This window comes from Catharus ustulatus, chromosome W (genome assembly GCF_009819885.2).
Source record: "Catharus ustulatus isolate bCatUst1 chromosome W, bCatUst1.pri.v2, whole genome shotgun sequence".
Lineage (NCBI taxonomy): Eukaryota > Metazoa > Chordata > Aves > Passeriformes > Turdidae > Catharus > Catharus ustulatus.
Window position 1 is genome coordinate 4943406 of NC_046261.2, and position 144179 is coordinate 5087584.

The 144179-nt window shown below is 45.6% G+C and overlaps 1 protein-coding gene across 5 annotated transcripts; it reads right to left on the reverse strand.

Moving 5' to 3' along the window:
- Window positions 1–3985: 3985 nt before the first annotated feature.
- On the reverse strand, window positions 3986–99297 carry LOC117005083 (ubiquilin-1-like). Of its 5 annotated transcripts, none has more exons than XM_033076336.2 (11): window positions 98937–99297; window positions 82900–83051; window positions 77045–77160; window positions 73657–73919; window positions 71090–71248; window positions 70156–70396; window positions 69511–69653; window positions 68350–68433; window positions 50675–50790; window positions 50177–50345; window positions 3986–4412 (listed from the first exon to the last, which is right to left on the reverse strand). In XM_033076336.2, exons 1-11 carry the CDS (start codon window positions 99093–99095, stop codon window positions 4377–4379), a joined length of 1638 nt encoding a protein of 545 aa, XP_032932227.1. In that variant the 5' UTR covers window positions 99096–99297; the 3' UTR covers window positions 3986–4376. The 5 variants fall into 5 exon arrangements, with proteins under 5 accessions (XP_032932227.1, XP_032932224.1, XP_032932223.1 ...); XM_033076333.2 differs by lacking the exon at window positions 3986–4412 and adding an exon at window positions 48129–48475 and having other exon boundaries at window positions 98937–99295; XM_033076332.2 differs by lacking the exon at window positions 3986–4412 and adding an exon at window positions 48129–48478 and having other exon boundaries at window positions 98937–99294.
- Window positions 99298–144179: the final 44882 nt, after the last annotated feature.

The window sequence follows — 144179 nt, forward strand, 5'->3', positions numbered from 1 at the left end:
CAGCCCCAGGCGCCCTCCCCGTGCAGCAGGCCCCGGCACTCCCGCCCACCCCCGGCGCCGGCTGGAACGGCTCACAGCTCCCGGCTCCCACCACGCGGCCGCGCTGCATCCTGGCTTCCACCCAGCCGGCGGCGGCAGTGCTTCTCCCCACTTTCCCGCAGCGGCGGCACTTTTCCTCGCTTCCCCAGGGCTGCATCGCTTGTCGCCGCTTTTCCATGGCGGCGGTGGCAGCCGTGGCACCTCTTGTCGCTTTTTCGCGGTGGCGCCGGCAGCGGCAGCTGTGCCGCCTCTTGCCGCCTCTCGCCGCTTTGCCGCGGCCGCAGGGGCTGTGCCGCCACTGCCGCCGCTTTGCCGCAGCCGCAGGGGCTGTGCCACCGCCACTTTCCCCCGGCCACCTGGGCAGCACTGATGCTGCTCCGATGCCGCCGCCAAGCGGGCTCTGCTCAGGGCTATTGTGGGCTCACACTTCTTGTTCCCCCAGCGCCCGGGCCGGGGCCAGCACCACCCGGCTTCTCGTTCGCCCCGCCCCCGCGCCCGGAGTGGCGCTGCCCGGCTTCTTGTTCCGCCCGTGCCTGGGCCGGGGCCGGCGGCAGCTCCCTCCATCCCCTCGTGGTTCCTGCCGGCTGCGGCCGCCTGCTCGCGCCCCACCCTTGCGACTCGGCGCTCCCGTGGCACCACCCCCCCATTGCAACTCGCACTTCTGGTTTGGCAAATTTCACAACTTTGTCCATCATATAAGGCACACCGGACTATAAGGCGCACTTCCGGGTTCGGGGGAAAAATTTAGTCAAAAGGGTGCACCGTATAGTCATGAAATTACTGTTACTGCTATTTTTAAACTTGTATCTACTTGTATTTAATTTCTCTTCATTGATGGAAAGGGATTGGTTAAAATTATAAGGGGAGGCAACTCATTCCAATGTGTCTACCTCTTACATTGTCTTAAACCAAGACACAAACTAAAAAAACTTTGTCAAAGTTTGTATGTTGACTGAGTGTACAAACCAAACCAGTATTTAACCATCTGTTCATACCATGATATATGTTGTTATAATTTGTGTTTATATGATATAAGAAGGTTGTATAAAATAAAGAAATAAAGTAAGAGAACCTTTCAGCCACTGTCACCAGCACCCGGAGCCATAGACAAAGGCCTTAATTAGCATATCAACAATCCTAGCTCAAGGATCCTGAAACCACTCAACAACCGGTCAGGAAAAGATCGTGTATAAAGAACATGTCAAGTACCACATATCAGACAGCCAGGAGGTTCCTGGGAGTTCCCCCATACCAATGCCACTTCCTGTAAATCCAATCACCTCCACTGGGAAAAATTACATTCCAAAGCTTCGGTTCCTGTAAGGGAGAAACAGCACTCCCAAGGAAAATTACACATCAATAGGGAGCAGACATAGCCCTCATCAGGATTCATCGACGCGCAGGAAGGACCTTTGTCCAGAGCAGCACCAAGAAAAGGATTTAATCTGAATATGAGAATCCGCAGCAGAAACAAAGGAAACTCTCACCTCAGGCCAGAAAAACTGTATAAAAACTGGGCTCCCCAGGATGGCAGTTGTGAACACAGGGAGATCTGATGCGATAGAGGTCAGATCAGCGTGCGTATTCACCCAGCACCGATCCCGGGCTCGGTGCTGTCCTGTTTCGTTTGTGGTTTCCCAAGACCGTGTTTACGGTTGCAAAAATAAAAATTGCTGTTTTAATATTTAATTTGGCTTAATTCAGTTATTATCTATAACAATACGGAGGTTTTTTTAATGTGCCTTATGCTATACAGGGTGCATCAAAATGAAACAAGGACTTATGCTTCTCTTTGCAGAATTCCATAACTCCAAAATACATATTACAGGGAACTTCATTATTACAATAGGTAAAATCTTCTGATGCGGGATAACCACAGGTTCTCCTATGACTGACTCATCCCCTGTTAACCAGGAATGTGCTCTGCTACTGCTCAGTGCACATACTTGTGGATAAGTTTCACATTATTCCTGGACTCTGAAGCACAAAAGGCACACTTTGTCAGTGGAAGAAATGAAATTAAGGTCCTCTGTATCATAGCCTATATCAGGATTTAACTTCAAGAACACTTGATGGCTGAAGAGCAAAGAATAATGTTTTCAAGACTGTATACCTCTCTTTAAATCTCAGTCTAATAAACCCTGTGAAAACTTTCATGTTAATGAGATGTGGGTTTAGATGCCCTCCATACATATCCCTGTGGTGATCCTGTCTGTAGAATAATCACAGTTTTCATACTTTAACTGTTCTTAGGGATTTACATAGTGAACACTGTGTCAGCACTATGACTATATTAGATGCAAGAATAAACTGTTGCAGCAGAGGTACTCTATATTAGTCTTTAAAATGTTCATGATCTATGCAGAGGACCAGGCCTCATCCACTTCAAAACCATGCATATTTAATACTTGATGTGAACTGAACCAGTGAGTGTTTCACATTTGAACAGAATAAGTTTCAATTTTCTATTGTGAAACCTAGTATCAAGGCTTTTATGATTAGAGCAATACTCTATGGGTTCATGTCCTGGTTTAAAAGACAGATGTCTGCCAAGGAAGGTGCAAACTCTCCTGGAATTGAAAGATGGCCTTCTCCCTCCAAATCATTATAACTTCAAAATTATGGGTCTTCCAGGCAAAACTATGGGAAAAGTAATAAGTTCTTAACTAGTAAATATATATAAAACAGAACAAACAACAAACCCCCAACCTCGCAGTGACAGAAGTTTTCCCGCAGCAACAAGACTTCCTTCATGCAGAAGAGAAGCAAAAACCAAAAATCCCTTTATTAAAGAGATCACCACACTTTTTATATTCTACATCGTGCAAGTGAGAAAAGACTTACAGTAATTTCACGAATACAAGTCGCACGGACTATAAGCCGCATCTCTGGGTGTTGGTAAACATTTCGTTCTTTGTCCATAAATAAGCCACACCTGAGTATAAGCCGCTCTGTCGTTCGCAGCAAGGACCCGCGTGCAACAAAGTTGCCAATTAGTAACAGAACTGCGGCATGGCGGGGTTTACTGGCTCAGCTCGGGCTGTGCAGGCTCAGCCCGCTCAGGGCTGCAAACGGGGTCAGGTGGTCCAGCTCAGTGGGGCCGCTCAGGGCCGGCCGCCGCCTCTGGGCTCGCTCGCCCTGGCCCGGCACTGCCCCGTGGTGGCAGGCAGGGACGGATCCCCCCCCGCTCCCGCGGTGGCGCGGGAGGCGGGGACGGAGTCTGCCTGCTCCTGCCGCGGCAGGCGGGGACAGGAGCCCCCCGCTTACCCCACGGGCCACGGGAATGGCGGCACGGGGCCCCCACCTTCCCCCCAGGTCGCGGCGATGGCGGCACGGGGCCCCCGCCTCCTCCCCGAGCTGCGGCGATGGCGGCCCGGGGCCCCCGCCTTCCCCCCGGGTCGCGGCGATGGCGGCACGGGGCCCCCCCGTCTCTCCCCTGGGCTGCAGCAGAGGAGGGAAGGAGAGAGCTCTCCCGCCTCTCTCCCCGCCCCCCGTTCTGCCTGCAGGGAGCCAGGCTCCACCCGCGGCGCAACAGAGTAACAATTTGTAACAATCGCGAAATGCCGGCTTTTACTGGCAGGTGCTCAGCTCGGCACCCTGGCTGGCACTTCTGGGGTTGTAAATGTCAGAAAATTATTCACATATTAGCCGTTCCTGAGTATAAGCCGCATTTCCGGTGTGGGAGAAAAATTTTAGTCAAAATGGTGTGGCTTGTATTCATGAAATTACTGTAATTTCATTGGTGCAAGAAAAGTTAACACCCCTTGTCACATCTCTCACACATCCAGCAAGTGTTTATCTTTTGTTATAATTCTTTCTCTTTGTATGTTTACCTTTGAGAATGCTTCAAGGCTGGGAAAAAACCCAAGCTGGGACTGAGAAAGCTCTCAGCCTGGGAAAATCCTAATGATGGAATTTTCCCTGAGCATCCACAAGTCCACTTTTTCAAATATATTAAAAAAAAGAAGTATTTGTGCTGCCCAGCCCCTTTCCAGGAAGAACAAATACAACTCACGAGACCTGAGGATACCTGGAGTGCCAAGGACCTGGTGTCTTTCCTTGCAAAAAATCCACCAAGTAACTATTTCTAATACAACAGTGAAAAATCCAACACTAAGTGATTATTTTAATACAATAGTGAAAACTGCCACCATTCACCAGAACACATATCAACAGTTCAAACATGAACAGATGAATGTCCATTCCCTGCTTGTAGAGGGATCATCTGGTCGGTGTTTTCATCTGGTCGGTGTTTGGTGAGCTGGTCAGCATGTGAAAGCTGAACAGTGATCACACTCTGCCCCTGGTGTCACAGGTCAGGGCGGACACCTTGGAGGTCAGCAGCAAGGACCCAGGCATGTCTCACCTGAAGCCTGTAACGAGGCAAAGGTGATTCACAATAACAGGATCATTTAAATCTTTTTTTCTCTTTTTCCAATCTTGCTGTCCTACCTCGGGGACAGCATTAAACACAGGAAAAGCCTGACCCTCTATCATTTGAATGTCATCATTGCAAGTTTTCAGCAATTCCCTTTCAGAAATCGGATCAAGCTCAGAAGCATCTGCCACAGCACTCCCCCCATGCCCACTGCAGGAATGAAACCAGACCCAACTGCTTCCCCCTCCGAAGCGAGGGCAAGCCCTTGGAAGGGGGGGAAAGCCATCGCCACTGTCAGCACAGAGTGGGAGCAACGAAGCATCCGGAGGCATCGATGGCAGGGGTCCGTTTGTGACTGGACAGGCAGGGAGATCTCCTCTGGCCGACAAGATGAGCACTGGGATCTGGACCACTGGAGGACTCATATTTTCAAATGAACAATTTAGAAAATTAATCATAAACATGGCTTTGCAGAGCTTTTGTTGTGGTCACATCCACACTGTTGAACAGCTCTGTCTAGCCAGGACTTGCTTGAGCGTTTGATGGGCATGGTCAATCACAGCTTGGCCTGTGGGGGAGTGGGGAATGCCGGTTTTATGTTCCACTCCCCACTGCTGGACAAACCAGGAATTCCTTGGATGCATACATTGGGCCATTATCGGTCTTGATTTCCCTAGGGATCCCCAGCACTGAAAAGTCTTGCACTAGGTGTTGTTTGGCATGCACAGCCTTTTCTCCTGTGAGGGCAGAGGCGTAATCTGCACCTGAATATGTGTCAATGCTTACATGAACATATTTGAGGCCACCAAAACTGGGAATGTGTGTTATGTGTCTGCCACACTTCACAGCTGCCAAGGCCTCGGGCGTTAACCCCAATACCCAGCGATGGCATTGCCTGGAGCTGGCAGCTGGGACAGGTGGCCACAATGGCCCAAGCCTGACTCCGTGTTAGCTGGATCAGACCAGGCACATTCTGATGGTCTCTCACTACTGCGGTCAGTTTGGCCTCCCTCGCGAGAATGGGGAGGAGGGACACCCCCATCACCATCCTCGCAGCATCCCGGAGAAGAGCCGACTCTCCCCTCCCATCCCTGCGGCAGCCCGGAGGGGGGACACCTTCCTCCCTGCCCCCGCCCCTGCGGCAACCCAGAGGCAGGGCATGGTAAACCAGAACAGGAGAGGGGTGGAGCCCCCGGGAGAGAGAGGCAGCTGTGGGAACCAGGGTTGCAACACATGGGGGCGGGGTTGTAAGATGATGTCATGCAGGGTGGGAGCATGGAAGGGGGGGAGGGGTGTCCAATGGGAGGAAGGGGTTGTGGGATGGGAAATGGTTGGAGGAGGGATGAGTGCGTAAATGGAGGACCCACCACGTAGTTGGTGGCCCTATGGGGCACAGCTACGCAGCTGCCGCCATGTGGAGGCTGGGTGCGGTCATCTCTAAAGCTAACAGAACGCCGAATTCAGGGCGTAACAACTGAGTTAGAAGGGTGCGGGGAAGGTTCTCTGTCAGCCTGCGCACAACTGCCAGAGCCAGGATACTGAAGAGGCACACAGTGCCAGGGATGCTGCGGCTGTGTCGGGTACCCTGCGTCTCTCAGGATGCCCTGAGTGTTCCCTCCAGTTTAGGGGCAAAGGGGGTAGGTGATGGGATAGGGGAGGTTGGGGGAGTTTGTTTCGGCTGTTCCTTCTTTTCCGTCTTAGGTAATTCTTTGCGAATTGGCAGGAACAGCGGGAGGTACTTAGCTACGGTATCATCTCCCTGTTCCATTTTTAATGTTAATAGGTCTCCGATTTTGTCCCAAGAACAGATAGAAACTACATTCTGCAGGGTAAACTGAAGAGATAGCGAGCAAACTAACTGTTTTAACTGTTTTGTACAAATCCTAACATTCCCAGCACCTAGGGTTTCCGAAACTCGGGAATATATGCTCCTTTGTTGCATAGAAAGCTGAAAGCCCATCTTGATGTGAAAAGCCACTACGCAAACTGATCTACCTTCTTTGCAGTAAAACGCAACTACAGGCATCTGCTTTCTCCCTCCCCCAAACCTCGGGTTGGCAGGAGGGACCAGGAGTTGGTGAAACGCGCTCCTTTTAAATCTGCAGCCGGCCGTTGCCGGCCGCTCCTGCTACCGCACCGCTTTTAAAATGCAGCCCCGGGAACTGCGGCTTTGGTCCTGCTGCCTTGGGCTGCCCACACCGCGGCCCGGCCGCTTGGCGCTACTGAGACCGTGAGCAATTTCCCCCGCTGCTGCCGCCGTGCGCCACCGTGCGCTGCTGCTTCAGCCAGCTCAGAGCGCCGCTGCTCACTGCTGGTCTGCTGCTGCCACAGCTGCCTGCAACCTGTCCCCTGCACACAGGAGCTCGCCCCCCCCTCCACTAACCGAGGGCAACTACGGGGTCGGTGCTAACGCTGAGGGGCACTCACCCGTGCGGGCTGTCTCCTGGGGATCCCAGCTGTCCGAAAGTTGCGGCAAAGAAAGTCCTTGTCAGGAACCGATCTGTCCTGGGCTTCAGACAGGCTGCCGGTACCGTACCTGTCAGCGGTTGCTGAGCAAAAAGCAGCTCCCGCTGCCAGAGCAGCTGAACTGTCCAAAAGGCTTATAATCCATGCGTGGAATTCCAGCCGCTCCGTGGGGTCTCTGAGGTCGTGGAAGCCTTTCACGTTGGGTGCCAGCTGTGGGTTTTTCTCTTCCCTCTGGTCGGGATGGGCTACATCTTTGGTCAAGGGAATTTTGTGGATTTTGATCGTAGTTGTTATTGTGTTAGTTATGTTTGCATGCTTTGCTCAGTGCTTCAAGAAAGTTGCAGAAAGCATCTTTTTAGCAAATACAGAGAGAGGAATTGTGGATGATACAGTTCCTCCAAAGCCATCTTCTCCTGGCCCCTGGAACTTACTATAATAAATAAGGTTTCCTAGATACCAAGGCTAAGCCAAATTCCTTAAGAATTTAGTCACTGTCTAACACTTGAAAGATAATTGGTTAGAAATTAGTTTGTGTAATTGGTCAGTTCACCTTTAGAACTTTTGACTTAGATTGGATGCTGTTCTTTGTATAAACTTTTTATTGGCTGTAGTTTGAATCCCCCTTGAACCTATAAATATGACTGTCTCCCCTTTGTCTCTGAGAGACACTGCTTGACCACCCTTTGCATGAAATAAAGATTCTTGTGGAACGCATCAAGTAGGGCCGCCGGTCTTTCTCTGCTGGCTAAATGTAAGCTCCTGAGAGATGGCTGATCGATATTAGCACTCTTAGGTCCTGGTAAAACAACTACCAGGGACAAAAACAAAGCTTACACCAGGGGAAGGGGCGGGGGGTGGAGGATCCACCTGGAAGCTGCCTGCAACCTTGGGAGACCAGTTTGCCCAGTTGACCTGACTATCTTTCATCACAGTTGCACATACTTTAAAAAACCCTCTACTTATCTGATGCAACACTGGCCAGTTTCAATGCTAGGTGAGCTTTGACCTTTTATGTCTTCTTCCTGCATATACAAACCACAGCTCTCTGATCTTCCTGAAAAGCCTGACTTTGCTTCCAAAGATCATACAATTTCTTTTTCCTTCCAATTTCCATGAGGGCGATATCCCTGATTTGGGCCCCAGGGAGTGGGAGACAGCAAATTTCTCTGAAAAGAGTGTCTGATCTGCAAATGGGTGCCTCCATTCGTCTCAGGGGGGAGTTACCTATGACCAAAACTCACTGCTCTTTCTTCTCAGCACTGATCTTAATACGGGTCTTGATGCAAACGGTTGATCTGACCTTGATGAGAATGCTTGTGTAAGTTCCTCCTATTCTATTTTATTATATGCTTTTTCTACCATACCCGGAGCCTCATACCCATTCTGTAAAGGTAGCTGAGAGGGTAAGGAGGGGTTCCTCTTACAGCTCCATGCAGTAACCTGCTTTCACTCCTCCCCATCCCTTGTACCACTACCTTCCTCCTGGTACAGAACAGATACTGAACCTACCTCTAGTGGCCAATGCTGACTTGACTTATGTCTACCAGACACAGCAGACCACAGCTATGATCAATCTCCTCAGACTCAGATGCTCCTCATTCTGCCCACCTCCTCCTGAAGCTCAGCCACCAGGCAGAGGAGTTAATTTACCTGGGCACACCTCTCACAGGTGTGCTTGCTGTCATTATTCACCTCTGGAAGTATCCCCACACACACCATGGAGCCTGAAGCCTATATGGTTGCTTGCTCTGGCAGGAGCTCTGTGTGACTGCATTGCTTCTACCAGATGCTAGAAGTTCAGCATAAGCAGAAGACAGCTTTTTGCTGAGTAATCACCATGTTGCTGCATAGCAAAACCAGCTTTTGTTTGATGAGCTCCCCAGCAGCAGAAGCCTGCAAGTGATGATTACCTATGCCTCACTGTGAGAAAAGTGTGGGTGATGCCTGTAGTTCATTTGGGGCACACTGAGGCATTACTTAGAGAGAGTGCTGAATTCCTGGTGGACCGCCTGTCACGGAAGTGTTCAGCATACCAGTTCAGCTGACAGTAGTCAGCAACCAGGAAAATTTTTCTGGGAGAGCTACTCAAGTTTGTTACTGGGTTTGTAGATAACAATGCTTTTAGTGGCAATTATACTAAGAACCATTTCAACTTTAAACATTATGATATAAATATTGTTGCCCTCCATGTGGATAGTGAAGAAATGCCAGCAAAACTGCTGCAGCCTGTTTTGAGAGTGATTGCTGTGTGAGACAATGCATGCAGCTCATTCAACCAGCAGACCATTCACTGCTGGATGACAGAGAAGAATTTTTCCCGTGGCTATACTCTGTATGCCTTTGACCTGAACGTGCTGATCATTATTCCCTGATTAACACTGGAAGTCTGAGAGCAGAAGTACACTTTGCAGGGGCCTTGACTCCCACCGGTAATATGATTATGTACAAGGTATTTGACAAGGTGAACGAAATAAAATGGGGGATACATGCTTTTGGCCTACATGTGAGTATGGACACTGAACAGGTGTCTTGACTTTTTTTCAGCAGACCCCTATGCCAGGGAAAAATTTCTAGACAGATACCCTAGGGACTTGCTCCCTGGGGCCCATGTTTTTCCAAGACTTGCAAGTATGTTTATGAATATACATTATCCTATTTAAAAGACTGGTGTTCGCCAAGGAAGGGGGAACCTTCCTGGAATGGAAAATATGATCTCCTCCCTCCAAATAATTATAACTTTGAAATTATGGGGCTTTAAGGAAAAGATATGGGAAAAGAAATAGCAGTTCTTTACTGTGGGTTTTCCTCTTCCCTCTGGTCCCTCTGGCTAGCTCTGGACCAGGGGAGAGTGTGGAACCCACATGAACAAAGGCAAAAGGTAAAGGAGGCACCACTTCCTGGGATAGAGTGAAGGTGGAGGCCTGATCTTTACTCTTAGAAACACCCGCACATATGGTGGGGGTCTCTCCCAGCAAGGATGGGTGCTGCAGAGAGAGTCCCAGTCCACCAACAGTTCACTGTAAGCAGCAACCTCACCAATAGGCAGTCAGGAAAAATTTCACAGCAGCACTGAATCCCCTGGGCAGGAGAAGTCCAGCACCCACCACCACAACCATCTCCCCTCCAAGCTGGGCAAAGACCGAACCACCCCAGCTAAGAAACTGCCATAACCACACCATCCCGTCCCCCCCCCCATTCAAATGGTATGCCAAGACACTGTCTCTTAATTGATGTCCATTTGTTATTTCCATGTCAACGAAACAAATGGGAAGAAAACTCTTTAAAGAAACTTAACCCCCAACATTATCCACCCAAATTTGCCTCCCATACCAACATGTTATATCAAGCTTAGACTTTTAAACTATATACATACATACATTATCCTAGTTATAGACATATATACATGCAGATATGGATACAGGCACAGTGTCACAGACAATTCACCTCAAAATAAGGTCCCCTTGAGGTATACATTGTGTTTCTCCATCTTTCTGCATCACTCACCAAGTGCAACCAGAAGAAGAGAGCTTCCTGAGGTTTGTTCATGTTAAAATGTGTGTTCACAAAGGCGCATCTAACTTTTTCATTGGTGTAACAATGTGTCAGTATTAAAAATCAGCCCCTGATTGTTTTTGTCAGGTCTAAAGGAAGCTGAGAAGGTCCTTAAAGGGAATTATTTCTATAACTGGCACCTTTCCTTCCTTACCAAAGAAATAAATTAATACAAACCACCACAGCATCATGTCTCCATCTTTATGCAACACCCGCCAGGTGAAACCAGGTCCCTGAGCAAAGACAACCCCATGGATGAGTTTGTCTTTGCTCAAGGCAGAATTAATCCAAACAGTCTTTCCTAACATACCTCTCATATGCACCACAGGAACCAAATCTCCATCTGTTGTCCGCAGGGGTTCAGATTGGGCAGGACCTGCTCAGTTAGTGGAACCTCTGGTATTAATTAACTATGTAGCCTTTGATAAATTCAGATCCCACTGCTGGGAGGTCCTTCCCCCCATTGCCTTCAATATTGTTTTTAATGGTCCATTGCACTGCTCAACTTTCCCAACAGCTGGTGCATGATAAGGAACATGGTACATCCACTCAATGCCATGTTCCATAGCCCGGGCGTTTATAAGGCTATTCTTGAAATGAGTACCATTGTCAGACTCAGTCCTCTCAGGGGTACCATGCCTCCACAAGACTTGCTTTTCAAGGCCCGGGATGGTATTCCGGGCAGTATCTGTCACGGTCCGCACAACCTGAGCGGGGGTCGTGATGGTTCGTTTGACTGCAGGGTGCAAAGGACAACAGCAAGAGACTAAGGTTTTGTTCAGCAGCAAGCAGCAAAGCAATTTATTGAGGGCCAACAATTCAGTTTTGGGGTAATGGTTCGTAGGAGAGAGATAAAAAGTTGACGAAGTAGGGAGAGAGAAAGAGAGAGAAAGAGAGAGGGAGAGAGAGAGACAGACAAAGACAGAGGCAGAGAAAGAGACAGAGGAACAGAGTGTAACAGAGAGACAGAGGGACAGAGACAGAGGGACAGAGAGACAGAGAGAATAGGGGGGAACAGCTACCAACAGATGAGAAGTACTCAGGTCATCTGGCGATGTCTTCCATCCATGGGGAGAAAGAAGTCTCAAAGTTCTCTTCTGAGAGTGATAATTTTATAGTCAATTTCAAGGCGAGGGGCCACTGGCCAAAAGGTGGGGAGATTTATGGACTATTGTGTTAAGAAGACCATGGCTTCAAGAATCAGGTGCAGAAAGTACGGGTGTTCTAGCCCCGTACCTACCTGAGTCCATTGTACCGTGACAGTACAGCACAGCACACACACCTCTACACAGTCCCTTGGCAAGCATCCACCCTAGCCAGGTCCAGCAGCTCCTGCCAGGAGTAAGTGGTGGAGGTCTCAGGGTCTCAGTCTCTGACGATGATTGTGAGGCAGATCAGGCAATCTTCAGACCGACCCTTACAGAAGTGTGAGCCATGGGGTAGGTCTCCAGTCATTCAGTGATTTGCTTCTACCATTGTGAGCACATAGCGCTTGCCTTGGCAGGTTTGAAGCAGTGTGATTTAATCAATCTGCCAGGTCTCCCCATACTTATATTTGGGCCACCGCCCAGCATACCACAGGGGCTTTACCTACTTGGCCTTCTTGATTGCAATGCATATCTCACAGTCATGGATAACCTGGGAGATACTGTCCATGATTAATTCCATCCCTTGGTCTCAGGCCTGCTTATAGGTGGCATCTCTGCCCTGATGGCCTGAGGCATCATGAGGCCATTGAGATAGGAAAAACTCTCCCTTGTGTTGTCAGTTCAAATCTATTTGTGACACCTCTATTTTTGCAGACTAATGTACCTGTTTGTTGTTTTGCAGTTCCTCATTAGACTGACCATTGGACACATGGACATCCACATGATGGACTTTCACAGTTAGCTTCTCTATCCGGGGAGCAATGTCCTGCCATTTTTCAGCAGCCCAGATTGGTTTACCTCTATGCTGCCAGGTGGCCTTTTTCCGCCTTTCCAGCCACACCCACAGAGTATTGGATACCATCCATGAGTCAGTCTAGAGGTACACCTTCGGCCACTTCTTTCAATCAGCAGTGTCGGGGGCCAACTAGACAGTTTTGTGTTCAACAAGTTGGCGCAATCCACCTTCTCCTTCGGTAGCTTCTGCAACTTCTCATGTGGCACTCCATATGTCTGCTTTCCATTTTTGGTTTCTCCCTACAATGTGACAGGAACCATCACTGAAAAGAGCATAGCGTTTCTTCTTTTGGCAGTTGGTTGTACAGTGGAGCTTCCTCAGCACGCGTCACCTGTTTCTGCTCCTGTTCATCTGTCAGACCAAAGTTCTCACCTTCAGGTTAATTCGTAATTATCTCCAAGATCCCAGGGCAATTCGGGTTTCCAATATGGGTGGGCTGCATGATGAGGGCAATCCACTTACTCCATGTGGCATAAGTGGCCTGGTGGGTAGAGGGAACTTTTCCTCTGAACATCCACCCCAGAACTGGTAGTCAGGATGCCAGAAGAAGTTGTGCCTCTGTGTCAATCACCTCTGAGGCGACTTGGACTCCTTCATCGGCTCTGTCGGGGTGTAGTTGACCTCAGACCCTCTGTAACTTTGGCTCCAGAATCCCAGTGGTTGGTCTCGAGTGTCTCCAAGCACCTTCTGACAAAGGCTCCAGGACAGACCGTTGTTCCCAGCTGCAGAGTTGAGCATGTTCTTCACCTCTGGTCCTGTCCTGACTGGGCCAAGGTCTCCTGCATGAGCGATCTCCTGCTCTATCTGGGCGAAAGCTTATTGCTGTTTGGGGCCCCAGTGGAAATAGTTCTTCTTGTGTGTGACCAGGTAGAGGGCTCGCAGTCCGGCTGTGCTCAGGGTTGTTCACCCTCCAGAAACCTATGGCTCTTAGGAAAGTTTGTGTTTCCTTCTTGCTGATCGGTGGAGACATTGCTGTGATCTTGTTGCTGACCTTGGTGGGTATCTGATGCTGTCCATGTTGCCTCTTCACTCCCAGGAAATGGGTCTCTCAGGCAGGACCCTTGACTTTACCCTTTTTGATGGTAAAGCTGGCTTCCAGGCAAATCTGGGTGTTTTTCTCTCCCTTCTCAAATAGTTCTAGTGCTGTGTTCCCACACTCAATGATATCATTGATGTACTTCAAATGTTCTGGAGCCTCACCCTCTTCCAGTGCAACATAGATCATTCCACAGCAGATGGTGAGGCTGTGCTTCCATCTTTGGGGCAGTTGGTTCCAGGTGTACTGCACACCCCTTCAGGTGAATGCAAACTGGGACCTGCACTCTGCTGCCAGAGCAATAGCGAAGAATGCATTAGGAATATCAGTAGTGGCATGATGCCTCGAGAGGTTGACCTGGAGCCGAGGCTAGACTGTATTAACGGAATAAAGTAGCTATTTATTAAAAGACCTTTAACAAATACTCCCTGGGTAGTATAATGCCTGGCCTGGACTCTCCCCAAAATGGACCCAGGATGGACACAAGATGTCCCCCGGTCACGAGTTTTCACACTTTTGTACATTTTGGTCTATTTACATATTGGGTTTAATTGTCCAATTACTGTTTCAGGTTATGAAGTCTCATCCTCCTCATTTGCTCTCTTCAATTTGCCGTTGTTTATGCTTTTTTGGCATGAGGCTGTAATGTTTGTCCTTGGTTCTCACGCTGGGAATGGATTGTTTTGTCTAACTACCCTGTGAAGAGAACTTATTAACACTTAATATGAAGTTCAGAGTCCCACACCAAGGCAGCACAGAATCTGAGAAATATGAAAGCTAAAACTTTAGGGATCAGGCATACCACTGGAGATCATGGCATCTCTATTTGTCTGGTACTGCCAGGAGTGCACTGTTGAAGTGGCCATCAGTACTTGTTCTTCCACCCTCAGGAGTCCTACTGCAGAAGGATTTTCAGACAGTCCAGGCAAGGTGTTTAATCGCTTAATGCCCTCTGCCTCCACAGCAGCTATCTCAAAAGCCCACCTGAGTCCTTTGCATCTTAGAAATAACCACTGCAGAGGAAATCTATGACAAGAATACATGGGACCTCTGGACCAGTCACAGTAGAGTATTTCTGCCACTCCTTCCCAGTCAAGGTCACCTCAGCTTCCAGCAAAATCAACTGCTGAGAATCTCCTGTCACTTCAACAATAGAAACTGGTTCTGTTCCCACATGTCCTGATGGGATTAACATGCACTGTACACTAGTGTCGACCAAAGCCTCTTTATTCTGTGGTTCTGATGTGCCAGGCCATCAGATGCACACAGTCCAAAAGACCCGATTTTCCCTGGCCTCTACCTGGATAGATGCAGGACCCCTCTAGTTCTGGCTACTGTTCCCTCCCTGGATGTACATTTTGGCGGCTACTTCATGGGGATAAGGCATATCATCCTCTCTTCTGTTATTCCTAGCAACTTGGTCACAGGAAGCTGGGGTTACATTGGTTTTGTTTTATGTTGGTTTTGCTCGGGCTGGTTTTTGGTAGCGAGGGGGCCACAGTGGTGGCTTCTGTGAGAAGCTTCTAGAAGCTTCCACCATGTCCAGCAGAGCCAATCCCTGATGGTTCTGAAGATGGACATGCCACTGGCCAAGGTTGGGCCAATTAGAGAGGTTGGTAACACCTCTCTGAGAACATATTTAAGAAGAAAATCAAAACAAAGTGGGGCACGCACAGTTTTCTCCAGGCAGAGAAGAGGAGGAGGTGAGAACACATGAGGAAAACAACATGGAGACACCAAGGTCAGTGGAGATGGAGGGGGAGGAAGTGTTCCAGGTGCCGGAGCTGAGATTCCTCTGCAGGCCGTGGTGAAGACCATGGTGAAGCACATTGTCCCTCTGCAGCCCATGGAGGTCCACAGGGGATGCAGAGATCCACCCACAGCCCATGGGTGACGTGCTCACGCCAGAGCAGGTGGATGCCCGGAGGAGGCTGTGATCCAGTGGAAGACCCGGTGGAGATGTGTTGCGGAATAAGGACTTGACAATTTAAAATTGCAAAGTGGTATGTTTTATTTCCAGCTGGGATGCATGGCGGATATTTCCACCATACATGAGTACCTGGTCAAGACAGGTTGCAGGTTTAAACACACATAGATCCCACAAACCCACACCTCCTTGCCTGCCCATCCCTGCCCCTTCTCTACCTCCTTGTGATTCATATTATAATTAGTCTTCTGCAGTGTCTCACCTCCTGGTTGTTGCAGGCAGGGGTCTTCTGATGAAGTAAAGATGTCTTCCTCAGGTGTCTACTGTTTGATCCTGTCTCTGGGCAGGCGCAGTGGGGGTTTGGCAAGTTCCCAGGTCAGCTTGTCCTGGCCAAAACCAGGAGCCTGGTCCTTGCTGATTTCACAATCTACAAGTTCTACTTTATCAATTCTTTACAATACCTAAGTTCTGCTTTACTGAGTTTTCATAATATACTACTTATCTCTATGGCCTTTACCAAGCAACCAAATTCTTTATGTGTTTCATTACAAGTTATTTCTACCTAACAAGTGGTATTCTTATATGTTCTATTATAAGTTGTTTCTCTACTTTTACAAAATTGTTAAATAAGCTATGCATTTCTGTCTTCCCCTCCACCTACCTAAGCACCTTATATGTTTCTAAAATTCTGAATTATCATATGCATTTCCCATATCAGAGAGAGGAGGCCCTTGCTTCCAGGTTGGAGCAACCTGTCCTTGGAGGACTGAACCCCATGGAAAGAGAGACCCATACTGCAGCAGTTTTGGGAGGACTGATGCTTGTGAGATTTGGAGTCACACTGGAGAAATTCAGGGAGAACTGTCTCCCATGGGAGGGACCCCACGGTGCAGCAGGGGAAGGACTCCTCTCCCTGAGGAGCAGAAGAAAATCTCACTTGACGAACTGACCAAAACCCCTACGCCCTTTCTGTTGTGCTCTTGGTGGGAAGGAGAGAGAGGCTGGGGGAAGAAAAGATGTTTTTAAGGTTTTATTTTAGTTCTCATTACCCTCCTTTGAGGTTGTTACTAATAAATTCACTTTGTAGCTTTTAAGTTGAGCCTGTTTTGCCCTTGGAGTGTTTTTTCTCTCAGTCCCTAACTCATGAACCCTTTGTTAATTACAGTAATTTCACGAATACAAGCCGCACCGTTTTGACCAAAATTTTGCTCCCATACCGGAAATGCGGCTTATACTCAGGAGCGACCAATATGTGAATTTTCTGACATTTTCAACCCTGGGAGTGCAAACCAAGTCAGTGCAAACTGCAAAGTCGAGCTCCTGCCAGTAAAACCCTGCATTTACGCGGTTGTTACAAATTGGTTACTCTGTTGCGCGGCAGGTGGAGCTGCTCCGTGCAGGTAGCACAAGGGGTGGGGAAGGCGGGGCAGCTCTCTCCTGCTGACCCCGCAGCTTGGGGGAGGCAGGGGCTCTCTCCTGCTTGGCCCTGCGGCTCGGGGGAAGGTGGGGCAGCTCTCTCCTGCTTGGCCCCGCGGCTCGGGGGAAGGCGGGGCAGCTCTCTCCTGCTTGGCCCCGCGGCTCGGGGGAAGGTGGGGCATCTCTCTCCTGCTTGGCCCCGCGGCTCGGGGGAGCGGGGCAGCTCTCTCCTGCTGACCCCGCAGCTTGGGGGAGGCAGGGGCTCTCTCCTGCTTGGCCCCGCGGCTCGGGGGAAGGTGGGGCAGCTCTCTCCTGCTTGGCCCCGCGGCTCGGGGGAAGGTGGGGTAGCTCTCTCCTGCTTAGCCCTGCAGCTCGGGGGAGCAGAGGCTCTCTCCTGCTTGGCCCCGTGGCTCGGGGGAAGGCGGGGCAGCTCTCTCCTGCTTGGCCCCGCGGCTCGGGGGAAGGTGGGGCATCTCTCTCCTGCTTGGCCCCGCGGCTCGGGGGAGCGGGGCAGCTCTCTCCTGCTTGGCCCCGCGGCTCGGGGGAAGGTGGGGCAGCTCTCTCCTGCTTGGCCCCGCGGCTCGGGGGAAGGTGGGGCAGCTCTCTCCTGCTTGGCCCCGCGGCTCGGGGGAAGGTGGGGTAGCTCTCTCCTGCTTAGCCCTGCAGCTCGGGGGAGCAGAGGCTCTCTCCTGCTTGGCCCCGTGGCTCGGGGGAAGGCGGGGCAGCTCTCTCCTGCTTGGCCCCGCGGCTCGGGGGAAGGTGGGGCAGCTCTCTCCTGCTGGCCCCGCGGCTCGGGGGAAGGCGGGGCAGCTCTCTCCTGCTTGGCCCCGCGGCTCGGGGGAAGGCGGGGCAGCTCTCTCCTGCTTGGCCCCGCGGCTCGGGGGAAGGTGGGGCATCTCTCTCCTGCTTGGCCCCGCGGCTCGGGGGAGCGGGGCAGCTCTCTCCTGCTTGGCCCCGCGGCTCGGGGGAAGGCGGGGCAGCTCTCTCCTGCTTGGCCCCGCGGCTCGGGGCCTCCCGTCCCCGCGTGCCACTGCCGCAGGAGCAGGCAGGCTACATCCCTGCCTCCCATCGCCACCGCAGGTGCCGGCGGACTCTGTGCCCCCCATGCCACCGCGAGGCAGCGCCGGGCCGGGGTGACCGAGCCCAGCGGTGGCAGCGGCCGGCCCCGAGCGGCCCCGCCGAGTGGCAGCGCCGAGCTGGGCCACCCAGCCCTGTCGGCAACCCTGAGCCCTCATGACCCGAGCCGAGCCAGTAAACCCCGCCCTGCCGCGGTTCTGTTACTATTTGGCAACTTTGTTGCACGCGGGTCCTCGCTGCGAACGACAGAGCGTCTTATACTCAGGTACTGCTTATTTATGGACAAAGAACAAAATGTTTGCCAACACCCGGTGATGCGGCTTATACTCAGTGCGGCTTGTATTTGTGAATTTACTGTATTTTTTCTCCCCTCTACTCAGCTGTGGCAAGGGACAGTGAGCAAGCAGCTTTTGTGGGTGCCTGGCATTGGACCACTGTCAAACCATGACAGAGGCCTCACCGTATTGAAAACCCAGACACTACCCTCTATTCCAGGAAGATTTTACCTGAGTGGCTCTATTACAGCATGCATTACATTCATGAATGACCTGTTTGATGGCCACCATGGTCAGGTCCACCAATCAATCACAAGCCCATCTGTATGTTGCATCTCTCCCTAGATGTCTTGATGTTTCATGAGCCCATCGGGCCATAAATAGCTCACCCTTCCATTCCCAGTCTAAGTTTACCTGAACTATTCCAATTTTGGCAGCCTTATCTATCTGTTCACTGTTTCAATGTTTTTCAGTGGTGCAGCTTTTGGGCATGTGAGCATCTATATACCTTTAGAGCCATATGTTCTACCTGTGCAGTGATGTCCTAACACAATACAGGAGCTCATATGGATTTACCCCTGCATTGCCAATTGGTCTTTTTTCCATTAATGCGGTCACCCCTATAGGGCATGAGCCCCCATCCAGGAGTCAGTGCAGAGATAGAATACAGGCCACTTTTCTCATTCTGCAATATCTAGGGCTGGTTGGATGGCTTTTACTTCTGCAAACTGACTTGACTTGTCTCCTTCTTCAGTGGTCTCAACAACTTGTCATGTGGGACTCCACACAGCAGCTTTCCACCTCTGATGGTTTCCTATCACATGACAGGATCCATCAGTAAATAGACCATAGTCTCTTTTGTTTTCTGGTAACTCATTATGATGCCTTAAGTTTTAGCTTTCTTAGTTTCCAGATTCTGTACTTAGTGTGTGACTCTGAACTTCATAAAAAGTGTTAGCAAGTTGTCTTCGCAGGGTAGTTAGACAAAACAATCCCTTTCCAGTCTGAGAACCAAGGACACTGTTGCAGCTTCAGACCCAAGAAGTATAAACAACAGCGATTTGAGGAGAGAAATCTAGGAGGATGGGGCTTCATAACCTGAAGCTCTAATTGGACAATTAACCCCAATATGTAAATGGATCAAAACTTACAAAAGTGTGAAAACTTGTGACCAGTCATCCATCTTGCATCCATCTTGGGTCCATCTTGGGTAAAGCCACAGCCAGGGTCTTGTACTGCCCAAGGTGTATCCTTTGAAGGCCTTTTAATAAATACCTACTTTATTTCTTTAATACTGTCTAGCCTCTGTTGCAGGTCAGCTTCTCACAGGCATCAGTTATATGGTGGTGCCTCTTGGGCACAACTCACCTTCTTAGTCAATGTTCCAAAATCTCTGCCAATCTTCTGACCAGTCTGATGTGCCAGGCCATCATATCTAAACAGTCCAATAGATCCAATTGTCCTTTGCCTTTCCCTGGTCAGAGGCAGGGCCCCTCTAGTTCTGATCATCGCACTCCTTGCTCATTCCTTGTAGATATGACCGGGTGATCCCTTCCAGAGGATCAGGCATAACATCATCCCTTCTATTGTGCCTAGGGGCTTGCCCATGAGAGTGTCATTTATCCTTGATGAGTTTCCTGTGATAGTTGTTCTACCTTTCAACTCATGTACCCATGCTGCCTGGGCATGTCTTATCCACGTTCATGCAGGTCAAACCATAGGTTGCCTCATGGAGTGTACCCTCTCTCCCTTGCCAGCGGATGCCTGCTCCTAATAGCAGAGACTCTGATCTGTAACTGGCAAGACATGGAACATTACCTCCCTATGCTCCTCTCTGAGTTTCTGATGACCCTCTTCAATTTTCTCTTTCAATTTCCAGATATGTTCAGTCACTTCTGTTTCCATGACTGAGATGTGGGTCTTTAAGAAGGAGACAGTGTCTTCATATATCCAGAGTTTTCAAGCCAAAGCATCCACTTTGCCTTCTCCCTCCTTCCATTGCAGTGATGCTAAGTAATGGTAATATAACTGGCATCAGCCGTATGAATTCCAGCCACATCTGTGATGTACACTGGATACAGTTTGGACTTTTAGGGAATCTCTTGCCATCTGAAAAAAATCATCTCCATCACAGATGTTTCTCTTAGGCACTGGATAGCTTATTCCATGGTGCTCCACTGGCCTTGCTGCACATAGAGGTCTTCCTTGGAAAGGTATCTTCCCCTCACACTAGACAAGAGTTGCCTCCATAGGCTGAGATTTTCTTGCTTTTTTTCTGAACCCCTGGTCAATAACCACATCCTGGGACAGGGATCCCAGTCGTCTGGCTTCTCTACTGTCTTGGGGTAATTTTATGATGATTAGTCTATTCCCTTATTGTCTGCTCTATGCCCAAAACCGGTTACTGGTTGCTGTAGCTTTAAGGTGGGTCCAGGGGGAGGGGGGACCCTTGGGGCTCTCCCATGGGCTTCTTTCAAAGCCGCACCCCTAGGCATCCATTGTGCCCTGCAGACTTTATTTTTTTTGCTTACCTAGTTTCCCTTGCCTTGGAGAGGCCTGTGGCAGCAATCCTTTGGTGGTTTTTTCAAAGTGAATTGGATGGTTTGGTTTTGGTCCAGATCAGAGAGAACAATTGATGGGAGAAGAAGCGGTCGAGACTGGCAGGAAGGCAAGGGGCTGCTCCATTTCGGCCCCAGACCTCAACAAGAGAAAGGACACCAAATCCACCATCTTCATCTGCTGTGAAAAGGGGACCAACATCAGAGATTCACCAGGTTCCCATCTGTTTGCCTGAGCGTCTCTGTGAACCTTTTTGTTTTGTTTTTCTTCTTGCAATGGGAGGTAGCACCCTTTTTTCCACCCCACCATGTTACCAGCCATTGTGGGTTTTTTCTTCCCTTTCCATAGCATTTTGGGTTTTTTGTTCCAGTGGGGGGATGGGGGGGGGGTAAGGTCTGATAGTTTGATATCTAGCATTTATTTACCCTTTTTTTCCCCTGTGCTGTGTGGGCACTCAGTTTGCCAATAAACAGTTGGGGTTCTTTTTCACTTTCATGCACTAGTATTCATTTCTTATTGGTGGACAGAGATTGTTAGGACCCTTTTTTTTTCGAGGAAACACTAATTCCAGAGTGTTTTTCTGCTAAACTTGTCTCTAAACCGAGACAAAATTTGGTGCCCAACTTAAGGGGCAAGAGAAAGTTAAAAAAACCAAACAAACGTTCTTGTTTGAATCACTTTGTACTGGGGTACAGCAATCAGCAGTCATCATGTTACTTGCTTCAATAATGGTTTTCTGGCACCTAGGCATGTTTACCTGTCCATATATAGGGACAATTTTGTCCGTGGCATATGTCTTTTACATATCAGCTACACAAATCAGGATCAGCCATATTGATGTGCCTGGTGATAATGATTTATGTAAGTTAAACAGAGGTACTGGGAGTTATTGAGGATGTATACGCTCTGTTGTTTTCCTGTCCTGGTCTCGGTAGTCTTTTTTGGGGGTTTATTAATAATTGCACCCAGTCTGTTTGGGTAAAAGTAAGGGATGATTTTTCTCAGCCTTTTATCTCCTTCTTCCCCTTCAGATCTGGCACATCACCTTCTGAGAATGTTGTTTCCCCTGGATGTCAAAGATACCACCTTCCTGTTGTGTTTTTTAGTAGGCTTCCTTTATATGGTCTGCGGCTTGTCTAGAATCAGGACTGAGATTTCCAGAGAGGTTGTCCAGACACCTGCCCCAGGTGTGGAAAATTCTGAGTGGTGTGGAGTGTGGGAGGACATAGGTCAAACCCTGAAGGAATTCTCTGACCTGATAGCTTGGAAATTCCCCCCTGAACAAATTCAGAAACCAGGTGAAGTGAGGAAATATCTGAAAGAAAAATGCAATGATAGCTCTAATGAGAAGAAGCTCATTGCAATGTTCTGGGCCTTGGCTAATGCTTACCACACACTGCTAGATACTGTAGGGCAGTAGATAAAGGCAGAGGGGCAGGAGGATGAATCAGCAGACATTCCAGGCACTCAGGCTTCCGTTAAACCAGATGGGGAGCCTAAGCCTAAGCAATTGCTCCGTCCAGAGAAGGAAACAAATCCAAATCTATTTGCCCAGTGGATGATGATGATGGGGACCCAGGATCCTCACAGCCAGCAGAAGAATCTGAACCAGATATTATTTTTGAGTCTCTGTCCATAGAAAGCCTTTGTGGTCTAAGAAAAGATTACAGTAATTTCACGACCATAAGGCGCACCGGACTATAAGGTGCACCCCCCAGGAGTCGGCAAAATTCGCAACTTTGTAGATCATATAAGGCGCACCGGACTATAGGGCGCACTTTTTTTTTGCAGCGAGGCTCCGCCCCCAGCTCCCCCCGCGCCGTTGCTGGTCGAGGCCCCGCCTCAACCCGGTAGCCATGGGCCCCCGGGCCCGCCTCCACCCGACAGGGGTGGCGCCACGGGCCCCAGGGCCCGCCTCCACCCAGCAGCCATAGGCCCCCGGGCCCATCTCCACCCAGCAGCCATGGGCCCCCAGGCCCGCCTCCACCCGGCAGCCATGGGTCCCTGGGTCCGCCTCCACCCGGAAGGGGCGGTGCCATGGACCCCCGGGCCCGCCTCCACCCGGCTGCCGTGGCACTGCCGGCTCCCTCCACGGCTCATGGCTCACACTTCCGGGGTGGCAAATGTTGCAACTTTGTACATCATATAAGGCGCACCAGACTCTAAGGAGCACTTCCGGGTACGGGGGGAAATTTTAGTCAAAAGGGTGCGCCTTATAGTCGTGAAATTACTGTACACCCGACAGCCTGATGAATCTATATTAAGTTGGTTGTTCCGAATCTGGGACACCACAGGTGATGGTACAATTTTGGACAGTACTGAAAAGAGGCATTTGGGATCTCTGTCACATGATGTGGATATTGACCAAGGGATGACAAGGAGGCCCAGAGCTCTGAGTCTCTGAACACAGCTCTTAAGAAGTGTGAAGGAAATATACCTCTTCCAAGAAGATCTCCAACTGCAGGAAAGCCTTTGGAAGACCATGGAACAAGGAATTCAATGTTTTAGAGAACTGGCAGTGATAGAGATCGTTTTCTCAGATGACCAAATGATTAAGAGTCCAGACAAGGTAAAATGTGCACCAGTGATGTGGTTAAAACTTGCATGACTCGGGCCACAAGAATATGCCCCTGCTTTAGCAATGATGAAGTGGAATGAGGGGGATGAGACAGTGGATACTATGGTAAAGAGGCTCCAGGCATATGCAGACACAAGCAATATCTCAGCTGTGGAAACAAGTCTGTCAGAGCGTATGTAGAAAATGGAAGACAGGATTAAAGAAACTCATCATAAACTCAGGAAGGAGCTCAAGAAGGACCTTTACCAAATCTCATCAGTAGAGACCAGAGGCCCTGTTATCAGAGGTAGACGTCCCCCAGCTAGGGAGAGATGTCACTATGACCTCATGTTAGAGATAGACGAGACACACACTTCTTCAAGCAGTGAGAAAAGGTGTCTTTATTATTCACAGCCTAAATTTATAGGGTTTTCTAAAAGTATTGTACCTAACTCTAATTGGTTGGTAACTAGTTGCTACCCTGTTTGATTGGTTAGTTTGTTAGTAGGGGGATGTGTTTGCTAATGTGTCTTTCTTTAGATATGTTTGCATTCTTCTCTCAATGATCCAGGATAGTTTTCACAGGTGCGGCTAACTGCCACGGTTTTAGAATTCCTTCCCAGGAGAATAAGCAGATTTCCACCATTGCGGGATTCTATTCTCATGAAAGTTGTCAAGTTCTCACTGGTACAGCTAGCTATTAGCTATAGCCAAAGTAACAAGACCTGATTTTACAAGGGCTTTATTTTATAAGGTTTTACCTATATGTAACAGAGAGATGATACACCCCACAAACTGACCTGTGGTTCTTCCTGTGTGACCCTAGGGAAAATATGAAAAGGTGGGATGGAAAACTTACTTCTGCTCTGACAGCAGAGGTGTGTGAACTGAAGGAGGGCAATACCTAGAGAGGGAGTTCCACCAGAAGGAATGTAACTCCAGTTTCCCACAGCCAGGCTGCCAGGCATAATGAAAGGGTGAATAACATGTCTAATCCCCTTGAAGGAACATGTAAAATGTATGGCCAGGGAGGGACTGATAGCCAGGACTATAAGAGCCCTGCCTCTAGCCAGGTAGAGGCACAGAAGAATAGTGTCTTTTGGACTGTGTGGATTGGATGACCTGGCACATCAGAACAACAAAAATACAAGACCTTGGTTAACTAGTGCACAGTACATGTTAATGCCATCGGGACATGTGGGGGCAAAACCCGTTTCTATTGCTGGGGTGATAAGGGGATTGCAACAGTTGACTCTTGGAAGCTGAGGTGAGCTTGACTAGGAAGGAGTGGCAGAAATATCCTATTGTGAATGGTCCAGAGGCCCTGTGTGATCTGAGAATAGGTTTTCCCCAGAGTGGGTGCTTCAAATACCCAAACAGACTCAAGTGGGCTTTTGGAATAGCTGTTGTGGAGGCAGAGGGCTTTAGGCAATTGAACACATTTGTTGGGCTCTCTGAAAATCCTTGTGCAGTAGGACTCCTGAGGGTGGAAGAAGTACTGATGGCAACCTTGACATAGCACACCTGGAAGCATCAGATGAATCAACATGCAGTGATCCCCATCCACAAGATGATCGAAGAGCTGAAGAGCCAAGGTGTGGTCAGCAAGGCCCAATCACCCTGAAACAGCACCGTTTGGCCTGTGCGCAAACCTGAAACGGAATGGAGGTGGAGACTGGACTATGGTGGTTTGAATGAAGTGACTCCGCTGCTGAGAACTACTGTGCAAGACATGCTGGAGCTCAAGCATGAGCTGGAGTCCAAGGGAGCAAAGATGTATGACACTACTGATATTCCTAATGCATTCTTCTCTATTCCTCTGGCACCAGAGTGCTTGCCCCAGTTTGCATTCACCTGGAGGGGCATGCACTACACCTAGAACCAACTGCCCCAAAGATGGAAGCACAGCCTCACCATCTGCTGTGGAATGATCTACGCTGCACTGGAAGAGGGTGAGGCTCCAGAACATTTGCAGTACATCAATGATATCATTGAGTGTGGGAACACAGCACTAGAACTATTTGAGAAGGGAGAGAAAAGCATCCAGATTTGCCTGGAAGCCAGCTTTGCCATCAAAAAGGGTAAAGTCAAGGGTCCTGCCTGAGAGACCCATTTCCTGAGAGTGAAGTGGCAACATGGACAGCGTCAGATACCCACCAAGGTCAGCAACAAGATCACAGCAATGTCTCCACCGATCAGCAAGAAGGAAACACAAACTTTCCTAAGAGCCATAGGTTTCTGGAGGGTGAACATCCCCGAGCACAGCCGGACTGCGAGCCCTCTACCTGGTCACACACAAGAAGAACTATTTCCACTGGGGCCCCAAACAGTAACAAGCTTTTGCCCAGATAGAGCAGGAGATTGCTCATGCAGGAAACCTTGGCCCAGTCAGGACAGGACCAGAGGTGAAGAACATGCTCAACTCTGCAGCTGGGAACAACGGTCTGTCCTGGAGCCTTTGTCAGAAGGTGCTTGGAGACACTCGAGACCAACCACTGGGATTCTGGAGCCAAAGTTACAGAGGGTCTGAGGTCAACTACACCCCGACAGAGCCGATGAAGGAGTCCAAGTCGCCTCAGAGGTGATTGACACAGAGGCACAACTTCTTCTGGCATCCTGACTACCAGTTCTGGGGTGGATGTTCAGAGGAAAAGTTCCCTCTACCCACCAGGCCACTTATGCCACATGGAGTAAGTGGATTGCCCTCATCATGCAGACCACCCATATTGGAAACCCGAATTGCCCTGGGATCTTGGAGATAATTACGAATTAACCTGAAGGTGAGAACTTTGGTCTGACAGATGAACAGGAGCAGAAACAGGTGACGCGTGCTGAGGAAGCTCCACTGTACAACCAACTGCCAAAAGAAGAAACGCTATGCTCTTTTCAGTGATGGTTCCTGTCACATTGTAGGGAGAAACCAAAAATGGAAAGCAGACATATGGAGTGCCACATGAGAAGTTGCAGAAGCTACCGAAGGAGAAGGTGGATTGCGCCAACTTGTTGAACACAAAACTGTCTAGTTGGCCCCCGACACTGCTGATTGAAAGAAGTGGCCGAAGGTGTACCTCTAGACTGACTCATGGATGGTATCCAATACTCTGTGGGTGTGGCTGGAAAGGCGGAAAAAGGCCACCTGGCAGCATAGAGGTAAACCAATCTGGGCTGCTGAAAAATGGCAGGACATTGCTCCCCGGATAGAGAAGCTAACTGTGAAAGTCCATCATGTGGATGTCCATGTGTCCAATGGTCAGTCTAATGAGGAACTGCAAAACAACAAACAGGTACATTAGTCTGCAAAAATAGAGGTGTCACAAATAGATTTGAACTGACAACACAAGGGAGAGTTTTTCCTATCTCAATGGCCTCATGATGCCTCAGGCCATCAGGGCAGAGATGTCACCTATAAGCAGGCCTGAGACCAAGGGATGGAATTAATCATGGACAGTATCTCCCAGGTTATCCATGACTGTGAGATATGCATTGCAATCAAGAAGGCCAAGTAGGTAAAGCCCCTGTGGTATGCTGGGCGGTGGCCCAAATATAAGTATGGGGAGACCTGGCAGATTGATTAAATCACACTGCTTCAAACCTGCCAAGGCAAGCGCTATGTGCTCACAATGGTAGAAGCAAATCACTGAATGACTGGAGACCTACCCCATGGCTCACACTTCTGTAAGGGTCGGTCTGAAGATTGCCTGATCTGCCTCACAATCATCGTCAGAGACTGAGACCCTGAGACCTCCACCACTTACTCCTGGCAGGAGCTGCTGGACCTGGCTAGGGTGGATGCTTGCCAAGGGACTGTGTAGAGGTGTGTGTACTGTGCTGTACTGTCACGGTACAATGGACTCGGGTAGGTACGGGGCTAGAACACCCGTACTTTCTGCACCTGATTCTTGAAGCCATGGTCTTCTTAACACAATAGTCCATAAATCTCCCCACCTTTTGGCCAGTGACCCCTCGCCTTGAAATTGACTATAAAATTATCACTCTCAGAAGAGAACTTTGAGACTTCTTTCTCCCCATGGATGGAAGACATCGCCAGATGACCTGAGTACTTCTCATCTGTTGGTAGCTGTTCCCCCCTATTCTCTCTGTCTCTCTGTCTCTGTCCCTCTGTCTCTGTCCCTCTGTCTCTCTGTTACACTCTGTTCCTCTGTCTCTTTCTCTGCCTCTGTCTTTGTCTCTCTCTGTCTCTCTCTCTCTCTTTCTCTCTCTTTCTCTCTCCCTACTTCGTCAACTTTTTATCTCTCTCCTACGAACCATTACCCCAAAACTGAATTGTTGGCCCTCAATAAATTGCTTTGCTGCTTGCTGCTGAACAAAACCTTAGTCTCTTGCTGTTGTCCTTTGCACCCTGCAGTCAAACGAACCATCATGACCCCCGCTCAGGTTGTGCGGACCGTGACAGATACTGCCCGGAATACCATCCCGGGCCTTGAAAAGCAAGTCTTGTGGAGGCATGGTACCCCTGAGAGGACTGAGTCTGACAATGGTACTCATTTCAAGAATAGCCTTATAAACGCCCGGGCTATGGAACATGGCATTGAGTGGATGTACCATGTTCCTTATCATGCACCAGCTGTTGGGAAAGTTGAGCAGTGCAATGGACCATTAAAAACAATATTGAAGGCAATGGGGGGAAGGACCTCCCAGCAGTGGGATCTGAATTTATCAAAGGCTACATAGTTAATTAATACCAGAGGTTCCACTAACTGAGCAGGTCCTGCCCAATCTGAACCCCTGCGGACAACAGATGGAGATTTGGTTCCTGTGGTGCATATGAGAGGTATGTTAGGAAAGACTGTTTGGATTAATTCTGCCTTGAGCAAAGACAAACTCATCCATGGGGTTGTCTTTGCTCAGGGACCTGGTTTCACCTGGCGGGTGTTGCATAAAGATGGAGACATGATGCTGTGGTGGTTTGTATTAATTTATTTCTTTGGTAAGGAAGGAAAGGCGCCAGTTATAGAAATAATTCCCTTTAAGGACCTTCTCAGCTTCCTTTAGACCTGACAAAAACAATCAGGGGCTGATTTTTAATACTGACACATTGTTACACCAATGAAAAAGTTAGATGCGCCTTTGTGAACACACATTTTAACATGAACAAACCTCAGGAAGCTCTCTTCTTCTGGTTGCACTTGGTGAGTGATGCAGAAAGATGGAGAAACACAATGTATACCTCAAGGGGACCTTATTTTGAGGTGAATTGTCTGTGACACTGTGCCTGTATCCATATCTGCATGTATATATGTCTATAACTAGGATAATGTATGTATGTATATAGTTTAAAAGTCTAAGCTTGATATAACATGTTGGTATGGGAGGCAAATTTGGGTGGATAATGTTGGGGGTTAAGTTTCTTTAAAGAGTTTTCTTCCCATTTGTTTCGTTGACATGGAAATAACAAATGGACATCAATTAAGAGACAGTGTCTTGGCATACCATTTGAATGGGGGGGGGGACGGGATGGTGTGGTTATGGCAGTTTCTTAGCTGGGGTGGTTCGGTCTTTGCCCAGCTTGGAGGGGAGATGGTTGTGGTGGTGGGTGCTGGACTTCTCCTGCCCAGGGGATTCAGTGCTGCTGTGAAATTTTTCCTGACTGCCTATTGGTGAGGTTGCTGCTTACAGTGAACTGTTGGTGGACTGGGACTCTCTCTGCAGCACCCATCCTTGCTGGGAGAGACCCCCACCATATGTGCGGGTGTTTCTAAGAGTAAAGATCAGGCCTCCACCTTCACTCTATCCCAGGAAGTGGTGCCTCCTTTACCTTTTGCCTTTGTTCATGTGGGTTCCACACTCTCCCCTGGTCCAGAGCTAGCCAGAGGGACCAGAGGGAAGAGGAAAACCCACAGTAAAGAACTGCTATTTCTTTTCCCATATCTTTTCCTTAAAGCCCCATAATTTCAAAGTTATAATTATTTGGAGGGAGGAGATCATATTTTCCATTCCAGGAAGGTTCCCCCTTCCTTGGCGAACACCAGTCTTTTAAATAGGATAATGTATATTCATAAACATACTTGCAAGTCTTGGAAAAACATGGGCCCCAGGGAGCAAGTCCCTAGGGTATCTGTCTAGAAATTTTTCCCTGGCATAGGGGTCTGCTGAAAAAAAGTCAAGACACCTGTTCAGTGTCCATACTCACATGTAGGCCAAAAGCATGTATCCCCCATTTTATTTCGTTCACCTTGTCAAATACCTTGTACATAATCATATTACCGGTGGGAGTCAAGGCCCCTGCAAAGTGTACTTCTGCTCTCAGACTTCCAGTGTTAATCAGGGAATAATGATCAGCACGTTCAGGTCAAAGGCATACAGAGTATAGCCACGGGAAAAATTCTTCTCTGTCATCCAGCAGTGAATGGTCTGCTGGTTGAATGAGCTGCATGCATTGTCTCACACAGCAATCACTCTCAAAACAGGCTGCAGCAGTTTTGCTGGCATTTCTTCACTATCCACATGGAGGGCAACAATATTTATATCATAATGTTTAAAGTTGAAATGGTTCTTAGTATAATTGCCACTAAAAGCATTGTTATCTACAAACCCAGTAACAAACTTGAGTAGCTCTCCCAGAAAAATTTTCCTGGTTACTGACTACTGTCAGCTGAACTGGTATGCTGAACACTTCCGTGACAGGCGGTCCACCAGGAATTCAGCACTCTCTCTAAGTAATGCCTCAGCGTGCCCCAAATGCACTACAGGCATCACCCACACTTTTCTCACAGTGAGGCATAGGTAATCATCACTTGCAGGCTTCTGCTGCTGGGGAGCTCATCAAACAAAAGCTGGTTTTGCTATGCAGCAACATGGTGATTACTCAGCAAAAAGCTGTCTTCTGCTTATGCTGAACTTCTAGCATCTGGTAGAAGCAATGCAGTCACACAGAGCTCCTGCCAGAGCAAGCAACCATATAGGCTTCAGGCTCCATGGTGTGTGTGGGGATACTTCCAGAGGTGAATAATGACAGCAAGCACACCTGTGAGAGGTGTGCCCAGGTAAATTAACTCCTCTGCCTGGTGGCTGAGCTTCAGGAGGAGGTGGGCAGAATGAGGAGCATCTGAGTCTGAGGAGATTGATCATAGCTGTGGTCTGCTGTGTCTGGTAGACATAAGTCAAGTCAGCATTGGCCACTAGAGGTAGGTTCAGTATCTGTTCTGTACCAGGAGGAAGGTAGTGGTACAAGGGATGGGGAGGAGTGAAAGCAGGTTACTGCATGGAGCTGTAAGAGGAACCCCTCCTTACCCTCTCAGCTACCTTTACAGAATGGGTATGAGGCTCTGGGTATGGTAGAAAAAGCATATAATAAAATAGAATAGGAGGAACTTACACAAACATTCTCATCAAGGTCAGATCAACCGTTTGCATCAAGACCCGTATTAAGATCAGTGCTGAGAAGAAAGAGCAGTGAGTTTTGGTCATAGGTAACTCCCCCCTGAGACGAATGGAGGTACCCATTTGCAGATCAGACACTCTTTTCAGAGAAATTTGCTGTCTCCTCCTCCCTGGGGCCCAAATCAGGGATATCACCCTCATGGAAATTGGAAGGAAAAAGAAATTGTATGATCTTTGGAAGCAAAGTCAGGCTTTTCAGGAAGATCAGAGAGCTGTGGTTTGTATATGCAGGAAGAAGACATAAAAGGTCAAAGCTCACCTAGCATTGAAACTGGCCAGTGTTGCATCAGATAAGTAGAGGGTTTTTTAAAGTATGTGCAACTGTGATGAAAGATAGTCAGGTCAACTGGGCAAACTGGTCTCCCAAGGTTGCAGGCAGCTTCCAGGTGGATCCTCCACCCCCCGCCCCTTCCCCTGGTGTAAGCTTTGTTTTTGTCCCTGGTAGTTGTTTTACCAGGACCTAAGAGTGCTAATATCGATCAACCATCTCTCAGGAGCTTACATTTAGCCAGCAGAGAAAGACCGGAGGCCTTACTTGATGCGTTCCACAAGAATCTTTATTTCATGCAAAGGGTGGTCAAGCAGTGTCTCTCAGAGACAAAGGGGAGACAGTCATATTTGTAGGTTCAAGGGGGATTCAAACTACAGCCAATAAAAAGTTTATACAAAGAACAGCATCCAATCTAAGCCAAAAGTTCTAAAGGTGAACTGACCAATTACACAAACTAATTTCTAACCAATTATCTTTCAAGTGTTAGACAGTGACTAAATTCTTAAGGAATTTGGCTTAGCCTTGGTATCTAGGAAACCTTATTTATTATAGTAAGTTCCAGGGGCCAGGAGAAGATGGCTTTGGAGGAATTGTATCATCCACACCCTGGCATGGACACCTGCAGGCTACATCCAGCCCGAAGACAGGGAACACTCACTTTTGGATGGGTGGCTAAAAGGGATAAGATTGGGTTGCATACGGAGATAAAATCCTAAAGTAGGTCCATAGCTGCTTTGTTGCTTTGTAATTGTGTATTCTGAAAGGTCAAAGACTGCAAACCTGTACATTTCTAACTGAACCTGCTTATATTATATAATGCATTATCAATATTTAGATTATGTATTTGTAATAAATCTTATCATAATCATCCACAGAATTGTCCTCCTTTTCTCTACTACTCTGCCACAGTATGTTAATAGCAAGAAGAGGTTCAAGGAAAACATTGGACCGATACTTGTTGAAGATGGTCACCTGACAAATAGGGATGAAGAAAAATCAGAGGCATTCAATGCCATTCTTGCTTCAATCTTAATATTGATAGATCTTGGGTGGTCCAGCCCCCTTAGTGGCCTACTCTGGACTCGTTCCTGTGTTGGGGACCCCAGAGCTGGACACTGTACTCCAGGTGGAGTCTCACAAGGGCAGAGGGGGAGAATCACCTCCCTCGAACTGCTGGTATCTTTTGATGCAGCCCATGATGCAGTTGGCTTTCTGGGTTGCCAGTGCACTTTGCTGAGTCATGCTGAGCTTTCTATCTACAAACAGCCCACGTCTTTCTCCCCAGGGCTAGTCTTGATACATTCCCCGCCCAGCCTGTACTTGTGCAGGACCTCACACTTGGCCTTGTTGAACTTCAAGAGGTTTGCACAGACCCACCTCTCAAGCCTGTTAAGGTCCCTCTGGATGGTATCCCTTCCCTCCTGTAAAAGCAAAGTAAAACAAACAAAAAGATTTACTCTCTACTTCCCACCAGCAGGCAATGTCCAGCCACATCCTGGAAAGTAGAGCCTCAGTATATGTAGCAGTTGCTTCAGAAGACAAGTATCTCAATAATGAATGCTTCCTCACCTTCCTTTCTCTTCTCAGCTTTTATTGCTGAACACAATGGTCTGTGGATGCCCCATCCCTAGAAGTGTTCAAGGCCAGGTTGGACAGGGCTTGAAGCAACCTGATCAAGTGAAAGGTGTGCCTGCCCACAGCAGGGGCATTGAAACGAGATGATCCTTAAGGTCACTTCCAACCCAAATCATGCTATCATTCCATACTATTTTTACTTCAGTCTGTAACAATACTGATAAACCTTGGGCTTCCCAGTTTCCTGAGTCAGAGGACCACGAGTGCGGGAACAGTGACTTTCCATTTGTGCACACTGAAAATGTAAGCTACCAGCTCTATCAGTTGAATGTTCATAAGTCCATGTGGCCAGATTGGATTCATCCCAGAGTACTGAAAGAGCTAGTCAATGTTACAGCAGGAGCCCTCTTGATCAGGAGGACCGTGACCAAAGGTCTTTGGTGTCTGGGGAGGTCTCTGCTGACTAGAAACTAGCCAGCATTATTCCAATTTACAAAAAGGGCTTGAGGGAAGACCCAGGAAACTACAGACCTCTTAGGCTAACCCCAGTACCTGGAAAAATTATGTAAAATATACTGGGTGCTATTGAAAGACGTTTAAAGGACAATGCAATCACCAGGTACAGTCAACATGGGTTCACAAAGGTAAAGTCCTGTCTAATCGGATATCCTTCAATGATAAGGACATGCACATAGTAGATTAAGGGAATGTGATGGATACAGTTTCTTTGAATTTTAAGAAGGCTTTTGATACTGTCCTTTACAACATCCTTCTGGACAGGTTGCTTAACTTGTTCATCAATGACTTGCCTGAAGGGGCAGATGTCCCCTTGACAAGTTTGCTGATGACACAAAGCTGGGAAGAGTGGCCAATACCCCAGAGTGCAGTGCAGACCTTCAGAAGGACCTTGACAGGTTGGAGGGATGTGCAGAGAACTGTCTGAAGTTCAAAAAAGGCAAGTGCATGGTCCTGCACCTGGGGAGGAATAACCCCAGGCATCAGTACAGGCTGTGGGGCAACCTGCTGGAAAGCAGCTCAGTGGAGAAGGACCTGGGCGTCCTGATGGACAACAAGTTGTCCATGAGCCAGCAGTGCCCTTGTGGCCAAGAAGGCCAATGGGATCCTGGGGTGCATTGGGAAGAGCATTGTCAGCAGGTCAGGGAGGTAATCCTGCCCCTCTACTCAGCTCTGGTGAGTGAGGCACATCTGGAGTTCTCGGTCTAGTTCTGGGCTCCTCAGTATGAGAGACATGGAGCTCCTGAAGCAGGTCCTGTGGAGGGCGATAAAGATGATTTAGGGACTGGAGCATCTTTCTTATGAGGAAAGGCGGAGGGAGCTGGGCCTGTTTAACGTGGAGAAAACTGAAAGGGGATCTTATCAATGTGTTTAAGTAACTGAAGGGAGGTTGTGGGGTTATCCCCCTTGGTGCTCTCGATGCACCCTTCGTGTCGGGTTATCTCTAAATGATTAAAGCTGCTAGTAGTTGCTAAAAAGGTTATTTATTGTAAAAATGCTTCAGTCTTCTAAGGCACAGTCCTAGACATTAAAGTCCATGCTAAGTTTCAGCATAAAGTCCCGAACAATAGCAGGAGCCGTCCCCAGGTGTCTGGGGTTACAATAAAGGATGTGATAAAAGGTATTCTATCACCATCTGTTGAGGGTGGGGGCGGTGATCCTTATCTCCGTGGGAGATGTTCTGCTAATGGGCCATCCATTGAAGCCAGGAGGGGCATTGTTCTTTATGTTTTCACAACCCATCCTTCCTCCAGAGAGTAATTTTCTGCTAATGTCCCATTGAGTCCCACTGTGTGACTGATAAAATTACTTCATCCCATTGGAAGTTGCTCCAGCCAGGGCGAAGAGCCCAACATTTCTTACCAAGATAAAAACAGAGGTTTTGGGACACTAAGGTAGCCCCTTTCTCCACTGGACTCCAGAGGAAAACCGGATTTCTCCACATCACCACTGGACCTCCGGAGGGAAACTGCACCTTCTACAGGAGCACTGCTTCAACTGAATCACATCTGTCACTGCAAGAGGACTGCAACCACCATTTAATGGGACTGCTACCAACACCCTGCCTGATGGGGTGTCAGGTTGTACTCTGACTTTGTCAGGGTTTGGAGTTTGTTTCTTTGAAGTCCTGTATTTCTATTTTAATTTCCCTAGTGAAGAACTGTTATTCCTAATTCCCATATTTTTGCCTGAGAGCCGCTTGATTTCAAAATTATAATAATTTGGAGGGAGGGGGTTTACATTCTCCATTTCAAAGAGAGGCTTCTGCCTTTCTTAGCAGACACCTGTCCTCCAAACTACGACACCGGGGGTCCTGGAGAGGCTGGTGTTGCTGCCGGAGCTCCAATCTTCTTCTTGGGTATTGGAGACGCTGGCAGGCACGGCAAAGCAATGGCAAAAAGCAGTGGCAAAAGCAAAAGCAATGGCAAAAGGCAAAAAGCACTAACTCTCCCCAATACATAATCTTATATAGGGTTTTTTTAACAAGCTAACACGTAAATTCAAACCACTTTCTCTCAACCTATAAAAATCCTAATTTCTTAACACGCTAGGATACGTATAAACTACGTATACGATCTATCTTGTTCTATCTAAAAAAATGTAAGCAATATTCCCACTGAAGTTCTATTTTGTCTAAGTAGTATCAGGGAGTGGCCCCGGCCCCGCTTGCCGCTGTATGTAGAGCATACCCATCGATGAAATGCAGCAGAGAGCAAATCAACCAGTACAAGACTAATGGATATTTCCTTCTCTAAAACAAACAAACAAAACAACACAAAAATACCAACACCACAAAACAAACTCATTCTCATTCTTTTCATAGTTAGACCTTCTTTACTTCCCTTTTCTGGTCTTCTTTACTCTTCCATATCAGCCTATACCCAGTCCAATATATGGTTATGGATAGGTTTTCAGACAGCTGCTTTAAAGCTAAGATCAAACAACTTCAAATACATATTCCAGCTTTTCTGTGATCAGAAAATTCTGAATATAGTCAGTTACATAACTCACAGAATTTAAGGTTAAAATCCTCTTTTCAATTGCCACAATGTTTTAAGTTCCTGTTAAACAAGAGATGCCTCTTTAGCTTAACTTCATGAAAACTCTGTAGATAGTTTATGTAAGATTCTACAAGCCAGACCTGAATAGGATCATCCCAATATACAGTTAGCATTGGTTATTATTCTTAACTTTGTCATGCAAATTTATTTACTATGCAAATTAAAGTAATGGAAACCTGTGGGATTTTTTGTGGTAGGACGCTGGTTAGGACAAATTTAGGTGTTTTTTATATTTTGGTTTTGAAGTTTGTAGTTTATTGCATAGGGTGTGGGTAAAGAGGGCCCTGCTTGGAGTTGCCGGTTGCAGCTCAGAGCAGGGCAGAAAGAAACTATAGGGTGGTAGGAGTTTTATGAGATAAGTAAGAGGATGAAGTAAGAGAAGTAAGAGAAGTAAGAGTTGAGAGAAGGAATTAAGAGAGTTAAGAGAAGGAATAAAGAGTTAAAAGTTAAGAACTTAAGAGTTAAGAGAAAGAATAGAGTGAGTTTTTGTTATAATATAATAAATGTTTTTTTGTGTTGAATATTTTAATTTTTACTAACTTATTTAAGATACAAAATTTTTAATATTTGTATATAACTTATAGAAATTGTTATATTGCTATGTTTTATTGGTTTTTTCTTTTTAAATTTTATTTTGGACTTTTTTGTTACGCTTGGAGAGGGTTTTTGCTGGCTTTTTGGTATTTGTGGCATTTGGCATTATTTAAACAAAGGAAGGAAGCTTTCAAGTATTTACATTGTTGCTTTTAGCTACACAGTTGAAAACTGCTATTATTTTTATTTCACTTATAGTTTTCATATTTTCAAAATCCTTTGCTAGACAATCACATTTATAAGGTTTTTTTGATTTATTCTCTCCAACATCAACCTCTTATGGTATCTTTGCTTTTAATGAAATCTTCCTATTTTCCCAGTAAACCATTTTACAAGCAAAGAGCTGTTCTAATATACCCACTATTAAATGCAAAGTTATGCTTACTTTTTTTTATATACAATAAAACGAAATAATATATGAAAGTGCAGTGACAGAAAAGCAGCTACATTACATCTTTACCAAGCAGTAATATTAGATTTCAAACCCTTATAACAAAAAAGAAATTGGACATCTTCAAAAGTGAGTACTGAAAAGACTAGAGAGACAGTGTTGAGTGTGCAAAGATTCTATTATGCCATTAAACCAAGTGTAATGTATCTTTTATTATTGAAGACAATACATTTTTACCACACTACAAGCCTTGTTCTGCCTACTGCCACTTTTAACAATTGAAGTCTTCTCCAACAAAACCAAAAGTTCTCCTATATTAAATATGTCCCAGTGTTTTACCACTACTCCATTACTAATTGTTATTTTCAGCTGACGGTAGTTACATAGTTAAATTAATTATTAATTGCATCTCAAGTAGCAAACTTAGTTCAATGGTTTATTGTACAGTTCAGGTCAAATTCTACTTTTTCTTAAATTCTAATAGAATTTGACTTAAAATATTGCACCTCTGTTTTACTTACATAGGTGAAGTGAATCTTGTCTCAAAAAAAAGTTCAGTGGAGTTCAGATTCAGTATCTTAGTAAAGTTTGGCAAAAGTCTCTCTCCTCTGTACTTCACTTTTGCCCTTTCCATTTGACAGTTGCCTTTTTGCAAGTTATGGATTATATTTTTGGAAGAATATACCTTCTAAATTACTAGATATCTCACTTTTTAAAAGCAAAGTTCCTGTAAGGCATACTCTAAGGTCAAGTCAAATTAGTTACTTTGAAGATCCAAAGAGTACAGTAATTTCACGATTATAAGCCGCACCATTTTGACTAAAATTTTGGTCCGAACCTGGAAGTGCGGCTTATAATCAGGTGCAGCTTATATATGGACAAAGAACGAAAAGTTGCTGTTTTAGTTTGGAGGACAAGTGTCTGCTGAGAAAGGCAGGAGCTTCTCTTTGAAATGGAGAATGTAAATCCCCTCCCTCCAAATTATTATAATTTTGAAATCAAGGGGCTTTCAGGTAAAGATATGGGAATTAGGAATAACAGTTCTTTTCTAGGGAAATTAAAATAGAAGTACAGTACTACAAAGAAACAAACTCCAAACCCTGACAAAGTGAGAGTACAACCTGACACCCCATCAGGCAGGGTGTTGGTAGCAGTCCCATTAAATGGTGGTTGCAGTCCTCTTGCAGTGACAGATGTGATTCAGTTGAAGCAGTGCTCCTGTAGAAGGTGCAGTTTCCCTCCGGAGGTCCAGTGGTGATGTGGAGAAATCAGGTTTTACTCTGGAGTCCAGTGGAGAAAGGGGCTACCTTAGTGTCCCAAAACCTCTGTTTTTATCTTGGTAAGAAATGTTGGGCTCTTCCCCCTGGCTGGAGCAACTTCCAATGGGATGAAGTAATTTCATCAGTCACACAGTGGGACTCAATGGGCCATTAGCAGAAAATAACTCTCTGGAGGAAGGATGGGTTGTGAAAAGATAAAGAACAATGCCCCACCTGGTTTCAATGGATGGCCCATTAGCAGAACATCTCCCATGGAGATAAGGATCACCGTCCCCACCCTCAACAGATGGTGATCAAATAGATACCTTTTATCACACTCTGTATTGTAACCTAAGACAGTTGCCGACACCCAGACATGGGGCTTATACTCAGGTGCAGTTTATAATTTTGAAATTACTGTAATTGTGAAAAAGTAGTGATTAGTCTACAGAAACTACTTGCTATCACTTCCCTATCAGAGCCTCATGTTCAACGCAGTGAAAGATACCTGCTCAAACAGAAGGCACTATCGCAGTGTAGTGACTTGCAGATTTACTATCATTGACTTGGAAACAAAAGTAATGATAATTTCCTACCCAAACTTGAAGTATTTTTAAAGACTTTGATTGCATGAAACTCAAATTATCATGAGATTCTATTTCAATTGCTTTGTTTAATATTCTGAGTTGCTTATCTATGAGACTTTGATCAAAAGGCAGAGGCCTGCCAAACAATATGTTTTCTTGAACTTTACCCAGTACTGTGCATCAGCAGTATTTGATTTATTTACTTACTGCTGAAGTAAAAGTCAAGATTACTGGACAGCAAAAACTTGTGAGAGAAGAACACAGCACAGTTACTCCCTGTAAAACCTGAATGATTTGCCTGTCTAAAAGAAAGTGTACTCAATACGTTCCTTTATATCCATTATAAATTTGTTTCATTCAATTTATTAACAATTTTGAGTCAAAGCCAGTAAGTTTAAACCACTAGCAAGCAATGGGTTTTTAGAACAAACTGACTTTATATATGTACTGTTGTAACCCACTATCCAAGATGTATTAAGAATGGTATGTCCCTTGACTCTTGACCCCTGTACTACCTATGGACTCACCCTATCCCTCTGCTTTACCCTATTGGCAGGATGCCAATTTCTCCTCCCCTTTCTGACCCTAGAAAATACCTCTGTCTTTGGCAATTTTCCTCTTTTGCCCCCTGGACGCCATGAAGAAATAAATCACGGAACTCCCTGGGAGAAGAGAGTCTTTTTGTATCTTTTACTCTGTTCATGCTGCGGGTTCCAGGCTTGCCCTGCTACAGAGTTACCAGGGTGCGGAGTGAGCCTTGGACCAAGTAGCAATTGGCTTTTCCAACGTGGGGCTTTTCACTTCAGAGCCCACACGAGTGACTGGGAGTCCTATTACAGCGATTCAGTAAGTCCACGGACAGGTCAATTACCCTGAAGGCAAAAAACTGCTTTTACAGTAGTTTCAGCTTACAGGGAGGAAATCGGGAACTCGCCCAGCCCAGGGCAAGCGATTTCTAAACGGGGACCGAATTCCAGAGTTTCCAGACGCCGGCACACGCTGGAAAAAGTGAGTACAGCCCCTAGTTTAGGCGGGGCGGGTCCGCGGGACTCCACGCAGCGAAACACGTGCAGCTCCCTCTGTGGGGCGGGGTCACGGGTGTTCGTGTGGCAGCGGAGTGCCGGGGAGAGTGAGCTCAGTGTGTGTGCGGGCGGCCCAGGGCCGGACCGTGCGCAGGGCTCGGCAGACGCTCAGGTACAGGGTGTGCGGGCGGCCCGGAGCCGGTCTGCCGTGCGGGAGGTTTTGTACGGCCGGATTGGTCCCAGAAGTAGCAACAGTGCCCTGCGGCTAGCGTGGTCTCCCGGCGGGGGCGGGGGAAAGCGGCAAACGGCGGCACCCCCTCCCTACAGCCAACACCGGGTGGGGAAAGACCAAAAACCGCATTTTTCTGTGTTTTAACTGTGGATTAAGGGTAGATATTAGAGCAGATTGCTTTAAAACATGGGCATACAGCAGTCTGCTCTTCAAAAGAGCATGATTTTCCAGATTAGAGAAATCTTAAATTCTGGCGATGTTATAATCTCTAAGAAAGGATCGGTACATTTTGCTAGCTGGTTGTCTGTGGAAAAATCAAATCTTAATTTGGAAGATATGAATTCGGTTTTATTTTGGAAAGAAATTGGAAATTTATTAACATTAAAAGTGGAAAATGGAGATTAAAAAGTCTCTGTATTCCTCCCAATATTTTTACAAATTCAGAAACTTTTACTTCAAACAGAAAACAACAGACAACAGCAGCAAAACACCCCAGATTCCCCTTCCCTTTCTCCAAAACCCTCTAACCTAGAACTGGCGAAAACCTGTGGGTCACACCGGGATCCGCAGGGCACCCGGACTGACCGTAGTTGCTCTCAGCCCCCGAGTCCTCCCCAGTACCCTAAATCTGATGATTTTTCACAAATTGTCAGCCGTTCTTCCTTGTATCCTTCTCTCCCTATAGTTTTCCCTTCAGAGCAGAGTTCAGATTTTCCTTCCCCTCAGGGCACTGGCCACGTGGCTCAGCCTGAAGGGGCTGGAGGCAAGGTCCAAAATGGCTCTGGCCATATAGCTTGTCCCCGGGGGGCTGCAAGCCGCGTGGTGGGGGGTCAGTATGGTAGCAGCCACATGTTACCTCCCTCATCCCATAACCCCTTTTTCCCTCTAGTCCCAGTCCCCAACCCATTCCCCTCCCATGACCCATTCCTGCCCTCGGCTGCCCTGTCCCCTCCCTCCTCCCAGACCCTACCCTTCGTGACACCACCATGCAACCCTGCCCCTATGTGTTGTAACTGTGGTTCCCATGGCTACCCCTCCCCTACTCCGGCTCAGGTTACACATGCCTGTGCTCCAAACTACTGCCAGGGCGAGGGTGGAGCCCCTACAGGGCTCAGTGCCAGTGGGGATGCGGATGGGCAAGGTCCAGCTCAAAGCCCCTGTGGGACAGACAGTGTCCCCGTAGTGGGGGAGGGTAGACAGCCTCCAGAGCCTGGTGAGGGGTGTGTGCCCAGCCCTGTAAGTCAAAACCTGGAAGAAAATTATATACCATCAGCAGCTCCAATGGTTTATTTGGTAGGAGAAATGGCAAGAGAAGTTATCAGCCTTTGTCCTATCAAGATAAAAAAAATTTAGCAAGTCCAAAGAAAGTTTAACAGAAGCAGCGAGATTTTTAAGGGCATTATGAGAGAAACTTTTAGTTCAAATGAGATGGTACCCAATGATATTAAAAATTTGTTCAGATGTCTGTTAACTCCCTCAAAGTATGATCTGTGAAAAAGCATGTGGAAATGATCTATAAGAGCGCTTTTGCAGGAGCTTCAACAAAGCCCAAATAGTGCAAAAAATGAAGATAATAATGATATTACACATGAACATCTATGTAGAGAGGGTGAATAGTATTGCCCAAAAAACCAAACACGAGTATTAACCAAGTTTGTTTTGGATAAGATCTGCAATGTAGCAGAAAAAGCCTTCAACCAATTAGCTACTGTTGAAGTTAAAGGTAGTTATGTTAATATTAAACAGTTTCCTTCAGAAAATTTCTTGCAGTTTCTGGACCGTCTTTACATGCAAGTGGAGAGACAGGTGCCAGACCCAGTAATACAAGCTGAATTGATCAAGATGGCTCAGAGGAATGCTGATAAAGCCTGCCGCAAAGTTATACTTAGCCTTCCCCTCGAATCACCACATAGTCTAGCAAAGATGATTGAAGTCTGCACCAGAAAAGTGGAACTGCTCAGTGCACCAGAAAGAAACCCAGGACCAGCACAGCCAAAGTCTACAGTAGCTGTAACACCAAGACCAAGGAAGCAACCGGTGCCACCACAGCAGCTGCAGCATATCACCTGCTTCCAGTGCAAGAAGACAGGACATTACACTTGAGACTGTCCACACAATCAAAACCAGAAGACCAACAAACAAAAAAAAAAGTTTACAGTGTGTGCCCGCCATAAATACAATAACATGCAAAAATATAAATACAGGGGGTTCCACACTGGCGAAAGCCTCTCTCTTCAAAACAAAGGGGGAGGATGGGACAAATGGTGTGGGGATTCAAGACAACATAAATGTCAAATGTTCAATTAACAAGGTTTGGAAGCCTCTTGGTCGTTTCAGGCTTATAACTACAAAAGGTTTTCATTTCAGGTCAGTAGATTGGACAATTATTACAGTGGACCTGCCTAACACTTCACTGGACATGACGTTATTGCATATAGAATTGGACAGTGAGTATTTTGTTATTTGGGACACAGCATACACACCCCTAGAGATTGAAGTGGTTCAATGACCTTGAAGGGAAGCATCTCCTGCTTCATTCTCATGGCACACTGCTCTCAACCACCTTTTTACCTGGTCGAAGGGCAAATCCTCACCCAGGCCATTCCCGTTACAAAGGAAAACACAACAGATGGAAAATCACCTGAAGTCTACTGAGAAGAACGGGTGGGTGAGGACAAACCCTCTCTGGCATGCAATCTGACCCATGGTTCTGACCATCTCCATGTGGAGGGGGTGCTGGACACAGGGGCAGATGTGACGATCATACCCGAGAGGATGTGGTCATCACATTGGGAATTGCAACCCATGGCAGGCAAAATCCAAGGTGTAGGAGGAGTCAAATTGGCAAAAATATCAAAAAGCATCGAGCAAATTGAGGGGCCAGATGGAAAATTGGCTAGTGTCCATCCATTTGTTACAGACTATAAGTGCCCCCTGTGGAAAAGAGATACCATGTCCCAGTGGGGAATGCAAATGATAATTCCTAAGACTCCGCAGAATTTTTTAAAGTGGCCACTGAGAAGTGCCCTGCCCAAAAATTGACATGACTGGATGATTCCTCGAGATGGGTAGCTCAGTGGTCAATGAGTAAGGAGAAACTCAAGGCGCTGTAGGAGCAATTGGCAAAGGGTCACATAAAAGAAACTACAAGCCCTTGAAATTCCCCGGTGCTTGTAATTAAGAAACCAGGGAAGGACAAATGGAGATTGTTACATGATCTCTGGGAAATTAACAAGATTATAGCCAACATGGGATCACTGCAACCAGAGATGCCCTCCCCAACAATGCTTCCTCAAAACTGGAAATTGGCTGTCTTAGATATTAAGGACTGTTTCTTTCAAATTCCTTTACACCCAGAAGATGCTCCACGATTTGCCTTCTCTGTTCCTACTATCAACAGAGAAGCCCCAATGAAGTGCTACCACTGGAAGGTACTCCCGCAAGGGATGAAATGTAGTCCTTTCATATGCCAGTGGTACATGGCCTCATTGCTGTCCCTGGTGCGTACTCAGAAAAGGGAAGCTATCATCTTGCATTATATGGATGATATTCTTGTGTGTGCCCCCGATGACTCTATACTCCAACACACACTTGACCTAGTAGTTAAGGTTTTAACCTCTGCTGGATTTCAATTGCAGGATGATAAAGTCCAAAGGATGCTACCTTGGAAGTACCTGGGCTTGGAAATCACGGCAAGAACCACTGTTCCTCAGAAATTGGAAATTAATTGTAATTTAGCAAATATCCATTCCTTGTGTGGGTCATAAATTGGGTTAGGCCCTGGCTAGGCCTCACTAATGAGGACCTAGAACCCCTTTTCACTTTATTGAAGGGGGAGAGAAAGCTGATTTCTCCCAGGGAACTGACCCCAGAGGCAGACTGCAATCGAAAAGGTACAGAAAGCTCTATCAGAGAGGCAGGCTCATCGCTACCACCCTGAACTGCCTTTCAAATTCATAGTCCTGGGAAAACTACCACACTTACACAGTTTGATATTCCAATGGATCTAGGGGCAGAGAGATTCACTCTCAATCATAGAGTGGGTCTTCCTCTCCCACCAAAGATCTAAGGCCATCACAAAGCCACAAGAACTCATAGCTCGGCTGATTCGGAAAACAAGGATAAGACTGTATGAGCTGGCTGGTTGTGACTTTACATGTATCCACCTTCCAGTCAAACTTTCTAAGGAGGGAAGGAACTCTCCTGAGAGGTTGACTAAGGAGATGTTCGAGCACTTGCTCCAGAGCAATGCCAGCCTCCAATTGTCTCTGGACAGATATAGTGGACAAATATCAGTCCATGCCCCGTCTCACAAGCTGTTCAATGAGGAATTCCACCTCATTCCTCATGAGGAGTCGGAGACCACTCAAAACTCTCACAGTGTTCACAGACACTTCTGGGGCTTCCCACAAGTTGGTGATGACTTGGAGAAATCCTCAGACTCAGCATTGGGAAGTTGATGTTGAATTTGTGGAGGGATCGCCTCAGGTAGCTGAACTAGCTGCAGTGGTAAGAGCCTTTGAGAAGTTCTTGGAGCCAATCAAGTTGGTAACCAAATCAGCCTATGTAGCGGGGCTAGTGTCCAGGGCAGAGCAGGCAATGCTCAAAGATGCCGACAATGAGCAGCTCTTCAGGTTGCTGTCAAAATTACTCTGTCTAATTTCCCATAGAGAACATCCGTTCTATGTGATGCATGTGAGGTCACACACCGATTTGTCAGGTGAGATCGCAGAAGGGAATTGTCAGGCAGACTCCCTTGCAACCCCAGCTGAACAAGCACGCCTCCCTGAGATCTTCCAACAGGTAAAGCTGAGCCATCAGCAATACCATCAGAATGTGCCGGGTCTGATCCGTCAGTTCCAACTAACACGGAGTCAGGCTCGGGCCATTGTGGGCACCTGTCCCAGCTGCCAGCTCCAGGCCATGCCATCACTAGGTATGGGGGTTAACCCCCGAGGCCTTAGCAGCTGTGAAGTATGGCAGACAGACATCACACACATTCCCAGTTTTGGTCGCCTCAAATATGTTCATGTAAGCATCGACACATATTCAGGTGCAGTTTTTGCCTCTGCCCATGCAGGAAAAGAGCTGTGCATGCCAAACAACACCTAGTGCAAACCTTTTCAGTGTTGGGGATCCCTAAGGAAATTAAAACAGATAATGGCCCAGCGTATGTGTCCAGGGAGTTCCTGGAATTTGTCCAGCAGTGGGGAGTGGAACCTAAAACTGGCATCCCCCACTCCCCCACAGGCCAAGCTGTGATTGAGCGTGCACACCAGACGCTCAAGCAGGTTCTGGCTAGACAGAGCAGTTCAACTGTGTGGATGTCTCCATAGCAAAAGCTCTGCAAAGCCCTCTTCACTATCAGTTTTCTGAACTGTTCATTTGAAAACATGAATCTTCCAGTGGTTCGTCATTTTAACAGTGGTAAACAGTTCAAGTTGTCTCAGCATCTAGCAGTTTTGATTAAGGATCCAGAAACCTGGGAAACCAAAGGTCCCTATGAGCTTGTCACCTGGGGACATGGTTATGCGTGCGTATCCACTCCCTCAGGGCCTCGGTGGATTCCCCAAAGTGGGTGAAGCCTTTTGTCCCCAAACATCCACCTCCAGCTAAAAGGGACAAGAAGCAAGTGGCTGTTGCTTCAAAAAGAAGACTCCACCGGAAAGAGAAAAAAGAATCTACCTAGAGGACTACCTTCTGGCAGATTCAGAGACTTTTAACATGTTTTAAAAATGTTTGTCTTTCTTTTTAGAGAATACCTTCCTCCCACTCAACCCCGTGATGAACCCCATCCAAGTTGTTTTCTTGTTGAGAATCTGAAGATTAGTTCAATAAACTGTTCAAAGGCTGAGAACTCACAGGGTTGTAGACTTCTATAGCTAAAACTATTTTGTTATTCTTTGTTATTTTTTTCCTTGTAATAATGGCATTCAGAATCCTACGTCACTTAGTTTTCAAGGCCATTAATAGTCTCATTCCTTCTACCTCAGCAGTTAATCACATAGAGATGAAAACCCTAAAACAATCTAACTCTCCCACTAACTGCAAGTGGTGGGAGAGATCATAATTTGAATCAAGAAGAACCTAATATCTTTCCTTCATCTTTTAAACAAAAAAAGGTGAGATGTTGTAACCCACTATCCAAGATGTATTAAGAATGGTATGTCCCTTGACTCTTGACCCCTGTAATACCTATGGACTCACCCTATCCCTCTGCTTTACCCTATTGGCAGGATGCCATTTCCCCCTCCCCTTCCTGACCCTAGAAAAGAACTCTGTCCTTGGCAAGTTTCCTCTTTTGCCCCCTGGATGCCATGAAGAAATAAACCACAGAACCTCCGGGAGAAAAGAGCCTCTTTGTATCTTTTACCCTGTTCATGCTGCGGGTCCCAGTCTTGCCCTGCTACAGAGTTACTAGGGTGCGGGGTGAGCCTTGGACCAAGTAGCAATGTACCAAAAGAAAAGATTGTTCAGATTAAGTGTCTAATGCAGTACCAGAATTAAATCAGAATGTTCACAATTACACTGACACCGAAGGCCAATAAAAAGAAAGTGTTATTCTGTAATACGCAGCAGAATGCTTTATTTCACTGCTTTCACTTTATCGAAATAGTCTTCAGTATCATGACCCTTCCTCTCTGTCCTCCATTTTATACTTGCAAGTATTGTTAATCTTAGCCCAAAGTCTGTAAATAGTCCCAAAGCTAACATTTAAAAGGTCAGTCATCTTGAATGCTGGATCATCACCAGTTGCAAACACACTGAAACAAGATGCTTAAATACTTTTAAATTAATTTATTACCTGTGCACAAGAGTCAACTACCAATAAAAACCTCAAGAGATATACAGTATGTTTTTACATGGTGGTAAAAAGCATTAGAATATCACATGACAATGGCTGAAATTAATATTTCCAAATACAAATCATAATGCATGTTAGAATCGCAGTGGAACAAGATGAAATGCCTTAGAGACAGTTTCAGAGCACAAGGTAGTGCTCCTTTAATTTGCACAATGGTAATTTACAGTTAATCTGTAACAATGTTGCAATGAGACAATGTTACAGAGCAGGTTTCTTTGTGTTTAGATGTGAAGATATAAGTAAAACAGCAATTCTAATATATATTAAATGAACTCGTCCAAGCATTTTTTGTGAGATGTTTACCAAATATGCTGGAAGAATCTACACTAAGCCCCTTGTCTTACTACTATTTTTCCCCCAGGTTTTTTTTAGTTACTTATAATTTCATTCTATTGCAATGTGTAAATTTATAGAAATGAGCTGTCTCCACTGTATATGTCGTGTTTAAATGTCATACAATTAAAAGCAAAAATGGTAGATTACTCAAAATAGTACAAATCTTACAGCTTTTTTCTAGAAAAAAAACCACATCAAAATCACCATAGGCATCACCTGCACCCACGTTATAGCCTTCGATTTTTTCCTTTTAAATTTGTATGTTACATAAATTACTACTGAACGTTAATGGTTTAGTAGCAAATAAATTGGACAGTTGAGAGTCAGACAAAACCTGTTTAATCAACTGTGAAAGCTGATATTGTTTCAAAAAAATAAGAAATAATGAAGAACAAAAGTGATGCATGCAAGAACTGATTGAAAATGCATCAATTCCCTATTTGAAGAAACTACTACAGTAATTTCACGATTATAAGCCACACCTGAGTATAAGCCGCATGTCTGGGTGTCGGCAACTGTCTTGGGTTACAATACAGAGTGTGATAAAAGGTATCTATTCTATCACCATCTGTTGAGAGTGGGGGCAGTGATCCTTATCTCTGCGGCAGATATTCTGCTAATGGGTCGTTCATTGAAACCAGGGGGGGCATTGTTCTTTATCTTTTCACAACCCATCCTTCCTCCAGCGAGTCATCTTCTGCTAATGGCCCATTGAGTCCCACTGTGTGACTGATAAAATTACTTCATCCCATTGGAAATTGCTCCAGCCAGGGCGAAGAGCCCAACATTTCTTACCAAGATAAAAACAGAGGTTTTGGGACACTAAGGTAGCCCCTTTCTCCACTGGACTCCAGAGGAAAACCGGATTTCTCCACATCACCACTGGACCTCCGGAAGGAAACTGCACCTTCTACAGGAGCACTGCTTCAACTGAATCACATCTATCACTGCAAAAGGACTACAGTCACTATTTAATCGAACTGCTACCAATACCCTGCCTGACAGGGTGTCAGGTTGTACTCTGACTTTGTCAGGGTTTGGAGTTTGTTTCTTTGAAGTCCTGTATTTCTATTTTAATTTCCCTAGTGAAGAACTGTTATTCCTAATTCCCATATCTTTACCTGAGACCCCCTTGATTTCAAAATTATAATAATTTGGAGGGAGGGGATTTACATTCTCCATTTCAAAGAGAAGCTCCTGCCTTTCTCAGCAGACATCTGTCCTCCAAACTAAAACAGCAACTTTTCGTTCTTTGTCCATTTACAAGCCATCACCTGATTATAAGCCACACTTCCACGTTCGGACCAAAACTTTAGTCAAAATGGTGCAGCTTATAATTGTGAAATTACTGTACATTTAACCTTAAAATGCATTCCTTGTTTAAAACAAGATAAACTCATCAGTGAGAATGAAATAAAGCAATAGTTTTAAATATTTAAGGATTGATATAAAAAATAAATTACATTTTTTCAAGTTAAAGAAAGTGCTATGAAAGCTGAGCACCAAGGAGCCTTTCAATAGCTGCACTGATATCTCCTCCTGTTGCCATTAGTGCTTGTAAGTTTGCTTCACGGTTCAAAAAGCCCATTGCAGTCAGCTGCTCCAGTTGTTGCTGAAATCTAACTTCTGCATTTTGTAACTGCTAACAAGAAAAATCTCAAGCTATAAAAGCATAAAACATATTTGGCAAAGTACAAGATTTAAATATAGTCAGTTCGAAGATACTTCTTGTGGTTCTAATTTCTGAATGCATCTTTTTCAAATTCCCCAAATTTCATTCACAACTGAATTACTGATCAAACAAGTCAGATTAACCTCACATTTTAAGAGTATCTTCACTTATGTGACATTTTTGAGCCACAAGAGCAGCTGCTTGTTTAAGAAAAAAGGAACAGTTAAATCTGATGTGTCCCAAGAACAGTTTTTTAATGATGTGCATGTAGAATTTTTTTTAAAATTAATTAATCTAATCTAGCAATGTGGAATAGCAAAATTTTGAGAATTTCACTGTTGGCAACAATGAATGTGGTAGGGTCTTTCTTTTTCCTTGACATAAAAGTTACCTCTTTAATGCTCCAAATATTTGTTGACTAAATTTACCAAAATTCTAGTTAGGAAAAGTTCAGCATAAGGCAAAGTTACAGCTGTGCTTGATAAGTTGATCTTGCTCAAATAAATTGCTCATAAAGAAATAGCAAAATAATCAATAATTTCAGTTGTATGATCTTCACCTCAGAGACATTTTTGAAACAGAACAATTATATGAAAATAATATGCTTTAGGTATATACGGTCAGAGTAATACTGAGACGCCACTTTTTGAAATGAGTGAGACTGTTTACAAATCAACACAAGATTTTTGCATCGACTGCTAATTTTCCTTTTGTTCTACTTAAAGTTTCATCCATTGAGAAATTCCTAGCAGTATTTTAAAACTGCATATAATTTTAAATTAATAAAATGCAAACATACTGTCTAAAATGTAAACATTCCTCTCACTCCCATCTGCTTCCCTCTTCCCCCAAAAAAACCAAACAGAAAACTGAATTGGTAGTGTAAGATCTAGCAGGATAAAAATATCTATGAGAACATGGCTTCCTATAGCTATGCTTACCACCATTTTCTCATGGTTACATAAACTTTTCTGTCAGATCAGCCAGTTGAACTGCCTTATTCTGTGGCAACAGAGGAGCTAAGAACAGGACTGTCCCTTTTCCCAGCAGTTTGCCATTACACTGGATATGTACCACAATGTAATGGTGCTGTTTCACAAAGCTGACACCTTTGCTTGACTTCTGGAGCTCTCCAGAAAGCCTAAATTTGACTTGGTATGCTAACACAATGCATATTGTGCAATCTGAAACTGCAGGATGTCAGGGAAGCATGCTACAAATTCAGGCCCCAAATAACCTGAGCTACAACCAGCAACACGGAAGTAGACAATGATGTTCAGTATACTTAAGTTTCTTTCTTGTCTGAGCCCACGTTTCACTTGCCAGGGAACCAGTCCTCCCTTTAACACCTTAATCTTCTTTCCAGGCATTTCAGAAACACAAGGATATGAAGATAGGTGTAACTATCAATCAACCATCCAGAGGACACTTTTAGTCAAACGTGATGCTTTGCCAGCATTTATTTGCACAGCTAGAACATCACTTTTAATCTTCCTCTCCTCTCCTTTGACCAGAAGCATTCTGTTGGTTTACAGTGGGGAAGGGGATGTGTGTGTGGGTGGTGGTGAGTGGTGGTGCTCTCTGTGTGTCTGGATATTTTTAAAAGCCCAAACAAAAAAAAAAAAATCATCAACCACATGCACACCAGAATACAGAGATCTACTTTACCTGAGCATTTGTGCCAGCAAGTGCCTGCAACATTTGTTGTACAAACTGCTGGTGACCAGGTTCAGTGGCCCCTGATACTGGACTTGTATTTTCAATGGGAATTGAACTAGGTACAGTGGACCCTGTAGGAGCTGCAGTACTTCCCAATCCACCTAAACCAGGATTCAATCTGCACAAACGACAGAGAAATATATCACTAACATAGAAAATGACTTAGTTATCATCTCTTCCCATGTAATTACTAAGTAAAAATTCTGTCAAATAAAAAATGGATGACAAGTAAAGCATTAAAACAAGACCATAGACCATGGCTTTAAAGTGTGTTGCAGACAGAAGTGTGACAGATTCTAAAACAAGTTGAGTGAAACTAAAAAATGCAAGAGGAATAACCTGTAAAAACTGGATAAACCTTTATGTGTTAAAAAGAAAGACAAAAACTGAAAAAACCCAAAACACAAGAGAAAAGTTCTTGTATACATTTGTATGACCAATTCTTACCCTGGTATAAGTCCTGGTGCTTCCACTGCTAGTGTCTGCAAGCCCTGCTGAATCTGTAGCAAAGCTTGCATTGCTCTAGGGTTTGACATAGCTGATAACGTGTCAGGATTCTGCATCTAAAAACAGGAGAGAAACTCATAATTGAATAATATACAGATGTTCAAAGTTGGTCTTTATCACTAGATGTTTTATAGGATCTGATATCCTTTCAGAACTTGCTGATTTTCAACTTTGTATTTGACTGTTTACATTAAATCCATCAGATTGGGGTTTTTTGAGAAAATGTCGATAGATGACCATTGAGTTCTTTGAATTTCTTTTAAATAAGGAGAACATAAAGAAAATTATTTTTCATTACTTCTTCTGGTAGACTTTATCATCTTTCTAAGCCATAGGAGTATATTAGTTCAACATAACTCTAAATTAGTCTCCTATATAGTAATACTGGTAAAAAACAGGGCTGAATACAGTGAAACCTGACTAAGTAGTTGTCCTGGGTAACCCAAAATGTTACTGTAATTCATATTTATGCCCAAAATTGTTACTGTCTCTTTAAGACCCAGCACCAAAGCCAGAAACAGAACTGCAAGAGCTGGGGGGTTGCCAGGGTCCCTTTAAAAATTCACCCAAGCCCACCCACTTTTGTATTGTGGCATTTGCTCAAGGCAGAGGTTCCGCTTTGTGAGGGGTTTTTTGTTTCTCTCTTGCCTTTTGCCTCTCCCTGTCGCTCTTGCTGAGAGAGCTGAGGTAGCGCAGACAGACACTACTCTCCAGAGGGGTTCGCAACAGTAAGCAACTTGAGAAGCTGCATTTAGCAATCAGAAACAGTTTCAAAGTGAATTTTACAACACCTGATGGCAGTGCGAAGACAGAGTTGGTCCTGGATTGAGCCACTGATCGTTGGTGCTCAGGTTTTCCCTTCCCCCATTGGAGCAGGGACCCGAAGCAGCAGCACCAACACCGGAAGAGTCCAGTGGGTGGCAGAAGGAAGCAGTGAGTGGTAGCACTGACCTCACACACACCAGCAATTTTCATGTGCCACTAGAACTGCTTTGTAAGTGCCTACCTTCCCAGGAGGGTTTGTCCGCCATTTCCCTTTTGTCTCCCAGACCACACGGTCGCCAGTGGAGGGCGCCATCTTGGGGGAAGGGTTTGTCTGCCATTTTCCCTTTGTCTTTTGAGCCATGTAGTCAGCTGTGGGGGCCGCAATCTTGTGCAGGGGGGTACTCTGCCATTTTGTTTCTCTTTGTTCCCAGGGAGTTAATGAGATTTAGAAATTTTGTATCTAGAGATGATTTACTATTATTTTTTGCTGTTAATAAACTTATTTTTTCACTTGTATCTACTGAAAGGAATGAGAAGGAGGTGTCTACAAACAAACTGTAGGTCTGCTGGTAGGTAAAGCCAGATACTGATACGTGAAAGAAGCAATGGGGGGAACCATAAATTCCAGAGGAATTCCACTAATTGACACAGACTGCTACTCAAGGCTATGCTAAATCCCTGGACTTATGATGCCTGTATAACTTAGGTTAAAGTTACAAGGTGCTTATATAGCTTAAGTTATAAGATATCAATATAACCTGATGTATCAATATAATCTGAATTATAGCTTTTTATACTTATATAACCTGATATAAATAACTTTCTATACAATGTAATGACTAGTATATAGTTAACAGACCAAGGAACACCGCAACTGCATATGCTCTGAAGACAAAGTTGAAAAGTTCAGATGCGAAGAAGATTCAGTATTCAGTATTCAGTACTGGATTTGAAGGATGCTTTCTGGGGGTGTCTGATTACAGAGGACAATAAACAGTATTTCGCCTTTGAGAAGGAACAGAAAGAACTAGGGAAAATGGTAAAACAACAGTAGACCTGGACAGTCCTCCTGCAGGAAGATACAGTCACAGGTTTTGTTGGGCAAGCCTTGCAGAAAATATTAAGAGAGTTTACTCCACCTTCAGGAGTTATGTTGTTGCAATATGTGGATGATTTACTTTTATCAGGGGAACAGGAAAAGGGGGTTGAAGAGGCTACTGTGAACTGTTTAATTTTCTTGCTGAAAAGGAACTTAGAGTGAAAAGAAAGCACAGATGGTTAAAAAAAAATAAATACAGTAATTTCATGATTATAAGCTGCACCATTTTGACTATAATTTTACTCCCAACCCGGAAATGCAGCTTACACTCAGGAGCAGCCAATATATGATAAAAGTTCTGAAATTTCCAAACCCGGAAGTGCAAGCCGAGGTGCTGAGCCGAGCATCTGCCAGTAAAACCCAGGATTGTGCAATTGTTACAAAATGGTTACTCTGTTGCGTGGTGGGTGGAGGCGGGCTCCGTGCCGGCAGCGTGGGGGGGAGGTGGGGGGCTCCGTGCCGCCGGCCCTGGGGCCCGGGGGAGAGACAGGGGGCTCCGTGCTGCCAGCCCAGCGGCACCGCAGGGCAGCGCCGGGCCAGGGCGAGTGATCCCGCGATCGTTACGAATTCATTACTTTGTTGCACGTGGGTCCTCCCTGCGAACGAAAATGCTGCTTATATTCCAGCGTGGCTTATATCTGGACAAAGATCCAAATGTTGCCGGCACCCGGACATGTGGTTTATAATCAGATGCGGCTTGTAATCGTGAAATTACTGTATTTGGGACACGTTTTGACTGGAGGTCTACGGTGTATTGACCCAGAAGGAATACAAGGAATTTTACAAGTACCATTACCACAGACTAAAAAAAGAGTTTAGGGAAGTTTTTCAGAGTTGGTGTGGTACTGCAGAGCACAAATTGAGGATTTTTCTGTTTTGGCCAGACCTTTATATGACTTTTTAACCCAAGACAGTCCTAATGTTGTGATATGGACACCAGAAAGAGAGCAAAAGCTTTAGAAAATTGAAAGACAAATCGGTTAATGCCCCAGTCTTAGCTCTTCCAGACTCAGAAAAGGAATTAACAGTAATTTCATGATTATAAGCCGCACCATTTTGACTAAAATTTTGGTCCAAACCTGGAAGTGTGGCTTATAATCAGGTGCGGCTTATATATGGACAAAGAACGAAAAGTTGCTGTTTTAGTTTGGAGGACAGGTGTCTGCTGAGAAAGGCAGGAGCTTCTCTTTGAAATGGAGAATGTAAACCCCCTCCCTCCAAATTATTATAATTTTGGAATTAAGGGGCTTTCAGGCAAAAATATGGGAATTAGGAATAACAGTTCTTTTCTAGGGAAATTAAAATAGAAATACAGTACTACAAAGAAACAAACTCCAAACCCTGACAAAGTCAGAGTACAACCTGACACCCCATCAGGCAGGGTGTTGGTAGCAGTCCCATTAAATGGTGGTTGCAGTCCTCTTGCAGTGACAGATGTGATTCAGTTGAAGCAGTGCTCCTGTAGAAGGTGCAGTTTCCCTCCGGAGGTCCAGTGGTGATGTGGAGAAATCCGGTTTTCCTCTGGAGTCCAGTGGAGAAAGGGGCTACCTTAGTGTCCCAAAAACTCTGTTTTTATCTTGGTAAGAAATGTTGGGCTCTTCGCCCTGGCTGGAGCATCTCCCAATGGGATGAAGTAATTTTATCAGTCACACAGTGGGACTCAATGGGCCATTAGCAGAAGATGACTCGCTGGAGGAAGGATGGGTTGTGAAAAGATAAAGAACAATGCCCCCCCTGGTTTCAATGGATGGCCCATTAGTAGAATATCTGCTGCAGAGATAAGGATCACTGCCCCCACTCTCAACAGATGGTGATAGAATAGATACCTTTTATCACACTCTGTATTGTAACATGCGGCTTATAATCAGGTGCGGCTTATATATGGACAAAGAACGAAAAGTTGCTGACACCCGGAAGTGCGGCTTATAATCGGTGTGGCTTATAATCATGAAATTACTGTAAGTTATATGTGGATGTTAAACAGGGTCATGCTAAGGAATTTTTGTACAAGAGCATGGGGGAACACAGTAGTTTATTGCTTATTGTTCTAAGCTGCTAAACCCAGTGGTCAGAGGCTAGTCGCATTGTCTGCAGAATTGTGCAGCCACAAATTTCATGGTAACTGAGGCCCAAAAACTGACAGTGGGAGGATACCTGATTGTTAAAGTTTCGCATCAAGTTAAAGGTTTATTAACTGAAAGAACCTCTAAGTGAATGATCAACACTCAGTTATTATAGTATGAATCTCATTGAATGGAACAGGAGGACTTAGAATTGAGAAACAGGAAAGGGTTTAACCCAGCCTCCTGTCTGAACAGCCCTAGAGAAGGGGGCTGGGAAGAAATCCATGATTGCATTCAAGTGATAGATCTCCAGACCCAGGCTAGGGCAGATTTACATGATACTCCCTGGCCTGAGGGAGAAAATGTTTTTGTTGATGGGTCTTCAAGGATGATAGAAAGGAAGTGAGTTACAGGGTCAGCTCAGACAGCGGAATTGTATGCGCTTGTAAGATCTTGTGAATTATATTGGGAAAAGATAGTGAATATTTTTACTGATTCTAAATATGCATATGGGGTGATACATGCATTTGGGAAATTATAGGAAGAAAGGTTTATTAACCTGCAGGGGAAAAAGGTTAACTCATGAGAGCTTAATTTCTCGCCTATGGGAGATGGTGATTTACCAAAAGGTGTGGCAATTACACACGTCTGGGTGAACACCAAGTGGGATGCTCAGAGGAGGTAATAGGTAACTGACTGGCTGATGAAAAGGTTCAGAAAGCTCCACTGTTGCCAGAAATCTTTAAGATCCTCCCCTCACTCCCAGTAGGCCCATCGCTGCCAGAGGAACTGTCTTTTCCACCAGAGGAACTTGAGATAATTAAAAAGAGTGGGGCAGAGGAAAAAGGAAATAATTGGTTTACAAGGGATGGTAGACAGTGGATACCAAAAGCTCTGGTCTTACAAATATCAAAACAACGCCATGAAGGGAACCATTGAGGTTATTGAGGATTGGCAGACGCATGCCTCAAAATGTATGCTGCTGAGGGTCTTTTTACTCTGGCAAAGCGAGTTACTGAAGGTTGATTTGTGCTAAAACCAATAACAGTGTAACAAAGAAAATTACCAGGGGAGGGAGGCCTTGTGCTGTATGCCCCTTCTAAAAATGCCAGGTGGATTTTACTGAAATGCCCCAAGTAGCAAGGTTTGAATATCTTCTGGTAATAGTATGTCAGCTAACAAGGTGGTCAGAAGCATTTCCAACTGTTTCAGCAACTAACAGGATCAATTATTAAGGTATTTTTGGGACAAATGATTGCAAGATAGGGGATTGTGGAAGCAATAGACTCATATAGCAGAACTCATTTTACAGGAAAAATTCTTCAAGGGGTTACGACTGCTTTAAGGATACAATGGAACCTCCATACCCCCTGGCACCCCCAGAGATCAGGTTGGGTAGAAAGAATCAATGAAGAAATAAAGTAACACGCTTTGAAACTGGTGATAGAAAACAAGATGTTGTGGGTATGGTTTTTGCAATTGGCTTTGGCAAGAATAAGGGTCAGACCCAAAAGTGATATTCAATTATCTCCCTTTTTGGAATTCCTTACCCTTGTAATTCTCAACCTAGTGGGGACATGGAAATAAGAGATGTACATTTAAACAATATGTGACCAGGATACTGTCTCTTGTGGAATCTCTTCAACAGGAAGCTCAGCTGGCACAGACCCTGCCTTTGGACTTTGCTGTTCACAACATCCAGCCAGGAGACTGGGTCCTAATTAAGGAGTGGAAAGAAGTACCACTGGTGGTGAAGTGGCGTGGACCTTTCCAAGTGTTGCTGACCCCAGAAACAGCTGTCAAGACAGCTGAACATGGGTGGATCCATCACACTCGGGTCAAGGTCTCTGAAGCCCTAGAGATTTGGACATCTCAGCTGGAGGAGAAGGACGGGAAGCCATGACTGACACACTGGAGCAGTAGTTAGTGTGTCGACATCCAGGGAAGACTCGTGTGCCTACCCACAGACTGCCTGCTGAAATAGTTTGTGTGAGCATCCCTCCTTTCAGATCTCCAGTCATTGGGGGACTAATACTTGCTGTCATTGTTTTTTTAAGTTGTTTCTGTGCCTCCACTCACCACAGGTGGTGCAGAAGACAATGTGAGAATTAGATTAGGTGATTAGAGTACACCATTAGAATATTTTCTCTTAATAATCTTATCTTTATATTGTCAGTTTGGTTTGAGCCAGAGGTGGGAAAATCATATTTTAGTTTCAGGAGAACAAGTAGCAAAAACCTTTAACCTTAGCAATTGTTGGGTATGCAGAGGGCTAGGAGGATCTGAAGACTGGCCATGGGTGGCTAGGCCAGTCAAACCTACATGGTTGGTCAGCACCCTGAGTGAGGTCCTTAATGGAATAGGATTTTGGAATGAGGAAGCAAGTCCATGGTGGCTTCATTCTTCTGAAAGAGGCACTTATTGTCTAAATAGAACAGGAGGTGTATACATGGAAAAGTGTTTGTGACTGGACATTTTTGAGTTTAAATTGTTGGACTCCCAACTGCCCTCCTTATGATTGTTCCAAATATCAAGGCAGATGGATTCAAACACATGTTAAGCTCACGAATGGTAGCTGGGTAAGGTGTTCCTACCATAATTACCAAAGGGATTTTGAAGGCTGTAAAGCAATGGGGAGGGACAGGGTTTTTTCACCACTTATTTTTAAGCTGACCCTGAGATAATTCCGCAAGTAGGACACATGTTGTCCGTGTCTATCAGTAGAAGTGGCAACACCGGAATGGAACTTGAACCCTTTTTAATAGGTTCTGTTCCAAATCTAACAAAACAGATCTGGGATGTAACTGCTGGTGGAAACCTCATGTGGGAGCATGGAAATGCAAATACTGTGATTCTTATGGTGGGGCAACTATTGTTGCAGGACCATTAGGCCCAGGAAACAAGCTGTATTTTGACCCACCAATTGATGATGAAAATTGGGAAGGCCCCTTTGCTGATGGAACATGGACTTTGAAAGGATATTATTGGATTTGTGGCCAACGTGTTTACCGCAGGTTACCTTCAAACTGGTCAGGGATATGTTATGTGGGGTATATCAGACCACTGTTCTTTCTGCTGCCACAAGTTCAGGGAAATCAGTTAGGAATCAAGGTATATGATGATCTAATTAGAGAAAAGTGGTCAATTGAGGTCCCTGGCTGGAGGGAGCACCCAAAAGTGGGGTGATGATGAATGGTCACCTGAACGAATCATACAACACTGTGGACCAGCCACTTGGAATCCAAATGAATTAATATCAGGTGCCAGAGAACCCATTTATAATTTAAATCGGATAATTAGGTTACAAGCTGTCTTTGAAATATTAACCAACCAGACAGCTCCAGCTCCTGACTTTCTTGCTGACCAGTCCACTCAGATGAGCAATGCAACATTTCACCATGGGATGGTATTAGATTATTTATTGGCAGAAGAAGGGGAAATGTGTGGAATATTAAATTATTAAATTTTTGCTGTTTGCAAATAGATGACAATGGAAAAGTGGTGAAACAAATAACAAAGAGAACAAGAAAGTTAGCACATGTACTGGTCCAAAGGTGGAAAAGATGGGAATGGTGTTGTAACCCAATACCCTAATGCTTTAGGAATGGTATGTCCCTTTAACCCTGTAACCCCTACAAGACCAATGGACTGACCCCTGCGATGGGATTGGCCTGAAGCCAAGGCTGACCCCTCCCCTTTCCTGACCCAGAGAAAAACCCTGAGCCCACGTGGACTCTCTCTCTTTATCCCCATCTCTCGCTCTGACCACATGGAAGCCTAAGAATAAAGCAGAATACCAACCCTGGGAGAAAGAGCCTCTAATGTCTTCTGTTCTACATGAAACAGCATCCCAGGCCAGCTCTGCAGGGTATTTGGGGAGCAGGCGAGGCCTAGGGTGCAGTTTCAGTTGCCGCCCGTAACGTGGTGCTTTTTAAATTAAAACCCACGTGAGAGGCTGTGACCCTTAGAAGGGTTAGGAAGCCGACGGGAAGTCAACTACCCTGTGGGCGAAACTTGCTTTCTAGCAGGTCTAGCTTAAGGGGACGAAACCGGTAAACCTTCCAGCCCAAGGGAGGTCGGTTTTCCGGAGCAGATTACAAAGTACAGTTCTTCAGCTCCTCGGTACTTCGCACAGAGTGGTAAGTATAAATTTTCCTCCGTGGGGAGGGGGATTTTGAGGTGCTTTCTCTGTAAAATCGAGGTGCGGGGGGCTGGGCTGCACAGCGTCCTCCCTGGGGGTTTTGGAGCTGTATGCAGCCGGAGACACTGGTGGGGGTAGCAAGGCAGCCTTGAAACAGTTTCTGCCGTGTGTACAGTATCACGCCAGACAGCTGATTTCAAAGAGAGGCGCGCTTTTGCTGCAGCCTGTGATTCTCTGTGGGGGGAGGTGCCAGCTTGGCCGGCAGCTAGCAGCCTTCTCTTACTGTGTTTTAACTGTGCTTTGTAGTGAGATATTAGAGTAAATTGCTGTGAAAAATATGGGTACACAGCAATCTACTTTGCAACAGAGCGTGGCTTCACAAATTAGAGAACTTTTAAAAATTGCAAATGTGATTATTACTAACAGAGAACTACATAGGTTTGCTAGGTGGCTGTCTGTAGAGAGATCTGATCTTAATTTGGCAGATATGAATTCGGTTTTCTTTTGGAATGAAATTGGAGATTTATTAACTTTAAAAGTCGAAACTGGAGATAAAAAAGCCTTAATGTTCATCCCAATATTTTTGCAAATTAGAAAACTGTTACTTCAAACAGGAAATAACAGGCAGCAACAGCAAACTGCTTCAGAGTCAACCAGTTCTTGTATCTGTCCCTCTGCATGTGTTGTTCCCTCTTCACCTAAGAAATCTGACTCCTCTGTCTCTTTAACTCATGCTGACACCCACGTGTCTTTTACTACTGAGGCTGAAAACAGACCCCAAAATGGCTCCAGCCACATGGCATTAAACTCTTCTTCTTCCCATAATACTCCTTCTCCCTTGATAACACCCTCAGACCCCTCCCCAAACTCATCCTGGCCCCTGGGTATTCAGGGCAATTCTCACTCTATTCAGGTTTTGCCATCCCCTCCCCCAAGCTATCAGGCTAGCACAGAGGGGGGTGGGGGTGGGTGTGGAAAAACTGGTTCTACAGGTTTTACACAACCTCCCTCTGAGATAAGGCCCTCGGCACCGCCCATCGCTCAGGACACTGTCTCTGGGGAGGCACATAACCAACAGATAACACAGCCCAGAATACAGCCCTTCCCTAAAACCCTCGATCTGAAAACTCAGATACCGTCTGTGGCTCCTGTCATTTATATGGGTAAGAGAAATGGCAGGAGAACATATCAGCCACTACCATACCAAGATAAAAAGGAAATTTGTAAGATTCAAAGAGAATTTGGCAGACACAGTGAAATGTTTAAAGGATTTTTAAGAGCAACATTTAGTTCTAATGAGATGGTACCTAATGATATTAAGGATTTATTCAGATGTTTACTTTCAGCTTCGGAATTTGATTTATGGGAAAGTATTTGGAAAAGATCTTTAAGAGTGCTTTTGCAGGAACTACAACAAAGCCCAGAAAGTGCAAAAGATGAGGATGATAATGATATTACACAGAAACACCTAACAGGAGAAGGAGAGTACCAAAGCCCTGATAAACAGGCACGTTTATTAACTAAATTTGTTTTGGATAAGATCTCTCTAGCAGCAGAAAAAGCTTTCCATCAATTACCTACTACTGAAGTTACAGGTAGTTATGTTAATATTAAACAGTTTCCTTCAGAAAGTTTCTTGCAGTTTCTGGATCGCCTCCATGCACAGGTGGAGAGACAAGTCTCGGACCCAAAGGTGCAGGCAGAGCTACTGAAGGAGATGGCTCAGAAAAACGCTAATGAATCATGTCGCAGAGTCATACTTAGTCTTCCCCTCGACCCACCACCTAGCTTAGCACAGATGATAGAAGCCTGCACCAGAAAAGCAGAACTGTTCAGTGCACCAGAGAGGAATCCAGGACCAGCACACTCACGATCTGCAGCAGCGATGACACCAGGACCAAGGAAGCAACCGGTACCACCACAGCAGCTGCAGCACATCACCTGCTTCCAGTGCAAGAAAACAGGACACTATGCAAGGGATTGCCCACACAGCCAGAAACAGAAGAAAACCAACAGACAAAAAAACTAGGTGTACAGCGCGTGCCCGCCATAAATACCATAACGCGCAAAGATATAAATACTGCGGGTTCCACACGGGAAAAAACCTCTCTCTTTAAAACTAAGGGGGAGGACGGGACAAATGGTGTGGGGATTAATGATAGCATTAATGTTAAACATTCAATTGGCAAGGGTTGGACGCCTTTTGGTCGTCTCAATCTTAAGACCACTAAAGGTGTTTGTTTTATGTCAACAGAGTGGACAGCAATTACAGTGGATCTGTCTAGCACTTCACTGGACCTGACGCTGTTGCATTTGGAACTGCGCTGTGAGTATTTAGTTATGGGGGACACAGCACACACACCCTTGGAGATGGAATTACTTCCATTATCCAAGAAGGAAAATGTCTCAGGTTTCGTTCTCTTAGCACGCTGCTCACAACCACCTTATTACCTGAATGAGGGGCAAATCCTCGCCCAGGCCATCCCTGTTCCAAAGGAAATCACAGCAGAAGGAAAATCACCTGAAGTCTATTGGGCAGAGGTGGTGGGTGAGGAAAAACCCTCTGTGGCATGCAATCTGACCCATGGTTCAGACCATCTCCATGTGGAGGGGGTACTGGACACAGGGGCAGATGTGACGATCATACCCGAAAGGATGTGGCCGTCACAATGGGAATTGCAACCCGTGGCAGGCAAAATCCAAGGTATAGGGGGAATCAAATTGGCAAAAATATCAAAAAGCATCGTGCAAATTGAGGGGCCGGATGGAAAAATAGCTAGTGTCCGTCCGTTTGTTACAGACTATAAGTGCCCCCTGTGGGGAAGAGATACCATGTCTCAGTGGGGAATGAAAATGGTAATTCCCAAAAGTTCTCAGGATTTTTAAAGGCGGCCACTGAGGAGCGCCCTGCCCACAAATTGACATGGTTAGATGATTCTCCAATCTGGACAGCTCAGTGGTCGATGAGTAAAGAAAAACTTAAGGCGCTGGAGGAGCTTGTAGCAGAACAATTGGCAAAAGGACACATAGAAGAAACTACAAGTCCTTGGAATTCCCCGGTATTTGTAATTAAGAAACCAGGGAAAGACAAATGGAGATTGTTACATGATCTCCGGGAAATAAACAAAATTATAGCAGACATGGGATCACTTCAACCAGGGATGCCCTCTCCAACGATGCTCCCTCAAAATTGGAAATTGGCAGTTTTAGATATTAAGGACTGTTTCTTTCAAATCCCTTTACACCCAGCAGATGCTCCACGGTTTGCCTTCTCTGTTCCCACTATCAACAGAGAAGCCCCAATGAAGCGCTACCACTGGAAAGTGCTCCCTCAAGGGATGAAGTGTAGTCCTTTCATATGCCAGTGGTATGTGGCCTCATTGCTGTCTCCAGTGCGTGCTCAGAGAAAGGAAGCTATCATCCTACATTATGTAGATGACTTGCTTGTGTGTGCCCCCGATGACTCTATACTCCAACACACGCTTGACCTAGTGGTTAAGGTTTTAACCTCTGCTGGATTTCAATTGCAGGAGGATAAAGTCCAAAGGATGCCACCTTGGAAGTACCTGGGCCTGGAAATCACTGCAAGGACCATTGTTCCTCAGAAATTGGACATTAATTGTAACCCAAAAACCTTAGCAGATCTCCATTCCTTGTGTGGGTCTTTAAATTGGGTTAGGCCCTGGCTAGGCCTCACTAATGAGGACCTAGAGCCCCTTTTCAATTTATTGAAGGGGGAGAGAGAGCTGATTTCTCCCAGGGAACTGACCCCAGAGGCAAAAGCTGCAATCGAAAAGGTACAGAAAGCTCTGGCAGAGAGGCAGGCTCATCGCTACAAGCCTGAACTGCCTTTCAAATTCATAATTCTGGGAAAACTACCACACTTACACGGTTTGATATTTCAATGGATCGAGGGGCAGAGAGATTCGCTCTTAATCATAGAGTGGGTCTTCCTCTCCCACCAAAGATCCAAAACCATCACTAAAGCCACAAGAACTCATAGCTCAGCTGATTCGTAAGGCAAGGATGAGACTGTATGAGCTGGCAGGTTGTGACTTCACATGTATTCACCTTCCAGTCAAACTCTCCGAGGAGGGAAGGAACTCTCCTGAGAGGCTGACAAAGGAGATGTTCGAGCACTTGCTCCAGAGCAATGCCAGTCTCCAGTTGTCTCTGGACAGCTACAGTGGACAAATATCAGTCCATGCCCCGTCTCACAAGCTGTTCAATGAGGAATTCCACCTCATTCCTCGTGAGAAAAGGAGTCGGAGACCACTCAAAGCTCTCACAGTGTTCACAGACGCTTCTGGGGCTTCCCACAAGTCGGTGATGACTTGGAGAAATCCTCAGACTCAGCATTGGGAAGCTGATGTTGAGTTTGTGGAGGGTTCGCCTCAGGTAGCTGAACTGGCTGCAGTGGTAAGAGCTTTTGAGAAGTTCTCAGAGCCAATCAACTTGGTAACAGACTCAGCTTATGTAGCGGGAGTAGTGTCCAGGGCGGAGCAGGCAGTGCTCAAAGAGGTTGACAATGAGCAGCTTTTCAGGTTGCTGTCAAAACTAATCTATCTGATTTCCCATAGAGAACATCCGTTCTATGTGATGCATGTGAGGTCACACACCGATTTGCCAGGTGAGATCGCAGAAGGGAATCGTCAGGCAGACTCCCTTGCCACCCCAGCAGAACAAGCACGCCTCCCAGACATCTTCCAACAGGCAAAGCTGAGCCACCAGCAATACCATCAGAATGTGCCAGGTCTGATCCGTCAGTTCAAGCTAACACGGAGTCAGGCTCGAGCCATTGTGGCCACCTGTCCCAGCTGCCAGCTCCAGGCCATGCCATCGCTAGGTGCAGGGGTTAACCCCCGAGGCCTTGGCAGCTGTGAGGTGTGGCAGACAGACATCACACACATTCCCAGTTTTGGTCGCCTCAAATATGTTCATGTAAGCATTGACACATATTCAGGTGCAGTTTATGCCTCTGCCCATGCAGGAGAAAGAGCTGTGCATGCCAAACAACACCTAGTGCAAGCTTTTTCAGTATTGGGGATCCCTAAGGAAATCAAAACAGATAATGGCCCAGCGTATGCGTCCAAGGAGTTCCTGGAATTTGTCCAGCAGTGGGGAGTGGAACATAAGACAGGCATCCCCCACTCCCCCACAGGCCAAGCTGTGATTGAGCATGCACATCAGACGCTCAAGCATGTTCTGGCTAGACAGAGTAGTTCAACTGTGTGGATGTCTCCACAGCAGAAGCTGTGCAAAGCCCTGTTCACTATCAATTTCTTGAACTGTTCATTTGAAAACATGAATCCTCCTGTGGTTCGTCATTTTAACAGTGGCAAACAGTTCAAGCTGTCTGAGCATCCACCAGTTTTGATTAGGGATCCAGAAACCTGGGAAACCAAAGGTCCCTATGAGCTTGTTACCTGGGGACGTGGTTATGCGTGCGTATCCACTCCCTCAGGCCCTCGGTGGATTCCCCAGAAATGGGTGAAGCCTTATGTCCCCAAACAACCAGCTCCAGCTGAAGAGGAAGAGAAGCAAGTCGCAGTTGCTTCGAAAAGAAGACGCCGCCGGAGGGGAGAGAGAACTGACACAGAAGACAACCTTCCGGCAGACTCAGAGACTTTTAACATGTTTTAAAATGTTTGTTTTCTTTTTAGAGAATACCTCCCTTCCACTCAACTCGTGATGAACCCCATCCAAGTTGTCATCCTGTTAACACTGAACAGTCAGGCAGCTGCATGGATCGTCCCTCAGCCGCGTCAAAACGTCTGGGTGACCCTGGCAAAGACACTCCAACAGGAAAACATATGCCTGTCCTCGGCAGCAGCAGAAAATCCTATGTCCACCTGCCTGGTAGGAGTTCCCTTGAAAGCTGGAGAATATTCAGCCAGCTTTGCAATGGAGATGCACAATGAAATTCCCGGGATACACACAATTTCAGTATACAAAACTAAAAGGCAGCAAACAGAAGAGAACCCTATGGAGGAACTGCTGCCCAATTTGCCAAAAGCAGCTCAGGAACCTCAGGAATTAGAGCTGTTAGGTTCCTATCCGGCACAATATTGCATTCAGCTTGTAATTTATCCAAAACCTTCTGACACCAAAGAATTCCACAATGTAATACAATATAGAGAGGAATTCACGGCCAAAAAGTGGTGCGGGGTTCTAAGTCACCTTGCAGCAAACTCCCCATCTCTCACAAGTCCCAAAAGCCTCCCTAAGGGGTTGTTCTTGATTTGTGGAGATCGGGCATGGGCAGGAATTCCCTCTAAGCTTTTAGGAGGACCATGTACCTTTGGGCGGTTGTCCCTGTTGGCACCCAATGAAACCTTAATTAAAGATTGGACTCATAAAAACAAATCAGTAAATAAAATCCAAAAGAGAAGTGCGAACAATGTGGACAAAGATTGTGACTCTGAAATTTTTCATTGGGCCAAATCCAAAAGAGTTGCTGTATCCCTGTTTCTTCCATGGGCAGCAGCAGCCAAGGCTCTGGGTGAATTGGGCCACCTAGAGTGTTGGGTAGTCAAACAGGCAAATTTGACATCCACTGCCATCAGCTCCCTCCTAGAAGATGAACAAATTACCAGGCAGGCCACACTCCAAAATCGTGCTGCCATAGATTTTCTCCTGCTGCTACATGGACATGAGTGCCAGGAATTTGAAGGACTTTGCTGCATGAACCTGACCTCGAAAGCTCCTAACGTCCATGCTGCCCTCCGAGACATGAAAACCTTGATCGGACAAGTGAAGCAAGAATCTGAAGACTGGTTCAACGAACTGTTCAAGGGCTGGGGATTCACAGGGTGGTGGACTTCAATAGTCAAAACTATTTTGTTACTCTTTGTTATTCTTTTCCTTGTAATACTGGCATTTGGAATCCTTCGTCACTTGGTTCTCAAGGCCATTAGTGGTCTCATGCCCTCTGTCGCCATGGTAAATCACATAGAGATGAAAACCCTGAAACAATCTAAAGCCCCTACTAACCCCAAGTGGTGGGAAAGATCTTAAGTTGTATCCAGAATAACCTTCTCTCTTCTTTTAAACAAAAAAAGGGTGAGATGTTGTAACCCAATACCCTAATGCTTTAGGAATGGTATGTCCCTTTAACCCTGTAACCCCTACAAGACCAATGGACTGACCCCTGCGATGGGATTGGCCTGAAGCCAAGGCTGACCCCTCCCCTTTCCTGACCCAGAGAAAAACCCTGAGCCCACGTGGACTCTCTCTCTTTATCCCCATCTCTCGCTCTGACCACATGGAAGCCTAAGAATAAAGCAGAATACCAACCCTGGGAGAAAGAGCCTCTAATGTCTTCTGTTCTACATGAAACAGCATCCCAGGCCAGCTCTGCAGGGTATTTGGGGAGCAGGCGAGGCCTAGGGTGCAGTTTCAGAATGGGACATGTTTTCATGGTTTCCTGGTAGACTATGGGTTAAACGAATGTTTTTTCTCCTCCTATGTGCTATAGCAACTCTGATCTTTTTACCATGCATGACACCTTGCTGAACACAGCTCATTTAGCAGGTGATCAAGGGAATGCAGGTAATAGCCATGCCTACTGATCCAAAAATGGCTACAAAAGGATAGAAAATGATGCCACTTCAAATAATCACAAAGCCAAAAATGACCCAGGAACAGAAAATTAAGTCAATTGTAACTAAGGTTTGTAAAGACAATAACTGAGAAAATAAGGAGATGAGGGATTGAAAGGAATGAGAAGGAGGTGTCTTGACAAACAAACTGTGGGCCCGATGGTAGATAAAGCCAGATACTGATAGGTGAAAGAAGCAATGGGGGGAACCATAAATTCCAAAAGAATTCCACTAATTGACATAGACTGTTATTCACTCAAGGTTGTGCTAAATCACTGGACTTAGAGAAAAAGAACAGAGAAACAAAGAAGAAAAAAAAAAGAGGGGGGAGGATACACATTAGAAGAGGGTCTGTATTAGGCAATTTGGGAAGTCTGTACCTCTCAAGTACCTCAGATAATGGGGAATGAGAGAGGGAAATGCAGATGGGAAAATAGGATGAAAAGGAAGCTGTGTCCTCCAACAACTTGAGAGACCCCATGGGAAATGCCACATGGCCTCTCCTTTTATTCGAATAAAGTTACAGGACTCCTGTCTCCTTTTTGGACATGAACCTCCCATGTTTGTGGATTAATTTTCCTGACACTACTCATATTCATTTCTTATTGATAGAAAGGCGTTGGTTAAAACTTGTCTTAAACAGTAGTTATCTAATACAGAAAGTTCTTTGATCATGATAATTCGTGCATGTGTTCCTATCTGTAGTGCCATCAACACCTACTCTGCAAAACATACTAGCAAACATTATTTAAGAACCCTAATTTTTCAATAAGGACATGCACCTAGTAGATGAAGGGAAGGTGGTAGATGTAGTTTTTCTGGATTTTATGAAGGCTTATCATACTGTCCCTCACAGCACCCTTCTGGACAGGTTGTCGAGCTGTTGTATGAGTAGGTTCACAGTGCACTGGGTGAAAAACTGGTAAAAGGTCAGGGCTCAAGAGGTCGTAGCAAATGGGGCTACATCCGATTGGCAATCAGGCACAAACAGTGTTCCTCAGAGCTCAATTCTAACCCCGGTTCTGTTCAATATATTTATCAATTATCTGGATGCAGGAGGTGAATGCAGCATTAGGAAGTGTGCTGGTAATATGATATTGGGAGATGTTGGTGACTTTTGAGGGACAGGAGGCCTTGCAGAGGGATCTAGGTAGACTGGAGAATTGGACATCAATGACATGAAATTCATGTTATTTTAGTTATAACACTGCCTACATGCAATGAGATCCTGGCAATACATATTTACTTTGAATTGTAAAGAGTGCCTAATGATGGAACTCATACACCAGATTAAATTTTTAATTCCTAAAAATTTTGCTTAGTCCTATTTAAAGGACACAGTCCTCGCGTACATTGTGACATCTGACATAAAGTGAATACCAGGGATGCAACCACAATGGTGTAAGAGGGAAAGTTGGTGGTAAGGCAATCTTTATAGGCAAACATCTTCAGAATCCATTCTACTTATTTTGAATTAGCTTATGACTTACATCTTTCAAGGCATGCTGTAAAATCTCTTTACCCCAAATAATCAGGGCAGGGTGGAAGAGGCATGAGAAAAGTACAGTTAAAGCTTATCTTAGTAGTAGGAAGAGTAATAATATATTTTCTTTATTTTGCCAAAGAAATCATATAGGAAACAGGTTCTCTCTGGCTGGTGTGCAGTAAGAACAAGTCATTACTTCTAAGCAAAGGCACAAGAGCTAATCAAAGCAGTTGTGCTAGTCACAGACAAAACAATCACTAAACCTCGATTTAAATTTGAAAGGGATGGAGAGATAAATCAAGCATTTAATTATCAAGGGATAATGCAACTCAGTGTCTAAAGCTAATGAGAATACACATATTAAAATGTAGTTTTAAGTGAAATCAAGGCAGCAGTTTATTGCAAAAATTTCTCACTAAATTTCAGACATTTATTAACAACACTTAGTATCTCATCTTACTTGTTGAAGGAAGGTAGGAAGTTGTTGTCTCATTTGCTCCTGAAGTTGAGAATTTCCAGCAAATAAAGGATTATTCAACATCATCTATGGGCCAAAACATTTGATATAATGGATCAAGCAGTAGATGAAAAAGTAAATACTAAAGTGGATTTTAAGAAAACTATTTACCATTTATGAATTGGATAACAAGATAAGAGTCTATTATAACCTCAGAGTAATTCTCTCCCACTTCTCCTTTCACCAAAACTTGTTCTGAAACAGTGAACCACCACCCTGAGAACTGACTGAAATAATCGGTGGTGTGGAGTTGGTTTTTTGCTGTTCATTTTTTTCTTTGGGTTTTTGTGTCCTTTTTTTTAATTATTTTTGGGTGTGGTTTTGTTGTGGCATTTTTTTGGGGGTGGGGAAGTGGTGGCATTAAATTTCCGAAGTGAATACTTGCCAATTCCTTACCAAAGCAACCTACCTTATGTAACAAGAAAAGCCTTATCTAGTCAACCTCCACTACTGATGTGATGGTTTCCCTGTAAATTTTGTTTGCAAAAAGCCTGGGATATTTCCAATTAACTGTTTAATATACAAAATAACATTATCTCCATTCAAGATTTGACTTTGGATATTATTGCTGTAAGTAAAATCGAAAAGCACTTCTACAATACCATTCATAAAACAACAGTATCAGTACTTTTATTGCAAGCAAGGATCACACGTGAGAAATTAAAATCAGAATAACAGCTAAATATGGCATCAAATCCTTCCCCTCCGCTTCTGTCCTCCCAAATTAAGGTGGGTATTTATTTACTAGCAGATCTATTTGATTTATAATCAAAGTATTTGTTTTGTTTAACTGGTTCTTATGCTAGAACACAAAATTATAGAGCTGTATGAAACACACAAACACACATTGATACAAGAAAGTGCCTAACATGATGCCCAACTGCAAATTGAAGAAACTTACTGCAACAGATTGCTAAAGGTAACTAGGTAGCAATTTCAATGTCAGATATTAACATAATTTAAAAACTGAACCATTTGCAAGAAACAGGTTATTGCTGAGAAGTTGGCATGGTTATTCTGCATTGAAAATATTACTGTATCATAAATTCAACTCCTTTTGTCACTTCAGTGCACTCAACTCATTGCTACACCAAAAGCATTTACCTGTATTGCAAGATCAGGATTCTGGCTCAATGACTGCATCATGCTTCTCATATAGGGTGCAGACAACATATTTTGCATAAGTTGTGGATTTTCTGTTATCTGTTGGAACAAGCTCTGCATTCCTGGTGTGTTGAACACACCAACTTAAAAAAAAATGTAAAAGGTCACTTTAGTAAAAATCTTGACTATAATCACATTAATTAGACTGCCTAGAACTGGGAGACAACTGTGTGGGTTTTTTTGTTTGTTTGTTTTTTTCTTTTAAATGACCTTTAGCTCCTTAAATACATCTCAACATGGTTCTGCTTACACAGGTGCATCTGCCCTAGATACAACAAGCAGTCAGGCTAAATATCTACATTATTAACTGTCTTCCCGTTTGTCACCAAACAGAAAAAAAAATATTATCATTCATGCATAGATTCTCTACTTTTGTTATTTTAAGGCAGTACACAAGTATTGTTAGCACTCTTGGTTTATTTTTCATGTTTGTTTTTCCACAGAGGACTTTAACACTAGTCAATTGTTCTATGGAAATAAACAACAGTACAAACTTTCAATCAAAACATCTCTTTCTAATAACAGAATCATTTCATCAAATTCCTGAATATTTGCAAATATATACAACTGCAATAATAGACACACCTCCTAGTCCAGGTCCCCAATTTGGTATAGTTGAGCTCTGTCCCATACTAGCAGAGGTGCTATTTCCAACATTACTACTGCCACTGCTCTCACCACTGGTGCTGGTACTTGTGGAATTCTGAGAGCTGGACTGAGGAGTCCAGGGATTTGGTAAAGGATCTCTATTTTCTGTTTGAGATGGTTGACTGTCCCCTCCTGATGATTCATTGCTTACTAAGGAAGCAAACGGGTTACCTCCAAACTACAGAAGGAGAAACAAACACACATCATCTATTAGTGAGCTATTTTTAAGTCTGCTAGAATCATCAAGTTACCTTTCCAAAATTACACATGAAGACAAATGTTGATGGCTCTTAATCAATTATAATCACCATCCTAAAAGAAGCCACTGTAAATATTCTGAAAAGATACCAACATTGAAAGAGATATTACCTCCAACAAGGAAAAAAAATGTTAATCACACCTAATTTTAAATGCAGTATTTGTTACTACACTAGTCCTTTGATCAAAGTAAAATTATATCTTGCATAATGCTTTTCAATTTGGAAAAATTTCAAAGCCTTTTTTCTTTCCACCTTAGGTTCCAAGTTACTGAACACACTCATAATTTCTCCTGGACCTCAGTAATTTTATAAGTCCAAGAATTAAACATAAATTTAGAATATATATAACAAAAAATTATTAACATTAAAATAGTTTATCAAACTCACATAATAATCTTTATCCCTTCAAGTTTTAAAGAGCATAGGAACAAACCACACATTGACTTCATGCTTCAAGAAATTGCTTTGTCAAGTATACATTTGAAAAGTGACATTATTTATCTACTTTCATGTTTGAAAAAAAACCAAAAACGCCACAGAACCAACCAAAAATGCCCCAACAAACAACTAAAACCCACTTACTTTCAGTGACCCCTATAATAATTTCTCACCTGTTCCTGAGCTGCATTCAACATTGGGTCCTGAATATCTGTATACATATGTCGCAAGGCATTGTAGCCACCTGGTATACTTTCAAGGTTGCTCAAGGCTCGATCTTGGTTTCGCATCATTTCCTGCATCATTGCAGGGTTTCTAGCTAGTTCTAGTGTCTAATGAAATAGAACATGTAATTTGCATTAATTTAAAAATCCATTCTAAAGTGAAAACATCAGCATTTAACAGTATCTCAGTTATTAATGTCTAACTCCATTTGAAATTAGGATTAGAGTCAAATCAAGACATCGGCTTAGTGGGAAGTGAGCCAATAGAATTTTTTTCTTTATACAACATTCTGCCACAACTGTCAGTATGCTAGCTGACTCAGAAAGCATAAACTAAACAGAAGAAAAAAACCTTGAATGTACCATCCTGTTTTCATGTCTCTTCTCAACACATTTCTTCCATTTCACATCAATACATCTTATATGCATCTTATAATGTGAACTTGAAAAATAAAAAAAAATACCTAAATTTTCCAAAGACTTCGCTTGTTTCTTTATACCTTCTGTCACATAACCTTACATAACTTTAGAAGCAATCAGAAGTACAGTAATTTCACGATTATAAGCCGCACCATTTTGACTAAAATTTTGGTCCGAACCCGGAGTGCGGCTTGTAATCCGGAGCGGCTAATGTGTGATAAAAAATTCTGAAATTTGACAACTGGAAATGTGAGCCGGCAGCAGCCCCGAGCTGTGCCCACTTGGCCCTGGCAGGGCGGCGTCGGGTCGGGGGGAGCGAACACGGTGGGGACCAGGTGGGCAGTGCCGGGCCAGGGGGAGCGAACGCGGTGGTGGCAGGACTGACAGCGCCGGGCCAGGGTCAGCCCACCCAGCGGGGCCGAGGCCGGCAGCGCTGGGCCGGGGGAAGCAAATGCGGCGGGGATCGGGCGGAGCGAACGTGGCGGTGGCAGGACTGGTGCCGGGCCAGGGCCAGCCTGCCCAGCGGGGGCGGGGCGGGCAGACCCGGGCCCTGGGTCGGGGGGAGCGAACACAGAGCAGCAGTGGGACTGGTAGCGCCGGGCCAGGGCCAGCCCGCCCAGCGGGGGTGGGGCCAGCAGCGACGGGCCCCGGGTCGGGGGGAGCGAACACAGATCAGCAGTGGGACCGGCAGCGCCGGGCCAGGGCCAGCCCAGGGCTGGCCTGCCCGACACCGGCAGTGCAGGCGGGGGCGAGTGAGCCCAGCAGCAGCGGTCAGCCCCAAGCGGTCCCGCCGAGCGGCGGCGCTGAGCTGGCTCACTCGGCCCCGTCAGCAGTCCCAAGCGGGTCAAGCCCGCATGGCCCCAAGCCGAGCCAGTAAACCCCGCGATCCCGCGATTCTGTTACTATTTTGGCAACTTTGTGAAAGTTGCACGGGGATCCTCGCTGCGAACGAAAGTGCGGCTAACAATCCGGTGCGGCTTATTTATGGACAAAGAACGAAATGTTGCCGACACCCGGACATGTGGCTTATAATCAGTGCGGCTTGTAATCGTGAAATTACTGTACTTACAGTTGTATAAGCTGGAAATAAGTAGTATTTTGGAGAATTATTAATTTATAGTAAACTTGACTAGACAACTCTAAACTCAGAATACATGATTATACAGTCTTCAGCATCTTTCAAATCTATGGTTTTTAAAAATTATCATCTTATTTCAGACATCAGCAGCTAGAAATAAAGCATGCATTTCCTATAGTGACCTTTTACAGATTGTCTAACAAGGCTAAATTCCTCAACAGTACAGTAATTTCATGACTATAAGGCGCACCGGACTATAAGGCGCACTTTTTTTTTTGCAGCGAGGAGATGCGCCGCGCCCAACAAAGTAATGAAATAGTAACGGAATCACGCAATCGCAGCGTTTACTGGCAGGTGCACAATTTGCAAACATTTTTCACAGATTGGCATAGCCTTTAAACGCAGCCCCAGGTGCCCTTCCCCTGCCGCGGGCCTCGGCACTCTCGCCTGCCCACGGCGCTGGCTGGTGAGGCGCAGCTAAGGGCGGCCGCAGCTCACGGCAGGCCGGGGTGGCTCGGGGTGGCCGCGACTCGCGGTTTCTGTGGCCGCCCGCTCCCTCCCTCCCAGCGCGGCTCGCGCTGGCAGTCAGTGGCGCCACCTCCCTCTCTCCCCGCGCTGCAGCCGGGGTCGGCGCCGCCTCCCTCTCTCCCCGCGCGGCAGCCAAGTCTGGCGGCAGCTCCCTCTCTCCCTGCGCGGTGGCTGGGGCCGGCGCTGGTTCCCTCCCTCCCCGCGTGGTTTCTGCCAGCCGTGGCCACCTGCTCCCGCCCCTCCATTGCGATGCGGCGCTCCCGCGGCACTGCCCCCCCCATTGCGGCTTACACTTCCGGGTTGGCAAATTTCGCAACTTTGTCCATTATATAAGGCGCACTTCCAGGTTCCGGGAAAATTTTAGTCAAAAGGGTGTGCCTTATAGTCGTGAAATTACTGTATTTCAGCACTCATATAAGCATGCCCAATTCTTGCTCTTTTATTCCCACTTACAATATAATCAAAGATCATGAAAGTTCTTTCTACATACCTGTCTCATTATATCTGGATTATTCAGCATGCGACTGATTTCTGGATTTCTCTGTTCCAGTTGCTGCATTTGAGGGTTAGCCATAATTAACTGTCTCATCAGGTCAGGATTTGAAAGCATGCTCTGAACAAATGGATTTTCCATTAGCCGAACCATCATTTCTGGGTTAGACATAAGTTGTTGCTGCATCTGACTTTGCAACTCTGAGAAGTTTGATGCATTTAAGCCCAGGTTACTCAGGCCTGTCCAACCTCCAAGGCTACCTTTAAGATGAAAGGGAAAAAATTAAACTTTCATCTTCTAAACTTATCCAGGTTCTTTTTAAGTACAAAGTACATAAACATAACTCATGCTTCAAAATAATGAAACTCAATGGAAATTCTATCTTTGCAAGGTTGTTAAGGAGTCATCCACTAAGAGTTTGCTTCTTTACATAACGAGACATCTAGAAATCCAAACTGCATCCAAAATATAACTTCTTATAATTCTAACAGCTTTTCTTCTGCTTTACTGTAGCTGAAGTACAAGGGACGTTTGAATTTTGAGGCCTCGGGTTAATTCCCAACACTTTCCAATACATTTGTAGTAATCATAGACACACCATCAGCATGAGGAATCTCTAAACATGATGCATTCTCTATTCTAAACAAAAAGTAGAATTCTTTTGGCTGATGCAACAAGAACTAATAATGCTTTAAATTCTCCTTTGCAGAGTTCAGTAAACAAAAGTTTCACATTTTTAGAAGGTACTAGTCAATCTGGAAAACTGTTTACAACTAAAAAAAAGCAATTGCCTAACACAGTTTTCTGTTGTTTCATTTTTTTGTTTTTTAAAAAGAAAGCAAAGAGTGTGAATAACAAAATGGAGCAACTATGTAAAGAGATGATATTTTGATATTTTTAAATCAATAGGCTTCTGTCTCTATTATTAAAAGAGAAGACTGATAATGCAATCAGACTCAGAACCTGAGAAATACTGGTTTGTAGGGTAGGAGTACAGTAATTTCACGATTATAAGCTGCACCATTTTGACTAAAATTTTGCCCCCACCTCGGAAATGCGGTTTACACTGAGGAGCGGCTAATATGTGAAAAATTTTCTGAAATTTCCAACCCCAGAAGTGCCAGCCCGGGTGCCGAGCCAAACACCTGCCAGTAAAACCCAGGATTTCGTGATTGTTACAAATTGGTTACTGTGTTGCGCGGCAGGTGAGGCTGGTTCAGTGCCTTCAGCGTGGGGGAGAAGGGAGGCGGGGAGCTCCCTCCTTTGGGCAGCGCAGCCTGGGGGAGAGGCGGGGGGCTCCGTGCTGCCATCCCCACGGCCCATGGGGGAAGCGGGGGGCTTCCGCCCCCACCTGCCGCCGCAGGAGTAGGCAGGCTCCGCCCCCGCCTGCTGCCGCGGGAGCGGAGGGGGCTCCTTCCCCTCCTGCCTGCCTCCACGGGAGCGGGAGGGCTCCTTCCCCTCCTGCCGCCACAGAAGCAGGCAGGCTCCTTCCCTCCTGCCGCCACCGCAGTGGGTGCCGGCGGGCTCCATCCCCGCCTGCCTCCGCTGGGCAGCGCCGGGCCGGGGCGAGCGAGCCTGGCGGCAGTGGCGGCTGGCCCCGAGCAGCCCTGCCGAGCGGTAGCGCTGAGCTGGGCCACCTGGCCCCGTCGGCAGCCCTGAGCGGGTCGAGCCTGCACAGCCCGAGCCGAGCCAGTAAACCCTGCGATCCCGCAATTCTGTTACTATTTGGCAACTTTGTTGCACGCTGGTCCTCACTGCGAATGACAGAGCGGCTTATAATCAGGTGCAGCTAATTTATGGACAAAGAAAGAAATGTTGCCAACACCCAGAGATGCAGCTTATAGTCCGTGCGGCTTGTAATCGTGAAATTACAGTAATTTCACGACTATAAGGCGCACCCTTTTGACTAAAATTTTCCCTCGAACCCGGAAGTGCGCCTTATAGTCCGGTGCGCCTTATCTGATGTACAAAGCTGCGAAATTTGCCAAACCGGAAGTGTGAGCTGAGAGCCGTGGGAGGAGCCAGAAGTGCCACAGCAGCCGGCTGGGGGCGGGCCCGGAGGCCCGCAGCACTGCCCCTGCCGGGTGGAGGCGGGCCAGGGGGCCCGAGGCACCGCCCCTCTCCGGTCCAGGCAGTCCTGGGGCCCCATGGCTGCCGGGTGAATGTGGGCTAGGGAGGCCGTGGCACCCACCTTCCCGGGTCCAGGCAGTCCCGGGAGCCCATGGTTGCCGGGTGAATGTGGGCTAGGGGGGCCGCGGCACCCGCCTTCCCGGGTCCAGGCAGTCCCGGGAGCCCATGGCTGCCGGGTGAATGTGGGCAAGGGGGGCCGCGGCACCCCTGCTCCTGGGTCCAGGCAGTCCCGGGGACCCACGGCTGCCGTGTGAATGCGGGCAAGGGGGCCGGCGGCACCCCCGCTCCTGGGTCCAGGCAGTCCTGGGGAGCCATGGCTGCTGCGTGAATGTGGGCTAGGGGGGCCGTGGCAACCCCGCTCCTGGGTCCAGGCAGTCCCGGGGAGCCATGGCTGCCGCGTGAATGTGGGCTAGGGGGGCCGCGGCACCCCCCTTCCCGGGTGGAAGTAGTCCCGGGAGCCCACGGCTGCCAGATGAAGGTGGGCTAGGGGGCCGGCGGCACCCCCGCTCCTGGGTCCAGGCAGTCCCGGGGAGCCATGGATGCCGCGTGAATGCGGGCTAGGGGGCCGACGGCACCCCCACTCCTGGGTCCAGACAGTCCCGGGGGCCCATGGCTGCCGGGTCCAGGGTGGCCTGCTGGCTCGCGGCACCGCCCCTACCGGGTGGAGGCGGGCCCAGGGGCCAATGGCTGCCGGGTTGAGGCAGGGCCTCGGCCAGCAACCACACGGGGTGAGCTGGGGGCGGGGCCTCGCTTCAAAAAAAAAGTGCGCCTTATAGACCGGTGCGCCTTATCTGATCTACAAAGTTGCGAATTTTGCCGAATCCGGGGGGGTGCGCCTTATAGTCCGGTGTGCCTTATAGTCCTGAAATTACTGTACTGTAACTTTGTTGCTTCTGTTTCAAGTTGTGATGCTATGGGTCCAACTTCATTACTCTCTTCAGGCCAATTCAAATGCACTGTTAAGGAGGAGGAGGAGACTGGAAAGCGTTTAATTACATATAGTGCCAGAATATAAGATCAGTGGCACCTTATTACTGAAGATGAATCAGCATAAGCCTCAAGTTCTGTACATAAAAATTGAGGAAACAACTTACCTCTGATAACTTACTGATCAAAAACCTAATCCAATCAACACCACAGATTATTGCAATAATTAATTTTATATTTTTAAAGTCCCATTTACATTAGAATAAAGCTCCAGAGATACTTAACTGAAACCAAGATAGCCACCATGTTATCTAACAAATATTCTTACCCAAGGCAAAAGAACTGATATTTGTTGAATTTGGTGTTGAGGTATTACTGCTTGATATTGATGTGGTAGTAATACTGTCAGTGGTGTGTGTTTGTTGACCTGGATGGTCTTGTGATCTATAAAAAGCAAATTTAAAAAATTACAAGTTGAACAAGGTGTGGTAAGTTGACCCCAGCCAGTTAAATCCCCACCCAGTTACAACATTATTTTCCCTTCACCCCAGGCATGATAGGGGAGAGAATCAGAAGGGCAAAAGTGAGAAAAACTCATGGGTTGAGACAAAAACAGTTTAATAAGCAAAGAAAAAAAACACCCCAAGCAAAACCAGAAAAGTGATGCAAAGACAATAACTTACTACCTCCCACCAGCAGACCACTGTCAAGCCAGTCTCCAAGCAACAGCTACTTCAGAAAAGTTTCCCCTTGGTTTTATTGTTTATCATGACATGATATGGTATGCAATATCTATGGTCAGCTTGATTCAACTGTCCCAGATGTGTCCCCTTCCCAACACTAGCCTACTTACTGGTCTTGATGCTGTACAAGCACTGTTCAGCAGTAGTTAAGACATCAGTATTAACAACACTCTTAGGTCAAGAATCCAAAACACCTCACTATATAGGCTGCTATGATGAAAGTAAAACTCCATTTGAACCAGATCCAGTACACAAGGTCTGGCATTTAATATAATAATGACATTTAATACAAGAACAGTATCATACTTGAGAATCCTAATTTATACTTTTTATTATTTATAAAAGCCCCCCAAACTCTAGAGGCCTTCCTGGTCAAACTCAGAAGGTATACAGAGGTGGAAGCAAGGATGGGCAACCTGGGAAGAATACAAAGATATTGTCTGAGTCTCTTTGATACAGTTATAAAAGATAAAGCCCAAATGGAATTGAGTTTGGCAAGGCATGTCAAAGACAACAAGAAGGGTTTCTGTAAGTACATAGATGAAAAAAAGACTAGAGAAAACATGCAACTGCTGCTTAATGAGACAGGGGACCTAGTTACACGAGACACCAGGACACAGAAAAGGCTGAGGTACTGTTTGCTGCCTTTGCCTCAGTCTTTATTAGCAAGACTGGCTTTCTGGAATACCAGGTCCCTGAGACCAGGGAAAAAGGTTGGAGCAAGGAAGATGTACCCTTGGTGGAAGAGGATCAGAGCAAGGAATACTTAAGCAAACTGGACATACATAAGTCCATGGGCCCTGATGGAATTCACCCATGAGTGCTGAGGGAGATGGCAGATGTCATTGCAAGGCCACTCTTGATATTGATCAATCATGGTGACTGGGAGAAGTGTCCGAAGACTGGACAAAAGCAAATACCACTCCTATCATCAAGAAGGGCAAAGAGGAGGACCTTGAAAACTACTGGCCAGCCAGCCTCACCTTGATACCCAGGAAAGTGATGAAGCAGCAAATCCTGGAAATCATTTCTAGACACGTGAAGGACAAGAAAGCCATCAGGAATAGTTAGCATGGATTCACCAAAGGGAAGTCATGCTTGACCAACTTGATAAACTTCTATGACAAAATGACTGGCCTGGTAGATGAGAACAGTGGATAATTTCTATGTGGATTTCATGAAGACTTTCAACAGTGTCTCCCATAGCATCCTCATAGAGATGAAGAAATAGGGGCAGGATTAGGAGAATGGAATACTGGTTGAGTGATCAGATCCAGAGGGTGGTGAACAGTGAAACAAAATCTAGTTGGAGGATAGTGACTAGCAGTGGACCCCAGACATCATTACTGGGTTTGGTCCTGTTTAACATCATTAATGAACTGGGTGATGGGGCAGAGTGTACCCTCAGCAAGCTTGTGGATGACTCAGAACTGGGAGAAATAGCTGATATACCAGAGGGTCATGCTGCCATCCAGAGGAAACAGGTATGGGATATTACCAGGAAACTCCCTGGGCTGATTCAGCCCTCTGATTATTACCCACTGCTGATACTCCAGGCTGGCAGTGATGAGACTGAAAAGAAGAGTATCAGGGCAATTAAAAGGGACTTTAGGGCACTGGGTCAAGTGGTTGATAGGGCAGGAGCACAGATAGTGTTCTGCTCACTCTCTTTGGTGGCAGAAAAAAATGATGAAAGGAATAGGAGAGCCCAAATTATCAACAAGTGGCTCAAGGACTGGTATCATCAGCAGAATTTTGGGTTCTTTAATCATGGGGAAACTTTTTTGGCACCTGGCCTGCTAGAACTGGATGGGCTCCATCTCTCTGTTAAGGGCAGAAGGATTTTAGCTCATGAACTGGCAGAACTCGTTGAGAGGGCTTTAAACTAGGTTTGAAGGGGGAAGGGGATGCAGCTGGGCTCTCTGGAAGCAGGCCCAAGGGTAGTAAGCCTGAGGTAGGGGTGAAATCAGTAACCCGAATTAAGTGCATGTATACTAATGCACGCAGCATGAGTAACAAACAAGAAGAACTGGAAGCCATGGTACAACAGCAGAGCTGTGATGTAGTCACTATCACAGAAACATCATGGGACAACTCATATAGCTGGAGCGCTGCACTGGCTGGCTAGAAGATCTTTAGAAGAGACAGAAAAGTGAGAAGAGGTGGAGGGTTGCCCCTTTATATTAGGGAGGCTTTTGATGCCATGGGTATTGAAACTAATGACAATGAAGTTGAATGTCTATGGGTAAGAATTAAGGGGAAGGCCAACAAGGCTGACATCCTGCTAGGAGTCTGTTACTGTCCACCCAACCAGGAAGAAGAGGTGGAAAACTTATTCTACAAGCAGCTGAAGAATGTTTCAGGATCACCAGCCCTTGTTCTTGTAGGTGACTTTAAACTACCAGACATCTGCTGGGAACTTAATACAGCAGAAAAGAGGCAGTCCAGGAAGTTTTTAGAGTGTGTGGAGGACAACTTTTTGTCTCAGCTGGTGAGTGAGCCCACCAGAGGAGGGACTATGTTAGACCTGTTGTTTGCAAATAGAGATGGGCTGATGAGAGATGTGGTGGTTGGAGGCTGCTTGGGGCATAGTGATCATAAAATTATAGAATTCTTGATATTTGGTGAAATCAGGAGGAACATCAATAAGACTTTTACGCTGGACTTCTGGTGAGCAGATTTTGGCCTATTTAGGAAACTTATTCAGAGAGTTTCTCGGGAAGCAGCCCAGGAAAGGTGGGCATGCTTCAAAACAGAGATCTTGAGGGCACGGGAACACACTGTCCCTGTGTGCCGAAAGACGAGTTGACAAGGCAAACGTCCAGCATGGATGGGCAACGAGGTTTTGAAGGAACTTCAGAATAATAAAAAGAAGATGTATCATCTTTGGAAGGAATGTCAGGTCTCTCAGGAAGTATTTAAGGGAGTTGCTATGGTACGTGGGAAAAAAATTAGAAAGGCCAAAGCTCAGTTCGAGCTTAATTTGATAACATTTGTAAAGGAGAATAAAAAATGTTTTTACAAATATATTAACAGCAAAAGGAAGGGTAATACCAACTTTTGTTCTCTACTGGATGTGTGAGGGAACTTAGTAACTGCAGATGAGGAGAAGGGGAAGTGCTTAATGCCTTCTTTGCCTCAGTCTTTAGTGGGAAGACGGCTTGTCCTCAGGACAACTGTCCTCCTGGGTTGGTAGATGGTGTCACAGAGCAGAATGGTCCCCCTGTTATCCAGAAGGAAGCAGTCAGAGAACTGCTGAGCTGCTTGGATGTTCATAAATCTATGGGAACAGATGGGATCCATCTAAGGGTGATGAGGGAGCTGGCAGATGAACTCGCGAAGCCACTTTCCATCATTTACTATCAGTCCCGGCTCACTAGTGAGGTTCCAGGTGACTGGAAGTTGGCCAATGTGAGGCCATTCACAAAATGGGTAGGAAGGAGGATCCTGGTAATCATAGGCCAGTTAGCCTGACCTCAGTACCTGGTAAGGTTATAGAAGAGTTTATACTGTCATCATGCAGCACTTACAGGATGGCCAGGGTATCAGACCCAGCCAGCATGGGTTTAGGAGGGGTAGGTCGTGTTTGACCAATCTGCTCTCCTTTTACGACCAGGTGACCCTCCTGGTGGATGCAGAAAGGTCTGTGGATGTTGTCTATTTGGACTTCAGTAAGGCCTTTGACACTGTCTCACACAGCATACTCCTGGAAAACTTGGCACCTCACAGCTTGGACAGGAGTACTCTTTGCTGGGTTAATAACTGGCTGGATGGCCAGGCCCAGAGGGTGGTGGTGAACGGTGCTGCATCCAGCTGAGGATCAGTCACCAGTGATGTTCCTCAGGGATCTGTGCTGGGGCCAGTTCTGTTTAATATTTTTATTGATTACATGGATGAGGGTATTGAGTCTTTCATTAGTAAATTTGAAGATGACACTAAGCTGGGAGTGTTTGTCAATCTGTTGGAAGGTAGGAGGGCTCTGCAGAGACCTGGACCGGTTGGATGGATGGGCAGAGTCCACTAGGATGAGGTTTAACAAGTCTAAGTGCCGAGTCCTGCATTTTGGCCACAATAACCCCCTGAATCGTTATAGGCTGGGGACAGTGTGGCTGGACAGCGCCCAGACAGAAAGGGACCTGGGGGTGCTGGTCGACAGCCGACTGAACATGAGCCAGCAGTGTGCCCTGGTGGCCAAGAAGGCCAATGGCATCCTGGCCTGTATCAGGAATAGTGTGGCCAGCAGGAGCAGGGAGGTCATTCTTCCCTTCTACTCAGCACTGGTGAGGCCACATCTTGAGTACTGTGTCCAGTTCTGGACCCCTGAGTTTAGGAAGGACATTGAGGCACTTGAGCACATCCAGAGGAGGCAACAAGGCTGGTGAGGGGATTAGAACACAAGCCCTTTGAGGAATGACTGAGAGAGCTGGGGTTGTTTAGCCTGGAGAAAAGGAGATTCAGAAGTGACCTTATCACTCTCTACAACTTCGTGAAAGGTGGTTGTAGTCAGGTGGGGGTTGGTTTCTTTCTCCAGGCAGCAACTGACAACTAGAGGACAGTCTTAAACTGTGCCAAGGGAAATATAGGTTGGATATTAGGAAAAAGTTTTTTATGGAAAGAGTGATCAAGTACTGGAATTGTCTGCCTGGGGAGGTGGTGGAGTCACCATCCCTGGATGTGTTTAAAAAAAGATTGGATGTGGCACTCGGTGCCATGGTCTAGTTGAGGTATTAGACCATGGGTTGGACTCTATGATCTTGAAGGTCTCTTCCAACCTAGTGATTCTGTGAGCCTGTGGATGGGCATCACTCCATCTGTTACCATCTTTTTATACTATCCTTAAAGGAGAGAAGGCTACCAAAATCTATAATACAGGATCTATTCCATAACATACTGTTAGTAGGTCACCCCACTGAACATCAAATTAACTTAGTGTTATTTCATCACAAGACTAGTATCAGAAATTTAATATTAAGACTGTAAGAGCATGGTAACAATGTAGTTACACAAAGTTAACAGCATCATAAACTACCACAAACACTAAAGGCTGCTTGCCCAATTCATATGCTCACCACATCTGTCTATTGCAGAAGCATAAGCATGGGTGCTACCATGCAGTGAAACAGATCAAGGTCTATTCAGATTGTATTCAGACTGTTATTCTATACCAACTGCAACTAAGACACCAATTCAAGTGATTTAATAGTAATGGCTTAGTTTGGAAGACAACATTAACTTTCAAAAAGTGTATGTATGATATCTGGGGACACAACCTTACACATTTTGGGGTTGCTTCTCTTGTTTAATAGCATGAGTATTTTTACTGCTTTTGAATACATTTTAGTCAAACCTAGGTTTGCCCAACAGAAAGTTATCACACTAGGAATAAAGAATATTTTTACTACTTTGAGGTAAAAATAAGATTGCTCATCAGTCAGGTTACCTTTTTTGCATTTTGATGACCAGGTGAACAGTAAGTCCATCATGAATCCCATGCTGAATCAAAGTATCTTGATCTTTTAAAATTTTTCCAGCAAATATCAAAACAAGTTGATCAGTGTGGGACTTGAAATGCTTAGAGATTTCTTCCTTGAACTAAACAGAAGTTAATATTAAATAGTTGTGTAATTGAATACTGAACTATTTTTTAATAATTTAAGGAAGAACTATTTTGCTCACATTTATTATAATAATCTACTTGCTCAATATATTTTGCTATGTACAATCTAGTAACATGTTATTGAAACAATCCATTGCTGATATACTGAGAATGCAACAAAACATTATGTTAATTCAGTCCACATTTGTGCAGGCACTGAAAGGAGCAGTATCCTTCCTTCTTGGACATATTATTGTTTTCACATGTCAAATTAGCAATCCTTTCCACACAGTCAAAAATTATTTCTTGAGTGGCTCTGGTCTCTCATCCAACTCATGAGAGCTATACATAATGTGCTTCTGGCCCAGGGCATGGTGAACAGACACATAGTTCAGCTGACTGTTAAATCATACCTTCATTAAAACAACTGAACCTGGAAAAGCAATTGTATTTCTTCCTGCCTTCTTAGCCAATAACAACCATGTCATACTTTGTCTTCTGACTGAGATTCATTATTTTTTATAAAAGTACTCTGACAGAAAAAGGAAAATATAAAATGAAAATACAAAAAAATCAAATAAACCTGTTCAACATGGCTAGTCAGTAGACTAAATGTTTCCTAACAGATCTTAGGCAGTTGGAAAGCCCTTCAGAAGTCAACAATATTTAACATTCTTCAAGTAGTATGGTCACCTTGATTTTTAAAAGAATCCTATTCCAAACTTCCTAGTCAACTCTCATAGAGAAACCTCAAACATTAATCTTGCAATGACTTATTATTAAATAATTATATAAGAGGTAGGGCTAAAAATCCCCCACAAAATGGAAACCCCCCACTGTATTAATACTCTGAAGGCAAGTCCCTAATTGAAAATGTTTATAGCATAGTAAGAGACAAAACAGAACCTCAAAAAATTAGTCTGAGACAAAACAGTGGTAAGAAATCTCTATGCCTGGCTATCAGGTAGCATTTGTTCAGTTAGCACTCTGCTCACAGAGTTGGTTCCAGTTCTCAGAGAAACATCTTTTAAGTCTACTTTATACTGGTGTCCTGATTCCAGCAAGGACGGAGTTAATTTTTTCAGTAGTTGTGAGGGGGCAGAGGTTGGAGATATGTAGGCATAGCTAAGTTGTTATTCTATAGGATCTCAAGTCATTGCAGGGAGTAAGGGACTCTCTGGCTTCAACATGGCAGGAAGGGGAAAGCAGACTGCCCTTTGTTCATTGTTGTCCGGGTTCATGGTGATCATTTTTGCATGTGAATCACACTCTCTTTGGTACATTTTTATTATTAATATTGTTGCTGTTCCTGCTTGTTTTCTTACCTCATTACTGTTTCCAGTAAATTGTTCTTATCTCAACCCATGATCTCTGCCTTTCCTGCCTCCCATCAGAGGGGAGGGAGCAGCTCATTAAATTTTTAGTGGGAGTACTAAATTAGGGAGTACCATTCCTAAACCACAACAACCTTAACTGGAGCCCAACATGAGGCGAGAAGGGTTGAGATAACAACAGATCTGCCCAGAGCAGGTTGGAAACAAGTTTGATCTAAGCACTTGCTCTATTAGGTATGGAGCCACTGGGCACAATCTTGCTTAGTCTGTTCATGTAGGTGTGGTACCTACACCGTATATATTTCTGTATGTGCTCCTTGCAATGATAATTTTCAGAGCAAGGAGAGGGATCAGGATTGCTCTCTTGGTGTACTGTGGGATATCAGTTTATAACATGATAACATCAAGGGAAATTAGGGTCATTTAGGATGTCTCTTCAGTGTTGCTCTCCTGCCCTGGCCTTGGGTGCTACCTTTGAGAGTCCATTAATAATCATATCCAGCCTGTAGGGGAAAGAGGAGGATAGTTTTCCCCAGCTTTTCACCCCCTTTTCCTCCTTCAGGCCTGTCACAACAGTTTTTGAGAATTTTGAATTTCCTTTGGATGTTATGGAAAGCCTCTTGTTGCTAAGTCTGCCAGGTCTCCTCATTGCAGTCCACAACATGTTTAGAGTCAGGACAGAGATTTTTGGGGGAGTTATTCAGAGATCTGCCCCGAGGGTAAATAGTCATGAGTGGCATGGAATGTGGGAGAAAATGGGCCAGTTTTTGGAGGACTTTTCTGCTCTAATGATTTGTGAGTTCACCCCTGAACAACTACAGGACCCTGATAAAGCGACAGAATAGCTTGCAAGAACAATGCTGTGGCAACTCCAGAGAGGAACAACTTATTGCAGGGTGCTGGCTACTATTTATTGAACACTGATCATCACTAGACAGCACCCTCAGGGAGAGGAGGAAGAAAGCAGAGCAACTGCCACCATGGCCACTCAAACTGCAGCTGAACCAGAGGAACAACCTGTGCTGGTAGCAGTTGCCTCTATACAGAAGAAGAAATCCAAGACCAAATCAGTTTGCGTAGTAAGGGATGAAGAGGAAGTAGGGCCCTCAAAACAGGAGGAAGAAGCAGGGCAAGAGATAATTCCCCAATCCCTACCTCAGGGTGAGATGCGAGATATGCAAAATATTTCAGCCTCTGCCAGTCGAGTAAGCCTCTGTGACCCAGCTGCTCTGATGGTGGGATATTGCAGCCCATGATATGGAACTAGATGGTAATGAAGCCAAGCAACTGGGATCCCTGGCCCAGGATGTGGGCATTGATCGGGTGATTTGGAAGACAGAAATTCTCAGCCTCTGGATGCGACTCCTGTCAAGTGGGAGGGAAAGGTATTTTCTCAATAATGTTTTAATAGTGTGCCCAAGCAGGTGGAACATCATGGAGCAAGGTATCCAGTGCCTGAGAGAATTAGCTGTGCTGGAGGTACTCTATAGGGATTCAAATAACGAGCAGTCCCTATAGATCCAGATGAGGTCCAGTGCATACAGTCCATGTAGCAGAAGTTTGTACGGAGTGTGCCACTGTTGTACACCAACTCATTGCCATTGGTATCAATGAAAGAAAGAGAACAAACAGTGCTTCAGGTGACTCCCCAACTCTGGAAATATGAAGATCATCTTTTTTCTTCCCTACCAAACTGCATCTCAGCTGTGGAAAGACTATCCAAAAACACTCAAGCAAACTAGAGAGGAAATGTTTCATGCCCTGCCATTACAGACCAGAGTCTCTTCTATTGGGAGCCAGTGCCCCCCTACTTGAGAGAGGGTCCTCACCCCAAGGTAACCTGCAGTTCTATCTTCATGACCACAGAGAAGACATGAGGAAGTGGGATGGAAAACACAACTCTACCCTTAGAAGCAAGGGTATGTGAGTTGAGAGGAAGAACCACCATGGGAAATTCTTCAAGGATAAATGGCTCTCCAGTTTCCCATGGGAAAGTCCTCAGACAGAATATGGCTGATGTTACTTCTGATCCTCTTGAAGGGACCTCCAGGTCATATTGACAAGAGGTGAGCAATGAGTACTATGACCAGAACTAGAAGGGCCCTGCCTCCAGCCAGGTAGAAGCAAGTGACAGTAGGATCTATTGGACTATGTGGATCCAATGGCCTGGCACATCAGACCCACAAGAGTATAAGGCTTTAGTTGACACCGGTGCACAATGTACCCTGATGATATCAAGCTCTAGTGGGGCAGAATCCATCTCTGTTTCTGAGGTGATGGAGATCCCAACAGCTGACTATACAGGAAGCTGAAGTGAGCCTGACTGGGAACAAATGGCAAAAACACCCCATTTGTGACTGGCCCAGAGGCCCTGGGCATCCTTGTCATAGATTACGTCAGGAGAGGGTATTTCAAGGATCCAAAAGGGCATTGTTGGGCTTTTGGAATATCTGCTTCGGAGACAGGGAATTAGACAGCTGAACACCTTAGCTAGTCTCTCAGAGGACCCTTCTGCTGTGGGACTGCTGAGGGTCAAAGAACAACAGGTACTGATTGTTACCACAACTATGCACTGTTGACAACACTGCACCAACTGGGATTCCATGACCCCCATCCATGAGATGATTCATGAATTGGAGAACTAGAGAGTGATCAGCAAGACTTCCTTACTCTTTAATAGCACTATATGTCCAGTGCATAAGTCCAAGGGAGAATGGAGACTGACGGTGTATTATTGTGGCCTGAACGAAGTCACAACATCACTGAGTGCTGCTGTGCCAGACATGCTGGAACTTCAGTATGAACTGGAGTCCAAAGCAGCAAAGTGGTGCCACCATCATCACTGCTAGTGCATTTTTCCTTCATTCCTTTCGCAACAGAGCGCAAGCCACAGTTTGCTTTCACCTGGAGGGGTGTCTGGTACACCTGGAGGCAACTGCCCTAGGGGTGGAAACACAGCCCCACTATTTGCCATGGACTGATCCAGACTGCACTGGAAAAAGGATGAGGTTCCAGAACACTTGCAGTACAATGATGACATCATTGTGTGGGGCAACACAGCAGAGGGAGTTTTTGAGAAAGGGGAGAAGATAATCTGGATCTTCCTGAAGGTCAGTTTTGCCATAAAACAATGTAAGATTAAGGGACCTGCCCAGGAAATTCGGGTTTTAGAAGTAAAATGGCAAGGTGGATGTCATCACATCCCAATGGATGTGGTGAACAAAATAGCAGCTATGTCCCCACCAACCAGCAAGAAGGAAACACAGGGTTTCCTAGGCACTGTGGGTTTTTGGAGGATACATATTCCAGACTACAGTCAGATGGTAAGCCCCCTCTATCACGTGACACAGAAGAAGAACAATTTCAAGTGGGGTCCTGAACAACAACAAGCTTTTGAACAAATTAAACAGGAGATTGTTCATGCAGTAGCCCTTGGGCCTGTCAGGACAGGACAAGATGTGAAAAATGTGCTCTACACCACAGGTTGGGGAGAATGGTTCTTCCTGGAGCCTCTGGCAAAAAGTACTTTGGGAGACTCGAGGATGACCCCTGGGGTTCTGGAGTTGGGATATAAAGGATACAAAGCCTGTTACACCCCAACTGAGAAAGAGATACTGGCACCTTATAAAGGAGTCTGAGCTGCTTCAGAAGTGATTGGCATAGAAGCACAGCTCCTCCTGGCACCCCAACTGCCAGTGCTAGGCTGGATGTTCAAAGGGAAAGGTCATGCCACTGATGGTAGAAGCAAGTGGATTGCTCTGATAATACAGTGAGCTCCAATAGGAAACCCCAGTTGCCCGGGGATCTTGGAAGTCATCATGAACTGGCTTGAAGGTAAAAGTTTTAGACTATCATCATCATCAGAGGAGGAGGAGAAAGTACAGTAATTTCATGACCATAAAGGCGCACCAGATTATAAGGCGCACTTTTTTTTTGCCGCGAAGATCCATGCCGCGCGCAACAAAGTAACGAATTAGTAACGGAATCCCGCGATCGTGGAGTTTACTGGCAGGTGCTCAATTTGCAAACATTTTTCACAGATCGGTGTAGCCTTTAAATGCAGCCCCAAGCGTCCTCCCCATGCGCGGGGCCCGGCACTCCCGCCCGCCCCTGGCTGGCGAGGCGGGGCTCAGGGCGGCCGCGGCTCGTGGCTGCCGCGGTTCGGGGCGGCCACGGCTCACACCTCGGGGTTGCTGCGGTTCAGGGCGGCTCAGGGCCACCACGGCTCACGGCCGCCTGCGGCTCGGGGCGCCTCAGGACCACTCGGGGCCGCTCGAGGCCACCTGCGGCTCAGGACTGTCCGCGGCTCGGGGCAGCACAGGGCTGCCCACTCCCTCTCTCCTTGTGCGGCTCCTGCTGGCCAGGGGCTGCCCGGTCCTGCCCAGCCCACGCGGTTCGGCGCTCCAGTGGCGCCGCCCCCCCCTCGCGGCTCGGCTCACGGCTCGCACTTCCAGATTGGCAAATTTCGCAACTTTGTACATTATATAAGGCGCACCGGACTATAAGGCGCACTTCCAGGTTCGGACCAAAATTTTAGTCAAAAGGGTGTTCCTTACGGTCGTGAAATTACTGTAATGTGCTGAGGAGGCCCCGCCATATAATCAGTTACCAGAAAATGAAAATTGATATGCTGTCTTCACTGACAATTCCTGCCATATTGTAGGGGTACATCGAAAATGGAAAGCTGCCATATGGAGTCCGATGTAGTGAGTTGCAGAAGTAATTGCGGGACAAGGTGGATCAAGTCAGGCTGCAAAGCTGAAAACCATCCAACTGGCTTTAGATATCACTGAACAAGAGAAATGGCCAGCATTCTACCTCTACACTGACTCATGGATGGTGACAAATGTTCTGTGGGGGTGGCTGGACTGACAGAAAAAGACCACCTGGCAGCACAGAGGCAAACCCATCTGGGCTGCTGAATTGTGGAGAAACATCACTGCCCAGGTAGAGAAATTGGCTGTAAAAGTACATCATGTAGATGTACACGTACCCAAGAGTGAGGCTACTGAAGATAATCACAGCAATGGACAATTGGATCAAGCTGCCAAGATTAAAGTGTCTCAGGTGGATCTGGACTGGCAACATAGGGGTGAATTATTTCTGGCTCGGTGGGCCCATGATACCTCAGGTCATCAGGGAAGAGATGCCACAAACAGATGGACTTGTGATTGAGGAGTGGACTTTACCATGGACACTATGTCTCAGATTATCCATAGCTGTGAAACATGCTGTTGTGAAGCAGGCCAAGTGGGTAAAGCCTCTGTGGTATGAAGGACAATGGTCAAAATATAAATATGGGGAGGCCTGGCAGATCAATTACATCACACTGCCACAAACCCCCCAAGGCAAGTGCTGCGTGCTGACAGTGGTGGAAACAACCACTATATGGTTGGAGATGCACTCCGTGCCTCATGCCACTGTCCAGAACACCATCTTGAGCCTTGAAAAGCAAGTCCTGTGGTGACATGGCACCCCTGAAAGAATTGAGTCAAACAACAGGACTCATTTCAAAAATGGTCTCATAGACACACCTGGGCCAGAGACCACAGAATTGAGTGGGTGTATCATATTCCCTATCATGCACCAGCCTCTGGGAAAGTTGAATGGTACAATGGACTATTAAAAACCACATTCAAAGCAATGGTCAGTGGGACCTTCAAACATTGAGATCTACATTTTGTGAAGGCCACCTGGTTAGTTAACGCTAGAGGCTTCAATAATTGAGCTGTCCCTGCCCAATCAAAACCTTCATGTACCACAGAAGGAAATAAAATCTCTGTGGCACATATGAGAAATGTGTTAGGGAAGACAGTTTGGATCAGTCCTGCCTCAAACAAAGGCAAACCCATCTGTGGGATTGTTTTTGCTCAAGGACCTGTGTGCACTTGGTGGATAATGCAGAGGGACAGGGAAATACATTGTGTAACTCAAGAGGATTTGGTTTTTGGGTGAGAACAGCCTGTAATGTTGAATTGTATAATATTGGTTGCTGAATGGCCCTGCCACTGTGTGCCATAACTACCATGGACAATGAGGATGGACTGCTCCAGATACACCTGTCATGAGCTCTTGGTGCAGCAACCAGCCAACAGCACACCAGTCCTCCTGTCCTGGAAGTCATCTAGGATGAATAGAACCCACAGGCTTGGACATAGAATCAGCAATAACAAACCCTACGTTACTGAAGTCTTCTAACATAGGAAAATCTTCCTCAAATTTGAACTGCCGAAAAACTTACATCAATGGAGCAACATAAAATACACTTTGTGTAGCCCTAAATTTAGGTCAGATAAACAAAAATATTTATCTGAAAGTCTTAGAGGTTTTTTTTTGCTTTATTCTGAAGTGACTGTAAACAAAACCAAGTCACTAAGTCATAATATTAGTTATAGGAATGCACATTTCCTCCTCCTCATTCCCAATTAGGGCAGACACTGCTGGCTTGCCTATACCAACAGAATCACCCACTTGCAGATCTCATATGCATTTGAACAGATGCTCAATTTGATTATTAGAGGCTAATCTATTTTCAGGGCTGGCTCTAGAAACATCACATCTATTGTTATTATGCTACATCAATAACAGCAACTTATTTTGACTGTTTAAGCAAAACAGACAATACTAGTCACACTAGTCTTGCAAATTTTTTTTATGCTAGCTGTAACTTTGTCCAGAAATCAAAGCAAATGGTGGACCCACAGGAGCAGTAGCAGTCTTACTTCACAGGAAGATTCAACTGCATATCTAATCTGTTAATATCAGCTCAAAGGGATACCAAGACAATACTTAAACTTTAAGACACCAATAGACAATGAAGATATTTTTGTGGAGAGTTAGGGACTGCGTGTGGAAGATATTGGGCTGTACGGTTAGAGAGGGCCCCTTTCCCTCTGCAGTTGAAGCTGGGTGCCCCCTGCTCGGCATCCGGTCGTGCCCAGCCGGACGCGAGCAGAAGGAAATGACGCTGACTGCCCCTGTAACCCTTTAATAAACGCCATTTGTTGTCCACCACATTGGTGTCCAGGAGCATATGGACCGAGTGGCCCAGGGGTAGGGTCACCATACCGTTTCTCGAGCCAGGTCGCCACGCCTGAGAAGGCAACAAATGGTGCCGAAACCCAGGACACGATTACCGCTCGGGGTTCGGGGATCGCCTGCACGAGTGAAGCGGTGGCTGCACAGCTGGCCTTGTGCAGCATGGGGAGATGTCCCCGGACCAGCGAGGAGCATGGACGCTATCGTGAAGGTCGTAAGTGAGATCCACACGCAGTGGGGTATTGATTGTAAGCTTAAGGATTTTATTCTCGCAGTGCCGAGACTGATAAAGATAGGGGCTATAGAAAGCCCGGTAGATATTCTCCATCCGGAGATATGGGAAAGATGTACTAGTGCCCTGGCTGAGGAAACCATGTCCTCAGGTTCAGGAAAAACCCTCAAATCATGGGGCAGAGTCATTCAGGCTCTACAAAAGGCTCGGCAAGAGCAAGAGACCTGGAAGGCTGCGCGAACTTGTTTATTAGCCATGCCGCGGTTGGGGATCGGGGCAGTGACACAAACCGCGGAGTAGTTTGAACCGGTTGAGTGCGCGGAGGCGCGAATGCCGGAACCCCCTCCGCGATCCCCGGGGCTGGACTCACCACCATCGGAGGGGGGGGACCGCGCGCGGGCGTTTTGGCAGGGGCTTGTGGAGGAGGGGCAGAATGCCACTATAATATCAGAGCCCGAAGCGGTTGATAAAAAGCCACCCCCACCATACGCGTTCGAAAATGGCGCTGGACCGCGTGAAGGAGGGTGGAGCGATGACATGGGAGGCGGAAATGCAGAAGGCTCGCAGAACGGCGCAAGCACGGGCGAGCAGGAAGGAGGGGTGGCCCCCGAGAAGGAGCTTAAGACCAACCAAAGTGCTCGTTTTAAATCATGTCCTTATAAGACAAGAACCTCCCCCAGCAGCAGGCGGGGCGTGCCTAGGGGGAAGGAGCGGCTCAATCCTAAGAGAAAGAGGGGCAGGGGCGGAGCCTGAGAAAAAGTCTCTGAAGCCCGGAAACACCCAGCCAGTCGACTTCCGGCTCCGAGTCGAACTCCAGCCAGGTGGTGTTCCCGACCCCAGCACAGCCTCTGCAGGGCGTATTGTCGGCAGAGAAAGAATGCATCTTTCTGCCCCAGGCCACCATGGAAGCCCCTGTCCACAGCTGCCCACGGCTGCCCACAGCAGCCCACAGCCGCCCACAGCCGCCCGGAGAGGGAGAGCCCCAAAGACGCCACTGTGAAAGAGCCCAGAAGCACCTTGGGAAGCCACCGGAACCAGGAAGTGAAAATCCCGGAGCTCTGAAAGCCTCTCTAGACCAGAAAACTCCTAGCTACGATTCTATGGCAAATGTTTCTTTGTATCAAAAGCCGAAAGTGGACCAATTTCAGAAGGCAACAGCACAGAAGGACATTCAAAACATCCAAGAAAAGAACACAAGCTATCCTGCTGATATTACGCAGCTAGAAGTAACTCCAGCTCCATCTGACCCAGTGTCCACGGAGACAGGAAAATTTCTCCCTGGGAAATAAACATTTAGACACTAACCTTTCATTAAGCTATAAAGGAGAAAAACACAAAGTTATAAAAAGAGAATGTTTGCAACCAAGTATCATTTCCAAACAGCCCCAGTCACACGAAAAGCCACCATCTCAAGGAAGGTGTGGGACTCAAACACCTACACAAATTGGAATGTAGAAAAAAGCCTTAAAAAATATCAACCAGTGAAAATAAAAACTAGAAAATTTAAAGACATTAATCCAAGCGGCATTTGCCCTCAGGAAAGTTCAACAACTGCTTTACCCATCTCAAAACTAAATGTGTCAAAGCCTATATATTTTGCAAACCTTACTAAGTTAATATTTGCCTTGTCAACTCGTTCTCTTGCAGTTGCTAAAAACATGTTTTATCAATGCAGTAAATACATGTTAATGTCTCTTAAGAATGTATTGAAGTTGGCACCACAATGTTTGATAATGTTGTTTGTATACATTGCACTAGCATTATATATTATTAGCCATCCAGTAAAACTTTAAGATGTTACTTTCTTTAACATTATAAGTTTAGTGAATCAAAATTATGTGAATTGGTTTAGTGGAAAATATTTCACAGTCAAATTAAACTCCCATAGTTTCCTACCACTTATTAAAATTGAGTAAAAGTTTAGCTTAAAAATATAATAGAAAAATATTTTGCCTAGTCTAATGTTTCAGCCCTGGCCAGGTTGAAATATTAGCTAAGCAAAAGAATGTTTACTATCAAAACCTTCTCAGTCTATTTCAATTGTGGCCAGGTTGGAACTGACTGACCAAGGGAGAAAATTGTAAAATTCAGATATTTCTGAGTTAGAATTGAAATCAACAGTAATTTCACGATTATAAGCTGCACTGAGTATAAGCCGCCCTTCCGGGTGTCAGTAACTTTTCATTCTTTGTCCATACATAAGCGGCACCTGATTATAAGCCACACATTACAATACAGAGTGTGATAAAAGGTATCTATTCTATCACCATCTATTGAGGGTGGAGACAGTGATCCTTATCTCTGCAGCAGATACTCTGCTAATGGGCCATCCATTGAAACCAGGCGGGGCATTGTTCTTTATCTTTTCACAACCCATCCTTCCTTCAGGGAGTAATTTTCTGCTAATGGCCCATTGAGTCCCACTGTGTGACTGATAAAATTACTTCATCCCATTGGGAGATGCTCCAGCCAGGGCGAAGAGCCCAACATTTCTTACCAAGATAAAAACAGAGGTTTTGGGACACTAAGGTAGCCCCTTTCTCCACTGGACTCCAGAGAAAAATCGGATTTCTCCACATCACCACTGGACCTTTAGAGAGAAACTGCACCTTCTACAGGAGCACTGCTTCAACTGAATCACATCTGTCACTGCAAGAGCACTGCAGCCACCATTTAATGGGACTGCTACCAACACCCTGCCTGCCTGACAGAGTGTCAGGTTGTACTCTGACTTTGTCAGGGCTTGGGGTTTGTTTCTTTGTAGCACTGTATTTCTATTTTAATTTCCCTAGAAAAGAACTGTTATTGCTAATTCCCATATTTTTGCCTGAAAGCCCCTTGATTTCAAAATTATAATAATTTGGAGGGAGGGGGTTTACATTCTCCATTTCAAAGAGAAGCTCCTGCCTTTCTCAGCAGACACCTGTCCTCCAAACTAAAACAGTAACTTTTCGTTCTTTGTCCATATATAAGCCGCACCTGATTATAAGCCGCACTTTGGGTTCGGACCAAAATTTTAGTCAAAATGGTGCGGTTTATAATCGTGAAATTACTGTAATTTGGACTGGTTGATTTAGCCTTGCAAAGAAGCTAAAACCTTTTCCTTTGAGATAAACATGAAGAATCTTATCTGGAGAAGATTCTCCCAAGTTATCATGTAAAAGGAAAATTATTGAACAATATGAAACACTAAAATTGAATTGTAAAATATCAGCAATTATGATCTTCACCAAACTAAGGTAATTCAAAATGCATGTTTTCCTCTGTTGTAATTTCAAAAACAAAAAAACTAAACAAAACAAAACAAAAATACGGGGGGGGAGAAAGGCAGGAAACTTGCCCAGAGACACTGGGCCACCCAAGCACTAGAGAAAGGCCCACGGGTTATAAGTAAAAATGAACTAGGGGAGTATGAACAAGGTTGGAGGCTAGTGCTCATGGGGCGAGGGTATGCAGTGTCCACTCAAATCCATCAAACCAGACCCTCAGAGTAAAACTAGTGAAAGTTGTGAGATTCTGTTTGCAGGACCAGATCATCAGACACCCCCGCAACCCGTACGCCCCACTACCTGAAAAGAGAGAGAGACCAACAAGCAACCCAGCATCGCCTGAGAAGCCCGCACCATCAAAATCAAAGCAGCAATGGTATCTCTGTATGATCTTGTTTCTAGGGCTAGTAGGCGGAGGACAGGCAGACACAAAGCATTACCCTCACCAGCCATTCAGGTGGGTTCTACGCCATCTCTCAGGTGAGAGGGTCATCAAAGAAATTGTTACAGCCGACACTCCATCTTTCGAGTTCAGGCTAAGAGACGTTTTTCCCTCGCATACAGGGTTCCCCGAATTTGGGGAGACGACATTATTTCAGACCTATTGGTGCCCTACTTCCAACCCAGGAAAAAGTTACTGTAATTACCCAGGGTATGGATATTGTGGATATTGGGGGTGTGAAACTATTGTGACAAGTAATAGATGGAAACCACAACAGCCCGATAAGTTCCTGCAAATTAAGTATACTCCCCACGGGTGTCACAAACCAAAATTTGATATGGATGGGTTTGTGATCTCGCCCCAAGGCAGGAGACAGCACACCTGCACAGGCTATATAATGACAATCCTGCAGCCGACCCATGATGGCTGGGCAACGGGCAAAGTGTGGACAGCGTTTGTTCATCTCTCTCGCCGCATCTGGGCGAACATACAAATTATCAGATTCCCACCTCCAATATCCCAATCAGTTGGACCCAATCTGGTTCTTGCAGTGGGTAGACCCAGGAAGGAGATCGCAGCTAACGGTGGTTCCAGCCACAAAACACAGATGCTAAAATCTACCTCCTCCCCATCCGATCTCTTAGCCAAACCAACCCTCTCCAATCCGTTCTTAAGCATGTTAAATGCTACCTTCTTATCGTTAAACCAATCCAACCCGAACCTCACAGAATCATGCTGGTTATGCTATGATGCACAACCCCCTTTTTACGAAGGTGTTGCCCTCGATCTCCCATTCATCTTTTCAAAGTCAGACAATCCACGCCAATGCAGATGGGACACCCCCCAGAGAGGCATTACCCTAAGTCAGGTTACGGGCCAAGGCAAATGCTTTGGCAATGCAACCTTGGCAAAGCGGATGGGCAATGTCTGCATGGAATTCGTCAAACTTAAAGGAGGGAAGTTCCAGTGGGTGATCCCAGCTGCATCGGGAATGTGGGTCTGCCAACAATCCGGAGTGAGTCCATGTGTGCTCCTTGACAAATTCGATAATTCTGCCGACTTTTGTGTCCAAGTTTTAATTGTCCCCAGAGTCCTGTATCGCCAGGAGGAAGTATATCGCTTGTTCGAGGAACCCGACCGGCTCCACAAGCGAGAAGTGATAACGGGCATCACTATCGCAATGCTCCTTGGTTTAGGAGCTACCGGCGCTGCCACAGGCGTCTCGGCCCTTGCAACACAACAACAAGGACTGGCCCAACTGCAAATGACTGTCGATGAGGACTTGCAGAGGATCGAGAAATCCATTTCTTCCCTAGAAAAATCCCTTTCCTCACTCTCAGAGGTCACCCCTCCAAAACAGACGAGGACTGGACCTTTTGTTCATGCAGCAAGGAGGCCTGTGTGCCGCCTTAAAAGAGGAATGCTGCTTTTATGCGGACCACACCGGAGTCATTAGAGACTCCATGGCCGAACTGAGAGACAGACTAAACCTAAGAAAAATGGACAGAGAAGCTCAACAGGGCTGGTTCGAGTCATGGTTCAACCGGTCCCCATGGCTCACCACCCTAGTTTCCACCCTAATAGGCCCACTCACTATAATCTTACTAACCCTAATCTTCGGGCCTTGCATATTAAACAAATTGGTGCTATTCGTTAAGAAGCGTTTAGAAACAGTTAAAATTATGATTGTCGAACGCCAACAATTGCTTTAAGGTGTGCCTGCTACTAACATGTTTACAATTTTATACTAATTTTACTAACCCATGAAATTTTATAACGTCTACATTTTATATGTTTTTTACTAATCATGAAGGAGGGGGGAAATGTGGAGAGTTAGGGACTGCGTGCGGAAGATATCGGGCTATACGGTTAGAGAGGGCCCCTTTCCCTCTGCAGTCGAAGCTGGGTGCCCCCTGCTCGGCATCCGGCCGTGCCCAGCCAGACGCGAGCAGAAGGAAATGACGCTGACTGCCCAAGTTATAAAAACCCCTGTAACCCTTTAATAAACGCCATTTGCTGTCCACCACATTGGTGTCCAGGAGCATATGGACCGAGTGGCCCGGGGGTAGGGCCGCCGTGCCGTTTCTCGAGCCAGGTCGGCCACGCCTGAGAAGGCAACATATTTTAAAGCAATAGGTTCTATTAATCACTCTTTTAAAATTAGTTTTTTCCATAAAAATTTATGGTTTTGTTAGCTTGTATAATTATTTCAGTTTTTAAGATGACCATCTACTAGGAAAACCTGATACTCCCACTGGGATTCACATTTGAAATTATGCTGTAAAGTTAAATATAATAGGAATTTGGATCTTAAATTAATTTATTTATAATTCCTGAAGTCCCCAATATTATTGCAATCAAATTGGTTTTCAGGTCAAATGTGATCCTTAAATCAGAATCAGCATATTATATAAAAAACAAAAATGGAACAACAAAGAATTTTAAAATTAGGTTACACACTAGCTAGATCACTCAGAGCTTAACTCATGTTTTGCAATTCCCTCCTGAAAACAAATGTTTTCTGCTTCATCAGCAACTAAAGATTTAAAACTCAATTTCAATACATTAATTGCACTCTTACATATGTAATCAATTTTTTGGTGAGGTTTGCAGTTACCAACTGCACAAAAACAAAAATCCAACATGATGTCAAGCTGCATACACTGAGTTTCAGAGAAATTGTATAGAAAATTAAGTAAGTTCTGAATATCCTTCAGGGACCTTCATCTTTTCAAGTATTTTAGCATAGCAATATCTATATCCTTCACAAATAGGGAAAACTGCCTTTATTGATATCTGTCTTATGCTTTGACCACACCTTTCCTAGAATTTGTAGCCTCTCAGTCTAAACAAATTAAGTCCTAGCAAATACTCCCATAGAAGGCCTCCAAAAACCTGAAATGCTGCAGGAAATAGTGATTCAGTAGGTGCCACTTTTTCTCTTGAAACAAAGCCACAATGAGATACTAATTTTCATAAAAACTTAGAACGAAGAACCTAACAATTAAGAAATATCAGACAGTACTGAAGCATGGCAGAAGCTGTGCTTTATTTGTAGTGAAAGTTTTGTACAGTCTAAAGATGTGGCTTTTCTAAAATTAAGAGATCATTGTCATAGCTTACTCTCTGTTTCTAAAGCAAATTTTAGATCAAGATAGTTATTGGCACTATAGCACCGTCACGTAGGTGACTGCATGTTTTCTACAGTTGTACTAGTTAGCCAGCGAGTCTCCTATTGCCAGACTGTCAGCTCAACAGGGCAACTCAGAATTACGAAACGAGCTATGTCCACCTCCCGGGCCGGCTCTCAGCATCGCAACAGGGGGGAGCCGTGGAGGAGATGACGCAGAAGGTTCCTTCACCACTCTCGATAGCCTGTTATCAGCGGCCCTGCAGAAGGCCAGCCAACCCCGATAATCACTCAACAGCACCAAGAACAGGTCGGATAAGCAGAAGTTGCTTTGTCATCGCGAAGGGCCCTCACCCTCCAGCGTGGAAGGTGGAAACCACAGACCAAGGCTCTTTCCCCTGGCTGCGCTCCCCACTCACCGCCCTCAAGCCCTCACCTGCTGGATGCTACTGGTCTCGGGCACAGCGAACTCTTCCTTCTCCTTGGGAGTCTTCACCGTGATTTTGATGATTCGCGGCTGGGCAGCAGGGAAGCCCCGAGCGGAAGACTCAGAGGAACTGTGGGCCCCCGCGGAACTCTCCGCACTCTCCGACATGGCAGGTAGGGTCCGACTCGCTCCAACTGCAAGGTTCCAGGCGAGTCTTCCACGCCACGGTCTCACCCTCAAAGCGGCAGACAGAAACAAACCAACTGACCCACAGCGCACACTGATGACGCCCCGAATCGAGTAAGTTAGTAGAAAGGAGGAGCTGTTTCCCTGGTTGAGCCCGCTTCCGGTGCGCTTGCGCGCTAGGGGAGGTTGTTTAAAGATTTAAAATCTGAAAAAGAGACAGTGACAACTAGTTCCTTAAATTGCCATATGGAAGTTTTAAATTTATTTTTTATATAGTCGGGTGACTTCAGTACTCTGAAAATCCAAATAAATACATTAAAAATGTTATAATGAGTTTAAGAATACGAAATTGTGATGTCCTACATATAATTACACTATTACTTGTATATAACATAATGCACAATGATATTGTATGGAGTAACAAAGCCATATCATGACCTGTATGACTTACATGCGTGAAAAACACGTTTAACTGTCCTGGTAAAATTTAAAAGGTTTAATAAAAAAGACAATAGGAGACACACATAAAGCAAAGGGCTAAAACGACCGGGTGCTTGGCAAGGTGCCAAGAGCACACGGTTGCTTCGGGAACGCCCCTTTAAATACACTTTACAATACATCAACCTGTTGCATATTCATAGCCCCTCATGTATAGTCCAACTTTTTCTGAGAACTATTTAGCATGGCCACTCCTTGGGTCTGCCTTTTTAGAGTATGCGTGTTTCTTGGCTTGTGGTTTTAATCCTCTTGTTATCATCTTTTAATTTGGGTGGTGGTCCCGGCCTTTTGCAGACGGTGAGTATTGATAATTGTCGTGTCAGCTGCATGGTTCCCATCACGCGTTCACGGGCTGTTATCTCAACTAGGCGGGTAGTTTAAGCATACTATCTCTAAAAAACTTATGTCTAACTTTTGCTATTAGAAGAAAAGAAAAAAACCCTATATTCATACAGAAAAACTATTTTAACATATATACATATAGCATTTATCCCAATATTTGCAAAAAACCAACAATATGTCATGCACTTAATAACACATATTAAAAAGAGGGAGAAAAATTTCATACAGCTTATGAACCTATGTAAAGAGAGATCATAAAATTACCTTTTGCTTCTAGGTTACTTGTTTACCATCAACTTAAGGGTAAAACTTATCTCAAAATCTTTTAAAACAGTGATTTTCCTATCCATCAGACAGTAAATTCCACATTCATATCCCTGTTTTAGTATCAAATATATGGATGGCTTTGAATTCTTGAGTCAAATGTCCTTTCTTCCTTGTCCTTTGTTGTCTTGGTCTACTACAGGGATAATTTCATATAAACTATTTAAATTGGTTCAATAATTTTTTACTAAACCAATTAAAAACCCGTGAAAAAGTTTTAAAGTGCAAAATGACTAAAGCTTATCCCAAATTTTGTCTGTCCTAGAGCTTCAATTTGTTACAGTAAAAAATATTTCAGGCATATTTAACCACTAAGCCTTTCCTTGGTCATGCTGTTTCCTTTTCCACACATTATAATTTGACCCTACAAAGTGTTGAATTCTGATCCAGGAGAGCACTTTGATACATGCTAGTGAGGTATTGTCCTATTAATCATCAGATTGAGGGCCATTATGAAATAACATTTTTCACTGCAATCAAGTAGTTATTTCAAGCAGAAATCAATTCAAAGTACAAAGAGATGTTCCTCATCCATGGCTCTTAGTTTATATGCTGTCTTATGCTGACTATATAATTTTACACTGCTGTATGGTATTATTACTTTGAATACAGTTTGTACTGAAATAGCACAAATTCTACCTGCTTTAACTTATTGAAGATTTTCAAATTTTCATGTTTACAAGTCAGATAAGAGTGTTGTTTACTGAGAATACCCAAAGGACAAAGTATACAAATTCATAAAAACCCATTAAGTAAAGAAAAAGGAAGGTTTAATGGTAGTTTCACAATCTTAATTTTGGTACAGATAAATGAAAAAGGGAGTTTATTTGCCTATATTGAAAGTGTCAAGGTAGAAAATACCCTGAAACATGTCAACGTTTGTGTGTTCAAATTGAGATAGCTCAGAATACATCTTATATACAATGCATAGAAAATGAAAATAATTCATCAAAGCATTTTGAGTTCTTACTCTTCCATTGGCTGTTTTTATTTTGAACTTCTCTTCATTTTTAATTTCTTTACTCTTGGTTTTATTTTTTCCCCCCACTTCCTTCCTCCTGTGCTTTTATTTCCTCTTTCTATAATCATTATGATCGATGGAGTAATCCTGGTTACACATACAAATTAGGGGACGAGAGGTGGGACAGCCGTCTTGCAGAAAGAGATCTAGGGGTTTAGGTTGATAGTAAAAAGATAGAAATCTTGCACAGCTCTCCTTCCAGTGAAGTCTGTAGACTTCAACAGCCAGGTCAGACCACTAATGTGAACTTTACCAGGTGCTGTAAATATTTATTAAAAGTCAAATTCTGAGCATTTTTCCAAATAATTTAAAATACTTTATATTCCTAATAATTCCAAATAATGTAATTTTCAAAATTGTTCAATTGTTTCTCGTTAATACATATCTGAAAACAAGAAAATTCTGCCTTCAATCTAATAGATCTGATTTACTTCAAGTCAAACATCTTACCAGTTTTCATTTCACTTTATTCCCAGCTCTGAATAGACATCTCCGGTTTGTGATTTTTTTCCCAGAGGTAATTGATTTCATCAAATGTAGTCACTTAAATTTGCAAAATAACCCCACAAACCAAAATAAATGAAAAAAACACATGCCACGCACAACTGAAAATGAACTTCCAGTGACCGGTGAATATTTTGCATCAAGATCAAAATACTGGCTCAAGCCAAATTGAATCTAATTGAGAATATCAGTAAAAGGTTTTCAATCAGTTTAGCTAAATTCAGTTTAAAGTCATACCTTAAGTTAAAACGAGACAATTCTGAGTTTAGACAAGGACCCAGGTGGTATAATTGCATTAAAACTTACAACCAAGATCTCTAGTTTTGCTATAAACTAGACATAACATTGTCACATTGTCTATTTCTGAACATTAAACCCCAAAGATTATACATTCACCTTTCATGTTTTTCATGCATAGGGGAAGGAAGAAAAAAGTATTGGGGTGTCCTGAGCAGGGCCAGGAGTTGGACTTGATCCTTATGGGTGCCTTCCAACTCATTCTATGATTCTATAATTCTATGAGTCTTGTCCTGGGGTGATGTTATGGTGCTTGTATCCCCAATCGTGTGTTCTGTTTCAGTGAAGGTTTGTTTTGTCTACTTATCAGTTGGCTCCCCTCCCCCATCATCTGTGCTTAGGGGAGACTAGATTTGCTGGCTCGGGCTTGCTTTTGCTTGCTTGCTTGCTTGGCTTGCTGGCTTTAGCTTTGCTGGCTTTTGCTTTTGCTTATTAGTTTAGTTAGGCAGTCCAATCTCTTTCCCTGGACTGTTTTTTTTCTTTTGTTCTTTCTTCCTTTCCCTTTCTGTATACCATCTGAACCTGTTCTGGACCGGGACCTGGGAAACACCAAGGAACACCGGGAGTCTGCAATTTGTGATCTGCAGCAGTCATCCCCAGCGCCGGAGACTGATACCACTCACAGGAGAGATTTTCTGAGTTTGTCATCCTCTCACACTGGTGAAAGAGTTGTTTTGTCATCTGGGGCTGTTCATTTTCTTTTCTTGTGTTGGAGAGTGTTTTGTTTGATTAATAAATAGGTTTTTTCCACTTTTCCTCTGAGGAAATTCTTCCCGAACCCGGTGGTGGGGGGAGGAGTCGTGGGGGTTTTGTTTTCTGGGGGCTCCTTCCAGAGGTTTTCCCCAAATTTGCCCTAAACTAGGACACTTGTTTAACCCCAAGAGGCAACTAAGTACCATGCAGCCACTCACTTCCACCTTCACCCCTGTGGGATGGAAAGAAGAATCAGGAAAAAACCTAAAACTGGTGGATTGAGATAAGAACAGTTTAATAATTAAAACAAAGTAAAATATAATAATAGTAATAAGGGGGGGAGAGAGATAAAACCCAAAAAACCAAGTAATGCACAATATAATTGCTCTCCACCTGCAGACTGATACCCAACCTGTTCCCAAACTGTGATCAGCTCCCCCTTCCAGGTAACTCCCCCAGTTTATAAACTGAACATGACATTCTATGGAATGGAATATCCCTTTGGCCAGTTCAGATCAGCTGTCTTGGCCATGTTCCCTCCCAGCTTCTTGTGCACCCACCCACTGGCAGAGCCTGAGACACTGAAAAGCCCTTGACTCAGGGTAAGCACTGCTCAGCAACAACCAAATCATCAGTGTGTTATCAACATTATTGTCATACTGAATCCAAAACACGGCACTGTACCAGCTACTGAGAAGAAAATAAATTCTGTCCCAGCTAGACACTTCTACTTTCATATGTCCAAAAGTAAAAAAAAAAAAGAAAAAGAAAAAAACCCCACATGAGATGTGTAATAGGTTTCCCTTCCCATTCCCAAGTTGAGGATAAGACTCTTGTTTCAGTCAATTAAAAAGGTTAAATTGAAAATGCTGCATGCTGAAGTGTAACTGGATAGACAACAGTTATCTTCTACTGATGTTATGGGGTTCACTTTGTGAATACCCTGCCTTTATTATAGCAAACCACAGGCATAATGCTTTTCTGGAACCAGAGTGCAACATCATTATTAGTTCATTAATAATGGCAATAAATTAAGTGCTTTTTTCTAACTTTGAGTGCAATTTTTCTTTACTCTCTAGAAGACATTAAATAACTCCATAAAAGTAGAGTTGCAAAATGTGGAATATGTAAAAACTTTCTTAAGAAAGGATATTTTTTGATGTTTGATCTTTGTAACTTTCAAGCCTAATCAACAAGAAGGGAGATTTAATCCGTGAAACAGAGAGCAGCCAACAAGCTCTAAGTGATGTCCAGGTGTTAGAAAAACAAAGTTTAAGGCTTGAGATGCTTCAATGATTGCAGCTGGGGGGGGGTGGGGGGCGGGGAGGGGAGGAGGTGAAACAGCACTCTGTGCCTGGCCCTGTACCTCAAATATCCTGCAGAGCTAGCCTGGGGTGCTGTTTCATGTAGAACAGACGAGATATTAGAGGCTCTTATCCCAGGGTTGATATTCTGTTTTATTCTTAGGCTTCCATGTGGGCAGAGCGGGAGATGAGGATAAAGAGGAAGTTTCGATGGAGGGTTCAGGTTTTTAAGGGTCAGGAAAGGGGAGGGGTCAGCCTTGGCTTCAGGCCAATCCCATCGCAGGGGTCAGTCCATTGGTCTTGCAGGGGTTACAGGGTTAAAGGGACATACCATTCTTAAAGCAGTAGGGTATTGGGTTACAACATCTCACCCTTTTTTTGTTTAAAAGAAGAGAAAAGGGTATTAGGTTGTTAAAAGGAAAACAAACATTTTAAAACATGTTAAAAATCTCTGAGTCTGCCGGAAGGTTGTCTTCTGTGTCAGTTCTCTCTCCTCTCTGGCGGCGTCTTCTTTTCAAAGCAACTGCGACTTGCTTCTCTTCCTCTTCAGCTGGAGCTGGCTGTTTGGGGACAAAAGGCTTCACCCATTTCTGGGGAATCCACCGAGGGCCTGAGGGAGTGGATACGCACGCATAACCACGTCCCCAGGTAACAAGCTCATAGGGACCTTTGGTTTCCCAGGTTTCTGGGTCCCTAATCAAAACTGGTGGATGCTGAGACAGTTTGAACTGTTTGCCACTGTTAAAATGACGAACCACAGGAGGATTCATGTTTTCAAATGAACAGTTCAAGAAATTGATAGTGAACAGGGCTTTACACAGCTTCTGCTGTGGAGACATCCACACAGTTGAAATACTCTGTCTAGCCAGAACATGCCTGAGCATCTGATGTGCACGCTCAATCACAGCTTGGCCTGTGGGGGAGTGGGGGATGCCGGTCTTATGTTCCACTCCCCACTGCTGGACAAATTCCAGGAACTCCCTGGACACATACGCTGGGCCATTATCTGTTTTGATTTCCTTAGGGATCCCCAATACTGAAAAAGCTTGCACTAGGTGTTGTTTGGCATGCACAGCTCTTTCTCCTGCGTGGGCAGAGGCATAAACCGCACCTGAATATGTGTCAATGCTTACATGAACATATTTGAGGCGACCGAAACTGGGAATGTGTGTGATGTCTGTCTGCCACACCTCACAGCTGCCAAGGCCTCGGGGGTTAACCCCTGCACCTAGCGATGGCATGGCCTGGAGCTGGCAGCTGGGACATGTGGCCACAATGGTTCGAGCCTGACTCCGTGTTAGCTTGAACTGACGGATCAGACCTGGCACATTCTGATGGTATTGCTGGTGGCTCAGCTTTGCCTGTTGGAAGATGTCTGGGAGGCGTGCTTGTTCTGCTGGGGTGGCAAGGGAGTCTGCCTGACGATTCCCTTCTGCAATCTCACCTGGCAAATCGGTGTGTGACCTCACATGCATCACATAGAACGGATGTCCTCTATGAGAAATTAGATAGATTAGTTTTGACAGCAACCTGAAAAGCTGCTCATTGTCAACCTCTTTGAGCACTGCCTGCTCCACTCTGGACACTACTCCCGCTACATAAGCTGAGTCTGTTACCAAGTTGATTGGCTCTGAGAACTTCTCAAAAGCTCTTACCACTGCAGCCAGTTCAGCTACCTGAGGCGAACCCTCCACAAACTCAACATCAGCTTCCCAATGCTGAGTCTGAGGATTTCTCCAAGTCATCACCGACTTGTGGGAAGCCCCAGAAGCGTCTGTGAACACTGTGAGAGCTTTGAGTGGTCTCCGACTCCTCACGAGGAATGAGGTGGAATTCCTCATTGAACAGCTTGTGAGACGGGGCATGGACTGATATTTGTCCACTGTAGCTGTCCAGAGACAACTGGAGACTGGCATTGCTCTGGAGCAAGTGCTCGAACATCTCCTTTGTCAGCCTCTCAGGAGAGTTCTTTCCCTCCTCAGAGAGTTTGACTGGAAGGTGAATACATGTAAAGTCACAACCAGCCAGCTCATACAGTCTCATCCTTGCCTTACGAATCAGCTGAGCTATGAGTTCTTGTGGCTTTGTGATGGTTTTGGATCTTTGGTGGGAGAGGAAGACCCAATCTATGATTAAGAGCGAATCTCTCTGCCCCTCGATCCACTGGAATATCAAACCGTGTAAGTGTGGTAGTTTTCCCAGAATTATGAATTTGAAAGGCAGTTCAGGCTTGTAGCGATGAGCCTGCCTCTCTGCTAGAGCTTTCTGTACCTTTTCGATTGCAGCTTTTGCCTCTGGGGTCAGTTCCCTGGGAGAAATCAGCTCTCTCTCCCCCTTCAATAAATTGAAAAGGGGTCTAGGTCCTCATTAGTGAGGCCTAGCCAGGGCCTAACCCAATTCAAAGACCCACACAAGGAATGGAGATCTGCTAAGGTTTTTGGGTTACAATTAATGTCCAATTTCTGAGGAACAATGGTCCTTGCAGTGATTTCCAGACCCAGGTACTTCCAAGGTGGCATCCTTTGGACTTTATCCTCCTGCAATTGAAATCCAGCAGAGGTTAAAACCTTAACCACTAGGTCAAGCGTGTGTTGGAGTAGAGTCATCAGGGGCACACACAAGCAAGTCATCTACATAATGTAGGATGATAGCTTCCTTTCTCTGAGCACGCACTGGAGACAGCAATGAGGCCACATACCACTGGCATATGAAAGGACTATACTTCATCCCTTGAGGGAGCACTTTCCAGTGGTAGCGCTTCATTGGGGCTTCTCTGTTGATAGTAGGAACAGAGAAGGCAAACCGTGGAGCATCTGCTGGGTGTAAAGGGATTTGAAAGAAACAGTCCTTAATATCTAAAACTGCCAATTTCCAATTTTGAGGGAGCATCGTTGGAGAGGGCATCCCTGGTTGAAGTGATCCCATGTCTGCTATAATTTTGTTTATTTCCCGGAGATCATGTAACAATCTCCATTTGTCCTTCCCTGGTTTCTTAATTACAAATACCGGAGAATTCCAAGGGCTTGTAGTTTCTTCTATGCGTCCTTTTGCCAATTGCTCTGCTACAAGCTCCTCCAGTGCCTTAAGTTTTTCTTTACTCATCGACCACTGAGCTTTCCATATTGGTGAATCATCTAACCATGTCAATTTGTGGGCAGGGTGCTCCTTAGTGGCCGCCTTTAAAATCCTGAGAACTTTTGGGGATTACCATTTTCATTCCCCACTGAGACATGGTATCTCTTCCCCACAGGGGGCACTTATAGTCTGTAACAAACGGACGGACACTAGCTATTTTTCCATCCGGCCCCTCAATTTGCACGATGCTTTTTGATATTTTAGCCAATTTGATTCCTCCTATACCTTGGATTTTGCCTGCCACGGGTTGCAATTCCCATTGTGATTGCCACACCCTTTCGGGTATGATCGTCACATCTGCCCCTGTGTCCAGCACCCCCTCCACATGGAGATGGTCTGAACCATGGGTCAGATTGCATGCCAGAGAGGGTTTTTCCTCACCCACCACCTCTGCCCAATAGACTTCAGGTGATTTTCCTTCTGCTGTGATTTCCTTTGGAACAGGAATGGCCTGGGCGAGGATTTGCCCCTCGTTCAGATAATAAGGTGGTTGTGAGCAGCGTGCTAAGAGAACGAAACCTGAAACATTTTCCTTCTTGGATAATGGAAGTAATTCCATCTCCAAGGGTGTGTGTGCTGTGTCCCCCATAACTAAATACTCACAGCGCAGTTCCAAATGCAACAGCGTCAGGTCCAGTGAAGTGCTAGACAGGTCCACTGTAATTGCTGTCCACTCTGTTGACATAAAATAAACACCTTTAGTGGTCTTAAGATTGAGACGACCAAAAGGCGTCCAACCCTTGCTAATTGAATATTTAACATTAATGCTATCATTAACCCCCACATAATTTGTCCCGTCCTCCCCCTTAGTTTTAAAGAGAGAGGTTTTTTCCCGTGTGGAACCCGCAGTATTTATATCTTTGCGTGTGATGATATTTATGGCGGGTACGCGCTGTACACCTAGTTTTTTTGTTTGTTGGTCTTCTTCTGTTTCTGGCTGTGTGGGCAGTCCCTTGCATAGTGTCCTGTTTTCTTGCACTGGAAGCAGGTGATGTGCTGCATCTGCCATGGTGGTACCGGTTGCTTCCTTGGTCCTGGTGTCATAGCTGCTGCAGATCGTGAGTGTGCTGGTCCTGGATTTCTCTCTGGTGCACTGAACAGTTCTGCTTTTCTGGTGCAGGCTTCTATCATCTGTGCTAAGCTAGGTGGTGGGTCGAGGGGAATACTAAGTATGACCCTGCGACATGATTCATTAGCGTTTTTCTGAGCCATCTCCTTTAATATCTCTGCCTGCACCTTTGGGTCCGAGACTTGTCTCTCCACCTGTGCACGGAGGCGATCCAGAAACTGCAAGAAACTTTCTGAAGGAAACTGTTTGATATTAACATAACTACCTGTAACTTCAGCAGTAGGCAATTGATTGAAAGCTTTTTCTGCTGCTAGAGAGATCTTATCCAAAACAAATTTAGTTAATAAGCGTGCCTGTTTATCAGGGTTCTCAAATTCTCCCTCACCTAAGAGAAGTTCCTGTGTAATATCATTATTATCCTCATCTTTTGCACTTTCTGGGCTTTGTTGTAGTTCCTGCAAAAGCACTCTTATTGATCTTTTCCAAATGTTTTCCCACAAATCGAATTCCGAAGCTGAAAGTAAACATCTGAATAAATCCTTAATATCATTGGGTACCATCTCATTAGAACTAAATTTTGCTCTTAAAAATCCTTTAAACATTTCACTGTGTCTGCCAAATTCTCTTTGAACCTTACAAATTTCCTTTTTATATTGGTATGTCAGTGGCTGATATGTTCTCCTGCCATTTCTCCTACCCATATAAATGACAGGAGCCACAGACGGAATCTGGGTTTCCAGATCCAGGGTTTAGGGATAGGCACTACCCCTCGCTCTGCTGTGGACTGTGTTATCTGTGTATTCTGTCCCTTTGCAGAGACAGTGTCCTGAGGAATGGGTGGAGCCGAGGGCCTTATCTCAGAGGGAGGTCTTGTAGAACCTGTAGAACCAGTACTCCCACCCCCACCCCCACCCCTATCTGTGCTAGCCTGATAGCTTGGGGGAAAGAATTGCGAAACTTGTTCAGAGTGGGAATTGCCCTGAATACCCAGGGGCGAGGATGAGTTTGGGGAGGGGTTTGAGGGTTTTAGCAGGGGAGAAGGAGTATTATGGGAAGAAGAAGAGTTGAGAGCCATGTGGGTGGAGCCATGTTGGGGTCTGCTTTCAGTAGGAGACATGTGGCTGACAGCCTGAGTTAGAGAGACAGAGGAGTCAGATTTCTTAGGTGAAGAGGGAATATTACATGCAGAGGGACAGATAGAAGAACTGGCTGACTCTGAAGCAGTTTGCTCTGGCTGGCTGTTATTTTCTGTTTAAAGTAAAAGTTTTCTAATTTGCAAAAATATTGGGATGAATATTAAGGTTTTTTTATCTCCATTTTCGACTTTTAAAGTTATTAAATCTCCAATTTCATTCCAAAATAAAACCGAATTCATATCTTCCAAATTAAGATCAGATCTCTCTATAGACAGCCACTTAGCAAACCCTTCTAGTTCTCTGTTAGTAATATTCACATTTGCAATCTTTAAAAGTTCTCTAATCTGTGAAGCCACGCTCTGTTTCAAACTAGATTGCTGTTTACCCATATTTTTTTTACAGCAATTTACTCTAATATCTCACTACAATGCACAGTTAAAACACAGTAAGAGAAGGTTACTAGCTGCCGGCAAAGCTAACACCTCCCCCACAGAGACTAACAGGCTGCAGCAAAAACGGCGCCTCTCTTTGAAATCAGCTGTCTGGCGTGATACTGTACACATGGCAGAAACTGTTTCAAGGTGGCCTTGCTATTTCCACCAGCGTCTCTGGCTGCATACAGCTCCAAAACCCCCAGGGAGGACGCTGTGCAGCCCAGCTCCCGGCACCTCGATGTTACAGAGAAAGCACCTCAAAATCCCCCTCCCCACGGAGGAAAATTTATACTTACCAATCTCTGCAAAGTGTCAAGGAGCTGAAAAACTGTACTTTGTAGTCTGTTCCGAAATCTGCTCACCCTTGGGCTGGATGAGTTGTAGATTCCCCCCCTGTAAGCTAGACCTGCTAGAAAGCAAGTTTCGCCCACAGGGCAGTTGACTTCCCGTCGGCTTCCTAACCCTTTAAGGGTCACAGCCTCTCACGTGGGTTTTAATTTAAAAAAATACCACGGGCTGGACGCCAACTGAAACAGCACTCTGTGCCTGACCCTGTACCTCAAATATCCTGCAGCGCTAGCCTGGGATGCTGTTTCATGTAGAACAGACGAGATATTAGAGGCTCCTATCCCAGGGTTGATATTCTGTTTTATTCTTAGGCTTCCATGTGGGCAGAGCGGGAGAGGAGGATAAAGAGGAAGTTTCAATGGAGGGCTCAGGATTTTAAGGGTCAGGAAAGGGGAGGGGTCAGCCTTGGCTTCAGGCCAATCCCATCGCAGGGGTCAGTCCATTGGTCTTGCAGGGGTTACAGGGTTAAAGGGACATACCATTCTTAAAGCAGTAGGGTATTGGGTTACAACAAGGAGGTTAACATAGCTTAGTGAAAAAGTATGCCCACTGTGATAGTGTACACAAAGAATGCAGAATTTATGGGAGATCTGGTAGAACTCCCAAGATAAGAAAGAAACTAATAAAGTCAACTCAGCAACTGTGCTGAAATCAGCTCCAACTGGGTAAAAGGTACAGTAATTTCACGACTATAAGGTGCACCCTTTTGACTAAAATTTTCCCTGGAACCCGGAAGTGCGCCTTATAGTCTGGTGCGCCTTATCTGATGGACAAAGTTCAAAAAAATTGCCTACCCGGAAGTGCGAGCTGCGAGCCACGGGGGAAGCCGGCAGGGCCATAGCTGCCAGGTGGAGGTGGGGCGGAGCAGGGGCGGGCACGCCCCGGCCCTGTGCAGGCGGAGCCGCCCCTCCAGAGGCACCCCCCGGCCCCGTGCAGGCGAAGCCGCCCGTCCAGAGGCACCCCCCGGCCACGTGGAGGTGGAGCCGCCCCTCCACAGGCACCCCCCGGCCCCGTGGAGGCAGAGCCGTCCCTCCACAGGCACCCCCTGGCCCCGTGGAGGCGGCACGGCCCCTACAGAGGCACGCCCGGGCCTCGTGGAGGCAGAGCCGCCCCTCCACAGGCACCCTCCAGCCCCGTGGAGGCGGAGCCGCCCCTCCACAGGCACCCTCCAGCCCCGTGGAGGCGGAGCCGTCCCTCCAGAGGCACACCCCGGCCCCGTGCAGGCGGGACGGCCCCTCTAGAAGCACCCCCCGGCCCCGTGGAGGCGGAGCCGTCCCTCCAGAGGCACGCCCGGGCCCTGTGCAGGCGGAGCCGCCCCTCCAGAGGCACGCCCCGGCCCCGTGCAGGCGGAGCCGCGCCTACACAGGCACGCCCCGGCCCCGTGCAGGCGGAGCCGTCCCTCCAGAGGCACGCCCGGGCCCCGTGCAGGCGGAGTCGCCCCTCCACAGGCACCCCCTGGCCCCGTGGAGGCGGCACGGCCCCTACAGAGGCACGCCCGGGCCTCGTGGAGGCAGAGCCGCCCCTCCACAGGCACCCACCGGCCCCGTGGAGGCGGAGTCGCCCCTCCACAGGCACCCACCAGCCCCGTGGAGGCGGAGCCGCCCCTCCACAGGCACCCACCGGCCCCGTGCAGGCAGCACGGAGGGGCGGCGGCCATAGCCCGGCCCCGGAGAGGCAGCACGGAGGGGCGGCGGCCATAGCCCGGCCCCGGAGAGGCAGCACGGAGGGGCGGCGGCCATAGCCCGGCCCCGGAGAGGCAGCACGGAGGGGTGGCGGCCATAGCCCGGCCCCGGAGAGGCAGCATGGAGGGGCGGCGGCCATAGCCCGGCCCCGGAGAGGCAGCACGGAGGGGTGGCGGCCATGCCCCGGCCCCGCCGGATGCAGGCGGGCCTGGGGCCCCGCGGCACCGCCCCTGCCAGGTACAGGCGGGCCCGGGGGCCAATGACTGCCGGGTTGAGGCGGGGCCTCGGCCAGCAACCGTGCGGAGGGAGCTGGGGGCGGAGCCTCGCTGCAAAAAGAAAGTGCGCCCTATAGTCCGGTGCGCCTTATCTGATCTACAAAGTTGCGAATTTTGCCAACTCCCGGCGGGTGCGCCTTATAGTCCGGTGCGCCTTATGGTCGTGAAATTACTGTAATTCTGGTAGGGGCAGATCATGATCACCTACCCAAGAAACCCACTGTCTCAGAAGAAGAAAAAGACTGAGCATGTGGATTAATTAGCATCAGAAATGACAGAATCATTAACAAATAGAAGATACAATACTACTTAATAAGAGAACTATGTAACTTGTAGCCAATCAACAATAATTCCTTTGTTTGCTAAAATGTATAAATAAAAAAAAAAGTTTTGATAGTTGGCATGCTCGATTTGGGGAATATCACTGAACACCCAGGCTTGCACAACTCTGAAATAAATACAGTAAATTCACAAATAGAAGCCGCACTGAGTATAAGCCGCATCTCTAGGTGTTGGCAAATATTTCGGTTTTTGTCCATAAATAAGCCGCACCTGAATATAAGCCGCTCTGTCCTTCGCAGCGAGGACCTGCGTGCAACAAAGTTGCCAAATAGTAACAGAATCGTGGCAGGGCGGGGTTTACTGGCTCGGCTCAGGCTGTGCAGGCTCGGCCTGCTCGGGGCTGCCGACGGGGCCAGGTAGCCCAGCCCGGCGCTACCGCTCGGCGGGGCCACTGGGGGCCAGCCGCCGCTGCCACTGGGCTCGGTCACCACGACCCGGCGCTGCCCTGTGGTGGTAGGCAGGGACGGAGCCCCCCACCGCCTCCTCGAGCCGTGGCAGTGGCGGCCCGGGTCCCCCGCCGCCTCCCAGAGCCGCGGCAGCGGAGGCGGCCCGGGTCCCCCCTCTCCTCCCCGAGCCGCGGCAGTGGCGGCCCGGGTCCCCCGCCACCTCCCAGAACCGCAACAGTGGTGGCCCGGGTCCCCCCTCTCCTCCCCAGGCCGCGGCAATGGCGGCGCGGGGCCCCCCCGTCTCTTCCCCGGGCTGTGGTAGAGGAGGCAAGGAGAGAACTCTCCTGCCTCTCTCCCCGCCCCCCCGTGCTGCCTGCAGGTAGCCAGACTCCACCCGCGGTGCAACAGAGTAGCCATTTGTAACAATTGCAAAATGCCGACTTTGCAGCAGCTCAGCTCAGCACCCCGGCTGGCACTTCTGAGGTTGTAAATGTCAGAAAATTATTCACATATTAGCCGCTCCTGAGTATTGGCCGCATTTCCGATTTAGGAGCAAAATCTTAGTCCAATTGGTGCGGCTTGTATTCATGAAATTACTGTAATCAGTGTCTCTCTCGAGTGTGTAATTATTGGTTTATTGCACACTGTGTAAAAAATCTGATTTTGCAGACAACAACAGTAGCATTAGACAGGAAAATAGCCCTTAGCTTCTGAACTATGACTGCTACTTCTTAGGTGGAATCACTCAAAGTCTAGAGAGGAAAAAAAAACAAAGGAAAAAAAACAAAACCCCCCAACACTCATCAGTTTGATTATCCTAAGCAGTAGATAGGCAGTTTCCAATTGGACTCTACTGTCTAAGCATCAGTCTTACTTATTTTTCTTGTTTTATTCACACTATTACCTCAGTAAATAGGAATCTTTCTCTTCCCTCTCTCTGTTCAGAATTTTTGTCACCTCATCTCATCTTTGGTCTTGAAATTCTGGTTGGTTTTTTTTTTAAAGTATGACCTTTATTTGCTGAGTCTTGCTACATATGTTGCTAATACATGATTTACAGCTTATTACAAAACAACTAGGACAAATACAAAATACTACTGAAGATTTGTACTCGAAATCAGAAGAGTGACAAACCTGTATCAGTAAGTTATATACACTCATGATCTAAAATGAATCAGATTATGGGAAAATAGCAAGAGAATTGCTAAATTTTCAGAAGAAAGCATACTGGGAGTGTGTGTCCCTGTATCCCTCATCTTTCCTCCTCCCACCCCCCCCAAACAGGCTGCAACAAGTATAAAAAAAGCCTTCTCTTTATGAACATTCTGTTATCACAAATATAAAAGGAACAAGATATGGAAAAATAGCATTCCTCCCCCTCAGTAGTTATACACAACTAACTTCTAAGAATAAGGGTTACTTTGTGAGAACAAGTCAACTGATTAAAGAATTTCCTTGCAATTTATACTGGACTGTTTAGCTAATATATCATGTGGTGAACTGGGACCGAAATGAATTGTTGAACAATGAGAATTGTATTCAGTATTGCCCAAATAAGAAGTGTGTCTCTATTTCTTTAGCAGTTAAAAACAGAATAAGCTTTTTATAAGGAGATGAACATGCACTTTTAGAATACTGCTTCTTTCTCCATTTAATAGAATTACTTCTGCTGCTAATCAACAGGCATTATACAAGCTAATTTTCATTTATGTCAAACTAAATATAACAAGAAAAAAATCTGTTCCACAGTACGGAGGGTGGAGATATGATGGTGGACAGACACCTTTTACTGATGGTCAAGGTGTTACAAAATATGGAATATGTCGAAATTATCTTAAGTCAGGATGTTCTTTGATGTTTGATCTTTGTGTACTTTCAAACCTAATAATCAAGAAAGGAAACTTCATCAGTAAAAGAGGTGGTAGTTAGCATCCATTAGTCAAGGACATCCTGAAAACTAGCATGCTTTAAGGATACAGTAAATGAAAATGTTGATGTATATGTTACCAACTTGGCAAAATACTCAACATCTATGTATCCTATAGTTGAACTATCTTCATTATATACAGTAATTTCACGATTATAAGCCGCACCATTTTGACTAAAATTTTGCTCCCACCCCGGAAATGCAGCTTACACTCAGGAGCGGTTAATATGTGAAAAGTTTTCTGAAATTTCCAACCCCAGAAGTGCAGCCAAGGTGTCGAGCCCAGCACCTGCCAGTAAAACCCGGGATTACGCGATTGTTACAAATTGGTTACTCTGTTGCGCGGCAGGTGCAGGCAGACTCCGTGCTGGCAGCGCGGCGGGGGGGGGAGGCGAGGGCTCCCTCCTTCAGGCAGCGCAACCCAGGGGAGAGGCAGGGGCTCCGTGTTGCCATCCCCATGGCTCGGAGGGGAGGCGAGGGCTCTGTGCTGCCATCCCCGTGGCCTGGGGCGGAGGCAGGGGCTCCGTGTTGCCATCCCCGTGGCTCGGGGGGGAGGCGGGGGCTCCGTGCTGCCATCCCTGCGGCCCGGGGCAGAAGTGGGGGAGGCTCCGTACTGCCATCCCCGCGGCTCCGGGGGGAGGCGGGGGCTCTGTGCTGCCATCCCCGCAGTCTGGGGGGGAGGCAGGGGGCTCCTGCCCCCCCCTGCCGCCACTGCCCCGGGAGCAGGGGGGCTCCTTCCCCTCCTGCCGCTGCCGCCGCCGTGGGTGCTGGCAGGCTCCATCCACGCCTGCCACGACGGGGCAGTGCCAGGCCGTGGCGAGTGAGCCCGGAGGCAACGGCGGTCGGCCCCGAGCGGCCCCGCCGAGTGGCAGTGCCCAGCTGGGCCACCTGGCCCCGTCGGTAGCCCCGAGCGGGCCGAGCCCACACGGCCCGAGCCAAACCAGTAAACCCCGCGATCCTGTGATTCTGTTACTATTTGGCAACTTTGTTGCACGCGGGTCCTAACTGCGAACGACAGAGCGGCTTATAATCAGGTGCGGCTTATGTACGGACAAAGAACAAAATGTTACCGACATCCGGAGATGCGGCTTATAGTCAGTGCGGCTTGTAATCGTGAAATTACTGTACTAAAAATCACACCTGCAAGTCCAAAAGACCCCTGCCCAGATGAAGACCCTTCCCCTGGGCATACATACAAGTTAGATGGGGTTATATAATTTATATGGAAATTGCTAACCAATCACAGACAATCATGTACTTGTGAGGTTACTAACACTGAATTTCTGTGTATAAATAATGGAATGGGAAGTTGAGGGGTGTGCTTGATTTGTGGAATACCACCAAGCACTCAGGCTTGCACAACAGAAATAAATAATCAATGCCTCTCTCAAATGTGTAATTATTGGCTTGTTGCAGCCTAGATAATGAATTCAATTTTTGCAGACAAGAAGTGGTGAAATCTATGTCAAGGAGGGACAGAAGGGTAATTTAAAATTTACAGGAAGACAAATTTAAAGAATAGTGGAAGTCAATCTGTTGACTTTTGGATGCGAAACATCCAAAGTAATATAGCTTTGAATTCTTATCTCTAAACATAATTTAACAATTTAGTGATGACTTGAAACAGAGTGACTGGATTTCAGGAAAAGCTATCTCCTGGATTTCCTAATTCAAGATTGCTCACAAATATGAATATATTGAAAGAAGGTATATATTAAAATTACGAACCTGTTTTGGGGAAAATAAATATTTCTTAAGGAACAGCAGAAAATGAAAAACAAGTGAAAAAATTGGAGTTTTAAAATTTGAATTAGACTATTAAAAGACATTACTTTGATCCACCTAGTAGTGTTTAATCTGTTAGGAAAAGATGCTGCAGTTACTATTTGGTCACAGTACACAGTTCTGAAAAGCAGTATCAGTGCAGCTTATACCAGTTCTAAAATCCAAAGGATATGGTATTTGGAAGTAAATTTTAAAGAGCTGGTCAGAGCAACAATCACTGTGCAAACACATACACACAACAAAACTACAACAGTACTACCAGTATTATGAAATTGAAATAATTTTGGACTATTAGCTATAATGTCTAATTTCTCTAAGTTTTATTCCACTGTAAGCATCTTCATGCTTTTAATTTTCACTGATAACCATAAAAGTTTAATAGATTCATGGTATCGAGAAATCAATTGATAGAGACATTTTTGCTACTTCCCACACCTATATCCCAATGAAGTGTCATCTTCATACGTATTTTGCTTTGGAAATTACTTGCCACTTCATTGCATTTAAAAAAAAGTTTATTTTTGTTTTTTTTTTTCTATTTTTCTATTTTTAGAACTACAGTTATATTGCTTTGTTTCCTTCTTTTTCTCTTCTGGTTATTTCCTTTATATTGGGTCTTACTGAGGTAAAGTTCACAACCCTCACAATGCTGTACCTTGCATTAGTAGTTTGACAGATGTTGATAACAGACCAGTGTTTTGGCTGCTGCTGAGCAGCACTGTCCCTCTGATATTCCTTCCCCTATCAAAGGGGATGGGAGCAGGCAAGATCCTGGAAGGGGACACAACCAGGCCAGCTGACCCAAATTAGCCAAAGGGATTTTCCATACCATATGACATCAGCTCAGATCTATAAAGCTAAGGAAGAGAGGGGGAAGGGAGTGTATTCGTGATTCTTCAGTGTTTGCCTTCTGGAGAAACCATTACATGTGCTGAAGACCTGCTTCCCAGGAAGTGTCCGAACATCACTACTGATGGGAAGTAGAGACTGAGTTTTTTTCTTTAGCTTATGCGCATGCAGATCTCTGTTTCTTTCTTTCTTTAATAAAACTGACTTATCTTACCCTGCTGATTGTTCTCCATCTTATTCTCTCCCCTGTCCCAGTAGGAAAGGGAGTGATAGTGCAACTGAGTGGGCACCTGGCACCTATCCAGGGTCAACACATTACATGTTCCAACCTCTGCGTTGTCTGCTTTACTGCCCAGGCACCTGATAGGGATTTGTCAACTCAATTTAAGTGAGGCAATTCTTATTTCTACTCTGTAATACTCCACGTCAAAAACTATCCCAGTATAAGCAAGATCCCAGTATTTAGTTCTAAATTCAGTGCTGCACAAACAATTCTGCATTTTCTTAACCATATCACATTCACTGACAGTACACGTGTGGGAGCTAAGGCAGAGAGTACTGTGGATTTAATTAGCATATGCAATTTGATAGCTAATGAGACGAACGTTGGATTTGTATTTACAAACAAGCTGTGGATCTGCTGGTAGATAAGACTAGCACTGAGAGATAAAAGAAACAATGGGATGGATTCCACTGATTGATGAATGGAAAAAGATATTTGCCTTTACAAACAAACTGTAGGTTTGCTGATAAATGAAATTGGATATTAAAAGATGAAAGAAGCGATCAGGAAAAACTATGAATTCTATAAGAATTAAAAATTAAAAGGGAGGATTATATATTAGAGGGGAATCTCAGGTGTCAGGCATTCCAGGAAATCTGTACCTCTCAAGTGCCTCAGTCAATGGGGAAAGAAAGAGGGAAATGCGGCTGGGAAAATAGGATAAAAAGGAGGCCGCATCCTCCAAAAATTTGAGAGATCCCAGGGGAATGCCCCATGACCTCTCTGTTTATTCGAATAAAGCAAAAAGGACTCCTCTGTCTCCTTTTTGGACATAAACCTCTGGTGTTTGTGGATTAATTTTCCTGGCACTAAGATGCCTTGGCAAGAGCAAACAGAGCTTTGAAGATTACAAGAAGATTGGATCAAGACTGGCGACATGAAAGAAGATTGAACTACAGTAATTTCACGACTATAAGGCGCACCCTTTTGACTAAAATTTTAGCCCAAACCCGGAAGTGCGCCTTATAGTCCAGTGCGCCTTATATATGGGCAAAAGTTCAGAAATTTGCCAACCCGGAAGTGTGAACCATGAGCCGCGGGGGAAGCCGGCATGGCCGCGGCTACCAGGTGGAGGCGGGGCCATGGGGCCGCAACTGCGGGGTGCAGGGGGGCCCGGGGCCCCGTGGCTACCGGGTTGAGGCGGGGCCTCAGCCAGCAACCGTGCAGGGGGAGCTGGGGGCAGATTCTCGCTGCAAAAAAAAAGTGCGCCTTATAGTCCGGTGCGCCTTATATAGGGTACAAAGTTGCGAAATTTGTCGACTCCCGGAGGTGCGCCTTATAGTCTGGTGCGCCTTATGGTTGTGAAATTACTGAAAGTAGAAATGCTAAATTTCTCTGTGTGATGTTTAATCCAATGAATGTAGTAAAAAATTACTAGCCTTCCTAAAAGTGGTATATAAGCATATGTAGCTCACAGTAAATTTGGATTCTGATCACGAATCAGTAATCCCCATATCTCTCTCAATCATCGATAATTGTTGCTCCCCTGTGAGAAGAAGAACCAACCTACCTGGCAGCAATTGATGAGCCCCTGGAACTGATTGTCTTGGTGAAAGAACTGCATATGGGCCCACAGTCATCTGTCCTGCTGCGACGTGACAGGTGAGCCAGGGGAACTGAACTATGGGACAGGACATGTCCAAGGAGACAGACGATAATAAAATCATGCTTACTCTTCTGGGTAAACATGGCTGCCCCATCCTAAAGCACGACCTTAAGTCACTTTTACGATGGGTGTCACGCATGCTTCCCATTACCGCCCCTTCTACTATTTTTGCCCTCCGCTACTGGGACAAGGTCAACGTTAAGCTCTATGATCTGGCTACTGCAGGACTCGAGCAGGCAATGCCTATGCTACAGGCCTGGAGGGTGATTTTTGAAACACTGAAAAAGCAAGAGCAGTCTCAGGTTGTATCCTCTGTGGATGCCGCCAACCCCGTGCCCCTCTCGAACTCTCCCTGCCTGCTTGAAACTGGCACCCCTGATACTGGAGAGTGACTACAGCCATCACCTCCCCCCTCCCCAGCCAAAGGAGGGGAAGGCATTCTGTCTCAGGGTCGTTAGCAGCCTGTATTTCAAACTGCGGCTCTAGCAGAGAGGAGGAAGGGGTCCCCTTCGACCCAGGACCAATAGATCCAGATGCTGAGCCTGACCTATGTCCCTCCTGATCCCCATAAAAACTCGGTGTGATTAAAGAAAAAGGCTCTGAAGAAGAGGGATTTTGATATTGCAGCAAAGGTAGTCGCCTCAGTCATGTTTCACGGTGCCAGGAGAAAGACCCCACCATGGGAGCCCCTCGCTTATTTGGAAATTAAGGAACTATGCTGCACGGCTACAGAACACAGGCTGGGATCTCCCTACTTTGCTAATCTTTTAAGGTCTACGTTGTCAACTCATTTTATGACCCCTCATGATTTAAAAAGACTGGAGAACTTACAGTAAATTCACGAATACAAGCCGCACTGAGTATAATCCGCATCGCCGGGTGTTGGCAAACATTTTGTTTTTTGTCCATAAATAAGCCGTACCTGAGTATAAGTCGCTCTGTCGTTCGCAGCGAAGACCCGCGTGCAACAAAGTTGCCAAATAGTAACAGAACTGCGGCAGGGCGGGGTTTACTGGCTTGGCTTGGGCCATGAGGGCTCGGGGCTGCCGACAGGGCTGGGTGGCCCAGCTCGGCACTGCCACTCGGCGGGGCCACTCGGGGCCAACCGCCGCCACCGCTGGGCTCAGTCACCCCGGCCCGGCCCTGCCCTGCGGCAGCAGGGGGGGCACAGAGCCCGCTGGCACCTGCGGCAGCGATGGGAGACGGGGATGTAGCCTGCCTGCTCCTGCGGCGGCAGCACATGGGGACGGGAGCCCCCCGAGACGTGGGGCCAAGCAGGAGAGAACCCCTACTTCCCCCAAGCTGCAGGGTTAAGCAGGAGAGAGCTGCCCCGCCTTCCCCCGAGCCGCGGGGCCAAGCAGGAGAGAGCCCCTGCCTCCCCCAAGCCGCAGGGTTAAGCAGGAGAGAGCTGCCCCGCCTTCCCCCGAGCCACGGGGCCAAGCAGGAGAGAGCCCCTGCCTCCCCCAAGCCGCGGGGCCAGCAGGAAGGAGTTACCCCGCCTTCCCCACCCCCTGTGCTGCCTGCACGGAGCAACTCCACCCGCCGCGCAACAGAGTAACCAATTTGTAACAACCGCGTAAATGCAGGGTTTTACTGGCAGGAGCTCGACTTTGCAGTTTGCACTGACTTGGTTTGCACTCCCGGGGTTGAAAATGTCAGAAAATTATTCACATATTGGCCACTCCTGAGTATTAGCCACATTTCCGGTATGGGAGCAAAATTTTGGTCAAAACGGTGCGGTTTGTATTCGTGAAATTACTGGGTACTATAAACCCCAACTCAGTATGTCAGTTTTGATGCTCAGTGGAAAAAAAGGTTAGAAGCTTTGCTTGTGAAATTTGTGGGGCTTGCAAACCAGAGCAGACTGCAGCAAGCCCCAGTACAGGCTCCACAAGCAACCTTCTCCAGACCATTGCCGATCTAGAACCCGCCACACCATGGAATTCTGGACTAGACCTGGCAACCTCTGACACAGTAACATTACAGTAATTTCACGACTATAAGCCCCACTCTTTTGACTAAAATTTTCCCCCAAACCCGGAAATGCGTCTTATAGTCCGGTGCGCCTTATCTGATGGACAAAGTTCAGAAATTTGCCTACCTGGAAGTGAGAACTGCGAGCCGTGGGGGGAGCCGGTAGGGCCACGGTTGCCAGGTGGAGGCGGGGTGGAGCGGCGGCCGGCACGCCCCGGCCCCGTGGAGGCAGGACGACCCCTCCACAGACACGCCCCGGCCCTGTGCAGGCGGGACGGCCCCTCCACAGGCATAGCCCAGCCCTGTGGAGGCGGGACGGTCCCTCCAGAGGCACGCCCCAGCCCCTTGGAGGTGGGACGGCCCTTCCTGAGGCACCCCCCGGCCCCGTGCAGGCGGGACGACCCCTCCAGAGGCACCCCCCCGGCCCCATGCAGGTGGGACGGCCCCTCCAGGGGCACGCCCCGGCCCCGTGGAGGTGGGACGACCCCTCCAGAGGCACGCCCTGACCCCGTGCAGGCAGGGCGACCCCCCCACAGGCATAACCCGGCGCCGTGGAGGCAGGATGGCACCTCCAGAGGTGCCCTCCGACCCCGTGGAGGGGGCACGGAGGGGCGGCGGCCACAGCCTGGCCACAGTGAGGCGGCACGGAGGGGCGGCGGCCATAGCCTGGCCCTGGAAAGGCGGCACGGAGCAGCAGCGGGCATGGCCCGGCCCCGCCGGGTACAGGCGGGCCTGGGGGCCCGAGGCACCCCTCCTGCCAGATACAGGCGAGCCCAGGGGCCAATGGCTGCCGGGTTGAGGCGGGGCCTCGTCCAGCAACTGCGCAGGGGGAGCTGGAGGCGGAGCCTCTCTGCAAAAACAAAGTGCGCCCTATGGTCCGGTGCTCCTTATATGATCTACAAAGTTGCGAATTTTACTGACTCCCCGGGGATGCACCTTATAGTCCGGTGCGCCTTATGGTTGTGAAATTACTGTACTTGGTTCATCTGTTAATTTGCTTCCCACGGGAGTTTTCGGACCACCGGGGCAGTTTATACGTGTTACTGTACGGTTAGGAAGCGACGAAAAGACACAGCAACATGACTCCTCTTGCAAGCAGCATCAAAGAGCAATTTATTGAAAAAGTCATGGCATCTATATAAAGGAGATTGTGAAGAACAATGTAGAAAAACTCATTGGTCAACGAAGGCAACATCTCTTTGAAAACATGCTTCTGTGAAAAATATCATGTCTGTCACATATCCAGGAGGTGTTTAATTATTGTTATTAGTTCTCGTCCTTGGGTAGCTTGAGAACAAGGCTGCCCTCTCGGTTCCCAGCAGTACCCTAACGACATAAGCATAGCATCCCAAATATGCTGAGTACAGTCTATATTAGAACAACTCAATGTACCCTGACATTAAAAGGATAAAAGATACCACTTGTTAGTCTCATAGACACAGGGACTGAGTTACTGTTATCTCCCAAGACCAATGACCCTCACAATGAACCCTTGCTGAAGTGCCCCAGGCACTTTTGGGCACCGGGGGAAGCAGTCTTAGCTATCAAAGCCCACGCTTGATACAGATCAATGGCCCCGAGGGACACCTCGCCTCAGTCAAACCGTTTTTATTACCAGTTGCTTGCCTTTTACTCCATAATTTTAACAAGTTTTTTATTGTGAAACTTTTGGTACAGTTATTTAGTAATTATAGTATAATTATTCTTCCTTGTCATGTTTAGGTACAGTAATTTCATGAATACAAGCCGCACCATTTTGACTAAAATTTTGCTCCCACACCGGAAATGGGGCTTATACTCAGGAGCGGCTAATATGTGAATAATTTTCTGACATTTACAACCTCAGAAGTACCAACCAGGGTGCCGAGCTGAGCACCTGCCAGTAAAAACCAGCATTTCGCGATTGTTACAAATTGTTACTCTGTTGCGCCGTGGGTGGAGCCTGGCTCCCTGAAGGCAGCACGGGGGGCTGGGAGAGAGGTGGGAGAGCTCTCTCCTTCCCTCCTCTGCTGCAGCCTGGGGGAGAGACAAGGGGGCCCCGTGCCGCCATCGCAGAGGCTCGGGGAGGCGGCGGGGGCCCCCTGTCGCCATTGCCGCGGCCCAGGGAGGAGGCGGGGGCCCCGTGCCGCCATCGCCGCAGCTCGGGTAGGAGGCGGGGTGCTCCGTCCCCGCCCGCCTCCACCACCGCGGGAGCAGGGGGGGCTCCGTCCCTGCCTGCCACCACGGGGCAGCGCCAGGCCAGGGCGAGTGAGCCCAGAGGCAGTGAGCGGTCCAGCCGAGCGGTAGTGCCGAGCTGGGCCACCTGGCCCTGTCGGCACCCCCGAGCGGGTCGAGCCTGCACAGCCCGAGCCGAGCCAGTAAACCCTGCCATGCCGCAGTTCTGTTACTATTTGGTATCTTCGTTGCACGCGGGTCCTCGCTGCGAACGACAGAGCGACTTATACTCAGGTGAGGCTTATTTATGGACAAAGAACTAAATGTTTACCAACACCTGGCGATGCGGCTTATAGTCCGTGCAGCTTGTATTTGTGAAATTACTGTATATTGAAGGACCACAAATATAGTAAACAGTAGCTTACTGTGGCAGTGCATATTGCAGCTAGTCTAAAAGCTGCAATTTGAAACCCAACCAGTCTGCGAGCAGGCAGGTACCTGGGTGAGAATCCCAGCCCATCTATTGGACCCTAAGTGCAGATGTATCACTGGTCAAGGAAATGAGTGATTGAGATTGTAACCAATCACCTGTGCGTGCCCAGGAAACTCAATCATCCTATTTAAGGCTGCTCACAGAAAATAAAGTGCTTAGTCTTGTTACAAGAACCACAGATGCCCTGTCTCTTTGTCTCGGACCCGGCACCGACGTCACGGCTTACTCTTTAGAATAAACTGAGCCATTAACTTTGTAACTGTTTGTAGGCAAGGATCAGTCTTACACACCCACTAACCTAACCAAGTTACTTGTGTAAAACTCATTCTTATATTTTTAGCCTTCAATATTTATATCCCGTTACTTTTTTTAGTCCAAACTCAAATCTATTGTACAAGCATTCTTTAAAAAGTTGCAGCAGTTGAATTCCTACGGTAAATTCATGTTGCTACTATCTCAATAGAGTTGTTTACTTGTATGTTTAACTGCTGTATCAGAAATTTTCAGTTACTTTTTGTAATTATAGAGTCAAAATGAATCAAGATTCTGTTAAGATGAAGTATTAGACTAAGCAAAGTTAAGTGTTATTCAATTTAAGCTCTATTATTTTCTGTTAAGTACTATTAAGATCAATTCAGTAATGTGTTAACTAAGTTCTCTTATGTGTACTTTTATTAGATCTAAGTAATGTTAAATTTTAGTGAAATTAGTTTTAAGTTCTGTTGAAATATGTTTGTTTAAATTATAAGATGCAATTCTTTTGATATAGAGATGAGTAATGTGAAGTTTGCATGGAGTTAACTTCTGTTAAAATCTGTTCATTTAAACTACAAGATACAGTTATTGTAGAGATAAGACAAAACCGACTAGTTAATCTATTTAGTGCTTTCTTTTTTACTCTTTTTGCTTTAATGTCATATATGCATAAATGTCTAAGAAAATAGTACCTCAATTTCTTAAAACAGTTACTGCTGATATAATCCTGATTATGTTGTTAATCTCATGATATGAATTCACTGACTTTTTATAACAGGCATTATCCATGATATTATTACTTTACTTATTTGCTATTTGTCTGTGGTACCATTGACTGTGTAACTGGAGATAAATTACAAAAACAGCTGCTTTACAGACTTTAATATATTCTTGTATAGCTATCTAAAAGACATGTTGTTGTATTGCACTAAGTTATGGTGTATATTGCACTGAAAATGGTTCGTCCTGTATTCCCCCCTGAGTTTATGAAGTTGGTTCAGTTCTCCCTTCGCCCCTCCCCACCGACGGGATCTCATTGGCTATGGTTCGGTTCCTCCCCTCCCCTCGCCCTGAGTTTAAAATTCCCCGCCATGCCTTTGTTTTCTCTCTCTCTTCTCTGGGAATCCGTTCGGTAATAAACTGCTGGACTCTATCCCTGGAAGGGGAGCCTCCTTTATCTTTTGCCTTTGTCCATGTGGGTTCTAAAATTTCCTCTGGTCCAGAGCTAGCCAGAGGGACTGGAGGGAAAGAGAGAAACCCACAACATGTATCATTTTAAGAAACCTTCCTAACTATTACTGAGAGGTTTTTAGAATATCTTCGGGAGACTCTTCCAGTTAAGGCCTGCACCTTGACCAAGTCCTAGCCTTACCTAGTCAGGAGGTATTCCAACAAAACCTCGGTGTTTTCTGCATCAAAAATATACTCATTTTGGCTTGCTGAATTTGGACCTATAAACTGGAACCCTTTTTGGATTGAACTTGGAAAATCTTACCTGGGAATGGTTCTCCAAACCCTCACTCTAAAATGAGGCTTTCCAGTTACTGCAGACTCTGGGTGATGGTACAGTATTTAGGGACTTGATAATGCATTGTTTTAAATCACCATTCTATCTTTTGTATATTACTAATCGCGTGTATTATCTAATTTATTTTGCTCGGTGTGAATTTATTGTTTTGCCACATTTTTTACTTTTTATGTTGCCTTCATGTTCAATAACAAGAGACACATGTTGTTAAAAAACAAAAGAAGGGGAAATATGACCCCTCAAGAACGTTTAAATAATGCAGTATTGATACTAAAAATTTTGAAATGAAATCAAATAAAATTTATTCTCTGGCAGAGCGATACTGCTTTGAAGATTTACATGTGCAGAGGCAATTTCTAAAAGTTTCTACATAAGACCTTTAACTGAGTGTTCAATGATGAAACCTAACTGATTTATTAACCTAGGGAGAAGGTATGCATATGTTTTATCACCAACAGGTCCGAAGAAGTTGCCTGCTTCTCTAAACAAACATCGATTGCCTCCTAAAGAATGAGACCCAGAGAAAAGAAAAAATTTGCTAATTGCCATCCAGCTCTAACATTGACGTCTGAAGATTCGTAATTTCCCCCTCTGGGGATGCCTGGGAAAAGAACCTCATGAACACCTGTTTGACCTCTAACAGACATGGATTTAGTAGATGGACAAGAAATTTAGTTAAAATAGGCTTATGTGTATTAGGCATTATATTATGTATTGTTATAGTTATTCCTTGTATTTTACAGTGTGTGAAAAAATTACTAGACAAGTCACATTAAGAGTGTATTTTTAATTGAAAGAAATGGGAGAGATGTGGGAGCTAAGACAGAGAGTACTGTGGATTTAATTAACATATGCAGTTTGATAACCAAGGTACCTTGGCAAGAGCAAACAGAACTTTGAAGATTACAAGAAGATAGGATCAAGACTGGCGACACGAAAGATTGAACTAAGCAGAAATGTAAAGTTTGTCTGTGTGATGTTTAACCCAATTAATGTAGTAAAAAATTGCTAACCTTCCTAAAAATGGTATATAAGCATATGTAGCTCACAGTAAATTTGGATTCTGATCACCAGTCAGTAGTCCCTGTCTCTTTCTCAATCGTCAATACACATGGAGCAAAAAAAAGTTTGAATTTTGTCTCAGCACTAGATGAGCAATTTGCTACTGGGCATGTTCTGAGGCAAAACACGGCATTTTTCAGAGCCAAAAGATGCAAAAGTTGTTTTTACATGGTAGTTGCATGTGCTGACTTCTGTATATTGAAACTCAGACACACATATATACACATAGATACACATATATTGGAAATAAAAGAATACAGATGTGCTATACAGGGAGAGGAAATAATGACTGTTGAGATTAATTAGATTCAGATTCACCAACAGTGAGATTGCTTTGCATGAGCTGCCTCATTTTTAGTTTGAGTTTGATGAAACACTCACCATTTGCATGCTAATGCATTTATATCTTGATAGCCATTAATTAAATAAAGTATTCCTAATTGGGAAATTTTAAGAAACCAAGAAATCAAACATACAAATGAAAGAGTATGTTTTATTGAATTAAAAACTAATTATGACATTTCAATTAGAGTTTAAGCTTTGCTAGTTGTCCCGGTTTAAAGGGACAGTATTACCAGGAAAAGGAAATTCAGGAACTCTCAGGCAAAAAAGGTATAGGTTGGGAATAACAGTTCTTTACTGATATATTTATAAGACAAACAAAAACAGCATCAGCTATATGAAAGAAAAAAAACAGTGACAGAACAGAACGGAATTCAGTCCCAGTCCCTTTTTTCAGTCACCGATGGCTCTCCGATGGAGCAGGGCAGGCGGTCTCTCAGTCGCGGCTGCTGCAGGAGCAGGGGGGCGAGGTGGCCGCTCCGCCCCAGGTGGAAGAAAAGGTGAGGAAGGAACTCTGCTCACCGTGAGCGTCCCAGTTCCCAGTTGTTCAGAGGAAGCAGGAAACTTTAGCAGTCCAAATCCAAGAAACCTGATCCCAACCGCGGAGAAAAGGAACCTCTCTCCTCGAGTTCGGCCGGCAAGCTGTAAGAGTTCTCCTACTCCCAGTGTCCTCCTACTTGCCGAAAAACAAAAGCAGGGTTCCACCTTTCCCTAATGGAGCCATCAGGTTGCTTCAGTTATTCCTTTGTCTCCAGCTCTTAACGGCTAATAGGAGAGCCATCCCGGCTAGCTTAACATAATAATGGGAAAAATTTCTAAACCTTGCCAACCCACAACACTAGTTTACTAGCAGAAAGTGCAACAAATAAATTATTTAGAATGTTGTTCAAACTAGTAATTGTTAATTTATCTTCAAAAACTTCCCAGTTGAGCGGGGGGTTTTTTTTGAGGGCTTTTTTGTGTTTTGGTTTTTGGGGTTTTTAGCAGAGATCACCTGCACTGGTCAGATTTCTAATGCCTTTTCCCTATTTTTCTACCCTATGAGAGAATTTTAAAAAATGTTTAGTTACTATAGCAGACATGACACTTTATATCTGCAGTTATTTTCCATATCAAAGTTTTATAAATTTACAAGATAAAGACTCAGTATTTATTTAAACTGCATACTGTTGTAAAATTATACAAGTATATTTAAATGGGACACAAACCCACCTGAGCACCAGATATTGATATATACAAAACTGAGATAACATCTGGGGATAAAACCCACACTGGTTTGTTGCTTGCCTTTTTTTTTCTTCTTTTTGTTTTGAACCCACTCACAAATTTTTGGTTGTTTGGGGTTTTTTTTAAAAGGGCTTCCTAGTATTTCAATAAAGAAGGCAAATCCAATTTTATTAAATACGACACCACAAGAAAATTAGTAGTATTAGAAGGGTTATTCTGGACAGACTGGGAGGATTATAGGAGGGAATAATAACAACAGTATTGATGATCCCTGCAAGGTAGATGAGACTGAATTTAAAAAAAAAAAAAATGTGTAAAGATAGTAGCATATTAGACAGGGAGGGGGGAGCAAAATGATCAAGAGAGAGAATGATTTTGTAGTAATTCTGAAATAAAGACCAAGGGATTTTTTGTCAATTCCTTTGTTCTTATTCTGTTAATTTATTACAATTAATTCAAAAACAGTAATTCACAAGTATAAATCCTAATTCTCATGGGACCAAATAACTACACTCTAAATCCTCAGAAGTTTAAGGAGCATACTATTTATATGAAAGTTAACTGAAATTCACTAACATGAGATCCATTCACGTACAAGTTGAACAAAATAGCATATGCACAATCAGCAAGACACGGATCTTACAACTTATGTTTCAACAATAATTTGCTTTGAATCTTCTACAAACACTTGACTACATACAGAAATAAGATATAGAATACGTGTCAGAACATGTGGCAAAAAAAGGCATGAAGTCTAAGTTATTTCGATACACACAATAAGAGTATAAAAGGAATTTTTTTACTATTAACCAGCATACTTCACGAAGTTTCAAAGCTCAAAATGAGCAAACTTCTACTTGCCAAAACCATGCTTTAGGTTTGCTCCTGTTTTTTTTTTCTTGCAATATGAATCACTACAGATTTTTTTTTAATCTGAAAAAAATTCAGAGCTAATAAGTCACTTCAAAGCACATTACTTGAGGTAACTGAGACCGTCTTGTAAAAATTATAAACTTATAGCTACAGAAAATAAGGATGCATTATATTTTATTAATTCTGGTTCTTTTTTGTTCTAATACAGTATGAACCATAATTACCTAAAACACAGAGAATGTTAACTTACAAAATATGCTTTACAACCACAAGTTTACCAAATTAAAATAGTTCTGTTTATATAATGTTGGACAAACAGGCAATACATGTTGGTTTCAGGAAAGATTAACAGTATGATTGTGCATGAACTGAAAGCACAAGTAATATATTGCATGACAAATATTTCCCAAGCAACATTCATTGGTCTACCTCTAGAGTGTTACATGAAAACCACAAAGTTAGAAACTCTTCCAAGTTTTGGACTCAGCATTAATTCCTGCCATAGAGCACTTAAGTGATATAATATTAGGCAATACAGATGATCTTATTACATCAAAAATTATAAGTGTTCTACAAGACTAGTTTTGTTCCAGTTAAGGACTTAGAAATAATAGCTACTGCAAAATAAAACTAAACAGAGAAATGTGTGTTCTCTACTACAGTGGCTTATTAACAGTTATCACACAATATGCTAAGATGAAAAGGACCTCCAAGGATCATCGAGGCCAACTCCTGGCCCTGCACAGCACCATCTCCAAGAGTCACACCATGTGACTGAGAGTACAGTACAGTAATTTCACGAATACAAGCCGCACCAATTTGACTAAGATTTTGCTCCTAAACCGGAAATGCGGCTAATAATCAGGAGCGGCTAATACAACCTCAGAAGTGCCTGCCAGAGTGCTGAGCCGAGCAGCTGCAAAGTCGGCATTTTGCGATTGTTACAAATCGCTACTCTGTTGCACCGCGGGTGGAGCCTGGCTCCCTGTAGGCAGCACGGGGGGCGGGGAGAGAGGCGGGAGAGCTCTCTTTCCTCCTCTGCCACAGCCCAGGGGAGTGACGGGGGGGGCCCGGCGCCGCCATTGCTGCGGCCTGGGGAGGAGAGGGGGGACCCGGGCCGCCCCTACCGCGGCCCGGGGAGGGGGGGGAAGCCCGCGCCGCCATTGCTGCGGCTCGGGGAGCCGACGGGAGCCCCGCGCTGCCATTGCTGCGGCCCAGGGAGGATGTGGGAAGCGCGCGCCGCCATTGCTGCGGCTCGGGGGGGGGGGGGAAGCGCGCGCCGCCATTGCTGCGGCCCAGGGAGGGGGGGGAAGCGCGCGCCGCCATTGCTGCGGCTTGGGGAGCCGACAGGAGCCCCGCGCAAGCCATTGCTGTGGCCCGGGGAGCCGACGGGGTGCTTTGTCCCCGCCCGCCGCCGCCGCGGCAGGAGCGGGGGAAGCTCCGTCCCTGCCTGCCACCGCGGGGCAGTGCCGACCCGGGGTGACTGAGCCCAGGGGCAGCGGCGGCCGGCCCCGAGCTGCAGCACCGGGCTGGGCCACCTGGCCCCGTCAGCAGCCCCTAGCGGGCCGAGCCTGCACAGCCTTAGCTCAGCCAGTAAACCCCGCCCTCCCGCGGTTCTGTTACTAATTGCACGCGGGTCCTCGCTGCGAACGACAAAGCGGTTTATATTCGGGTGCGGCTTATCTATGGACAAAAACCAAAATGTTTGCCAACACCCAGTGATGCGGCTTATACTCAGTGCGGCTTGTATTCGTGAATTTACTGTAATTTCGCAATTATAAGCCGCACTGAGTATAAGCCGCACTTCTGGGTGCCACCAGCTTTTCATTCTTTGTCCATATATAAGCCGCACCTGATTATAAGCCGCACATTACAATACAGAGTGTGATAAAAGGTATCTATTCTATCACCATCTGTTGAGGGTGGGGGCAGTGATCCTTATCTCTGCAGCAGATACTCTGCTAATGGGCCATCCATTGAAACCAGGGGGGGCATTGTTCTTTATCTTTTCACAACCCATCCTTCCTCCAGCAAGTCATTTTCTGCTAATGGCCCATTGAGCCCCACTGTGTGACTGATAAAATTACATCATCCCATTGGAAGTTGCTCCAGCCAGGGGGAAGAGCCCAACATTTCTTACCAAGATAAAAACAGAGGTTTTGGGACACTAAGGTAGCCCCTTTCTCCACTGGACTCCAGAGGAAAACCAGATTTCTCCACATCACTACTGGACCTCCAGAGGGAAACTGCACCTTCTGCAGGAGCACTGCTTCAACTGAACCACATCTGTCACTGCAGGAGGATGCAGCCACCATTTAATGGGACTGCTACCAACACCCTGCCTGCCTGACGGGGTGTCAGGTTGTACTCTGTCTTTGTCAGGGTTTGGAGTTTGTTTCTTTGTAGTACTGTATTTCTATTTTAATTTCCCTAGAAAAGAACTGTTATTCCTAATTCCCATATTTTTGCCTGAAAACCCCTTGACTTCAAAATTATAATAATTTGGAGGGAGGAGTTTTACATTCTCCATTTCAAAGAGAAGCTCCTGCCTTTCTCAGCAGACACCTGTCCTCCAAACTAAAACAACAACTTTTCGTTCTCTGTCCATATATAAGCCGCACCTGATTATAGGCCGCACTTCGGGTTAGGACTAAAATTTTAGTCAAAATGGTGCGGCTTATAATCGTGAAATTACTGTATTATTCAAATGCGTCTTGAACTCTGTCAGGCTTGGTGCTGTCATCACTTGCCTGGGGAGCCCATTCCAGTGATCAATCTCCCTCTGAATGAAGAACCTTTATCTAATATTGAACCTAACCCTCTCCTGACACAACTTCAGGCCATTCCCTCAGGTCCTTTCACTGGACAACACAGAGAAGAGATCAGTGCCTGCCCCTCCTCTTCCCCTCATGAGGAAGTTGTAGACTGCAATGAGGTCTCTCCGCAATCTCTTCTTCTCCAGGCTGAACAGACAAAGTGACCTCAGTCTCTCCTCATTCAGCTTTCCTTCAAGAACTTCATCATCTTCATAGCCGTCCTGTGACTGCCAGGGCTTAGGTCCTGCCCCAGACTGCCACAACAAGCCCAGATAAAATGCTCCATGTGGAACAGATTCTCCTAGCTGCTTCAGGCAGATTTCAGTCACAAGGTCCTTGGATGCAAGCAATGCCTAAAGCCTAGACTATCAACTCTTTTGTGAGTTTCATCTTCGCTTTCAGGACCTTCTTTGCCATATGGTTCCACAGACTTTATTCCATCCGCAAAGGTGTTCCAAGCAGCAGTCCAAATACATGGGGTATTAAGGGGTTTATATAGGGTTGGGATGGCTTAGAAAACTAACCAATAATATACAGGATTGAAAACAATCCAACTACTTAGAGGTTTTAGGTAGAAGGTAACCAATTACAGTAATTTCACGTTTATAAGCCGCACCATTTTGACTAAAATTTTGGTCCAAACCCAAAGTGAGGTTTATAATCAGATGCGGCTTATATATGGACAAAGAACAAAAAGTTGCTGTTTTAGTTTGGAGGACAGGTGTCTGCTGAGAAAGGCAGGAACTTCTCTTTGAAATGGAGAATGTAAACCCCCTCCCTCCAAATTATTATAATTTTGAAATCAAGGGCTTTTCAGGCAAAAAATATGGGAATTAGGAATAACAGTTCTTTTCTAGGGAAATTAAAATAGAAATACAGTACTACAAAGAAACAAACCTCAAGCCCTGACAAAGTCAGAGTACAACCTGACACCCCGTCAGGCAGGCAGGGTGTTGGTAGCAGTCCCATTAAATGATGGCTGCAGTCCTCTTGCAGTGACAGATGTGATTCAGTAGAAGCAGTAGTCCTGTAGAAGGTGCAGTTTCTCTCTAAAGGTCCAGTGGTGATGTGGAGAAATCTGGTTTTCCTCTGGAGTCCAGTGGAGAAAGGGGCTGCCTTAGTGTCCCAAAACCTCTGTTTTTATCTTGGTAAGAAATGTTGGGCTCTTCCCCCTGGCTGGAGCAACTTCCAATGGGATGAAGTAATTTTATCAGTCACACAGTGGGACTCAATGGGCCATTAGCAGAAAATGACTTGCTGGAGGAAGGATGGGTTGTGAAAAGATAAAGAACAATGCCCCCCCTGGTTTCAATGGATGGCCCATTAGCAGAGTATCTGCTGCAGAGATAAGGATCACTGCCCCCACCCTCAACAGATGGTGATAGAATAGATACCTTTTATCACACTCTGTATTGTAATGTGCGGCTTATAATCAGGTGCGGTTTATATATGTACAAAGAACGAAAAGTTGCCAACACCTGGAAGTGCGACTTATAATCAGGTGGGGCTTATAATCGTGAAATTACTGTACTTAGAAGATTCAAAACTTGCCAATTACCACTCAAAGAGATAAACAGGGGTCTAACATATTTCTAGCATTAATCATTCTAAGTAAGCAATTTCTTATCTAAGGGATGATTTTCCAGGGAGCCCCTGTTAAGGTAAATGCTTCTTCCACATCCTCCTTTGGATGCTGTCCTAGGATGATTCACAATGATATTATATTCCACATCAACATGAAAGGAGTTAAACAAAGAATTTTGGGGTTTTTTACCTATTTTGGTAGGTTGTTTTTACTCGTTTTTGTAGTTTGCCTAAACATTGTAACTTTCATTTTATAATTTAGCTTTACTTACTTGATTTTGCTTAAACTTTGTAACTATCAATCTATAGTTTACTTTTACCATATAACTGACATTTGTAGCTTTGTTTTAATTGCTATTGAGAATTTTAGCTCATAGTAGAGCGTTGATAACAAGGGACTGAGAAGTTGAGCAAACCTCACCAGTTGTGGTTTGATTACAATGACTTTAGACCTACAGAACACTAAATTAGTGGAAACATGTCCAGTTAAGAGAAACCCAGATTCCACTTGGCTACAGCTAATTGCATAACTCTCACATTACCAAGAGGTGGATAAGTCAGCACAAATGAACAGTGCATATGCAAGTATGGGAAGTTCAAGCAGAGGACCTGATGAGGAAGACGCTGGAATCATATAACATACCCCAACATCTCAAAAAAAAAGGGATACAGTTCCAAACAACAGACAGTAGATAACAATCTTGTTCAACAAAAAGGACCAAAAATCCAAGAAATCCTGAGCTTATGTAGGAAGGGAAACAGACTTTGGGCATGGCTTGGGGAATTCTTTGAATATTACAATGTATATAAATGCAAGTGTGACAAATTTAGCCCACTCTTTCAACTGAATTTTTAAAACTTTAATAAAGGACAATAGGGGACAAAATCAATAAAGCAAAAATAACAGACCTCGGTGCGTAGCCATAGCCGGAGGCACACTGGCTAGCCATAGCAACTCTTCTTATAGACCCTTCCTATTGCATCTGTCAAATACATATTCATAAATTATTATACATATTTAGACTTTTCCCTGAACTAGTTTGCCTGTTTCAGGAACCTTTTAGCATGGTCCCATCTCTGATCTGCCTTTTTAGAGCATCTGCAGTAATCTTGGTTATGGTTTTGAGGGTCGTGTGTCACCCCTCCACAAACAGGCCCCTGTTCTGTGGTTTCAGCAGGTGACAGTTGTTGATAGTTGAATTGTCAATAGCAGGGATCCCCCATCATGCTTGTTCCTCAAATGTTATCTTACCACTCAGTTTAGTTATTTCAGTTATTTCAAGTTAACCACAAGTACAGTAATTTCACGAATACAAACCGCACCGTTTTGACCAAAATTTTGCTCCCACACCGGAAATGCGACTAATACTCAGGAGCGGCCAATATGTAAATAATTTTCTGACATTTTCAACCCCGGGAGTGCAAACCGAGTCAGTGCAAACTGCAAAGTCGAGCACCTGCCAGTAAAACCCTGCATTTACGCGGTTCTTACAAATTGGTTACTCTGTTGCACAGCAGGTGGAGTTGCTCCGTGCAGGCAGCACAGGGGGTGGGGAAGGTGGGGCAACTCCCTCCTGCTGGTCCCGCGGCCCGGGGGAAGGCGGGGGCTCTCTCCTGTTGGCCCCACGGCTCGGGGGGAGGCAGGTGCTCTTTCCTGCTGGCCCCGCGACCTGGGGGGAGGCAGGGGCTCTCTCCTGCTGGTCCCGCGACCTGGGGGGAGGCAGGGGGCTCCATGCTGCTGGCCCCGTGGCTCGGGGGGTTCCCGTCCCCATGTGCCACCGCCGCAGGAGCAGGCAGGCTCCATTCCTGCTTCCCACCACCGCCGCGGGTACCAGAGGGCTCTGTGCCCCCCCTGCCACCATGGGGCAGCTCTGGGTCAGGGCGAGCGAACCCAGAGGCAGCAGCGGCCGGCCCCGAGTCGCCCTGCCGAGCAGCAGCGCCGAACTGGGCCACCCAGCCCTGTCGGCAGCCCCGAGCCCTCATGACCCGAGTCAAGTCAGTAAACCCCGCCCTGCCACGATTCTGTTACTATTTGGCAACTTTGTTGCACGCGGATCCTCCCTGCGAATGACAGAGCGGCTTATACTCAGGTGCGGCTTATTTATGGACAAAGAACAAAATGTTTGCCAACACCCGGTGATGCGACTTATACTCAGTGCGGCTTGTATTTGTGAAATTACTGTACTCTAAAACAACTACATCAGCTATTTCACAAATACATCTGAGTTATTTTAATTATTGCCAGTTAGCTACAAAAATAAAAGTATTAGTTATTGTTTCACAACTATATCTTCATAACAAAGCTATGTCTGCAAAAGCTAACATATTATAATGCACAAGCATTCACTTTAATATTTGCAAAAACCAAAACTATAATGTGTTTATCACAATCCCTCTTCTTTTTCATAAATCATTTGACTTGAACAATAATTCTTGCTTTTTAATTTTCATTATTCGCTCATTTTTTTCAAAAATAAATTTTGTTTCTTCAAAGGAACTTTCCATATTGCTTAGCTCCTTTACCACCATTATTTTTTGTGTCGTTCCAGATGTAGCCAATTTTGGGTCCATAGGCATTGCTACTACTTGCATACTTTGGACTATGCTAGTGATTAGCTGAATAAAACAGGGAATCAGGCAAGGAAGAAATAGTAAACCAGTTGTTGCACATAAAAGCTTCCACCATTCTATTCCCAATAAATTGTCCCACTAGTTAGTTCTTAGCATTGATTCCCATCTTTGGATTGGTACATGGGCTTTTTTTCTGATATCCTTGGCTATATCCAGGACAGCATCCCCGTTATCATGTATTTTCAAACAACACTCAGATGTATTAAATTTTCCACAGACATCCCCTTCTTTGGTTAATAAGTACAGTAATTTCACGAATACAAGTCGCAGCAATTTGACAAAAATTTTGGTGGAAACCCAGAAGTGCGGCTAATAGTCGGGTGCGGCTAATATATTAATAATTTTCTGACATTTACAACCCCAGACGTGCCAGCCAGAGTGCCGAGCCAAGCACCGGCCAGTAAAAGCCGGCATTTCGCAATTGTTACAGTGTTACCGTGTTGCCCTGGCTCCCTGCAGGCAGCACGGGGGGCGGGGAGAGAGGCGGGAGAGCTCTCTTTCCTCCTCTGCTGCAGCCCAGGGGAGGAGGGGGGGGGGGGGGGCGCCGCCATTGCCCCGGCCCAGGGAGGAGAGGTGGGGGGGGGGGCGGGGGGCGCCGCCATTGCCGCGGCCCCGGGAGCCGACGGGGGAGGGCGCCGCCATTGCCGCGGCCCGGGGAGGACGCGGGGGGGCCGCGCCGCCATTGCCGCGGCCCGGGGAGCCGACGGGGGAAAAGCGCCGCCATTGCCGCGGCCCCGGGAGCCGACGGGGGGGGGCGCCGCCATTGCCGCGGCTCGGGGAGGACGCGGGGGGGCCGCGCCGCCATTGCCGCGGCCCGGGGAGGACGCGGGGGGGCCGCGCCGCCATTGCCACGGCCCGGGGAGCCGACGGGGGGGGGGGTGCCGCCATTGCCGCGTCTCGGGGAGCCGGCGGGAGCCCCGCGCCGCCATTGCCGCGGCCCGGGGGGGGGGCGGGAAGTGCGCGCCGCCATTGCCGCGGCTCGGGGAGGAGGCGGGGTGCTTTGTCCGCGCCCGCCGCCGGCGCCACGGGCACGGGAAAGCTCCGTCCCCACCCGCCGCCGCTGCCGTAGGAGCGGGGGAAGCTCCGTCCCTGCCTGCTACCGCGGGGCAGCGCCGACCCGGGGTGACCGAGCCCAGGGGCAGCGGCGGCCGGCCCCGAGCGGCAGCACCGGGCTGGGCCACCTGGCCCCGTCAGCGGCCCCTAGCGGGCCGAGCCTGCACAGCCTTAGCTCAGCCAGTAAACCCCGCCCTCCCGTGGTTCTGTTACTAATTGCACGCGGGTCCTCGCTGCGAACGACAGAGCGGCTTATATTCGTGTGCGGCTTATCTATGGACAAAAACCGAAATATTTGCCAACACCCAGAGATGCGGCTTATACTCAGTGCGGCTTGTATTCGTGAATTTACTGTAGTCTAAAGCCAAACTATTTTGATACACTGCAGCTCCTGTTTGTCCTTGTTGGTCTGATACTAATTCACATGCCAGGGCAATTTTGTTAGTTATTATTTCTACAACTCCTCAGAGTCTTATAATTTAGCATATAAATTGAGGTTTGGTATCTCCAACTCCCATCTTGTGCCCATGTGGCTGGCCCATATACTCCAGTATGCTTTCAGGGGGTCATTCATCTCCCCATTTTTGAAATTCTCCAATCAATTCCCTTTTATTTCTTTTTAAGTCTTCATAAACTGGTACTCCTAATTAATCCCAATCCTGCCCTGGCAAAAGGAAAAATCCTGGCTGTATGAGTCCCAGAGTACAACACCCTTTCCACTGGGGGAAGGGGGGGGACGTTTTGGGTAAGCTCTTTTCCCACATATCTAAAATAAGCCATCTGGTGTTTTCCAATAATCATTATCCTGTTGATTTATATTTTTAAAAAATTTGGATATTCTTGGGATCCCAGAATAGGGATTCTTGCCTGTATTTTTACACAGAAAAATTTTGGTTTCCTTATTATATTTACAATTTTTCCTATTTGCTTTACTTTGACCCCAATACAGCATTGGTTCTTCTGGGACCCACCATGTAGAAGTCCAATTGCTAACATTATATCTCTTACAGGAAATACTTCCTACTCTGTTAAGAAAATTTTTCTCAGTATGATGCTTAGAAAGGCTAATCTGGAACAGAGACTAGATAGAGTTAAATGAACAAAATAGGTATTTATTGAAAGCCCTTAAAAGAATGCACCTTGGGCAGTACAAGAGCCTGGCCAGGGCTACACCCAGGTTGAATTCAAGATGGATCCTGGTTATGAGTTTTTACACTTTTATAAGTTTTGGTTTATCTACATATTTAGCTACATATTTGGTTTAATTGTCTAATTACAGCTCAAGGTTATGAAGTCTTAATCCCCTGGTTTGCTTTCTTTTCTTTGCTGTTGTTTATGCTTTTTGGGTAACGGTTTTCTTTGGTTCTCTAGCTGAGAAGGGATAGTTTTAACTACTTTGTGAAGACAACTTAGTAACACTTAATATGCATTTTCAGAGTTACACATTAAGCAGCAGAGAATCTGAGAAATATAAAAGCTAAAACTTAAGGTATCATTTCTTCTTTTTATAGGCTTGACAGTACCTTTACCTTGTCAAGTCTCTATTTTAAATATCTATTAATAATAGGAATTTAATAACAGATAAGTATCTAACAATAGTAAATAATAATGAACAACAGATAAATATCTAATAGTAAATAAATATTTAACAATGGATAGGTATCTAATAACAGTAAATATTTAACAGTGAATATTTAATAATAGGTAAGTATCTAACAGTATATAAATAACAATAACAATAATAATAAACAATAATAAGCAGTAATAAATATTAAACAGTAGTAGTGTCTTGTATAGTATTGTGCAAAGAAAAATAATGATTATCGCAAACAGTTCTTTAGGCACAGAAGAGGAATTATTTAAAGTATGTTTTCACCTGCATCAGTCTGTTTTTACAGTTGTTTCAGGAGCAGAAACTTTCTTAACTCTGGAGTAGTGAATTTAGGGCCTTTTGCTAGAAACTTTGACTGCCGTGAGGGTAGTCAGCAGAACTTGGAATGGTCTTCTTTTTTTGGCTTGTAGAGGATCACTGTTTCACTACTTATGATAGACCCAGTCTTCAGGATGGAACAGATGTGCAGGTGTGTCTAGTCTTATGGGTCTGGATAGTATGATGTAACTCTGGAGTTTCGGGAAAGTGGAACTTAAAGGTATTATATATCTTCGTAAATTAAGTTTCTTCTTCATGTGAATTTCACCTGGAATATGTGGAATCTGATATGATCTGCCATACAATATTTCATAGGGACTGATGTTATTCTTTTGTCTTGGTTGTATGTGGATTATCAGTAAAGCTATAGGCAATGCTTAAACTTAAGTCATGGATACTACTCTCTTGGGGTTTAAAAGGTGTATGTCAATTTCAAGTAATTCTCAAAATCTGACTAAGTTCTTTAACCACTGTTGCAACAAAGTGTGTTTTTTTATCTGATGACATTTCCAAGGGAATCCTGAACTTTGGAATTATATGATTAAGCAAAACTTTTACTACTTCTTTGGCTGTGTTCGTGTGACAGGGGTAAGCTTCTGGCTATTTACTAAAGGTGTCAACTAATTAAAAATGTAACAGTATCCTTGTTTGCGTGGTAAGCCCACAAAATTTATTTGCTAGTTGTAAGGTGGACGGTGCCAAGTCCGAGACAGAGACATGGCACTCTGTGATCAATGTGACAAAAAGCCCTTTATTGTTCTCAACCGCACCTTAAATACCTTTCTTAATGTTCCTCGGCAAGAACTTTTGATTGATTAAAAGTTCAGGTTGCCCAGTTCTCTGATCAATAGCCTCTGCAGCCAGGCAGGAACCCATTGGGTCAAATCCCTGTCTGGTTCCAAATCTTGTCCTATCCTTGTTCCCTGGAGGTCTGTCTATCCCATCAGGCTGTTTTTCCCATATATGGTTAAATCAGCTACCCAGTAACAAGCCACCTTGTACTGTGACAGCTAGTAATTTCCAGAAAGATCTTTTGCATTTCTTACTCCTAACATAACTTTTTCTTCATGTCAGGGTTGTTTTTACAGCAAAATTCACATTTACTTACTACTGATTGTACTATGTCAGCTTTTTTTTTCCTTAATACTACCTTTTTTAGATGTTTCAAAAGATTTTTAACTCTGAAATTTGTGTTTTCATGTTCTCTCTAAGCTAGTTCCCAAAGGATCAGGGGTGGGACTATAACATGATTTGCTGGTGTAACAGCTTATCTACTTTCTGCGATTTCAGCTTTAGGAAACTTAAGTACAGTAATCTCACGACCATAAGGCGCACCGGATTATAAGACGCACCTCCGGGAGTCAGCAAATTTCGCAACTTTGTACATTATATAAGGTGCACCAGACTATAAGGCGCACTTTTTTTTTGCCGTGAAGATCCGTGCCATACGCAACAAAGTAACTAATTAGTAACGGAATCCCGCGATCGTGGAGTTTACTGGCAGGTGCTCAATTTGCAAACATTTTTCACAGATCGGTGTAGCCTTTAAACACAGTCCCACGCGCCCTCCTCGTGTGCGGGCCCTGGCACTCCCGCCCATCCCCGGCACCAGTTGCGGGTTGCTGCAGCTCAGGGTTGCCGCGGTTTGGGGCGGCTTGGGGCGGCTTGGGGCTGCTGCAGCTCACGGCGGTTCGGGGCTGCTGTGGCATGGCCGTGGCACGCACTTCTGGGTTGGCTCGGGGTGGTCGCGGCTTGTGGTTTCTGCGCCAGCCCGCTCCCTCCCTCCCCGCACCACCCCAGTGCTCCAGGAGCCCCGCGCCCCCCGGGTGCTCCAGGAACCATGTGCCGCTCTGGGAGCCCCGTGCCCCTCGGGCTTTTCCCCCCCGCTGGCACAGCCCCGATGCCGGTGTGCTCCTGGAGCGCCAGCGATGCCCCGATGCCGCCGGGCTCGCCCCGGCCCAGCGTTGCCCCGATGCCATCGCCGGGTGGGCTCTGCTCGGCTCAGGACTGTTGCGAGCTCGCACTTCCGGGTTGGCAAATTTCCGAACTTTGTCCATATATAAGGTGCACCAGACTATAAGGCACATTTCCGGGTTCGGACCAAAATTTTAACCAAAAGGGTGCACCTTATAGTCGTGAAATTACTGTAGTTTGTGGTCTGCTTGGTCATATTTTGGGGTGAACCTTGACAAATTAATCGCTTTTTGTGCAATTACTGCAAGAATACCTTTTTCTGCAATTCCTCTTGCTGCATTATCAGCAAAACAATTGCTCAGTTTTGGAGTGATTTTCTTTTTTTGGTGAGTTCTACAATGCGATAGCTACTTCTGTGGGTTTTTAAATATTCTTTAAGACAGCAAGTATTTGTTCAGCATGTTTGATTTTATTATCTTGAAAAGTCCTCTCTCCTTCCAGATGGCTTCATGGGCATGGACAACACTAAATGCATATTTAGAACCAGTCTATATATTTACTTTTTTTCTTTCACTAAGGTGTAGGGCACTTATCAGTGCAATCAGTTCAGCTTTCTGTGATGACACATCTGCTGGCAGGGCCTTTGCCTCGATCACCTTGTCTTGTGTCATCACTGCATAGCCAGTCATCCTTTTGCTGTTTTTCATGAAGCTGCTTCTATCTGTAAAAAGTTCTTAATCTGGATTTTCTAGGGGCACGTTTTTCAGGTCTAGTCGACTGCAAGAGACTTCTTCAACTGTCTGTAAGCAGTCATGCTCAGGCTCATTGTTAATTAAGGAGGAGGACAAAAACATGGCAAGGTTAACAACAGAAGTTGTTTTCAATGTAACATAATCTTGCTCTAATAACAGTGATTGATATTTAAGCATTCTGTTACTGGGCATCCAATGTCCTCCCTTTTGTTCAAGTACAGCTGTTACTGCATGGGGTACATACAGTACAATGTGTTGCCCAAGGGTAAGTTTTTGGGTTTCTTGGATCAAGATGACAGTAGCCACCACGGCCTTCAGGCACCCTGGCCAGCCTTTGGCAACATTGTCTAGCTGTTTGGAAAAGTAAGCCACAGCCTTCTGTTGATTCTTAAGGCGCCGTGCTAGTACCCTCAAAGCTACATTCAGTCTCTCATACATAAAAAGTTCAAAAGGTTTAGTTAGGTCTGGCAGTCCCAGTGCTGCAGCTGACATCAGTGAGTGTTTCAGCTGTTTAAAAGCTTCTCTAGTGTGTTTAGTCTATGTAATAATTACTTTCTCAGCTACTTTTAATGCTCCATATGGGGGTTTTACAAACAGTCTATAATTTGCTAACTACGAATGGCACCAACCTACCATTCCCAGGAAAGCTTGCATCTCTCTCACAGTATGGGGCTCTGGCAATCGACAGATGGCTTCTTTCTCTTCTTTTCTGAGCTGTTGGTGTTCGTGGAAGACTTCAAGCCCCAAGTAAACTACTGCTTCTTTAGCAATCTGTGCTTTGTCTTTACAAACTCTGTACCTACTCAGTCTTAAGAAGTTTAAGAAACTTATGGTAAATCATATGCAGTTGTCTCTGGTTCTAGCTGCAATCAGGATGTTATCCACATATTGAAGAATAACTCTTTCTGGCTTTTGTTCTTTTCTAGTTTTCTAATTCCTTTGCTAGCTGGTTTCCAAATATTGTTTGGCTATTCTTGAAACATTGAGGTAAAACTGTCCAAGTTAGCTGACTTTTTCTCCTTGTCTTGGGATTTTCCTACTCAAAAGCAAAAAGGTCTTGGCAGTTTTTTGTGTACAGGAATGCAGAAAAAGGTGTCTTTCAGGTCTACAACAATAAACTATCTTAATTTGTCTGTCAGTGTGGTCAGAAGAGTGTAGAGATTAGCTACTACTGGGTGTATGTCCTCTGTAATTTTGTTAATTGCTCTTAAATCTTATGCTAATCAATAACTCTTACTATTTGTTTTTTAAACAGCTAATATGAGGGTGTTGAATTTGGATTCACATTGCACTAATAAACCATATTGTAGGAACTTTTTAATTATAGATACTAATATCTTACGGTTTTCTAATTTTAAAGGGTATTGGTTTTGCCTTACCGGTGTGGCTCCTGGTTTGAGTGCAATACTCACTGGTTCTGCCTTTTTGGATCTTCCTGGGATATCACTGGCTCACACTATTGGATTGACCACATTCTACACTTCAATGGGAATTTCACCACTTTTTTCCTGTAAAAAAAGTGCATCAACTTGGACAAATTTAGATTCAGGAATGACAACTCTTACACCTTTTCTCTTTTTAAATTTAGTTTTTGCTGCTATTTTTTCTAACAAATTTCTCCCCAGCAATGGTTTAGGAGAGTTAGGCATATAGAGGAATTGATGGGTTATGTAGTGTTTCTCCAGTTTGAATTTTAAAGGTTGGAAGAAAGGCCATATTTGACCTACCGCGGTCACCCCAACAACATGTACAGTATCTTGACTCAGTTTCCTTTCTAAGGTATTTAATACACAACATGCTGCTCTAGTATCTATTAAAAACTTGACATCATCTTTCCCCAGTTTAGCTATAACCAAAGATTCTGCTGGGGGGGTAGCTTTCAGTCCCTATTACTCAGAACTTGAACCGTTTGAGATTTGTACTACTGGGAACTGGGGAACTGAGGATTTATTTTTCAGCGCTGGACAGTCATTCTTCTAATGCCCCCACTTTTTATAGTATGCACATTGATCCTTCTCTGCAGGGGAAGTTTTCTTGGATGACTGTAGTGGTTTGGATTTGCCAATTTGAGATTTCCCAGCCAATGCATCAATTATTGTAGTGGGTTTAGCTCTGGTTAAATTGCCAGTGCACCCACTAGATTTATTTACTCATTTCCTGCTGTGACATAGGATTAGGAGGAAGGCAAAACAGGCTTACACTTGAAAGGGTACAAAGAAAAACTTTATTACTAGAAAC

Excerpts from the sequence above, each read along its gene's own strand:
- LOC117005083 (XM_033076332.2), bottom strand. The coding sequence starts at position 99,095 with ATGTCGGAGAGTGCGGAGAGTTCCGCGGGGGCCCACAGTTCCTCTGAG. Across the intron at positions 70,397-71,089 it reads TGAATGCAGCTCAGGAACAG|TTTGGAGGTAACCCGTTTGC; the intron begins GTGAGAAATTAT and ends CTCCTTCTGTAG. Across the intron at positions 50,346-50,674 it reads GCACCAGGACTTATACCAGG|ATTGAATCCTGGTTTAGGTG; the intron begins GTAAGAATTGGT and ends TCGTTTGTGCAG.